This window comes from Ammospiza nelsoni, chromosome 10 (genome assembly GCF_027579445.1).
Source record: "Ammospiza nelsoni isolate bAmmNel1 chromosome 10, bAmmNel1.pri, whole genome shotgun sequence".
Taxonomy (NCBI): domain Eukaryota; kingdom Metazoa; phylum Chordata; class Aves; order Passeriformes; family Passerellidae; genus Ammospiza; species Ammospiza nelsoni.
Window position 1 is genome coordinate 22878971 of NC_080642.1, and position 121343 is coordinate 23000313.

Genomic DNA, 121343 nt, shown 5'->3' on the forward strand with positions numbered 1-121343 from the left:
TCTTTTCTTCTGTTTTGTATAAAAAACCTGAGCTAATTTTTGCTATTCTCCCTTATCATTTCCCTGTTTCATTTCTCATAATTCTAATAATCCTGTTATGAAGACAAGAAACAGAAACATGGATGTTTAACACTTAACAATGTCTTATTGTCTTACTGCTTTTGGAAAAGGGAATGGAAGAGGAAAAACCTCACATGGGGCTATAAACAAAGCAGAAGGAAGTGAGTTCACTGTCCATGGGAAAGCACAGCTCTCCTGTGAAGGGGATTTTTGTTTCAGTCGAGGGGAAATGCACCACTGGTCTGGTACTGAGCAGTTCTTTTCAGCAGGCTGCAATGCTGAAAAGAACTTGTCAGGAAACCCCACAAATGTGGACCTTGGGGGTGTTTCTGAAGAACATAAGGCCTCTGGAGTCTAAGGCAGAATCAGAACTGCATTGGAGAACTGGGAATGAAAAAGTTAAAAGCTCCTTAAAAATTCTGCAAATTTAGTGATTTTTGTAAGAACAGCAAAACTCCAGATTACTTAATGTCTGAGGTTTGTAAAAGGACAGATATAACTGAGCACCCTCATTTTATTCCCTTCCTCCAGAAGATGGCAAAAGTTAGCTGGGCTTAACACAGGCAGAGGGAGGGGAATGTTGCAGGGCTGAGTGCCCCAGCTCCAGGTCAGCAGTGACATCTCCATGGAGATCACAGCCAGAAATGCAGCTGTGAGGAGTTTAAATTTTGTACACCACGTGTGGAGACACAAATTGCAGTGTTTGTTAGTGCTCATGGTATGACAGAGCTTCTGCTGAAGAAAAATCCCTTGAGATTCACTCCTTAAGTGCCAAAGAGATTAGTTCCCACTAGTGCAGCAGATATTTTGGCTAGGACACTGTGGAGAATTGGCATTTACATAGGAACTGTGACTGAAAAAAGGGAAAGAAGTATAACAAGTGTATAGAAAGAAACATCAGATTAAATACAGATTTGGCAATTAGGTAATACAATTTGACAACTAGGATTTTTTTCTTTTCATCTCAGCAAGGTACTCTAGAAAAAGGAAAGAAATATTACTAACAAAATCAAAAGAGGCACAAAATAAGCTTTTATTTTTCCTGCAGTTAGTTTTGTTCCTATATTTAGCTTCTCTGGCAGTTTATAATTTCAATATTAGGAAAATATGAGTGTATTTGGGTAAAGTGAAGTGATTCCCTGGCCCTCTGCTCCCTGTGAAAATGCAAATAGATCAGAACAAAACCTTGATTTTTGTTTGAAGTCTCTTAATATGTCAAAATATTCCATTTCCCATCCAGAAGCAGGATAAAATCATGTTATCTCAACATTTTTGGCCAAGCTGAGTTTTCTGGGTAAATTCAAATGTGCAGAAGGAATATTGCCAACTGTCTGTTTTTAGCAGCATGAGAAACAATACCGACCACGGAGCAGAGCCTGTGTCACTCGCACTGGAATGACTCAGCGATGCTCCTGTCAGGAGCCGGCTCTGATGGGGCAGGAGAGCCCCTCAGTGCCCGGGCTGTGAGCTCCATCCCCGGGGTGTGAGCTCCATCCCTGGGGTGTGAGCTCCATCCCCGGGCTGTGAGCTCCATCCCCGGGCTGTGAGCTTCATCCCCAGAGTGTCAGCTCCATCCCCGGGGTGAGTGTGAGCTCCATCGCCGAGCTGTGAGCTCCATCCATGGGCTGTGTGTGAGCTCCATCCCCGGGTTGTGAGCCCCATCCCCGGGCTGTGAGCCCCATTCCCGGGGTGGCTGTGGGCTCCATCCCCGGGCTGGCTGTGAGCTCAATTCCCGGGGTGGGTGTGAGCTCCATCCCCGGGCTGTGAGCTCCATCCCCGGGCTGTGAGCCCCATCACCGGGCTGTGAGCCCCATCCCCGGGGTGGCTGTGAGCTCCATCCCCGGGCTATGAGTTCCATCCCCGGGCTGTGAGCTCCATCCCCGAGCCATGAGCTCCATCCCCGGGGTGGCTGTGAGCTCCATCCCCGGGCTGTGAGCTCCATCCCTGGGGTTGGTGTGAGCTCCATCCCCGAGCTATGAGCTCCATCCCCGGGGTTGGTGTGAGCTCCATCCCCGGCGTGGCTGTGAGCTCCATCCCCGAGCTATGAGCTCCATCCCCGAGCTATGAGCTCCATCCCCGGGGTTGGTGTGAGCTCCATCCCCGGGGTGGCTGTGAGCTCCATCCCCGAGCTATGAGCTCCATCCCCGGGGTTGGTGTGAGCTCCATCCCCGGGCTGTGAGCTCCATCCCCGGGGTGGCTGTGAGCTCCATCCCGGCCGCGTCAGCGCTGCCGGCCCTGCCTGTGCAGCAGAGGAAGCAGGCACACAATAGCTCCAGCGGTAGGAAGCTTTCCAGCCTCCCCCCGGCTTCCTCCCCCAGCAGGGGCATTACCTGCCTGCCCACCCCTCTCTGCACCTTCCTGCAATCCCCCCGCTCCCGCAGCTCCCCCTGGGACAGAGCGAGCCCTGCTCCAAGCCCGCAGCATCGGGGCTGGAGCTCCGATGTTCCCTTGTGCTCGGCGGCAAGCTCCGAAGAAGCTGCTGCAGCGTTAATGGCTCTGCTGCTGCCAGATGAAAGGAGGGCAGTACTCAGATCTAATAAATCAACAGATGTTCAAGCGGTTTCTGCCTTCTCTCTTCCAGTGCACATCAACAGGAACGTGCTAAAGTGCTTTTTTGTACCGTTTAGCATCTGACATTTCAGCACATCTTGTGAGTGTGCATTAGGAGAATGGAATGTTACTATATTTGTACTTGCAGATTTGGAATGAGAAGAAAATCTGGAGAGATGCAATGTGCACATGGGATGTTTTCCAGAGGGGTTGACGCTGAGGAAACCCAGCACAGTGAAGCTTGAGCTGTCTTGAGACTTCAGGCTGCAAATGCACAGAGTTTGAAATGGAACTGAAAACTGGAGAAACTTGTAGCTGCTTCTCCAAACCCAGTTTAACTGTGGGATCCCAGATGCCATTGTAAAATACTGAGAGCGTGTTTGATCTTTGCAGTTACTCTGAAATATCTTGTTCTTTCCTCGTCTCCTCAGCTGTGGGTGATGTCCCTCTGGCTGGTGCCTTCAGAAGGGCTGTTTTTAGGAAAACCAGGAGGCTTTTACTGCTGAGACCTGGCAGAGCTCTGAAACAGCCACTGCACATCAGAATGATCTCTCCCCATGCTCTTTCAGCAGTTTGCTCTTGGATCCCTCCTTGCCCATGCAGTGAGGTCCCTGGAGCCCCTGAAGCCTCCAGGCAGCACAGGTGTGTGTGTCTGTGTGTCAGGGCTTGAGGAGACCCCAATCAGCCCAAAGAGCCTCCCCTGGGCCCTGCAGCCACCTCTGTCCATGGCCCAGGAGCCCCTTGGTGCTCACCCTGGAGCCCTCAGTGCTGACCTGAGCTACAGGACAGCTCCAGCCATGCTCACAGCTGTGCCACAGACTGGCACTGAGGGCTGGTGCCAGCCCTGCCCTGTCACTGTGGGTCTGCCTGGGACACCTGCAGGGCACTGGCTGGAGCAGGGAGGAACCAGCAGCCTCGACTGCATTCTGGCATGGAAGGTGGGTCTTGGGAGATGGGCTCAAGGCTTAACTCACCACAAGAGAAACTGAAGAGACACCTCTACAAAAGGTGCAGAAGCTCCTGCCTTGTAGATTTGTGCCCTAAAAAGTGGAGACAAAATTGCAGAGGCAAAACTGGTGAAATCCTTCTTCCCCTCCTCTCCTGTATTTCTCCTCAATTAACTTGTTTGGATGCTATCTTTCCTTTCTAGGTTCATTTCTCCTGCCCAGGCTCTGCTTTGTCTTTTTTAAGAGTAACATCAGTGTTCAGGTGTCCTTTGCCCGCTCAGCCCCTGTGCTGTGCTGGCAGGGCTGTTTCCAGCCTTTGCAGTTAGCAGGGTTCCGAGGCTGAACTGCTTTTCTCCTTCCACAGGGCCCTTCCACTTTTGAATCGGTGAAGCTAAAACGAGCACCTTAAATAAGCCCACAGCTTCCAGGGCTTTTCCACTGCAATTCAGCCACTTCTCAGGCCAAGGTGCAGGAGGATGTGTCCCCTCCTGAGGTCCAGTCCCATCGCAGTGCCCCTGTCCCTGAGACGCAGAGGCAAACTGGGACAATGCTGCACAGGGGCTGTAGCCAGTCCGGCCTCCCCAGGTGAGCGCTGGCTTTAAGGCAGGGGGAGGAACGGAGCCCCGCGTCCCCAGCGGGGTGTGACCGAGCCCGGAGCAGTGTGCCCGAGCTGTCCCCACACCGGTGTGCCCGAGCTGTCCCCACCCCGGTGTGCCCGAGCTGTCCCATCCCTGTGTGCCCGAGCCCATCCCGGTGTGCCCGAGCTGTCCCACCCCGGTGTGCCCGAGCTGTCCCATCCCGGTGTGCCCGAGCCCATCCCGGTGTGCCCGAGCTGTCCCATCCCGGTGTGCCCGAGCCCATCCCGGTGTGCCCGAGCCCATCCCGGTGTGCCCGAGCTGTCCCACCCCGGTGTGCCCGAGCTGTCCCATCCCGGTGTGCCCGAGCCCATCCCGGTGTGCCGGAGCCGGCAGTCCCGGCCGCCGCCGCCAGGTGTCGCCACAGAGCGCGGGGGCTCCGCGGCGGGCGGTGCCGGGGCCGGGGCCGGGGCCGGGGCGGGCGGAGGGGCCGGAGAGGCCCGGGGGGCCCGGAGGAGCCCGGAGAAGCTCCGAGGAACCTGGGGGAGTCCCGAGGATCCCGGTCCAAGCGCACGGGCTGCACCGTGTCCCGGCCCGATGCCTCCGTGGCCGTCCTTCCCCGCCGCAGCCGGGGGGAGCGGTGGCTTTGGCGGCACGGAAATCACAAAGGGCGCGGTCGGGATTTGGGTCCCAGCAGATCTGTGTGTGTCAAGTGTCGGCTCTGCAGGGGCCTCGGCTCTGCTGGAGCGGCTGAGCGACAAAACCAGCGCGAATCCGAACGCTCGGTGAGCTCGGCAGGGGGGGGGAAACCTCAGCAATGCACAGGGGGGCGGTCAGTGGTCACTGCAGGTGTGTGGCCACTGGGCATTACCTGTGCACGCCCACTGTCACCTGTGCACGCCCATGGTCACCTGTGCACGCCCTCTCTTACATGTGCACACCCTCTGTCACCTGTGCACACCCTCTGCCACTGTCACTTGTGCACACCCACTGTCACCTGTGCACACCCACTGTCCATGTCACTGTGTACACCCACTGTCACTTGTATTACCTGTGCCCACTGTCACTGTGCACACCCACTGTCACTGTCACTGTCACCTGTGCACACCCACTGTCACTGTATTACCTGTGCACGCCCACTGTCACTGTATTACCTGTGCATGCCCACTGTCACTGTCACCTGTGCACACTCTCTGTCACTGTATTACCTGTGCACACCCGCTGTCACCTGTGCACACCCACTGTCACCTGTGCATGCCCACTGTCACTGTCACCTGTGCACACCCTCTGTCACTGTATTACCTGTGCATGCCCACTGTCACCTGGGCATGCCCACTGTGTCACTGTCACCTGTGCACACTCACTGTCACTATATTACCTGTGCATGCCCACTGTCACCTGTGCACACCCACTGTCACCTGTGCACACTCACTGTCACCTGTGCATGCCCACTGTCACTGTCACCTGTGCACACCCACTGTCACCTGTGCACACTCACTTTCACCTGTGCACACTCACTGTCACTTGTGCACACCCACTGTCACTGTATTACCTGTGCACACCCACTGTCACCTGTGCATGCCCACTGTCACTGTCACCTGTGCACACCCACTGTCACCTGTGCACACTCACTTTCACCTGTGCACACCCACTGTCACTTGTGCACACCCACTGCAGCTGTGGTCACGGTGTTATTTATTACCTGTGCACTCCCCCTGCCAAGGCTGCAGGTCACGTCCCGAGGGCGCTGTTGCCGGCTGCAGCGGAGCTGAATTTTCAGCTCCGTCTCTTGTTGAGGAGAAATCAAGTGTTAAAGGGCAGCCCTGGAGAATTGCTGCCCCTGGGTGTATCATTCCCACGGCTGACGTCCTTAGGGTTGCTGGCACATTCTCCACGGGGACTTAAAAAGGATCACTTACAAATACCCAATTGAATGTTCACTGCCCTTGCCCTGGGTGGAATCGGGCCAGCTAATAAATACATGTACAATCCTTTTTGGAGGAGTCTCAGCTCGACTGAAATCTTGTGGGAATGAGTTCCATAGGTTAATTATATGCTGTCTAGAAAAGAATTTTATAATTTAGAATGTTGCCTTTCAAATTGCATTGAAGTCATGTTGTTCTTGTATTTTTAAAAGAGAGTAACCAGTCAGCCCAGAGCTGACAGCAGGACTTATACAATAGCTGTTAGTGCCTAAATGTGTGAAGTGTAAACAGGACTTGGGTTACTGCCTGCTCTTGTTAATGTCCAGACTTTCTCAGGACTCACTTTAAATTACTTGTCTTCAGATTTGTGTTTTCTACCCTTTCCATGTCCTTCTATAGCCCTGTGTTCAAACATCAGGACAGGAAAGAGCCAAGCTGCTATCTCCTGTATTGAATGCTCCTACCAAGTCTTCTTTGACTCACTAGTTCTCTCTCCTGGGAAATCCCAGGTCTTTCAGCCATCATCTGAAATTCCCCAGGCCCCGTGTCATCAGGATGTGGAGAAGGTGAAGGAGGTGACAGCTTCAGGCCTGGTGTTTCACTCTGAAGCAGGCAGGGCTGTAATCTCCCTCCCTTCCCTTAGCATTGCTCACCATATTTTTCCACAAGCTAAGGAGTAGCTGTTACAATAACAACATAATTACAGCTGTACAGTGCTCACATACCTGAGGTTCCTACAAAGATTTTTTGTTTCTCTGTCCTGTACCTCAAGCATTCAGGCTCCCTTCAGTGGCCACACTCATTCCCGTGACGGCTCTCCAAAGCTGTTTGCAGTCATACCCAGGTAGATTTTGTATCAGCACCATTAGCTGTGAGCAGCAGTGTCTGACAACAGCCCTGCCTTAGTGCTTTACTGAAGTACAATTATCTCTTAAAATGCCCAGACTGGGCTGGCCTTTATTTTATCCCTGTAATTGAAATTTGGCTTCAAGTGTTTCTAACTACAGCCAGTAAATAGAGGCAAACCCCAATCCCTCAGCAGCAGTTCATTCACCCATTGTCCAGCAATGTCTCCAGTGATTTATTTGATGAGTTTCTTGGCTGTGGAGGAGATGGGGTGAGCAGTGGGGTGACAGGAGCACTGATGAAAGGGCAGGTTCAACTAGGAAGCAGCTAAAAAATTTGGAGAGTGCATGGGAGAGGAGTGTGTGTTGGAGATTGGAACATACATTTCTCAAAGGACTAGGAGGGGATGGCAAAACATGTATTTTTAAATAAGCTAGCATCCAGATTTTGTTACCCTTATTTAGGGTTATCCCAACAGGCCAACTCTCAGATTTTATTGAAGTTTGCCCTTTTAATGCCTAGATTTTCTTCCTCTTTGGATTTTGTCCAGACAAAGTAGGGAGCAGATATCAGTGAGTTTGCAGTAGTGCTCTGAGTAGAGGGAATGCCAGGACATATGAAAATAAGATAGCATTACTCATTTTAAGAAGTGGCAAAATCTGGCCTCTAGATATCACTGCTATTTTCCCACTTATCCAGAGTATTGGTCATGTGCCAGCAGAAAAAGCTGCCAACTAAAATGTTTTAAGAAAGGAAACACTGTTTGAAGCCTGGCAGTAAATGTTTTCCTTCCCCTGAAATATGTGCTGAACATATATAAAGAAGCAAGAATCAGGGGTGTCTAGTGAGGTTTAACATTCTGTAATCATGATGATGAATTTGTTAACATTTTCACACTTTCTTCTTTAATAGATGAACATTGTAACTAATGGGTTTTAGTTAGAAACAGTACTTAAACACTGAAAATGAGAGTCAGTTGGATAAATCCATTAAAAAGGCAGTAATATAGAATTAAAATGCCAACACCATGAATTCTTTGTCGGTTTAAAATTCTTTTGCTGTTCTGCCACTTTCTTTGTTCCTCTGTGCTGCTGTTTTTCCTTGTGGCTGAAAACATCAGATGACCACGAGGGCTGAATGTGCAGCGGTGCTGCCTCCCAGGACGTGTGGCTGCAGCTCTAAGCCCAGTGTTCCAGCAGCCAGGATCCACGTGGCCGATTGTTTTGCAGACACAGTGGTGGCGTATTTCTGCATTTCTGAACTTGTTTTTCAGGCTCTGAGGCCGCCTGCACTGTGGAGTTCTGCTGCTGAACAACAGAAATGAAGCACTTGTCAGGCAGCAGCAGTGCGTCAGGGCAGAATGGAACTCGCAAGAATAAAGTTTACACCAGGCAACAACAAAATCTACTGTGCCATTCTGTGAGGCAACAAAGGTAATTTGTTATGCAACATAATGAGGACTTGTGTGTGATAGGCAGCAGTGGCTCTTGGTTACAGGGCACTGACATCAACAAGCACATGCAGAGCTCACATACAGAATTGCTGTACATAGCACAGAATTCACAAGCTTGGCTGTTATTACAGGGGGGTTTTCCATCTTAAAACTTGCAGAATAAACAAACACATTGAGACGGGTCCTGCAGTCTTTCTGTTCTGGGTAGGGCCTTCCTCATTTCCTTTTGGGCTGGTCTGTGTCTCAGACTTGACCGTCAGCCTGGGGGCCACGAGGGCAGGGTCACAAGTGTCACCCATTTCATGTGGCTGTGACACATCTGGCAAGCCTGCCAGCCCACACAATGACAGGGGAAGGGCGAGGGCAGCGGGAGAAGTTAGACATGGTCACAATGCTGTTCGCTGCTGCCCAGAAGCCTGTGATGTGTGATTCCACATGCCCCACTGCTGCTGTCCCCACATGCACTCCACAAGGCAGTCATCCATCCCTCCTGGTGGGAGGCAGGGGTCCTGCAGCTGCTCTGCAGACTCACTGCAGTGTGCAGTGTGTGCACAGAGCTGGGAATGCAGCCCTGGCCTGGAGAGCAGCAGGGCTCATCTGCTTTGCCATGTCACCTCTCAAAGCAAACCTACCTGCTGCTGTGATGGGGCCTCTTGCTCATGATGACTTAGGCTGCTCTCTGCCTCCAGAGCTGCAGCTAGACCCAAAGATCCTGTTTGCTGACATTCCAGTACTGTCTCACAACTGCTTGTGTAACTCACTGTTGGGTATGTGTTCTCCTGGCCCACACTGAATGTTTCCCTTGTCATCCAGCTGAGAGAGTATGCAAGCAATCTCTTCCTGAGAGCTGCAAGGGAGAGAGTGGGCTCGAGCTTCACTGATGAATTAATGCAGGAGAAATAAGGAATCAAGACTGTGCCACATGGCCTGCAGAGGACTGAGGTGAAATTGTGTTTGTAACCTTTGTCCTGCAAATCTGTGGGGCTGGTTCTGTTTCTTCACTGTACCTGTAACTGTACCTTGCTCATGACACTTTGCAATAGTCATAGTTAAACAAACAGTGCAGTTCCACATGTGCTGTGTTAATCTGCAGTAAATGCTTGCTTTTTACCTCAAAACCTGCTTGGCCAGACCACATCAGGGGAAGCTGCTCCTGCAGGAAAGTCAAAGACCCCCATTGCCTGGCGTGCTGTGCCTGAAGCATCATTGCCAGTGGCAGGATGTTGGAGTCCTTCTGCCTGTGCCAGTGACTCAGCAAGGGCCTGATGTGTGTTTAGTCCTGCTCAAACAGGAGCCCAGCTTCCTAGCACAGTTACAGAAGCAGTACAAATAAGGGTGAGCCACTGAGTTAACACTACCTTGCTGAAGCTACTTCACCTCTCAGTGACTTGGGGGGGACAGGACGATCATCACTGTGAACTTGCTCTCTGGTGCTCCTGGGTTTAACCAAACACACTGAAACAGCTGAAGGAAAGTGGTAAGACAAGCACTGCTCTAGTGCTTTATGGTGTAATGTTGGACTTGACACTCAGGTCAAGGTATTCAAAGTAGGATGAGACTGAGAAAAATGTTGCTTTTGGTGCCTGGAGGGGGACCTGTAGTGTGCCAGGTGCCTGCCATTCAGCAGTAGCCTCCTCACATTAAGAGGCAGATGGGTTTGTCTGGTCCCTTTCTCTAATGCATTTTTTTTCACAGCCTCTTGAACAATAGGGATCTAGTCCTGACTGAAATATTTTAGAAGCCACTGTGACAGAAATACTTCATGATGATACTGGTTATTTTAATTTAAGACATGCTGATTTAATTACCAACCAAAGTAATTAAATTAAGTCTAACCAAATTAATATTGCATCATAAGAAGCACTAAGATTCCATACTGAGAGGATAAGAGGCAAACCAACCAACCCTTTCATGCAGAAGATGCTATCTGGCATTTGCATAGATATTGTGTATGTAATTAAAGCCATCCTTAACGCGTAATGCTCTTATTGCAGCCCTTGCTATTTTGTAGCAGTTGGTACATCTTATAATGAACGAGTATAAAAATATCCCAGGGACTCTAGAAAGCATTGCAGTGACTTAGCAGACAGCGATGCTCTTAAAGTAAACGCCACAAAAAAAAAACTCCAAGGGAAACACGTTTTTAGCATCCACCAGGATGAATGCCTCAAGGAAGCGAGGGCAGAGTGTGCAGTGAGGGCAGAGTGCGCAGAGAGCGCTCCGCAGAGCCGGGGCTGGGCCGCGGAACGTGGGGAGCTGAGCGGCGGCTCCGGACAGCCCCGGGCCCTGGGCAGGGGAGCGGCAACTCGAGACAGCCCCGGGCCTTGGCGAGTTGAGCCAGCCCCGGTGAGCGGCTGCCGGCCGTGGGGAGGGGAGCCAGCCCCGGTGCGGTCCGAGGGCAGGGGAGTCAGCCCCGGTGCGGGCCGTGGGTAGGTGAGCCAGCCCCGGGCCGAGGTGAGGGGAGCCAGCCCCGGTGAGCGGCTCCCGGCCGTGGGTTGCTGAGCCTGCCCCGGTGCGAGCAGTGGGGAGGGCAGCCAGCCCCGGGCCGGGCCGTGGGCAGGTGAGCGGCCACTCTAGCCAGCCCCGGGCCGTGAGGACCTGAGCCAGCCCCAGTCCGGGCCGAGGGGAGGGGAGCCAGCCCCGGTGAGCGCTCTCGGCCGTGGGGAGCTGAGCCAGCCCCAGTCCGGGCCGTGGGGAGCTGGCCCCGGTGAGCGGCTCCCGTGGGGTTCGCGCTCGGCTGCACGGCGGAATTGTGCAGCGGCAGCGATGCCGTGGCAGACGTGCCCCGGGCTTGTCTTTCCGCCCGAGTGCACTATTTGCAAATGTCCTCTGCTCCCTCCTCGGCAGCGCTGCTCTCGGGAGCGTTCCAAGGTCAAGGCTGCTGGCAGCGGGCGCTGTGAGCGCGGTGCTGCCGCTCACGGCAGGGCCCGTGGTACGGTACAGGGTGGTTTATTACACATACACCTGTGCACTACCTGGTAAAGTTTTCCCCACAGCTTGCTGCTCCTGCCTAGCAGCAGCACGCTTCATGTGACTTTGGCTGAGCCCTGCTGCCTGTGACCCCCAGCATCAGGCACAGCGAGGCGAGGAACAGCTCAGAACGTTCAGCTGAATGAAGTATCACACGGAACTTGCACTGTTGCCAAAATGAGAATGAGTGCAACTATTCAAAAACAGAGTTAAGAGGGATTCTCACCTGTAAACATTTGGACTGAGAGCTGGTATGGTAGCAAATAGATGTGTGGAGCTGTGTGTTTTAGGCCTGTACTCGTGTTTTCAAGGCGCTGTGTAAGGGTCAAGTTCATCTGGGTTGGGATGGTGGAATTTGCTCCTTGGAACGAAGCCTGCTGCCTCATTTCTCCCTGTGTGGATGAGGTTTTATTGCAAATGGTGTGTCTGTATTGCTTCAAAAATCATTGTTGTACCAAACTGCACCTATAGAAAAGCCTTTCAAAAGTCAGGAATTTTGAGCATCACAGGATTAAGAGAAGTGAAAACGAATAGATATTCCTTTATCCTGCTTGCAGCAGATGCTGCAACAGGTGACTGTCAGAGACAGGATGGGTGTGGCTGTCAGGGACTGACAGGTGACCAACCAACTTTTGTTGACCAAATGGGTAGTTTTTATATTGTAATCTAAAGCCAGGTTCAAAGCGGGTGTGTTTGAGGTATTTGTCAAGTGTTAGGGCTTGATAACTGCTGTGAGTAAGATGAAACTTTGAATTAACCACTTTGAAAGTCATAACAGGCCGGGTATCTAATGAAAAACGAAAGAATGGAATTAGTGGGAGCAGGAGAGCTCCCACCAGGGCAAGGAGAGTCTCCCAGAGAGCAGCGGGCAGCCCTTGCAGGGGCAGCTCGTGTGCTCTTTTCTCACAGCTGCTCGTGTCTTCTCCTCTCCTCCGAGACTGCGGCTTGGCTTGGCTTTCACTCTGTTTGTTGTCAGTACAGGCTGATTTGAATATTCCGAGCAAAAACAGTTACAGTCTCAGGATCTGCCCCCAGGAGAGTTTCAGCTGCGTTTTCAGAAGCGGTCATGCAAGCAGCTCTCTCCTGGTAGTTAGTTACCTCCTAGCCCAGCCTTGCTTATTTCTCAGCTACAGAGAACAAAATACTCAGAAATCTGCTGCGTTCACACCATGCAGAGCTCACTCACTGGGAGTTTTCTTGTAAGGCTCCAGATCTTCAAAGTTGTAAAGAAAAGAAAATGTCAACTGTCAAAAACTCAATACAGCCCTGGTTTTGGTCCATATAAAAAAAGTAAAGAATTAAAATTAATAATATAATGAAATATAATTTTTGCCCTAATGGTTGCACAAAAAATTAGAAATTAGATGCAGCTGTAATGTAATACTGTAGGCAGAAAATAACTGATAATTAATAAGAAAATCATACTTTAAAAGTTATTTTCATTATTGAAATGCTAATATCATTTTGTTGCCAGTATCATCTCTTTAATAACTAAATTCAAGATGGTGATACTGTTTTCTCCTCCAAATAATGTTATAACAATATGTAAAATATCTTTAATACTGTTAGTTCATTAGATTTGGGCAAGCACAGACAAGCAGAAAATGCAGAACAGCATGAAACCAATTCTTTGTGGACTTCACAGGACCATCAGGACATTCTCACTGCTTATCAGAAAATATGTAAATAGCTCCTGGCTCCCTTGCTTGCTCAGATAGGGAGGCAAGATCTTTTCCATAAGCCTTCTTCCAGGAAACTCACCCTTCTCAAGGTGTGTGGTGAGAAATGATAGTAAAAAGAAAAAGCAAGAAGGATAAAAGGCAACACTAGATAAGGACAAGAATACAAAGGGATCCTGGGAAGCAGAGAGGGAGGGGTGTGGGTAGGCAGGATCTGAAGAATGCTGAATACACTGATAAGGTGAGATGAAACCTTGGCCAGGAGTCTGTAAGCTAGGCTGGGCAGACAAGCTGTCTGCAGGCTGAAAAATCCAGCTGTGGCAGTGGACATACAAACAGGATCCCTTCATGGCAAGGGCAAGAAAGTGAGCAAGTGGGATTTGTCTCTGCAGTAGCTTGGTACCTATTTTTACCCTTTCAGGCCATGCTGAGGTGCCACAGCTGCGTTCAGTGCATGGGGAACACCCTGACTTGGACAGCATCATCTGTACAGGGATGGCTGGTGGAGGATGGAAAAAGGGAAGTATTGGCCATGCTCTGTGGGAGGAAATTGGAAATCTGGATTAAGGAACTATCTCAGGAACACTCAGTGAGGAATTAGAGCCAGCAGTGCCTTGCTGCTCGTTGTTCTCTAAAATTTGACAGATTGGCTCCCTTGACATAGATGGTCATGCCAGAATGTCCAAAGGAAGCAGAGTCCTTTCAAAGCAGGGTTTGACCTACACATGCCATAAAAGCTACTGATAGAGTGCTGGCAAAAGTCAGTCGTGGAGAACTGTGCCTCCAAATCTGTAAATTCTGATGCAGATATGAACCCAAAAGCACCCACAGCCCTGAGAGTTACTGGTGCAAAACACTTCCTAAGGTCCTGATGTTTTTTTCTAGTTGTTCCTTCTCAGCTGCTTGGGTTTTCATCACATCTGCCATTGATCCATATGGGTGTTAGGGGAGGTGCCTGGAGGATGCCTCAATTCAGATTATTGAACCACTACTTCTAGATGCAGAACTAAGTACTGTACCTTCTGTTAAAAAAAAAAAAAAAAAAAAAAAACAATGAACATATCCTTTCTCCTTGAGGGAGCAGCTGCTAAGAAGTCACAAGTACATTGGGAAAAGAAGCCAACACGGTGTTTTAGCATGGGTAAATTCACTCAACCCACATGTGCAGTGGGAAAGGAGCTGGCAGTGGTGGGAGGGCAGGGGCCATGCAGAGAGCACTACGAGTGGGCAAGGGAAGGGGGTATCTTCCTGTGGTGTGGGTTTGTGCCAGGTAAAATTGGGGCTGAACTCTGACTTCTCAGTTCCTGTGACTCCAGGGGGAAGCTGTGTGCACAGAGTGCCCCAAGCTCTTCTCCAGGTGAGGGTGAGGTTGCAAGGTGCTGATGTAACTGGTGGGCACAGATGCTTGTCCAAGGGGAGGGAACCGGCACCCTGCAAGAAATGAAAAGGATCTGCTGCAACCTGGGCTTTGTTCTGCGTCACTGGGAGGGACAGCTCTGCTCCTTCCAGACCTGGCCCTGAGGATCCCCAAAGCACACTCATGTGCAAAGAGAGGAGCCTGGAAAAGGAAATTCCAGGGGGAGGGCACTTCAGGTTCCTTTGTTCTGTGACATTGGTTTTTCTGCCCTGCTCAGAACCTTATTTGTGGCTAGCACAGCTGTAGGAGAGGGTCTGGAGTTGCTACTGTTGATTGCAAGTTATTGCCCATACCATGAATTAAAAGAATGTCAGGCTTCAAAAATGTAATGTTGCCATGTTTTTAGCATATATTCCAACTTTGCAGGTTTGAAAATTCTTGTTAAACCTTTCTTGCAAGTACTGAAATTTACAAGAGATCATTAACTCAAGTTTCTCGGCTGCTGAACACCACGCTTGCTGCTTATGGCAGACAATAAAACAGGAATGCAATCAGCTTATCCTGTGGGATGTTCCAGGTCTCCTACTAGGGCATTTTTTGGATTCAGGCTTTTCTTAGAGACCACACTTGCCTTTGGTTCAGCAGTGGAAGCCACTCCTCCTGTAGGGTCTGCTTGCTGTCCTCCTTTTAGCTTTTATCAGCCCCATGTGTGCTGGCAGATGCCCTGGCCGTCTCTCCAGATCCGAGCTGCAGAGCTCTGTGCTTCACCCCCTGACACGTGGCCAGGTGTGATGTCTGGGTTTGCACATCTGTCACCTCTGCACCTGAATTTACAGGTTTTGATTTGTCAGAATGTCATCTCCCAAGCAGTGGCCTGAACCTGGGGAAGGCAGGCACAAGGTGCTGCTGAAGTGAGGAGGAGAGTGAAGCCTTTTTTGGATGTCTGGAGGTCAGGCAGACACCTGTGTGGGCAGCTGGTTTCTGCTGTGCATGGAGCTGGGCAGGGCAGAGCATCCTCGGTGATGCAGGGTGTGCCTGTGGGATGCCCGTGGCAGCCTGCAGGGCTCCCACAGCAGTTTCTGTGGCAGGTGTGGTGGTGTTTGTGAGGAAGGCAGGCCCCGTGGGTGGCTGCCTGGCTGCAGGCCATGCTGGGAGCCGCCTGAGGAGGAGGAGGAGGAGAGGGGTGGAAGGAAGCTGTGCCTTCGGCTGGCTGTGGCAGAGCCGGGCCCTGCATCCCCCACATTACCTGCTGCTTTCCCTCCGAGGGAACCGAGGCTGGCCTGAAAGAAACCAGCAGATTTTATTGCAGTAATCACCTTTCCCCAGCGAAGGAGATAAAGGAACAGCTGGGTAACATTTGGCATGACTCAGTATTTCACTACCAAGTGCAAAGTCACGGCTGAAAAGATCATGCTTGTAAACTGAAGGGGCTGGCTGCTCCTCTGCCCAGGCCAAAGGCACAGCGTGGTTGGGGGCACTGCCAGGCGGTGCGTGGCGGTGCCAGTGGCAGTAGTGGTGGTGGCAGTGCTGCCAGTGGCCGGTGGACAGCGGTGCCCCGGGAAATGCCCGTGCCCGGGGTGAGGAGGAGCTGTGCGGGCAGCAGCGGCAGGGGAGCGGGCCGAGCCGAGCCGCCCTGTCCCGGGCCGGCCATGCCGAGCCGAGCCCCGCGGGGTGGCTGAGGGCGGCTCGGGGCCGTGTTGTGCCGAGCCCCGCGGTGTCGCCGAGGGCGGCTCGGGGCCGTGTTGTGCCGAGCCCCGCGGTGTCGCCGAGGGCGGCTCGGGGCCGTGTTGTGCCGAGCCCCGCGGGGTCGCTGAGGGCGGCTCGGGGCCGGGCCGAGGCACGGCGGGAGGAAAGAGGCGGCGGCCCCGGGGCGGGGCGGGCCGTGCCGGCGGTGCTGGGGACGCGCTGTCGGTGCGAGGCTGCGGGAGGTACACGGCTCGGTAGGAGCGCGGCTCGCGTTATTGCTTTGCTGCTTTTGTGCCCTCCCCCGACCCCTGGGCAGGAGCGGGGGCGCTCCCCGGGCCCGGCACCGCCCGCAGCCTCCGCCGCTCCTGCCCGCTGCCGGGGCCGGACTCGGGCGCGTCCCCTCCCTGTCGTTGCTGGCGCTTCCCGTGCTGTGACAATCTCCCCAGTCCCAGGTGAATCCCCACTCCCTCGGGTGCTTCTGGCGTCTCTTTCCCTTTCCGGGGTGAGGAGATGAGGAGTTAGGATTGAGTGAGATCACACGCTTGTGCATCAAAAAGAAACCAAGAAAAAAAAAAAAAAGTAGAAGAAAGAAGAAAAAACGAAATCGAACCCAGCAAGGACATGTAACTACAGTGGCTAATTTACCAGAAAGCAAAGGGAACAGGGCCTCCCGCTGGGAAACTTTGAAACCTCAGCGAGCTCTGGCAGCTGCGGGGAAGTGTGGCTGGCAGCGTGTCTGAGGCTCGCACCTCCTGCCCAGCAGCATGTGTCACACCTGTTCATGGCAAGAATTCACCAATTAAACAACATTTCATCTTTTTTCCCTGAAATGTTTTCCACGTGTGCTGTCCTAAAGAGTAACCTCAAAAATTTTTTAATGATGTAAAGCGTTGATGTTGTCTGTCTTCCTCAGCAAGGTGCTTTCCTTAGCTGTGATTCATCACCCTGTTTTTCTGTTCCAATTAAGCCGCTCACTTAGAGCGCTGAGACAATCAGCGGCTCATCCTGTGAGCTGGGCTCAGCATTATCGGTGACTTTGTCCTTCGGAGTGAGTTCTTTGGTAGACCGGAGGTGTTTTCAGTTTCAGGCTTTTGTATTTTACTGGCAATTGTGACACGAGGGAGGTCAGTGAGCTGGTAAAGCTCGAGCAGACTGGGAGGAGTCTGATAAGAGTGGAGCCTTGATTGCACATGCTTGTGTGCTCTTGGGTTGCTTCTCGGAGCCCTCACATACCCTCAGAGAGCTCAGGCAGCTGCCGAGGCACCAGGATTTGCTGTTAGGGCTGTCCATTGCCCTCGGAGCAGAGTCTGTGTTAAAGGCTTACGTGTAGAGTTCCTGTAAGAGTTTTTGTACATTAAACATGAGGGTCAGTGAGTTAATCTTTGACGTTTTCAGAGCATTCCCTGGGAGCTCAGTCCCTCTGGGCAGTGAGTGGCCAGATACTGTGGGTGAGATGCTTGAGAAGGGGAAGAATTCCCTTGCAATTCCGGCAGTGGTAGGTATGGCTGCTGTTGCTGGAGCCTCCAGTGTCCTGCTCGCTCCACTTTTATAAGTTGCACTTCAGGAGTGCCCAGAAATGGTGAGGAACAGACATGATCACCAAACACGTTATTTTGCAGAAAAATTTAAAGCGAAGCGCATTGCTTTTGTCAAAATTTGCAGTAGACTTTCTAAAACTGCGAATAGTTTTTGATGGACAGCTTTGACTCAGGTGCAGCCTGGCATCCCTGGCCGGGCTGCATCTCCCCAGTGGTGTCATCACCTGCCCTCTGAGTGATCTCACACCTCGTGGGAGGTGTGCTCTGGCAACTGACCCACAGCTCCGATGAGGCACCACTTCAAAAACAAGCTTTTGTTGAAAACAAAAACATAGTAGGTCTTGGTGTTTTTAGAAATTAAATACTAGAGAGTGAGGGCCTTTAATGGGAAGCTTATTTTTCCCCCCCCCCAAGGACAAACACACAATTTTCAACAGAAAAACATCATGAGGGGAGTTTTTTGATTAGCCCTGAGCAGCAGTTCCTAAGATCCAGTATTAATGGAGGGATGAGGAATGAAGGCAGTCAGTCTTGTACATTTCTTGTCTTGACAGCATCCATGCCACGTTGTCCTGATGGAGTGAGGGGACGTGTAAATCTTCCTGCTTTGCCTCAAAAGCCTGCATGGTGCAGGTGCACACTGCAGTCCTTTCATGCCTCAGTGGATTTGGTGCTGGTTGCACACCAGTTGCCCAGTTCCTAGGCTAACAGGTTTATTTCTCACACTTTTGAGGCCTGTATCACAGCATTTTGGCTGTTTGCAGGGATGCTGTGTGCTGCATCAAGTGCTGTTTCCAAGGAAAAATGCCATGAGTGGGTTCTAAACTTGATAACCGTGGGTGTCCTGTTCTACATAGTGGAATTTATTTCTTCCTTATGTAGTGGTTGTCTAACTTGGCAATGAATTTTAGCCAAGTATTTCTGGCTTGTCCTTCAGGAATCACATTAAAGTCTGTCAAACAGTGTGGCTGGGAACCTTCCTGTGCAGCATCTGGGTATGAGCAGTGCTGGAAACAGGATCCTGGCAGAAACGAACCATTGTGGTTTCTCTAATGAGATCAGTTTGCCACCTGCATCTCTCTGGGCTGTGACTATTTTAGAGATTTTGTAAGCGTATAAACAACCTTCTTCCCTTCCATCTTTTGCTTTATTCTCCATTTCCTCCTCTTCCTCCCCCTCCTCTCTCACGGTGCCGTGTCCTCGCAGCCGTTCCTTGTTGCTGCTTTGAGGTGAGCATTGTTTCACAGCTGGGAAAGAGCTTGCACGTGGGACAAAGAGCCCTGAGGATTTCACAGCAGCCCCTGAGCAGCACAGTCAGCCAGGCTTTGGCAGCACCCAGGTTCTCATCTCTGGCTCCTGAGCGTTGCTGTGGCTCAGCAGAGCTCAGCTGAGGAGCCCTGAGTGTAACATCACATCTGCTTCTCCAGGTCGTGAGCACAGTGAACTTCATTGAAGAGCTGTGAGCAGTGAGGCTGAAATTCTGTGATCCAGGAACTCACAGGTAATGCTGGACTGGTGGATTTCTTATTAACTTTTCTTATTAACTTTTCATGGAAGTTGCTCAGATATAAGGAATTTATGTTGAAGGCCTAAATATTTGGGATTACACTTTGTATTTATTGTCAACAGTCAGAACAACATTGGCACTGAAACTTCTGTGGGAAGGTTGTGAGCTATTAATTATTTTCAGTCTACCTGGCATAACATGAAGGATTATTAACATAACCAGTCCTACAGGTGATGATAAATTCAACAAGCATTACTTCTACTTTTTAAAGAGGTTGGTTTTCATTCTCATTAATCTTTCACATAGATGTCTTATTCTAGCTGACACAAATTCCTTTTAGAGCTGACCTAAACCTTGTAATTTGCCAGGAAGTTGAGATATTTATTTAAAATAATTTCCTCTCTTAATATAGCAACCGGGGTTTTCCTTTTATCTTGTAGAAAGCAAAACATCATGACATTATCTCACTTCTGCAGTTACCTAAAGTTAAATTCTGTGTTTTACCAATCCATCTTAAGGGGAAGAACACGTCTGGTAAATCTTTGTCTTCTTCTTCAATTAAGCACTATAGTTTTCAGTAGTTCCTATACATTTACCTTCAATATTGAGTGTAGCAGGCTGAAGCACAGAGGCCAGCCTGGGGATGGCTGTGGGGATGCTGGAGGGCACGGGCACATTTTGGAGCAGCTCCTGTGCAGGTCACTCACAGCTCCGAGTGGCACTGCCAGTGCACATGGGGGCACTGAATTGTGAGCAGCTGAGCTGCTCTGCCTGCTCTGGAGAATGTGTGTGACTTTCTTGCTGGAACATGAAAGGAAAGCCCAGCTGAGTGACCTTGCTCATTTTTCTGCCTCCTCTGCACGTGTTCAGGGCATTTCCAAGCATGGCCTGCTTTGCTGTGCAGTACAAAACCATATGGACTCCAGCAATGTCCTGTGGGCTCTGTCAAAATGGGGCAATGAAATACAAACTCATGAGAAAGTAACAATGCAAATACCTGTGTTATTGACTGAAATGCATGTGTGAGAAAAGTTAGCCTTCTAATAGTCTAAATAGAGAGAATTTGTGTGTGTGTGTAGGAAAGAAAAAAAGTCCTGCTTTCTTAGTGTTATATTTATTAATAGTAAGTATATTTATCTTTTCCCCCAGTGAGCAAGTGTTGAGGGGGTACTTGTAGTTCAAGTAAATTAATCTGGTTTTGCTTGTTACCCACTTGTCTGGCACATCAGAGAGTGAGGGTCACTTCCTCAGGCTGTTTTACACTGAGAGCACTGCCCTTCTGGTGAGAACACACCTTGCAGCACCCAACCCCGACAGCTCTTGCTGGACTTCCCCTAGTCTAAACAAAGCTTGGGTGCTACTGTTTGTGTTAGTTGTTTTTGTTTGAGACGCAATGTTTTTTTAGTTTCTCTGAAACCTGCCCTGTGTGTTCTGATACAGGTGGTTCTGTGGTGCTTGATGTCATCCAGTCAGAGCATCACAGCATGGCCTGGGATGGAAGGCACCTTACAGAACCTTAGGGATCACCTAGTTCTGACCCTCCAGCCATGGGCAGGAACAATTAAAAAAATTAAAAATAAATAAAATATAAAATAAAAATAAATAAAATATTAAAAAAAAAAGGACAAAAAAAAGTAAACTGTCATGAAAAATACTGTTTATGCTAAGCTGAACTTAAGCACAGCCCTAGTGCTCAGAGCAGAGTGCAGGTCATACCCTACAAGCACCTGTGTTATCTTCACGTGTCTCTGAGTCTTTTGGCTCCAATTAGACAGAAATGTGTAGCATTACTTATCTCCCCGTTTTCTACGTGCCTCCACAATTGTAATGCTGTAAGTATCAAAGAGAAATGGCTGTTTCTTGTCTTGACTTTTAACTCAAGTAACATTTCAATGGCAAAGAAATGTCTGTGCTGGCATTCATCTTTTGTGATGTGGTCCAGTGAGTAACAGTGTAAACTGCATTTAAACATAGCAATTACAGAGAACAAAGGGATGGCTGAGGGAAGCTGGACTTGTCCATGCACATTACAGGGCTCTTTCAGAAGGCAGCAGAGTGCCCTCTCGACTTTGGCTCCTGAAATACAGATTTGGATGAGTTTCCTTTGCCCTAATACTCAGCTCTCAGTGAGGGCTGCTTCCTCAGAAGGCCTCAAACCATCCTTGACCCTGTAGGGAATTTTCTTAGGAATGACCTAGAGACTTCCTAAATTCCCCTCTCAGTTTTTTCACTTGTATTCTTCTTTCCAGCTTTTCAGCTGCTTGTTTTACTTGCTCTGGTTTTGGTGGGAAATCCCATTTTTCATTCCCCAGCTGCACAGCCAATGTGTTACCAAGCCAGTTCCACCTGTGCTGGCAAGGGATTTCCTGTTTTAGAAGATTAATTAGGGTTGAGAAATTCTGAGTTCCTCTAAAAGAAACGATTTTCCTTTCCTGTGTAGAGGGGTGATTGCTGTCTTCTGAGGCTGTAAACTTGTTTAGACCCACTGATGTAGCAATTGGTACCAGTTAGAGATACTGGCTGGTTCCAATTCTGTTCTGTGACATCAGTGTAAATCAAAGCAGCTGCTGTTGTTCTCTTTACCTGTTTCAGAGGTGGTTGTTCTTGCAGGAAGAGTTTTTTGTCCAGCCAGAAGTTTGTCTCTTGCTCTCTCTTCTGTCTGAGTCAAAAGGCACTGTCTGTATTGTACTATATCTCCAGAAATTACTGCCCTTGTTGACTTCAAAACCTTAATCCTGGAAGCAGAACTGGTTTCTAGCATCCCTTCCCAGTTTGGATGGCCCTAGGGATTCATGTGCAAGCAGTTTTCACTTGTTTTCTGCCTTTTTTTCCTTTTTTTTTTCCTTTTTCTTTCCCCCCCCGTTGAGGTGGTCAAATGGCCAGCACTTCTGCCTCACCCACTTAGCTTATCCTGGTCTAGTTCCAAAGCCAGAGGGTGAGGAAATGGCCTTTTTCCTGGGGAATTTTGCTTTGCCAGGATTTTTTTTGTCTCATACCACATTAAATTGCTTGTTTCTTACCTTGCTGGGAAGTGTATTTGAGCATCCCTTGTTAAGGAAGGCTGGAGTCTGGACTCATACTCACTTTAGGGGAGGCAAGATGGGACATTGACAGCTGGCAATTCCCAGATTTCCAGAGATGTTGGGGTGTTCTCCTCTGAATGCAGCACAAATGAGCGCAGAGTCACGGAGCAGGACGTGCAGAGAGGGGTGACAAGGGACAAGGAGGGACAAGAGGAGGAAGAGGAATAAAGGGGGACAGTGTGTTGTCCAAAATGAATGGGAGAGCATGGGGAAACAGGAAGGAGTTCATGAGGGCCATTGAGGTTTCTGATCTTGTTTCTAATTTAGGCACAAGCTATAAAAACCTATGTATTCATATATTCCTCATATGACCCGCTTTGAAAGCCAGCAAGATTCTCCATGAATAAAACTCTTTGTTCCTCTCTCTGACCTGTCACACTTAATCTTTTCAAACAGTTACAATTTAGCAGCAACTGTAAGAAGATATTTGAACTGGTCTCCTGATTCCAACAGAGCAGTCAGAGGTTAATGAGAGCTGCAGAAATAAACAATTTGGGCTGCATGTGCCACGGATGCAGAACCTACTGGAGATGGCAGGGCAGCAGAACGAGGGGTTGGCCCAACACAGATGTGACACCGTTGCCTTGAGACTACTGTGGATTTGAGACTAAGAAAGAAAGAAAGAAATTCTTAATAAACACTTGGGAAATATTATTCAAGAGATTTAATTTTTCTCCCCCTTCTGTTTTACGTCAAGGTGCAGTTTTGGCCACAAACCAGATTTTTGTGGGTTTTTTCCACTGTGCACTTCATCTCATGCAGTTTTAAGGAATTAGACTAAAATATGTCAGCTTAGCTAGAGAACATTTTTTTTTTAATTTGATGTAACAAAAATAATTTGATCATGATTTCAAAATTCTTGCTGACAAAAACTGGAAAAATAATTTGACAAATGACAGGCCTCTGCTAAATACCTTTACAAAGGTCACACTCAGCCAGTTTGGAGAAAAAATGTGGAAAGAAATTGAGTAGCTATTTTCAAATTAAGATAGTTATTTAATAAAATAGAAATTAAGGTAGTTCTTTAATAAATTTACCTTTAATATCATTAACTGGACATCAGATAGGAAAATAAAAAGGCAAAAAGATTACTTGGAAACCTTGGAAAATCATACTTAACTAGATAGACCATAAACAGATGGGATGAATTGGAAAAGGGCAAAATGTAGAGAAGCTGACATATGCTGGGGGCAGACTGGCTTGGAAAGAAGGTTGGGCTCAGCAGGATTTCTGTGTGGGTAAGGTTACAGGTGGGGGTGTGTGGGAGCAGCCATGCAGACCCAGAGTGCCAAGCACAGTGTGATTTTCTGGGCATTAAAAAGGCAGGGTGCTAATTAAGACACTCAGTGTCTGTCAGGAAACCTGCATGAGGCCAGCACAGTCACTGGGAGCTGGCAATAAACCTGCCATGCACTGTGGGTTTCTCTGGCTCTGCGCTGAAGGCACTCCAGACAGCAGTTTCATGTTCAGACCCAGGTGTTTGTTATTCCTTATCAGTAAAACAGTCTCACAACCATGAGTTCAGCAGCTTTTCATTAGAAGGCACAAAATGGCCAACAATCTCTTGGTACAAGGTCTGCTAAGACTAAACTATCCAGTTAAGAGCTGACACCTGGATTATTTTCTCTTTTAACCCAATAACTGATCCCACAGAGCCCCCAGTGCAGACTGTTCTGCCCAATTACAAAATGCCACCCAAACCCATGGAGAAGGAGGAAGAAGAAGGTGAAGAACAATCTGCCTCCACCTTACAACCTCCATCTTGCTTTATATTTATTTCTATATTCTAAGACCCCAAACTTTAAGTTTTCCACCCTGTGATATTACACACTTCTAACCAGCTCCACACCCACAATCCCAGTGCTGTCAATTCATTTTGGAAACCTTCACAGCCTCAGGTCAATGCAGTGATCTCTTGTGGGTCTGTGCCTTTCAGCACAGAGAGTTTAAAAGTCTCAGCATCCAGGATTCCAACAATACATAAACCTGCCGTGCAATGATGCCAATGCAATGGTGCTGTGCAATGATGACAATGCAGTGATGCCAGCCAGTGATGCCAATGCAATGATGCCATGCAGTGATTCCATGCAATGATGCCACGCAGCGATGCCATGCAGTGGTGCCAATGCAATGATGCCACGCAGTGGTGCCAGGCAGTGATGCCGTGCGCTGATGCCATGCAATGATGCCATGCAATGATACCAATGCAGTGATGCCATGCAGTGACGCCAATGCAGTGATGCCACGCAATGATCCCAATGCAGTGATGCCAATGCAATGATGCCATGCAATGATACCAATGCAGTGATACCAATGCAGTGATGCCATGCAGTGATGCCAGGCAGTGATGCCATGCAGTGATACCAATGCAATGATGCCATGCAATGATGCCAGGCAGTGATGCCATGCGCTGATGCCATGCAATGATGCCATGCAATGATACCAATGCAGTGATGCCATGCAGTGATACCAATGCAGTGACACCAATGCAGTGATGCCACGCAATGATCCCAATGCAGTGATGCCAATGCAATGATGCCACACAGTGATGCCATGCTGTGTCCATTGTAGCCCTGGCCTGCAGCAGCCCCTGGCGTGTTTGGGTGTGCCAGCCCTGGTGAAGCAGAGCTTGTCCCTGGTGTGCAGGGCATGTTTGCCATGGAGTGACACTCCAGTGTCACCTGGAGCAGCAGCACCAGTCCCAAGTGCAGGCACAGAGCCTGTTTTGGTAAGGCCAGGCAGCAGCAGTGGTGCTCAGCTGGGCTTTCTGCAGGCAGTGCCATGGGCAGGTGTGTTTGAGAGGTAAGAGTGAGTCAGTCAGCCCAGAAGGATTTATTTTAAAAGTCCTTGCCCCAGACAAGGTGTGCAGCATGGGACAGGGTCTTGTTCTCTTCAGCTAGCTGTAGGAGCCCTGCCAGGTACATCAGAGCAGGGTGTGTGAACCCAGTGTTGAGAGTGCCACATGCTGCAAGGGACAGCCCCTGCAGAGCTGTCACCGGCCGCAGGCAGGAACACAAAGCTGCTTTTGTTGAGTTCCCTGCATTATCATTCTAATTCAGCACAGTGCAACAGCCCCACTTCTACCAGATACTCATTAGGGTCTGTTCACATTTTTTCATCTTTTGAGGGAGGTTATCACCTGATCTTTAGCAACTTGAAATAATCAGTTTTTTAATAGAGTTCATATGGCCAAGCCACTATGGAACTGCATGACTGTCCCCCCAGCTGTTGTTGTGGGGGAAGGAGAGAAAACAGCAAAACAAAACCATGCTGTTTTTCAAGGCATATTTTATGGAAAATTTAGCTGAGCATCATCAGTTCTTAGGTTTGAAAATTATTAAGCCACAAAGTGTAATGGCATGTTCTTTGATAGAAAACCTGACATGCTGTAACAGGACTTTGTTTTTCATATCTGAGTGTATTTCTTTTTAACATATATCTGTGATAATGGCAGCTTAAGATGTGACTAAGATTAAAAGAAGTGAAGTATGCATCTCTCTAATACTTTATTGAGGCTTTTTCTCTGAGGAATGTTTAGCAATTAAAGGTTAAATAAACATCTTTAAGTTAAATTATCAAAGGAAAAGACTAATGTTTAACAATAGTGGTTTAAGAGGTTATTTTGGATTTATTACATGAAGGAATTAGCAAAGGATGGTTTGGAAGTTTACAGGTGCTATTTCATGAATTGAGACTGCTTTCACTGGGATGTAGAGATTTCTTTTCCTGAATTGTGACTGCTCCAGGTATTTGCTTTGTGGTTAATGGTGCTTGAGAACAAAGGTGCTTGAGAGCTGATACTTGTTGCTTTTTTTGCTGTTTTGAAACACCTGTAGTCCTCACCACAACTGAGTCACCGTAACTGAAAATTGTACTTGACAAAAGGAATTCTAAATGCAGTTTAATGGCGCGGTAAGGATGTCCTTGAAGTTTCGGTTTCAGTGATTGAGTGTTGGTGTCCATTGTGTGGGGGCACAAGGAAGGATTTGTGTGGGATGTTCTCTGTGATGGGCTCACATCAGAGCTCAGCTTTAGCAGCTCTCTGCAGGGTGAGCTCTGGGTGGATCCCTGAGCTGGCACCGGTTCTGCTCCAAGCTCTGTGGGTGAGCACACAGCAATAAGGGTGCAGATCTGTGTGCAGTCAGCTCTGTAAACATTTCCACATGCCAAATGTGTACAGCCTGCCATCACCATCCAGTCCTGGCCCTCCTGCTGCATGGGTGTGCTCCCAGCTCCTGGTGGCATGTGAGATATCAGCAGAGAGGGCTGGCAGACTGCTTCATGGTGTGTGACACAACTTATGGAGTGTGACAGTACAACATTTCTTGCTGTACTGAGAGCAAACTGCTGTGCAGTTGCAGGAGGGTGGGTTATACACATCTGTGTGTGTGTGCAATGTGCACACCCAGGGGACCCCTCAGGAAAGCCCTCCTGGCTCTCTGTGTCCTGCTTTATCTCACCTGCTGCTGCTCTGGGGGCTGTGGCAGGTCCTGCTTGTTCCCCTGTCCCTGTGGAGAGGGATCCAGGCAGGAGCTGGGCAGCACAATTCTGCTTTGGGTGCATGGAGGGGAAAAAGGACAGTGCAAAAGCATTTCCTTTGCTGTCATCACATTCCTCTCTCTGAAGTGATATACAGAATAAATAGACTCTACAACCGGATGTAGTTATGAACCATGGCAGAGGTTTCTTAAGGAAAAGGTTAAAATTCAACACATAATTCTACAAGGTAAAATTTAAATGCTTCATTCATGTTGCTAATTCAAGTGAACTCCAAAAATCTCTATTTCATCTGCACCAGGAATTTATACCTGAGCTTCAGTGCCCTCAGTGCCCTGGATGAAAAATAAACATCTTTTCAGGTGAACTTTTCAGGTCTTGAGAAGTCTAGACTTTCTGAATATCTTTCTGAGTGTCCACTTAGCCCTAACATTTTTAGAAGTCTGGAAATCAGTTATTTTATTAGTCTTTCATAAATAAAAAGGTTATTTCACAGCATAAAGAAGAATTAGGGCTCAGTGAGTTACCTTTTTCTAGGAAAGCAGCAGTGGCTGGCCAGAGCTTTCTCCAAAAGTGTTTGTGGAGGGTTTGGTCTTTCCAAAAGTTCTTCTGTGGGGGAACTAAAAGCAGCAGAGAGTAGCATTTGGAAACCCTTCTTCAAATCACTCCTTACTGAGCACTGGCATTCCTGTGATAGCTGTAATGCAGTCATTACCCATCTCCTGAGCAATCTTCTGAGCAGGACAGGCTCCTTCTTGGCATGGGGTTTGCTCTCTGCCTGTCCTGATCAGCCCAGACAAAACCATCAGCCTGTATGAGTTCCTGAGAAGTTGTTGTGTAGCTGTGACCTGATTTTGCCATGGTGGGTGTGATTTCAGTTCCCATGCTCTCTGTGCTCTCTGTGCTGTGGTGCAGTGGTCAGACAGAGCTGGAGCTGAGATGTTGCCATTACTCCTCTCCCAGATGTGGGAGAGCAGGCACAAAAGGCTGTGCTGTAAGCAGGGACAGAGAAGGCTTGGAGGAGCTTGGCATTTCACTTTCCATGTATTGCCCAAACAGGAGCATATTTCTTATCAATTGCAGTGGCTTGGATCTAAGCAGTGTTTAGTGCTGCTGGTGTCACATCCTCAGCTGGGCTGCAAGTTCAATTGCCAGGAAAACACTTATGGAGAGGAAACAACCCAACTCAATCCACTCAGTCTCAGCCCTATGCAGTTAACAGACATCAAATGAAATAATTTATGCTTGGAAAAAGTTATAGAAAATGTATGAGGTTGCCTTCTTACTTAACAGCTCTGCTCAAACTTATTGCCCAGGCATTTTTCAGAGTGGACTTTGGTGTTGTTCCCTGGGAGTTCCTTGGATACTTGACCCTAGGTCAGTCTCTCCTACAGAAAACCCTCATGAAAGTACAAATGCCAGTGGAAAATCCCAGAAATTTCCTTGGGCAGTTCTCCCTTGGGACTAATGATTCTCAGTCTCATGGAGGTGATTCAAGAGCCAGCTTCATCCCAGTGATGTGATTAACCCTGTCCTCTTTTGGTCAGTTGGCTCAGAACTGCCTTTGCCCCTGTTGAGGAGTGTCCAGCCAGTAAAGCAGAAGGAATTATTGGCATATAATTATAATTACTGGCATATGCTGTGCAAGCAGTGGGCATGCCTACTAAATTCCAAAGAGATTTCCTCTACCAGATTGGAAAGAGCTGTGGCTCCCCTTGGGAAAAGATGTGAAAACACATATTCTCAAAATTGGGGTGGAGAATCTCACTGTTGGGCAACGATGGGAAGACAAGGCCCCTATAAAACATCCTTGGTGGGAGAGAAAACCCCCAGCTTGCTTCCATTGGAATTTGTCATCTGTTCCTACCAGAAGTGCAGCTCTCCTGGGACACCAGCCTTCCCCAGAGCTGGCTGTGGGGCCAATAGAGGCTTTCAGGGAAGGCCATCTCTGAGACAGCTGAGTTTGCAAAAGGTTTAAAATCTGCTCTGGAGATGGGGCAAGAGGAAGATTACCAGCCAATATTTGGTGGGAAGTGCCTCATGAATAATGAGCTTTAGGTGCAGAAGAACTGAGGAAGATGTTTTTCCATTATCACAGGGGGGAAGCAATACCAGTTAAGGCAAGGCTTGCAGCAGAAACATTTACTGGAAGTGTTTACATGTTACTTAATACCTTGACATGCATTATTCAACTTGTGTAATATCAGCTGGGGTGGAGCAGGGAGGAATGGCTTTGGCAGGAGAATTTGTTTGCTCCCCATGGAATATTTTCCTGGTCGTAGCTACCTTCTTTGGCAATGAGGTACATTCCAGGAACAGAAAAAGTGTTCTTGAGCCACATTTTTATGAGCTGCTGGAATGTGCTCTCCTCTTGTGAAGGTGACCTAACCTTGCCTAGATGGCTGCCAGCCTGTCAGTGTTTCTCCAGAGCAGAGCAGAACTGCAACAAAACCCCTCTGCAAGCAGGGGAGGGGGCACTGAGATGGATGCACTTCTCCTTCTGGAAACAAACCTCATGTTCCCTGGCAGGGGAGGCAGCAAGGGCACTCTGCTGAGCTGAGAGAGCTCTTAGGCTGAGCTCTCCTGGTGGGCCTAAAGCACTTTGTGAGCTGTGCCTTTCTGCTGGGGAAGAGCTCTCACATGGGCAGGGCTGCAGGCACGCAGTGAAGGAGAGGAGAAGGAGAAATGGACTGGGGAGCGTGAAGTTCAGCAGGCATCTCTGCTTCCCCTCATCCACACAGACAGCAGTTGCATGATTCACCTGCTGGATGATTTTGTTTTGCTGACAAAGCTGTGATAAACAAAGACTTGGCATCATTTGCATAGTTGTTTAATCTGAAGGCGTGGGAGTCGTATAAATGAAACTTTTGACTTGTTGTGATAGATTGCCAGGCAGAGGGGGTGAAACACACAGTTTTTGGTTAATCAGTACCTGGAAACTCCGTAAAAGGTGATTCAGCACAAAGCCTGGAGTTTCCAAAATAGTAAGGCTGGCTTAATTTCTAGTTTTGAAACAAAGAATGACACACTTGTACTCTTACATTGCAACAATTAAATTTTTTTTTTTGTGATGGCATCTTGCCAGACTTAGTCATTTTAACTTTTATAGACTAAAAATTGGGATGATGCATCTGTAGCTTGAAAAAACTGTCTAAAATATAATTCCTAGAAATAAACATGAGTCTTCCTGATTCAGGATGACTAGATGATCTAGCATGAAAGGCTAGAAAAAAGGAATTCAAAAAATGTACTGGCATTTTAGGAGTATTCCAGGAATCTCTCCTGCACTGGTTGTGCAGTGCCCATTAATAATTCTGCTCTGAAATGTGCTTTTTTCCAAGGATGGGGCTCGTGATTCTGTATTATCAGAAGTTTAGTAGAACTGTGAGATGAAATTATTTCTGTCTACTGCAGCAGGGAACTGAACATTCTTGCTTCTCAGCAATTTCAGTGTGTGCTTGTGACTGTGTTTGCACTGGTTTAGTGTAGGACAGTTTTATAGAGAAATAAACATTGAAATTAGTTGTACATGAATTAGTATTAGACTTGAAACATTGTTGTAAGACATCTTTAAATGCCTTTTGAAAGCCTATCTTCTATATATATGTATTTTTGGTAGTCCTTTTAAAACTAGAAACTCATCAGCAGTATTAAAATTACAACACAGTCACCAGAGGGAAGAAGGTAGAATCTGAGATTTTAGATAGAGATTCAAAATAATAGTCCATTTGTAGGTAGAACTGGCATTTTTGAGGAATGATAATGCATGTAGTATTTGTCATTTTTCTAGTACTTACAGAATTTTTAAATTTCACAACTTTTTTAGTTTGCCCTGCTGTGTAGGTATAGTGGTGATAAGCAATGAAATTATTGTTTTGATCACGTTTTCCATGGGCTAGTGAAATGTTAATGCAGCACCTGTGTCTTATGGTAGCAGCAATAGATCACATTTGCCTTTATCTCTTTCTTTGGTTTGCACATCATGTGTAACTCATGCAAGGTAGGTTGGAGCAAGTCTTTCCTGGTTTGCAAAGTTCCGTGGCCAAATTCTGAGGTGATGCCCACTGTGCCCTTCAGGTCAGTAGATGTGTTTGACCCATCAGTGTCCTTGGAGGGACAAGGACTCTGGTTTCTCTCTTGTGGCAGTTCTGGCAAAACAAAGTCTTGCTAACTGTGACTTACACCACTGTGGCTGGACAATGATGTCCTGGAAGAAAACTTGACAAAACATGAGTTGAAAGTCTCCTCAAGGTGAAATGCTGAAATTGGACAGTGTTTCATATCCACAGTCATTAAAACGTGTGACAGCCTCAATAGTGTTCCTGCTCATTGCTGGTTTGCACAGTTGTCACATCTGCTCTGTTATCAGAATTGCCTTAACAAGAAGGCCAGCTAGAAAATAAATATGCAAAGAGGCTGAGAGATGGATTTCCTGTAATGAATCTCTTTCTAGTCTTTGCCTCTGGCTGAGAATAGTAATATGCCATTAACCCAAGAGATGTAAAACATGCTGTGCTGTGCTTGGAAGGGTGTCAGGAACTCCTCCTGTAAGGATGAGAAGATATTTTATTGCTATTCCAATTGTTGGTTAGCCTAATCATAGGAAGCCTTTCAGAAAAAGGGAACTCCTTGTGAAGGCTGATGTTTGATTTTGGTAATTAGCAGATTGCAAAGGGGGGCTGGTAACACAGATCTGTTGAGGCAGGAGGAGCAGCTGTTACACTTTAAGTGCTGTCTCACACATTACAACCTGCTGGACATTGAAGCCTATTTTTAGTAAAAGAATAAATAAGCTGGCTGTGCCCTACTTTTTGTCAAAATGTGTCATGGGATCTTTGTATTTGATTAGAAAAGTTGGTAGAAATAACACAGGGGAACTCGTTGCCTCATCTAAAAACTGACATTTCTAACAATCCAGTTATGTTAATGAAATGTTAATATTGGTTATGAGTTCAGGCCCACAAAGTAGGCAGAGGAAATAGCTGGTGGGAGATTTGTCTGTGTGGGCTGTGAGGTTACATGTGGACAGAAGTCCTGCTCTAGTAGGCACTGCCTTTTGGATGAAAGAATTTGTTTTGTACTGATGGAACTATTTTTACAAAGTCTGTGTTAGGAAACTGGAAAAATAAAAGACTATGTAGAGTTATTTGTGTATAAAGGGAGAATGTAGCAGGAAAGTCAGCTGGCCACTTCAGGATGCTGTTGATTGTTGTAAAGGCCTTACTTTTCCTAATTCTGAGTAGTTTTTTTAATCTTCACTTGCTGGTACAGATGGAGGTCCACATACCTCATGAAAAAGCAGTCTTGTCAAGTGTGACCATACCCAGAGACCAGAACAGATGCAGAAAAAGATACAATGGCTATGGTATGGAATTAGTGACAATAAGTATTTTCAGTCAGTTTGTCTACAGATTAGTGCTATTAAAAATGTGCTGCTTTATTACAATGGAATTTGCATAAAGTGATCAAAATGCCACCATTTAAAAGTGGCTGCCTAGGAGCTCCTGGGGGTTTTTGTGGGGTTTCTGTGCTTTGGAAGCAGTAGGGCCAAGTGCCTGCTGGCTGTGGGGTTCAGCTCCCAGCCCTTCCTGGCACAGCTGCAGCCTCAGGGCAGAGGGACTCTGCAGTTCCCCAGCCAGGAGCCAGCTTTGGGGAGCTCTGAGGGATCCCCAGCACAGCCAGTGCTCCAGGAGAGCCTGGAGGGGTCAGACCTGCTGCTGCTCACCAGCTCACACAGCTTGTCTGAGCAGGGAAAAGCAGAGGGAGCTGAGCCCAGCAGTTCACAGCAGGGCTGTGTGTGCCCTGGTGGGTGCATCAGCTGGCTGCTGGTGATTCTGCTGGGGCACAGCAGCCTGGGACTCAGGGAGGGTGAGGAAGAGGCCCTGGATTTAAAGTGGCTCCGTGTTGTTTAAGCCAGGCTTAAAATTTTAAAATGAGAGGTCTCAGATACAGAATTCAGCAGGGGGAACACAACATTGAAGTGCCAGGATGGTGCCTGGGCTGCTGCAGCTGGATCTGAGGGGTTTGCCTCTCTGCTTCCTATATACTCTGGGTTCTCAGAGAACTCTTCTGCTGAATTTTACTCGTGTTCAATAACTTGGTTTAGCAAAGCACTGTTAAAAGCTGCTTGTTGTGGCTGCAGGCTGGTGTTCCATTAGCCAAAGCCAGCATCCCTTTTGTCTGACACGTGGTTAGCAGTCTGCTTCTGCTCGGGCTGGCTGCTGCTGCTGCTGCTGCTGCTGCATCTTCTCCTGCTGCTGCTTCTGCTGCTGCTGGTCCTGCTCCTGCTGCTGCTGCTGCATCTTCTCCTGCTGTTGCTGCTGCTGCTGCTGCTCCTGCTTCTCCTGCTGCTCCTTCTGCTGCTCCTGCTGCTATTCCTGTTACTCCTGCAGCTGTTTCTCCTGCTGCTCCTGGTACTGCTACTCCTGCTGCTGCTGCTCCTTCTCCTGTTGCTGCTCCTTCTCCTGCTGCTGCTGCTCCTCCTGCTGCTGCTGCCCCCCTGCACCAGGACAGCTGAGACACCAAGGGCAGCTTTCACAGACACTCAGGCTAGAGCTGCATGGGCACAGGGACCACAGCACTGCCTGAGCACCTCTGGCAGAGCGTCCTGCTCTCAGCCCTGAGGTGCTGTGTCCTGCTCACAGCCCTGTGTGTCCTGCTCTCAGCCCTGAGGTGCTGTGTCACACCATGTCCCTCACCGTGCCATTAGCACTTCTCCATGCACCCCCAGAGGTCCTGGTGGCAGTGGCCAGCTTGGGTTTCACAGGCTGGGCTCTCTAACAGCTGCAGAGACAGGGGAGGTCCAGGAGAGCAACTTTCATTTATCAGCTGAGTTGGTACAGGACCATGTTACCCATACACCTTATCCTCTTATCCAGCCTTATCCAACTTCCATTTATCAGCTGAGCTGGTACAGGACCATGTTACCCATACACCTTATCCTCTCTGTCATATTGTTCATGTGTGTTGCAGCACTTTAACCTAGAGCATGAAATCATGTGTTGGGAATCTCTTAGCATTTTCCCTAGAGGAGATGAAATATAGGCTTTGACAGTTAAACCTGATTCTTGGGATTTATTGTACTAAACACATGGTTTGAAATAGTCACAGCCAGTATATTCACTTGTTTATTAACACTTCTTAAATTTCAGTGACTAATGACTCTACCTTCCAAATGGTACCAACCTGCTACTTTAGGGAGTAGGGGACATTTTTTTTTCTAGTCTAGATGAAGAAAGGCCTTCAAAGGGGAGATTAAAGTTTTGTTAACAGACAAGCTATTTTTTGAATGTTACAAAGCAAACTGGCTTTCCTCTAGTGACTGCTGAGGAGAGTGACATGTTATTTGTCATACACAAGATGTTCTAAAGCCTTTTATTTGGACAGCAGTAGGCAGCAAGCTGGCAAAGGGATGACCATGCAGTGCAGTGGCTATTATTCTCTCTACTATTGCTCAGTTTTGAATATAGCTTTTTTTTTTAAGAAAAGAATTACTGATGAGAGAATTCTCGTGTCATTCTGTATTCACCAGAAAACATTCCTGTGCTTTAACTGCCCAGAGCTCATTTGGTTTGTAGATGTTGCCATTGTATCGCAATGTCAGACAGTAGCAAGTTGCTCTAAGTGTTTAAATTTTCTAATGAATTCTTTCTAAGCATCTCCTGCCCAGTATTTTGCTGTGTTCTGGATTGATGTCCTTTAGATTTTTTTTTTTTTTCAGAATGGCTTTTTCTGCTTCAGGCCCAACATCCTTAACATGGCATTTCCACTTGCCTTTTTTATGTCTGGGTCTGCTGCCACAGTTCTGCGCTGTTTGCAAATACAAAGACAACTTAGTTCCTTTCTTCTGATCACTGCAGTGACACAGAATTCAAAGAGTGTAAACCCAAAAAAACTGAAAATGACACATTTTCAAGCAACAAGAATGTGCCCTAGGTGTACAGCTATTTCACATGCAAAGACATGACTCAGATCCAGCCTTTTCAGACAAAGCCCTTTCATTATACTGAGAACACATGTAACAATAGCCTGGGGGGCAGAATAATAGAACATTTGTTGTTTTGTGAAGGGGGGTGGGCAGGCAATCTAAAGATAAGGAAATTGAAAATTAAAATGATATTTGAAGTCTGGTGGGGTTTTTTTTTTTTGCATGCCACACAGGATATAAAAATGTTTCTTTAAGATGTTTCAAGGCAAGTTCCTCATCCGTGTCACACACACTGTCTGTAACAACTCTGTGTGTGACAAAAGCATTAATATCATGTAAGCTGATCAACTAGAATCTAAAATATCTTAATAACTACTGGCTGAGATCTCTTTATTCCCCCTGCTAAATACTGATATTGTATTTGGAGGCATAAAACAGAAAATGGAAAGGAAATTTGAAATCGGGGATTACAACCCTGGAGAAAAACTCAGTGTGGTCAGGTATCACTGAAGTCAATTCACAGGAACTGTCTATACAAGACAGTTTTAAGGTGCCTGGGGCTTTATGTGTGATAGACACTTCAAGGCATCATTACTCAATTGAAAAAATGTCAGTAAACAGTAGAGTAAAGAGATTTTCAAGGCTCTGGGTTGTAGCCCTGTGCTCAGTCCATAAGTCATTCACATCATGGCTTGTGCTTTGCAGAGGCTGCACTGGATCCTGTAGAACAACACCTAATGTTGCAACATCCAGAGTAAATAGCTCTTTTTAAAGAAACCTTATCAAGCCTTTCCAGTCACAAACCCATTTGTCATCAGTGAGGCCAACTACTGAGCCAAGGTTTCAATGTCTAAGCCAAGACTATCTGGAATATTTAATGTCAAAACCACAAGTATCAGAATGATTTGAGAAACTGCAGATCTGGGACTTTTTACACTACTGGATTTCATTAATGCCTTATTTCTTCAGAAACATATTTCAATTGCAATGTAAACTTTAAACAGAAGAAACAAGTGGCTCAACATGCTGAACTAAACTTTGTTATGTAGAACACGATCCATTTGTATGAGTGGCACATTTGCCTGATAAACCAGTTTCATTTGAACTCTGTTTTTTTTTTTTTTTTCCAGGCAGAAGGGAAGTCAAGGGAAGTTACTACACTCTGTGGTGTGAAGTAGCAGCGCGATGTTCAGGAGCAATGCCTGTGGTACTGAGCAGATTAAGGAACTGCTTAAAAGCAGGAAGGGGAGCTGTTAATTGACACAGGACAGAAAGGCTGTGAAGGCAACTGACACACGGTAGGCAAGATTTCTCATTAACTTCTGGCCCTTCCACTGAGATTTGCCTAGAGGTAGCATTGCATGATCACCATTCATGCAAAAATCCCATTTGCTGAAGTAATAGGGGAGATCGTTGTCCTTCCCAGAGATTTACAGTTAATAGATGTTGTGGTTGGTTGGGTGGTTTGTAAAAAAACAACAAAACATTTCCTAGATGTGTTCTAATCCAAATTTAATGGATTTTTAGTGCCTTGAGAATCGGCAAGTGAAGTTGAGGAAGTAAATCCATCCATCCATCCATCCATTTTCAAAACTGGAATAACTGGAAAAATGAACAGACTAAAATAGACAAGCTTAATGATACAGCATGATTATTAGCATAGGGATGTTAAAATATGCATAATATGAGCATACTCTTTGTGGACAAGGATGTGCTACGCCTCGCCCTGTGCTCATTGAAGGCGGCAGGAATGTTGCTGCTGATTTCAGTGGGTGGGGACCGGCCCGCTGCATGCAAAAGTTGTTTCATTACCGGTTACATTCTACCTTCCCTTCCTCTGGTTACTTCTTTCAAGCCTTAGAAAACCCCCTTTTCTAAGTACTAGTTCCCACGCAGTTATTCCTGACCGCTCAGCACGAAGACTCTTGAAATGAGGACGGAGCGGGGAATTCATTGCCGAGGCAATAGGCTGCTATAATGAGCTGATTTCCAGAAGGCGCTTGGGGAAAGGTGGTCTGGGATGAGGTTTTCCAGCGTGCCCAGGGCTGCTCTCCCTGCTCGCAGTCCGGCCTGGGGGCGCGGTAGCGGCTCCCGGGGAGCGCCGGGCCGAGCGGAGTTAGGCGTCCGTCCGCGGGCCGGGGAGCGCTCCCGGAGCTCCAGGGGCGGCTCGCCAGGGGCTCCGCGGCCCGCCGGGGGAAAGGCGACCCCGGCCCGGCCGCCGCCAGCCCGCAGCGCCGGCCCTCGGGGAAGGGAGCGGCCGCAGGGGCGGGACGCGCCGCGCCATTGGCCGCCAGCCGCGCCGGCAGAGCGAAAGCCCGGCCCGGGTTGGCGGCGGCGGCCCGAGGGCGAAGCCATCGCCTTGGTAACCCCGGCGGAGCGCAGCGCAGCGCCCGGGCCGGTGGCGGCCGAGGGAGCGCTCCCCGCTGGCTCCAGCGCCGCCGCGCTGGCTGGGGCGGCGCGGACACGGCGGCGGCCGCTGCTGCCCGGGCAGGTGGGTGTGCGGGGCGAGCAGCGGGGCGTGCGGGGCTGGCCGTGCCCGGGTCGGTGGCTGTGCGGGCTGTGCGGGGCTGCGCTCCGAGCACGACGGGACGGGGCACACCGGCGGGCGGCTCGGTGTCGGTGTGGCTGCGGCGGGGCTCCCCTGCGCTGCCAGCCCGCTGCTGGCCGTGCCTCCCCGGCCCGGTGCCGGGCTGCGCGGGAAGAGGGCTCCGCTCCGCTCCGCTTGCGACACCGCGGTTGCTCAACCGCGCGGGCGGCTCGGCGCGGGGGAAGGTTCCGGCGGGACGCGGCCGTTTGGCGGCGGAAAGGGGCCCGGGGCGGCCGGCGGGGCCGGGCCGGGCTCGGTGCGGCGGGAGGGCGCCTTTGTGTCCGCCTGTGCCGGGATCGGCCCCGCAACAAGTGCCCAGCTCCAGCCGGGCCACCCCTCCCGCTCGGTCCCTGGGCGCCCGCTCCCCCCTGCTTGTCCTGTTCTCCGGACAAGCTTTGCGCTCTGCCTGGAGGGTTTTCCTAGGTTTTTTTTTTTTTTTTTTTTTTTTTTTTTTTTTTTTTTTTTTTTTTTGTCCCAAGCTGAGAACTTTCGGTGATTGCTCTGTGAATTTTAAGTGGCGTTTCTATTAGTCGATACTCCCGGTTGTTTTCAGCTGGGTTTCTGAGCGTTGTTTTCCTTGGGAACCGCAGGAATTTGTATGGCAAAGCAGTATTTGGGAAATGTGTTTGCAGTCGGCTGCAGGGCGGCGCGCAGAGCGGTGGCTTTGGCACTGCTGTCATCGTGTGCTCTCCTAACAGACAGCCGCGCTGCCACAGACCAGGAGCGGCTTCTCTGCAAGGGGGGAATAAATCTTCATTAGTCCCAAAGAGTTCCTGAAAGAGAAACGGAAACCTCTCATGCCAGACTCGCTGGTTTCTCTGGCTGCAACACATGTGTGCTTAGACTCATGCTGGACACTTTCCAAGCTCCGGAAAACTGACTTTTTCTTCTTGAGATGTACAGAGTTTTTGTTTGTTTTGGTTTGGTTTAGGTGTGTCTTTTTTCCCCTGGAACTTTATGCTTACAGTCTTTTCTTGTCACTGCTTACACTGAAGTTTTGTTCATTTGGAATTGACAACCGTAGCCATAACTAGAAATATTAGGTACTAACTGAGTCCGTGCTGCCATTGTTCTGTTGATATTGAGCTTCATTCAGGCTTAGGAAGCTCCTGGAGCTGGAAACCTCAGCAATGTATAATTTATGTTCTCAGGATCATAGTTCAGGGTTCGAAGTGAGATGAATGTATGAAGGATGTTGGGGAAATTTGACTGGCCTGTGTTTTGCAGTATTAGCCAGAGACTCCCACAGCTGTGTGCCTTCAAAGATTTAATTAAAGGTGGAATAAAACTCTACTGCATGCTTGCTTTTAGGAAAATTGCATGTAAAGGAATATTGAACATCCATATGCTTGGCAGAGGGCTGTGAAGTCTCAGGAATGCATTGAGGTAGCTGGGAATCAATCACCAGGTCACCTGGAAACTTTGGTCTGGAAGCTTCCCTTCAGACTGATGGGGCTACCAGGCTTTGGGAGTTTCATGGTAGCAAGTAGTGCTTCTCAGGAGAGCTGGGGTTCAGGAAAGGATTGCTGAACAAAAATTCTGTGGTAATTGGTTTACTGGCCTTTTAAAAAAGAATATCAGGGGTATTGGTCACATCAGGAATGTTTTGATGTGGAAACATGCTTTAGTGGGGTTTTAACATTGATTAAATATTTTGGGGGTGTTTTATTATTTGACTTTTGTGTGTTTTTTTCCTTTATATAAAAGACCTCTATACGTGGTCTTAAAATAGTTTCTTGTTTGCCTATTTAAGTATCTATTTTTCTTGAGTAAAAATCACTTCCGTTCAGCCAGGTTTCACTTCCTTGGAATATCTGATGTCATGAATTCACTGGTTCTCCAATTGTCTATGGGCTTTTGGCAGAACTTCAAATTCCAGTGTAGGAAAGCCTTCTTAAAAAAAAAATAAAAAAAAAATCATTCTTTGACCTTGTGATGTAGTGAAGAGAGAACATGTCCCGTTCCACTACTCTTTTAGCTTTAAAGTTTGTACATGTCTGTTATATGGGCTATTTTGCAAATAATTTAGACCTACAATCCAGTAAAACCCCCAGCTGTTAGGATGCTGTATACAGGAGGAGGATGCAGAGGAAGGAATGTTGTTATTTAGAAGTTGTGTGGAAATGCAGGCTGATGCTTTGGCTGTTTACTTCGAAAGCTGCTGTTGTGTTTCAGTGACCAGGGCACTCAGTTTAAGTGCTTTTTCACAGATCTAAAGATACACATGGAAGTGTTGCCCTTGGTTCTCTAAAGGGTTGCCATCAGTTAACTTAGCTGAAAACAAATGCAGAATGTGATGCTGTGTTTATCCAAAGGATGCTTTGGGTTTGCTGGGCTTCCTGACTTGGGAGCATTTCCCCACTGGCAGTTTCGCTGGAAGCAGTCCAGGACAGAACAATCTGAAATAAGCATAATTCACACAGTTGCATAAAAAGCTTGCTTGTTTGTTTTGGTGGGGTTTTTTGTTTGTTTTTTGGTGAGTTTGGGTGTTTGTTTGTTTGTTATTTTTAGTGAATATGTGTTTTCCTCAAACCAATGCTCTTGGGCTGACACACACACGGTGTTACACATTACATCTCAAATCGTTTGCCTTGAGGATTTTTAATTTCTAGAGGCCAGAAATTCATATTAATTCATTCAAATACTAATGCCTGAGTGCATGAAACACTTTGTTTTGTGGCAGTGCTGTTAGTCCTTCTAGTCATTCACGTGTGAAAGTTTCCATGTGTTTTGTTTTGATAGTTAAATCAGATTTGGGGGCAAAGATCATCTTGTGTTAGAAATTTAACTTTTTGTAAATTATTTTAGAAAGCAAGAAGTTTTGCTTTGGGTTGGTAAAATGTGTATTTACAATCCAGAATGAACAGCAGGTAACTTTTGAAATAATCATAATTCAGGGAACTTTGAAGGTGAAGGGAACCTGAATCTGGATAATGCCTGAAGTATCAGGTATTTTATTGGCAACTTCGACCAGTCTGTGTTAGTCTATCAAATTTACATGGGTAAATCTTTTTATCCCAGCCTTTGGTGGAAGGAAATTCAGGAATGTGGTTTCATTTGCATACATTAGGAGCTGCAGAGGAGGCCCTCATGTGCAAATGCCCGTGGATATGTAGGTACCAACATAATTGAATTTACATACTGCTTCAGAAGATTAAAGAAACAAAGAGTGACACCGAGGTGTCAAAACCAGCTTCCTTTGACAAGTGGGATTGGGCAGTTCTGCTTCCCCACTGATCATTCGTGTGTGGCCATTGTGACCGGGTTGATTCTGGCTTCTTTTCTGCAGCCAAGGTTCATCCCAGCCTGCTCCAGGGCTGCACACAGCTGAGGATCCGGGCTGTCCTCACCTACCTTGGTTTAATTCTCTCTTTTGGCTTTTGGCCAGGCCCTCTGCAGTTCATTGTAAGGGAGAAGGGCACATGTATCCATTTCTTACCTTCGGTGTCCTGACTTGAAATTGTGAATGAGCTGAACTCGGGAGAGCCTTCATGTCTTTGGAGCTGCATCTAGGTATACAGAAGCATGTTTAGTATTCACTTTTAAAAGAACATAGGAGTACTCTAACTTCCTTCTGACACAAAATATGTAAATTTGTACTCACAGCTTACTGTTGTTTTTTAAAGCTTGTTAAATGTGCATTTTTCATAAAGTAGTATTGCATGCAGCTGCAATATGCATTGCAATTTTTGCAATGGAATTGTAAAGGGTGCTTTTCTGTTTCTAGACTATCTTGATTTTGTTTGCAAAAGTAGTTACTCTGATTTTTTAGAACAGCTTTGTGAATTCATCAAATATCTTTAAGGAACTCCATCAGAGGTATTGATGTCTAGTTTTGTGCTTGTGTAGCTCAGTTTTATATGCTGGTGTAAAGCTGAACTGTTTTGCCTCCCATATTAGGTTGATAAATAACCTTTTAGTACTTCACTACTGGCTGAAACACAATTTTTTTGTTCCTGTTTTTTGGAAACTGATGATTTGGAGTAAAGGCTGTGTTGGAGGTTTAATTTTTGTGTTGGTATGTGGTGTTATGTTTTGTCTTTGCATGAATTTACTTGTAAGGGGAGGAACAGTGACAGCACTGTTACTCCTAATTTCTTTTTATGAGACGCAAGTAATCAGTGCCTTCTCATTGCTGTCTCTTTGGGTTCACTTTTAGGGGTTACTAAAGGCTTAGGTTGATTTTAAATGTCTTTTCACAGTGCTCTTCTGAGGCTTTTCTCCACCATATTTGTTGTATGCAAAGCAGAAAGCATAATTTGGAGCTATGGGACAGTTTTAAGTGACGTGCACTCCATTAGAGCTTGCTCTGCTTGCTCTCCCTTTAGCTCATTCCTGTCCTCTCCTTGTCCCCAGGCACCAAACATCCACTGGATTTTAAAAATAAACCTCAGTGAGAGAATTGAGATGTGAATTGGAGGATGTAAGTTTGGAGTTGGCCTCAGCTGGCAGAATGTGGGCAGGAGCTGGTGTGGCTGGCAGAGGTAGATAAAGAGTTCTGTGGAAGTCATGTGGGGCTCTGTGGAGAGAGTTATCTGTTAATAAGAATTTGTAAAAATACTGCTGTGCCTTTAGTTTTATGGTGCAGGGTTGCTATGAGGTGTTTGCTAAACTCTTGGTGTTTCTGGAAGCCCTTTGTGTGCAGGAAGGTATCAGGGCAATGAAATAATTAAAATATAAGCATAAGAATAGGCAGTTGTTTATGGAAGCTGCCATGTGGACAATCACTGGTCCGTAGACACTGCCAGAGGCTCAGAGTCCTGCTGTCAGGTGGTTTTGTGACAGATTTAGTGTGGAAGACGTGTGTGTGCAGCTACAGAGTATCAGAAGCAGTTTAAAAATCAGGGTAGGTAGGTGGTTTGGAGAGCATTGTACAAAATCTCTAGAAAATAGAATAGCTAGTGTTTTTTAATGCTTGAGGTTCTTATGGGAGCTAACTCTGGAGCAATTCCTTTTTTTTATCTTTGGTAACTACAGTTCTTGAGAGATGCACATTGATGTTGTTGCATCATTTTATTTTCTAGGAGGCAAAGGTAACTATTATTTTCACTTAACAATTGGATGTTTATGAGTATACTGTGTTCACAACAGAAGAATATGAAGCCCACATGATTTAAAAAACTGATTACATTTGTGTCACTACCAGTAACAGCCCAAAAATGCTGCTTTTGAGTCCTGCAGAAGGATGGTTTTCAGTCAGTGGTGTCATTGCTGTTTCTCCAGAAGACCGCAGGTTGGTCTGTACTTTGCATGTACAAACCATTGGTACAGACACAGCTGCAGGGGAGAACCAGGTCACCAAAGGCCTGTGTTACCAGCAGAAACTCAAAAAGCTGAGTACAAAGTTGACCTGGTAGAAAGAAGCACATAAAATGTTATTTGAAAATTGCACTGGGTACTGAATGCCCTTCCTGCTTGGCTTCATCTCTCAAATTCCTTTTCTGGTGTTGAAGAGTACTTTGGTCCTTTTGCCTGTACTTTTTTTCCACTTCATCTACCTTTCAGTATGCCCAGCTTTTTTACTTTTTTTTTTTCTTTGTACAGTATGGCACTAAGTTTACTACTCCTGGGTTAGTCCTTCTCCTCAGATCCTCAATTTATTCCCTCCCAAACCCCAAAGAATGGAAGTGTGTTAACTGTACGTGATAATGTTATTTACTCTCTGCTGGTGTTGGGAGATGTTTTGCATTTGGGTTTTTTTGTGGTTTGGTTTTGTTGCTTTTTTGGTTTTTTTTTTTTTTTTTCCAGTTCCCTTTTTGACTTAAATAGGTGTTGCTGAGGACGGCAAGGCCTTTGAGATTTTCACACCACTACACACACATGGGCAATGGCAGCCTCAGGATGGGAGCAGACACAGCAGAGTGTTGGTCCTGCTACTAATTAATGGAGATGGACAAGACTAAATCCCCAGAAACAAGTCCAAACCTAGTAGGAAATAAAATTTGTAATGTAGAATCCTAAAATGGTTTGGGTGGAAAGGTTAAACCTTGCACTATCCCAGGTTGCTCCAAGCCCATCCAGCCTGGCCTGGGACACTCCCAGGGGTGAGACAGCCACAACTTGCTGTACAATTTTACACTAATGTGGTGTCCAACAACCTGAAGGGAGGGTACAGCCAGGGGAAGGTCAGCCTTTACCCAAGCACCAAGTGACAGCACGAGAGGAAATGCCTCAGCTGCACCAGGGGAGGTTTAGGTTGGATATTAAGAAACATTTCTTCACCAAAAGCATTATCTAGCAGGTAGTGGTGCACTCACCTTCCCTGGATGAGTATAAAAGATGTGCAGATGTGGCACTCAGGGTATGGTTTAGTGCTGAGCTGGCAGCACCGGGTTAATGGTTAAACTTGCTGTTAAAGAGTCTTTTCCAGCCTGAATGATTCTATGATTTTATTCTGTCCTCTGCCAGGTTTAAGTGAAATTGAGGAACTGTGGATTGAGCCACAAGAATAGGAGGTGAGGAGCACTGGTGTGCTTCTGCTGAAGTTTATTTACTTGTGGTGATGCCTGAGGTGTGTCTGTGTCTGCAAAGAGCTCCCTCATTTCTCCTTTCGTGGGAGGAATCTGATGAATGCTGACCGGAAAGTGAGCAGCAGTTTCTGAACCCTCAGAGTGAAGAAAAACACCATTACTCTGGCAGACTGTCAGCAGCAAATGGTACATTAATTGTTGGCACAAAACTTGCTAGCAAAAAAAGAGACTTTCCTTTCTATTGTTAAAAATAAAAATGAGGAGGGACTGATTATCTGTGCTCAGTAGCAAATATTGTTCTGCTTTTTAGTATCCGTGTAAGACAGATACAATGCTTTTGACAAGTCCTTTTATATTTTATTAAAAATAAAAAAAAACTTTATAATATACTGATAATCTGCATCTGATTACATATCAAACTTTAAATAATTTTATTATTTTATAAGCTTTTACAAGCTGTGTGCAAACAACTGCAGAATTTCCTATGTGTTTAGTGGTAGAGATATCACTTTCCAGATGTGTAGAATACTGAGAGTCTTCATGCTAGGCCAGTTTTACTTCCCCAGCACTTCACAGGGTCTTTTTTACATCTCCTGCTAGTGGTAGTAATGTAGGGAGGTAATGTATTTTTAATAGAAATGTTTATTTACACTAAAATTAGGTGACCTCTAGCTATGTTGAAAATTTTAGTAAGCTCAGAGTAATGACCTAACTCTATTTTTGTCTGAGTAATAGTAACAGCAGTGACATTTTGTTTACTGAATTGTTGCTTTAGTTGTTAGGATGTGGTTATTAATTGTTGTGGTGGTGTTGTGAGGGTCTCTAGGACGAGGTGAGAGATGAGAATTGACTCTTAAGTTCTTAGCAGATTGAAATAGAATAGAATAGAATAGTATATAATAGTATATAATAGTATATGGTATAATAGTATATAATATAATAGTATATAATAATATATAATATAATAGTATAGTATATTATGGTATAGTATATTATAGTATAGTATATTTTATTTATTATATTTTTTATTTCTTATTTTATATTATATTAAAAGAAAATTATATACTAAAATTACACTAAAGAAAGAGAAAGGAGGTTAGAAAAGAATGATAATAAAAAGCTTGTGACAGACCAGAGTCCCAATACAGCTGGACTGGGATTGGTCATTAAATAAAAACAATTCACATGGAACTAATTAAAGATGCACCTGTTGGTAAGCAACTTTTAAACCACATTCCAAGCAATCAGATAATTATTGCTTACATTTCTTTTCTGAGGTTTCTCAGGAGAAAAATCCTGGCAAAGGGATTTTTCATAAAATATGACGGTGGCATTAGGATGCCATTTTTTAATACCCACTGTCATTCTGCACAAATTAGAGTCCGGCTGACAAAAATGCACAACAATTGTTTATTTGCATTCTGCAGTCTGTTTTGATAACTGGGAGCTTCTGTTTCCCCTGGGTGCTGTAAATAAATCTGGTGCATGAAGAGCTGCAGTGAGAGGGAAGAGCAGGAAAGTTCTGCATAAAGAGGAAAAGCTGTCTGTTTAGTAGAGTTCTTCAATAAAAGCAGGATTGGCAAGAGTGTGAGGATGTAACTTAAGTTGGAAAGAATGTTAAGACCATAATAAAGTTTTTTTGTCACAATTTCTTGTATGAGTAGTCAGTGGAGATCTGCAGCAGCTGAATGCAGATATTGGGTGCTGTCCTAATTTCTGTCACTGCAGATATGCTGGGTTACAACTCACTTTATAGCAAACCTGCTGAGCACCACAAAATGACAAAAGTCTTTATCTGTTTCTACATTTTGAGTAAAGAACTTCTCTCTGTGTATTATTTCTCATACTCCATTTGGTTTAACTGAAAAGCTTCAGCATTAATTTACTTGGATGGGAAATACTGTGAGTAAAGCACTGGCTGGGGATTTGTAATAATTAGATTCTATTTCCAAGTGTGTCACAGGCTCTGTGTGAGTTCAGAGACATTGGCTTATCCTGGTGTGTGTTTTCATCTGTGCATCGAGGGTGAGGCAGTTTTCTTTCTTTGCATGGTAAATTTGAATTAATGTCCTTGAACAAACACAATGGATGTGATGCTGAGGGCAGGGCTTGGGGATGGGCCTGGCAGTGCTGGGACAAGTGTGACTCCATCATCTCAGAGGCCTTTCCCAACCCTAATGAGTCTAAATGTCTCTGCTGCTTCTAGGATAAATGCAAACACGTCATTGAAAAATACTTTGTAGCAGCTCTGGTAGTTGAAATCGATGACAAATAAGTTTTATGTGCTTTATAATAGGGTGGGGGAAAGGTAAATGTATTTTAAGTGGCCCCATTAAAAAATAAAAAGATCAGTTTAAGTGATTCCATATAGTTGTTCCAGCTGATGCACAGGCTCGCTTGGTGACTGTCAGTGAAAATGGTATTGTCAAAAGAAAATCTCCTTTATTGTGTTTAAAAAAAATAAAGGAGAAATTATTCTTAAAAAGTAGGTAGAGGCAGATTGTAGTGCAGCAGCTGAAGTATTTTTAAAGCATCATATCATAAGATTAAAAAGTTAGAGCCTTTAGTGTATTCTTGTCATGGGAATAGAAATTTGAATGATTAACCCCTTTCTATTTATAGCTGTTTTCTGAGTTATTTTGGTTCCAGTTAACTTCTAGGTAAATTTCATGAGAAGGCAGAGCAATTCTTGCCTTAGTCTATCTCTGCAGCTCATCATTTTAGTGTCCTCAAGTAACTTTCTTTTTAATGTGAATTTCACAAACCACGGCTGAACTTTCAGATTCATTTGTAGTTTGGTAACTTGTCAGATTTTGTACAGGATTTATAGAGGCCTTCAGCATTTGGTGGCTCCTTTTGTCTTCCCATCACTACTTGGCAGTTTTTAAAATCCCGGTATATCACTGTTCAGGGGTGAATTCCTGGGGTTGTTGCCTCAGGAGAGTGAGAGGTGCAGGCTCTGTGTGCTGTGCTGATAAAACTTGAAAGAACCAGACAATATATACCAATTTCTGTGAAAGTTTTCCACTCTCTCGATGCCCTAAGTTGCGTCTTCATTGCTGATTTAACTGGGACTTGTTGGCCAGGAAAGTAGCACGCTGCTCTTCAGGTGGTTTTTAGCTCTGTTTGTGCAGTGATAAAGGGTTTTTACCTATATAATGACAATTTTCTTGAAAAAGAGGCAATGGCTAGACCCCTTATACAAGAAGAGTTCTTCAAAATGGCAGCATTCCTGAAACCTTAGGCTCAAGACCTATATTTTGGTGATTAACAGACCCAGTTAAGCTGAAGAAAGATTGGTTGGGGTGTGGTGGCAAATGAAATGTTTTGTTGTTAAACTTTCTGTCGTTCTGTGATGTACTTTTTTCTTGCAATGCACAGGTGAGAAGTAAAATAGGATTTTAGAGGGGCTTTGTTTTCTTTCTCACTTATCTTGGGAGAAAATTTGAAAGGCGTTTAGGAAAACATTTTTTGAGCTTTTCTGCTGTCAGGCATGGTGCCGAGAAATTTCTATCTTGATCAAGCCATCGTTGTTGGTGTGAAAACTGAAAAGCCTTTGCTTTCAGTTGCAAGAGTCACTTTTTTGGTGTCTGATTTTGTCATATTTTAATAATTGCTTTCCTAAATACAGATGCTGTCCTCCTGCTCCTGCAGTTTGGAGGTGAAGCAGGCTGGGGTGCAGAATGCAGTGAAGGTGCCACATGAAAGTCTGAGAAGAAGGAGCTCATGTTCATTTATCAGGGAGTGCCAGACAGTGGAGTAAATACTGGTGTCATGACTGAGTGCCAGCAGGATAAATAAAATAACAATATATAAAGTATACAATATAAAATAATATATTAAATATATGTAATATGAAATAATAATATATAAAATATGCCATATAAAATAATAATATATTAAATATATAATATAAAATAATATATAAAATATATAATATAAAATAAACACAATGTACCTGCTGCCTCTGCTCCTGCTCACAACCTGGAAGGGAATTTCTACTGGAGGGCTCCTGGCACCACAAAATGCTTCTGCTTCTCTCAGAAATGAGCCTGTGGAGCAGGTATCTGGTGAATGGACTGAAACCTTTCATTAATGAAGGAAGCCAGAAAATGCCAGCAGTCTGAATTCCTGAGCTGAGCACTGTGGCTGAGGAAAAAAGGGTTTGGGTTGGTTGGTTTGTTCTTACATCAAGTATTCTGTAATGTTAGGTGCTATGTCCAAAGGCAGTGGAAAAAATGTGAATACTATTCAAATCTGACTTTTGGATCCAAATTCAGATTTAAACTGTTGGTTTGAGGACAGGAGGATTGTCTTTTGTATTTGTTTTCTTTTGTGGTGTGTTTTTGGTTTTGGTGGGTTTAGAATTGTTTGTTTGTTTTTGTTTTCTTTTTGTTTTGTTTTTGAAACCAAGCACTCCCTTGCTTCTAGCCTGGGATTAGTTCAGATTTGAAGTTCTTAAATTACATAGTATTATAAATTATCATGCTGAAATTATACTTCGTATTTTAAATATTTTTTCTATGAGGCCTCGCTACCTGAAAGAAGAGGGAGTGGGGAGCAAGAGCAGATTAAAATGCACACTTTTATTATCTAAAAGAGGTAACAGATTTCCTTTTGAGTGTTGGATGTAGCTGGAGGTAAACTGCTACATCCAACACTCAAAAGGAAATCTATTAGCTCTTTTAGATATCTGTATTAGATTAGATACTTGTATCTTTTCTTCTTAGATACTTGTATTTTTCCTTCTTCAGCACAGGAACTATTCTTAGTGATTACTTCGAGTTTCAGGTAGAATTTACTGTATGCATGTTTTTAGTGATGGAATGCTGTTTTTATTTATTTATTTTGTGGCAATATTTGGAATCAAAGAGAAAGCTGGACTGCAGCAGCATGTCTGTAAAATAAATTAGGTATTTCTGTGTTGGTTCATAGTTCCTTGCAATCCACAATTTGGAGTTTGTTTTAATCATAAAGAACAAAGCCTTTCAAGTGATACCTGGAGCAGGGTGGGCAGCACCTTCACAAAATGGCTCAGAATGATTAATAACTGACAAATTGTTCAGTCTTGCTTTTGAATTCTGTGTTCTCATTTCTATAAATTCAAATATGAGCACAACAAAAAGCAGAATTTGGGAACTAAATAGAAGTAAATTTGTGTAGTTTCACCATATTAGGCATTTCACAGAATGTAATTGGGAAGTGAAACGTGGGGACGTGCAAATAGTGAAGAAAACAGACTACACAGATCACAAGAAACAGAAATCACAAGTAGTGCTGCTAATTACATTTCAAGTAACTCAGTAATTGTGGTGGGATCTTCACAGAAACAGGATGAGGACTCGCTGCTGTATTTCTCTGTTTAAAGTGCAGGTAAATATTGATTCATATAGTAACTTCTGGGTGGAACCAGGTGGTGTTTTTCAGTGTTTTTATGTGTGTGACACGCTGGTGAGTAGAAAATGCATCAGCAATAAAGGCCTTGTTCAGGTGTTCCTGAGTTCAGAGGAAATGCTGTGTTAGACCTTGGCCTTTCAGAGTTCAAGGCAATCAGAGAGAAATCATGAAAAAGGACACTATAAACTGTAGAATGGCTGAAAATATCTCATTAAACAAATATAAGGTTTCTTTATTGAAAGTAATGGTGCAGGGGTAATTTTGTTTGAGAGCAAATCCTTGTGTTCTGCCCAGTAATTAACTCTAGATTCAGGGGCAGCTTGAAAAACAAAAGTATGGGTTGTGATTGTGTTGTGATAGAAGTGCAAAGAAACAGGAATTGCTGTGCTGCTGGCTGTTAATGCCCCTGCCTTTGCCCTTGAGACTTCTGTCCTTAAATTCTGCTCTAGATGTAATGAAAATCCATGCAGAATCAAATATTTTATTATTGCTTGCAGCCCGTTGTAGGATGTGGGAAGCTGAATTTGGGTGCCAGGGCTGCTGAGGGTGTGCAGGGATGGCAGGTTGGGGGTTCACTGACTCCTGCAAATACCCCTGTAGGTGTCACAAGGGCTTGTGCAGCATGCTGGCTTTGTCTGCACCTGCCTAAACTGCTGCTCAGCGGTGAGGCTGGCTCAGCTCAAGCCTTTGGGGCTCACATTTCACCTGTAGGTGAGGATTTCTGGGAAGAGGAGCACTGCCCTGTGACCGCAGCTTCCCGTTCCTCACTGCTCTCAGCCACGTGGAGAAGCTGCAGGGCTGGCATGGAGGTGGAAGTGATCTGTGGGCCCTGGGAGGAGTTCCATCTTCACATGGATGAGTCTGTTCAGGGTGAGCCATCCAGGGCTTTGTCCCAGCTCGGGGCTGCTGAGCCAGCTGGGTCATCGCTTGTGCCCCGTGCTGCAGCGGAACTGGAAACCAGCTGGAAAGTGTTGCTCGCTTGATTCTGTGTTTGTGGAGCACTATAAAGGCTGGAAAGTGTTGCTCACTTGACTCTGTGTTTGTGGAGCAGTATAAAGCAGATCTAAGCACTTGTTTGTGAGTCATCTGAAATAACAAACACACTGCTGTTTTCACAGAACTGTCACAGCAGCCTTGAACTTTGTGCTTTCTGAACCGTGGAGTGGCAGACAGAGCACATCCTCCAGGCCAGAGCCTCTCCTGGGAGCTTTTCTTCCCCTGCACTTGTCATTAGAAGTGATCAGCACTGGCAGCCAGCCCTGAGTGCTGAGGGCATCGCAGGGTCTCCCTCAGCACAGACCTTGCCCATCTCCATCTCAGCACTCTGCCCTCAGGTCAGGGGATGTCTGCCTGTCTGGCACAGCGTGAGAGGAAAATTTGCTGTCTAGGAGCCTCTTTTTGCTAAGCTTCCCTAACAGTGATGTGTTCCCCTTCTGCTTTGCCCAGAGGCATTTCTTTTGAAGGTGACAGAGCAGGAAAAAGACAAGTGAAACGTTCTGGGAAAATAAAAAACAATTATTTTTGTTTAGGTTTCTGTTTGTTGATCCTTAATAGTGCAGGTGACTGCTTCCTGTCTGGAACTATCTGTTCTTGCTGCTTTAATGGAAAGTCCTTCATTTTTCCAGTGCCAGTAAGCACTGACAGTCTTTTGCTCTTAAGTTTGACTTCATTGTAAGGAAAAAAGATATTTTCCTCACAACTCCAATGGAATTGAGTTCTAAGATAGAATTAGCAGGAGGGTTACTGAACCTTGAGCACCATCAGGCAGGATACATCACTGGGAGGGAGGGACACACCCTCCCACCCTCCCGGATAAATTCAAATGTCTGTAACAGACACCCTGTTTAAGAATCACTGTGATCAAAAGAAAAAATATGTTCAAAATAAAGGTGGAAACTCGCAAGATCGTTTGGATGTTGTTTTGCAGATTTGAACTGGAAGGGAGCTCAGCAGCCTGTGTAACCGAGTAAAAACATGATTCATTGTGAGGTGTATCAGTCTGTGCTTGTGTGAGTATCAATGAGTTTTACCCGAGCCTGTTGGGCTCTGAAGGGGATTTCAGAGGTGAGCCAGGGCTCAGTGAGGCACAGCTCTGGGAAGGGTGAACGAGGCTCCCTCAGACTGTGAGTCACTGTGGGCTCCTGCACCAATCACCCACTGCATAAATGTAATTATGGGATCGACTTCTTGGTGAAGGCATAACTGAATCTAGCCTCAAATCATGTTTTTATCTGTTTAACCTAAAGAATAATACTGGAAAATGCTAAGTGGTCTGTGCTTTGCCCAGAGTGCATGTTGTTGACAATTGGGGCATGTGGCCACAATCGCTTTGGCCCAGCTTCAGGAATAAGAAAGGACATAAACTGACTTACAATCTGACATAGATATCTCTTTTGAACTCATTTGGTGCTCTGTAATTTCTGTCTCTGCCTTTTTTTTTCTTTTTCTGTGGCTGTTCTTGTGCAATGAGAACTTGTTGCTCTATGCCTGTTCAGTTTTGGTTAAAAGATTTTGTACAAGATACGTGGGTTTCACATTTCAGAGAAGTCTGAGGCTTTTCAAAGGATATCACTGGTTTCTGACCAAGCACCAACACCTGGGAAAGTAGAGCACAAAGAAGAATGCTGTCCTGTGTGTAACAGTGTGCTGTCCATGGGCAGTTTTGTCTCTTGATGTCACTGCAGAAATAGGTGGCACCTTTTAGAGGTCAGAGCTGGTCTGTGCTGCTGAAGGGACTCTGGGCCCTGCATTGCTGGGCCAGTGCTTGTGTCCAGCTCTGCTCTGGGTCAGCTGGCACACACCACTGTGTAACAGACATTAAATACTCCATTCAGTGCAGATTGAACCTGCATTTTCAGCCTGTACAGTGTGCAGAAGCTGGAAGTTGCTGTCATTTAGGCAGATGTGCACTGCTGTGAGCTTCTCTTCTGCTCCCTGTTTTAGTTCCTGCGCTTGAGTTGCGATGGCTTAGTTATTAGCAGTGAATGCTCTTGAAGTGTCTGTTATTGTTGGAACTTCAGACTGAGTTGCTTTATATGTTTCAGTATTTTTTAAAGTTGAAGATACTTGGTGTATTTACTGATCCTTCATACTTTTTTGTGTCTGACTTGGTGAAATGGTGAGTGTGACTGTGTTCACAGGGTGAGGGAAGAGACATGGATCTGACTCCATGTTTCAGAAGGCTTGATTTATTATTTTATGGTATATATTACATTAAAACTATACTAAAAGAAGAAAAGGTTTCATCAGAAGGCTAGCTAAGAGTAGAAAAGCAAAGAATGATAACAAAGACTTGTGGCTCAGACAGAGAGTCTGAGCCAGCTGGGCTGTGATTGGCCATTAATTAGGAACAACCACATGAGACCAATCCTAGATGCACCTGTTGCATTCCACAGCAGCAGATAACCATTGTTTACATTTTGTTCCTGAGGCCTCCCAGCTTCTCAGGAGGAAAAATTCCTAAGGAAAGGATTTTTCATAAAAGATGTTTGCGACAGGTGAGTTTCTCCGTTGTTACAGCAGCTAATTCACTTTGATACTCACCTGTCCAGTCTTCAGCACTACTGAGAGCATGAAATGCTCAAGGCAGCTTTGAGGTAACCAAAGTTGTGAACCAAAAGCTCTAAAATGCCCCAGCTGTGTATCACTGTCCTAAACTTCTGCCAGTCTCTCCTGATGTCTGCTTCAGTGCTTTCTTCCAGAGTAAGAGATTTAATTACAGAGAAGATACCCAAGAAACTGATGTGTTATGTCATTCAGCCCACTCAGAGTTCCTTATCCTGAAGTAAAACTGCAGCATCCTCTCTGACAAATGGATTTTTTGTGTACTCTGGAAGAATTGACAGAGCAGCAGCCTGTCTGATGGGCCTAGAAATTGTTATAGAGCAGAAGACAACAGGGCCACAATTAGCCCAGTGATTTCTATGTGACACCTTACATTGCTTATGAATGATTTTTTTCTCTCTTCTCTTTTTCCTTTTCTCTGTCTTTGTGAGTGGCCTATTCCTTTGACTTGTAATTGTTTATCTTGAACATTATGCCACACAGGAGTTTTAGGCAAAAGTTTCTTGTAGCTCTTCCCCCTTTCTTTCCTTGTGATATTTTTTTTTTTGTAATATATAATATACATATATATGTATATTATATATATACATATATATAAATATAAAATACATTCAGAAGTGTTTCTTTGGACATAGAGAGTGTAGGTGAAGAGCTCTGAAAAGTTTTACTGTATTGTCACAGGCATTTTTATTGCCACCACTCAGTGATATGATTGCTGAATTGCCTCACAGGATTGTTAATATTTTAGAAAAAACAAATTATGATTTACATAAAATCAGTATCTGTGTAATGAGGATGTGATTAAAGGATTCACAAAAATTATTATTTTGCCAAATGCAATTTCTCATGAAGAAGTTGCAAGCTGGAATGGAAAAGGATTTCTCTTGAGTCCCTGGTGGGTGCTGTCAGAAGAAGTTTTATGGGTGTGGGCCCATGGTGGTTTGGTGGTGTGTTCTGGCTGAGATCACACCCAGCAGACCCACAAGAGAGGCTGTCTGTAGTGTCCAGCTGCCAGTTCTGTTTTTCCCATGTTCCCCAGAGAGGTGCAGTGAGGAAAAGAGATGTCCTCAGAGAGTGCAGTTTGTGAGGCAGTGCCTCCAAGTCCTCCTGTCCTTATGCAGTTCCCCAAGATGGTGCTGGCAGGTTTGTGACGTGGTTGGAGTCCTCAGCAGCTGTTCACAGGCAGTAAAAGGCCAGCAGGGTTTGTACCCTGTCTTCTGGATGTAACCAGCAAATTCTCCACTGGTGGTGTGAAGGTGGGAGGTGTCCTGGCTGCCCACGTGTGGTCTGCAGCCCTTGGGTGCCACCTCTCTTACCCCTGCTCTGCAGAATGGGGAGGGTTGGTTGGTGAGAAAAACAAGGCTGCACCCTCTCATCCTCTAGTGAAGGGTTTGTTTCTCATGCTTGGCTGTAGCAATGGCTGCTTTGTTTGTGTACTGTAGGTCTCAAGGGCTGGCTGATCCCCCACAGCTGGTTGTAGAGGACCAGCCTGTTGTCAGTATGATGTCTGAGCTGCAGAGATCCAAAATACTGGGAGAAAAGAGGTGAAACAGGACAGGGAGCTGTGACAGGAGCTGTTCACAATGCAGTGGTTTGTTTAAGCTGTACCATTTATAGACCCTGGGTAATTTTTGGGCACCCACCATCCGATTGGTCATCATGTGTCCAGTTAGCCATTGACCTCTAGAAGTTTGGAATATCCAGCTTTTAGTCAGTGTCCTGCTCCTGCCATGGGGTATGGTTCAGTCACACACTGTGCCCCTTGTGTGAGGGGCCACAGGTCCTGCAGGATTTCTTCCCTGGGTGGAAGTTCTCTTGTCATGCCTGTGAGCTATGGCAGGATGCATTTCACAGCCCCTCCTAAGATCCTGCCTGCTGGCCAGTAGCCTTTGATTAGGATTTTTCTGATTCCACAAGCACAAATATTGACATGGCTGTAAAACATGAATTCCAGGCTGGTAGTTCAGCCTTGCTTCTGTGAGATTCACAGTGATGCTTTGTCCTTGCAATTTCCAAATTACATAATACTCATTTTTCTCTAGTCTTTTTTTTCTCTTGTGTGTGTTCCCTGCTGTAGGCTCCTAAACATTAATATTGAGAAGTTTTTGGATTAACTCATGCCTCTGTAAATAAATCAACTCAGTGTGTATGGAGTGGCTTCTTGGACACCAGGTTGTGACCGTGTTCACAGGGGTTTTCAGGATGAGGCAAGAGACGTAGATCTGACTCCATATTTCAGAAGGCTTGATTTATTATTTTATTATATATATATTACATTATAACTATACTAAAAGAGTAGAAGGGAGAGTTTCATCTCAGAAGGCTAGCTAAGTTAAGAATAGAAAGGAATGAATAATAAAGGTTTGTGTCTCGAACAGAGAATCCAAGCTAACTGAGCTGTGGTTGGCCATTAATTATAAACATCCAAGATGGGCCAATCACAGGTGCACCTGTTGCATTTCACAGCAGCAGATAATCAATGTTTACATTTTGTTGCTGAAGCTTCTCAGCTTCTTAGCAGGAAAAATCCTAATGAAAAGATTTTCATGACAAGATGTCTGCGACACCAGGTGAAAACCCATTTTGTGACAACACCTTTATGCACCAAAAGGTTGTGCATGGAGCAGTAAATGAACTTTTTTTAGACCTGGTTGTGCATGGAGCAGTAAGTTAACTTTTTTTAGACCTAAGTATGAGGCAGTAAGGATTTATCCCTCAAAGCCACTGAAGAGTTGGAGTTGCTTCAGAGGGCTCCAGGTACCAATTCCCAGAGGAATTCTGCTCTGTGTGGGCCAAGGCAGTGACAGCCCTCCCTCCCTCCCTCCTGGTCACTGTGCTGAGTTCTCACAAGCACAGGGGACGTGCCTGGTGTGGTTTAGAAAAAGAATTGCTTATGGGAAGTGCAGGGTAGTTACATGTCTTGTGCTTTGTGGCTTGGCCTACAAACCTGGAGATAGCAGTGCTTGCTGCTTGGGGGGATTGAATGGTTTTTGTTCACTTCTCTTTCCTGAGAGCTCCATTTGCAGCGTACAGCTGAGGAGGATGAGCCTTGCCTCTGTGGAGATGTTCTGCCCTGTGCATCTGCAGGGTGTTGGTTGGTCAGAGACCTTCTGAGCCTGTCACAGGTTGAGCTGTGAATAGGAATATGGGATCACTTGTGTCATCGGCTCAGCTTCTCCATAGCAGACCTACAGATGATATTACACTCTTAAAAAAACCCAAAATCCCCCCAAACAAACAAAAAACCTCCACCAAAATCTCCTTATAGCCCATGGGAAAAAGAGAAAATGTGCTTAAGATAAGAAGGCAACTCTGTCTCCCTTTTTTTTGGCTTTAAGTGCAATGGAGATCTGCTAGTCTGGTTCAAATTGAGTGTACAAAAATTTGAAAGTATTTATAGCAGGTAAAAATGCTTTTGACTAATTCATGATCATAAGACTTATTAGAATAAATTGCGTATTCAAATTATTACTTCCTTTTTTCCTTTCTGCTAGCAGGGTGTTTGTGGATTTGACATTAATTTAATTGTTAGATTAATCACATTGTGCAGTGGGAATGTGGTGCTGTAGTATTTGAAGGCAGTAAAAAATACTGTGTTTATTAGGTATTTCTGCACAGAAAGTTGGTGCAGCTTTTACACCAAATACAAATTGCTGATTTTCTCATTTGGTCAATTACATTATATTGTGTTTTACTTTTTTTAGATCACATTGAGGTCATCTCGTGGAATCTTCTGAAAAAACAAGAGTAATAGGAAGAAAATGTTTAATAAAAGTATCTTCTCTACACAGTCAGACTGAAACAGGGAAGGTTCATTGGAGTAAGTATTACAGGGCTTGGGTTTTCTGGGGTTTTCTATTGTCTTTTGCTGTAAAGTCAGCATGATTATTAGGCTTTTATTGTATTTAACTTTGTTGTAGTTATGTTAAAAATATAAATGGGTGACTCTTCTCATTTCAGTTGATCAGCTGGTAATGGACTCATGGATTCTCACTGAACCATCTTCCCTCTTGGAATTAATTGTATCTTGTGAAATTGGGATGGGTTTCAGGTTTTTCTCTTGGCTGCTGTGTATGCTGCCTGTGGTTTTGAGCAGGGGGTTGTCTGGTATACATGTGATTACATATAAGCCCCTATTTGCTGGAAAAAGTTAAGGCACTGCTTGTATTTTCCAGGGAATTTGAAAATACACTTGTTTTTTTTTGGTCTGTAACTGTCCAGTCATGGCCCTTATGACTGACTTTATTTTTGTTGTGTGTATTATCTGTCCTGTATTGCAGTTCCATCACTCATCAAACTTGCTTAGGTTTTCAGTTTATGAATATCAGAGACATCATTCCTTCACTGTTTGTAGCTCACTTCCAGCTTTTGTGAATTCTGGGCTGACACATGTGTCTCTCATTTCTGATAAAAGGAGCTTCTCTACCTAATGCAGCTGCTGTGGGTGGCACTTTTTACTACCAGATAAATAAACATTTCTATCCTGATATAGTGTAATTCCTAATTTCTGTATCCTTCATGTGCTTGAGATGGGAAATGTTATCATTTATCTGCCACTTTGCATCGGATTGTCAGATGTTTAAGCATGTTCTTCTTAGAAACTGGGAGAAAGCTGCATTTGTCTGATACATTTTAGATGCATCTGTCTGATGTAAAATGTAATATGCAAAATGCATATGTCTGATGCATTTTACTCCTGCTATGTGGCTGTGTGAATGTAACTCTGCAGGAGTAAATAACTCACTGGAAATAGTCCTGAATGCCTGGTTGGGAGTGAAAAAGATCTGGCCATTAGAGCTGAGAAGGGTGAGAAGTCATTTTACTTTACAAGAAGTATATTTCAGCATATTACTCTATTACCAAGAGGAAATGACTCCTCTTAGCTTCTTCTTTGAACACAGATGTGTAGAGGGTGTCATAATTTGGGTAGAACAATGTCTGTGGAACCTAATCAGACAAGAAAAGCTTTTCATACTTGGTGTTTTTAACAAAGTGTATTTAACTGACAGAATAACATGTTTGGATTGATCTATTTCCTGCCTTAAAGACAAAAATTCTATAAAATTTTCAATTCAGCGTGGATTTAAATAAGTTGATGTGCTTTAGTTCCCTTTCTCTAGGTACTTGAAAGAAATGCTACAATTTTTAGTCAGCACATTTAAATTTTCATCAGTTCCTGATCTAGGCCAAATGTCAAGTGACTGGTAAATACTCATGTGCCACATTCTTGTGGCACCTGATTGTGAATTCTGACCCCTGAAGTGTTCAGGGTCTGTGTTATGTGGAGTTATTTGTCTTTTACTGCCTTATTAGATTACACAATGGAAATACAGCACCTGCTCACAAGGTCCCAGCACAACCAACCAAACCAACCTATTTGCTGCCTGCACACTTAGTTTGACAAGTTAATTCTTGACTCTGGTAATCAAGTTACTAAAACAGATAAACAAAGTTGCAGCTGAGCTCCCCAAACAAATGAAATGAAGAATGTCCACTGGAGACAGCTTTAGTCATTTTAAATCATTGTTCTTAGGCTTATGCCAGACACAAAACTTGCTCAGGTGTTCAGTTGTCAGTAAACTTGTGTTTCTTCCCTCCCTCCCCCCACTTTTTTCCTTTTTAAAATTTTTTTTAAGAGACTCAGAGAATTCCATTGTTACAACTTAAAATTAATTCATATTTTCCTTTTTGGAGAAACGTTTTGCAACCTGTTTGTTTGTTTTTAGTTGGAGTTTGTGTGCTTGTGTGTGTTTGGATCATCACAAGGCATTTTGCAATTGGAATTTTTAAATTGCAATTAGCATTAAAATAAAGTCCTCTCAGCATCTCTATTCACAGTTAAAAAGCCAGATGGATTTCTTGTGAAGTCTTAGAAGCAGATGCTGACTCTCACAGCAGGGGAAAAGTAACCCCAGGAGCAGCCAGGCCCTGCTGAAGGGATGCTGGAGGCTCCAGGGGCTGCTGCATTTCTGGGACACTGAGCCTCCATCCATGGAGACTTGCAAAATTATGTGTGCAGACTCCTAAGCAAGGTGCTGGAGCTGAGCTTGGAACCAGCTGACTCCCAGGGGTACCTTTCAGGCTAAATAGTCTGTAATTCCTACTTAATCTGAAATATTTTTGGTCCTTGTGATGAATGGCCAGGGCTACTTTTGGCTTTATTACCTTTATCTTCATGACAAAAAGGGTTTCTAGGATTGTTTTTTTCTACCAAATGGCATTGTATTTTAACTTGTCTTTATAAATATGTTTGATGAAAAATTGATATAAAATATATCTAAATATTTGCATTAGAGATGAGTTGTTGGATTTCCTTTAGTATTTGCTCAGTCCTTGACCAGTCCTGTCCATGTGACAAATGGCTGTGAGCAGCCACCTCTGAATCTGTGATGGGGGTGTTGAAACTGGTGTTGGAAGAAAAATAACTGCAAAAATCCAGATTGTATAAGAAACAGACCCCATCAGGAAGGATGCCTGGCCAGATGAAGCATGTAAAATCTATATTTTTTTTCCATTTAAGGTCATCTTTCTACTTTGTAGAATGCATGGTATCTCTGTATGTGACTTAAGCACAAGCTGCTTGTGTGTTTAGGGCTGTGTGCCCTCCTTGCAGGTGAAAATTTCACTCCTCCTTGATACTTCACTGCTTTTTATTTCACTGGTTTACCTCCCTCTGTAGATACATGCTGTCTGTCTGCTGGAGAATAATCCCCTTTCCTAGAGGTTTTGATCAAAATACCAGAAATAACTAAAAGGTGAATCTTTTAGTCCCTGTGTGAAGAGATATCCATCCACTTAGAGGAAAACCTCAGTTTCTAACTTTTTTTACAGTAGAATGTTGTCTAGATGTAACATCTGAATAGCCAGCTCCTGGTGAGATTTGCTGGTCTAGGTTCATTTGTACAATTCCAAAGAAGAGGAAATATAAACTATTTACATATTTAAATGTCTTATAAGTGGAATGTTCCCTTTGTGTTTACAGTGGAATAAAAAATTATTTTGAGTGGTAGAACAGGCAAGGAAATCCCAGAGAGCAGACCTAATCCTGGCTGATTATTTCCTAGTTTTGTTGTGGGTCTGTTAAGAAGTCAGTTACAATTCTTGTTGAGCAGTGGGAGGACAGGGCCTCTACAGTTAACTTAACAATAAAGATTTATTTACAGTTTACTTAGTACAATAAAGTAATAAAACTCAGATTATTAATGCATCTTTTCAGATTCATGACAGGCACTGCATAGTAGTTTAATAATAGCTTGGGCTGTTTGGAAAGCCAGGCCCTTAGGCTGTGGTTTTGCCTACAATTTGAAATGATCTTAAGAGCTGTCAAGTAGCCAGGCAGCCCTGAGGCTGCGGGGAGCTGTCGATGTGCCGCTCCTCCTGCACCCCTGGCTTCAAACACATCTTTATTCTGCTTCAGCTCCTCCTTCTCCTCCTTTTCCATTCAGTCTGACTGTCCAGTCCTCCTCCTGCTCTTGTGCCCCCTCCATTCACCTGTTTTGTTAAGCCTGGGTTTGTTTGTTTGTTTGTTTAAAACATCCGAGTGAGTGTGCCATCATTTCAATGTTGAGTCTACTCTTGGAACTCAAAATACCCTAACATTTCATGCTGGCCTCCTGATGCTGTTTGGTTTTTGCCTTTTTTTTTAACATTATTTTTTAACATGTTCTCTCCATAACTGCCCCTGAAGGCCTTCAACTAAAGATCTACTCTTATGTTACCTCCTCACTAAAATTATTTCAAGTTTCATTTCCAGGCTGGGAAAAAGGCAACACTCCCTCTAGTTCATGAAGGATCTACAGTGCAGGGTCAAAAGGGCTGAGAACTCACCAGCTCTGATCTGTTCCCAAATCTTCAGTCTCACCTTTGTGCACAGGAACAGATCTACAGATGCATTGTCCACTCTGCCTGCTGCTGTTGAAGTTTGCCAAAATATCTAAGAGAGCTGGTTAGAAATGCCTCTAAAGGTGATTCTACCAGATGTTTTCTCATTGCCCAGTTGATATAGAATCCTGAGTAACTGGCCTGGGCTTTTTTCCTTTGAGCTCTCTCCTTTTTCTCTCCCTGACTCTGTTGGTGAAGGTGTCAAATGAACTGCTCCTCATATGACAGTGCTTTTCTGAGCTGCTGCTTTCTCCCATTCCTTTTTACTCCTTCCTTCTCAACCATGCAAAACTGCATTCCAGCCAGCTGAAAGGGAATGTTTTCCCATAGTGTCCTCAGCTTGTGTGTGATCCAGTGATTGGATGCTTCTAAAGACAATTTCAATATGGAAATATGACACAGCAATATGGAAATGTGAAAGGAGTTTTTCTTCTTCCTGTAACTCAGTTTACTTGCACAACTCAAAAGGATGGCCTGAACCTGTTTCTGTATTAATGTGAGTATGCAGTGGTTTCAGGGTAGAGCAGAGGATGGCTGTGAATTAATTGGCTGTGAGAAGCTGCTGTGTTCCTGTTTGTTGTTCCAGAATTACCTGCTGCCTGGCCATTGGCAGAAATCTAGCCAAAGCCTGGGATTCAAGTGTTATTCACTTGTTCAGTTCCTCATAGATATTCTTCAGAGGGAGCAGCAGATGTGCGTGCTGGCCTGAGTAAAGTGTATATATATAGTGTGTATATATATGTAAAATTACATAAATTTATATGTATAAAGTAACAGGAAGTAAGATTTTCCTTCTTGTGCAAGCCAAGTCCATAAGTTCCTCTGAGTCTGGAATACCATTTTAGTAGTGTTGTTCTCTCCATGTAGACTTGTTTTCCAGGAAAAAAAAATTCTGAAGACCGTTTTTTTCACAGTTAGTTTTTAAGCTATACTGTCATTGAATTATAGAATAACTTTTGTATAAAGGGATGACTAGAGGTAATCTAATCTAACCATCTGTTCAAATGAAGTTACTTAAATTAAATATTAATTTGTAACCAGTTAACATGTTTGCATATTTTTCATATCTCTGAGTCCTGTGTAAGTAATTTGCAAATTTAGGTGGTCAGCATTTCTTGAAAACTGGGCCACTTTTATTTAGAGGCATTAATATTTGAGTAGAAACTGCATTCATTGTGGGTTTAAAATCGTGACTTCAGTTTTTAAAACTTAGTGCATAATGTTATGGGTACACCAGGGGAATAAGGCTACAGGCGATGAGCAGGCAAAATAATCAGGGAGCTGGGATAAAAAAAAACTCAAATGAAATTATCTTTGTTTGTGGAAAATTAGCTGTATTTTGTGAGGAAAATGAGACAATCTAGACTTGATGGCTGAGAGACGACTCTTGGTACCAGTGTGAGCACTGTGAGGGAAGGAGGCCTTTGAAAAAGGTCTTTTATGTTTTCTGTACATAGATATTTTTAGAAAACTAAATGGTGATATTTTTATTCTGATTTCGGGAGAAACCCTGACTAAATGGACATTTAATTTTCCATTCCATAAGGCCAGCTCATGTGGCAGTTTAACTAAACTGCTGGGAAATATTTATAGTACCACATGATCTTTAAAAATAACTTTTGAGTCTACTTTGTAGATGTCTTGAATTCTTAAAATCTTTGCTATTGTAGGTAGATACCCTTGACATTTGTGGAGTGGAAATACCTCTGCTTTGCTGATTTAGGCATTTGTATTTATCATCAAGTTGATTGTATTTTATTTTTAGATTTGGAAGCAGTTTGGCTGGAAATTCACCTGTGCAGCTGTAGAAGGGCAGAACCTTGAGTGGGTTCATTCTAGGGCTAAATGGGAATTCCCACAGAGGGTCTGCAGGGTTTCCATGCTCTGCAGTGGCACACGTGACTGTTCACAGAGGTCCAAGGATGACTCCATGTTTCAGAAGGCTGATTTATTATTTTACGATATATGTTATATTAAAACTATACTAAAAGAATAGAAGAAAGGATTTCATCAGAAGACTAGCTAAGAATAGAAAAAGAAGGAATGAATAACAAAGGCTTGTGTCTCAGACAGAGTCTGAGCCAGCTGACTGTGATTGGCCATTAATTAGAAACAACCGCATGAGACCAATCCCAGATGCACCTGTTGCATTCCACAGCAGCAGATAATCAATGTTTACATTTTGTTCCTGAGGCCTCCCAGCTTCTCAGGAGGAAAATTCCTAAGGAAAGGATTTTTCAGAAAATATCATGGCTACACTCACTCATGCTGAAATAGGCAGTGCTGCACCTGTCACATTAAACCTTTAAACTCAGCTGCAGCTCCTGAAAGGAGGCGGTGCCCAGATGGGCTCAGGTTCTTTCTCCAGGTGACAAATGACACAGCCAGAGTTCACAGCCTCAATCTGTGCCAAGGGAAATACAGGTTGGATATTAGGGAAAAGTCTTTTACAGAAAGGGTGATAGAGTCCTGGAATGGCGTGCCCAGGGAGGTGGCAGAGTCACCATCCCTGGATGTGTTTAACGAAGCCTGGATATGGCACTGGGTGCCAGGGGTGTTGGGGCTGCGTTGGATTTGATGATTGAAGTTGAGGTGTTGGGGCTGGGTTGGATTTGATGATCTGAAGGTCTCTTCCAGCCTGGTTATTCTGTGATTCCCATTACCCCTGGTGTCACCCTGTGTCTGTTCCGTGGGTGAGGGCTGTGCTGTCACTGCGCCCCGCTGCACGCACAGGCCGAGGCCGCTCGGGCCGTGCCAAACGGGGGTGCCTGTGCCCGGTGTTCGCCATTGTGTGCCCGGTGTTCACCATTGTGTGCCCGGTGTTAACATTGTGTGCCCGTGGTGGGTGGGAGGAGATGGCAGGAAAGAGGAACAGTGCTGCGGGCTGCCCTCAGGGAGAGCTGCCCTCAGGGTGGGGGAATGCAATGGGAGCCGTGAGGGGAGCGAACGGGAGCCATGAGGGGATGGGACGGGAGCCATGAGGGGAGCAAACGGGACTGAAGCGATGAGGGGATGGAACAGGAGCCATGAGGGGATGGGACGGGAGCCATGAGCAGAGCGAACGGGACTGGAGCGTTGAGGGAAGGGAACAGGACTGGAGCGATGAGGGGGGGATGGAACGGGACTGAAGCGATGAGGGGATGGAATGGGGAGCCATGAGGGGATGGAACAGGAGGGAACAGGACTGGAGCGATGAGGGGATGGAATGGGGAGCCATGAGGGGATGGAACAGGAGGGAACAGGACTGGAGCGATGAGGGGATGGAATGGGGAGCCATGAGGGGAGCAAATGGGACTGGAGCGATGAGGGGATGGAACAGAACTGATGAGATGAAATGGGAGTGATGAGGGAGAGGGAACGGGAGCCATGAGAGAATGGAACTGATGAGGGGATGGGACAGGGCTGCTGTGGAGATGGAATGGGACTGATGAGAGGATGGAACAGGGGTGATGAGGAAAGGGAATGGGACTGGTGAGAGGATGGAACAGGGGTGATGAGGAGAGGGAATGGGAGTGACGAGGGCAGTGAAACAGGAGCATGGAACGAGGACATGAAACAGGAGTGATGGGGGCAGGGGATAGGAGCAATGAGATGAGGCCATGGAGCAGGAGTGATGAGGGGGTAGAAAAGGAGTGGTGAGGCCATGGAGCAGGAGTGATGAGGGGGTAGAAAAGGAGTGGTGAGGCCATGGAGCAGGAGTGATGAGGCCATGGAGCAGGAGTGATGAGGGGGTAGAAAAGGAGTGGTGAGGCCATGGAGCAGGAGTGGTGAGGCCATGGAGCAGGAGTGGTGAGCGGAGAGGGTCGAGCTGGTGCCCAAAGCGCCCCTGTCACAGCCTGTGGCGGTTGCGGGCAGCTCTCAGGCACTGCCCTGGGCTGCAGAACAGCTCCCAGGAATTTGATGCTGATTGAGGAACAGAAGAAAACGTAGTTCTACAGAGCTGTGAACTGCCCCTCATCTAATGCATATATTTGTCTTAGTGTCCTCAGAAGAAATCAGACTTTTAAAATCTTTTTTAAAACCTTTTTTCTAAAGGCCTTCTAAGTTTCATAGGACATAAGTCTTCCTGCATAGTCAGACTCCTTTTCCATTGTTCTAATAGGTTCTTTTCCCTTGTTTCTTCTCAAATATTTCATTTATAGCTTGCTCATCCTTTTATAGTACTAGATGTTTACATGGTTAGAAAAACGATTACAATGGTTGTGTTGTGTAAGTGCTTAGTGTTTCTCCTACTTAGACTACGTGATGTGGTGCTGTTTCCTAGAAAAAGACTGTGGTCAGATTGTCATCTCGTCTGTTCTGGACAGTGAGATACTGTTCAAACACTGTTCTTGTGTGTCTGCATGGGGTGGCCCTTTTCACTACTGCAAGACTTCTGGTTTTTTTTAGCCCCTTGACTGCCACATGACAGAGCAAGCAGTAGATAAAGAGCTATATTGATCACAGTGATGATTGTGTTGGATGTGGTGCTCAACAGTTGTAACAACTTATTACATAAAGCAAAAATCTGGATAAGCAGAGTGCCCTTAGTTTTTGCATATCCAAAACAAGTTTGCTTCTGATACTCGTCATTTATGTCAATATTCATAGGTTTAGTGAAAAAGAAGAATAAATCCAGGTTTATATTTAACTTAAAGAGCTGTAGGTATTTATGTGCCCTTAAAATGCACCTGAGTTTCAAAGAGGTGGTGTAAAAGAAACTTACAGAAAGTTACTTTTCAATATGTAAATGATTCTCCCCTCCAACTTTTTGCCTTCTGTTTGGGATGATAGCATACTGATTTCATCCTGAGAGAACTGACCACATTTCAGGGACTGGGTGACATAATTTCAGATGGAAGATAGGTCTTCTAAAGACTTTTCCTTGGTGCTCAGGAGAATAAATACTAGGAGAGATAACAGGGCATCAAAATTTTCCTCTGGCAATGCATTATATGTGTGTTTATAGTTACCACCTTCTTTGCAGCTACTTTTACTTGTGTTTGATTAGTATTCTTCTGGATTCTAGTTCAAGATAAAACATTTAACATTGCGTTGGATTTTATGTTGGTGTTCTTTTAACAGAAAAACAAATCTCAGAGGATGAGTGATAGGGGATTTGTGGTGAGTTTAGAAGTAAAGGATTTAATGACACAGTGTGAGTTTTCATAATTGCTGCATTCTTCAAAAAGTTGGTTTTAAAAGAACTTATCTGACTCAGATAAATGTTGAGTGTTGATGACAATTAAAGTGGATTTGGTACTTTTTAATGTCTAAGCCTTTTGCTGATATGATAAATGATTTTCAAATAAGAGTTCATTGCATTGTTATTCCATGTCTCATTTTTTGCAGTGCTCCAGAGAGGCTCTCTGTGAGCCTGTTCTTGGGCAGCTCTTAATTTCAGGGTAACCTTACAAACTCCCTCCCATGCTTGTCCTTTGTATCTCCTTGGTCAGCACTCTTTGATATTTGCACCTTCTGGATTTAATTCCTGTATGTGTGCAAGTTAACTACCCAGCACGGGTAAAATTTATTTAATTATTGTACATGTGCAAGTTAACTACCCAGCACAGGTAAAATTGATTTCTCCAGCTCTGCAGTGGTGGGAAGCCCTTGGAGCTGGGTGGTCCTGGGCTCTCAGCAATGTCCTGAAGGAGTCACAATGGATTTGAGTTTGGCACAAGATAGTCTTGCCTGCCTTCAGGAAAATGGGTGGGTGGTGTAGAAAGAGAGCACAGCCCCAGTGTGTAACCACAGCCTCTGAAATCCTACTGAGCCTTTGGTCTGAAGAATTAGTCTGAAACTCCTGAGGATATTCTGAATGCCTGGGTTTTGTTAACTGGTACTGTGCAATGTTCCAGAGGTTCTACTTTTTTTTTTTTCCAAACCTGTTTTGTACCTGCTCTGTATAACCTGGACATATGATTTTAGTTCTGGTTTGCTTAGGGACAAAACATGAGGAGACTGCAATTCACATAAAAATATCTGCAGCTTACTTTTGACTGTGTCTGTCCTTAAAGTATTTTAGAAATCAACGAAGAAGCAGCCTGCTTCTGGTAGCTCTTTCTTTTCTTTGTTTTTTTTTTTCCTTTTTTGATTTCCAAGTGGTCTTGTTGATTAAATGAGGAGATGTACTTTTGCTGGGAGGTGAGGGAAAAGCTGTAAGGTCTCCTGGCTTCTGGAATGAACAAATTCTTTTGTCTGCCTAGAGATGGAAAATCCTTTAAAAACCACAACAGCAACACCCAATTGAGAAATCCTGTTTTAGGGCTTCTTCTTTGTGTACATTAAATAAATGAGTGATAAATTTCCTTCTTCTGCAGATGTTTTACTCATCTGTGTTCCATTTCTTTCCATTAGTATAAGCAGCTCTGGCAGAGCTGCTGGTTTATGAAAATACAAATTGATTAGGAGGGAGACGCATTTGTGGGCACACACAAATATATGAATCTGAAATTTGCAGGTTAAAGCTTAGAGAAAATTTACACTTACATGGGAAGGTTTGAATGCTGTCTGTCAGTACCACCTGTACCTTAGCAAGGCATTTTGTGTTGGGCTTTGTGACATTCCAAGTCATTGATTAGACACTTGAGGAGCCAAGGTTAAGTGCTGCTTTAATTACTTCCTTCTTTTGTAAGTGAGGTTGTTGTTACTGTGACAGTGGGCAGGAATAGCTATGAGGTTAACAGCCTGAAATAGCTTTTTATTATTATTTGAATTGTTGGTTTTTTCCTTTAGCTGGAAGTTGTTTAAAATGTCTCTGGTGCTGTTACTCCCAATCCAGATGGCTTTTTGCCTTTGTTTCAGTTCCTAGATGTGATATTGAGATTTAGTCACCACACATGTCCCAGCTGGGGCCGTGACTCATCCCCAGAGCTGCTGTGGGTTGGCAATCTTGAGTTTCTCAGGATGAAACCTGCCTCTCTCACCCTGTGATGTCAGCTCTTGGGGCAGAAGGGGTGCTGCCTGCAAAGCACACTGACCCGCTTCCTTGAGGAAGGAAATGTTAAGTAAGTGCCTGCAGGCAAGAATAGCTCCTCAGCATGCTCACATTGGTCAGATGGCTTCCCTTCCCTTTTTTGCAATTCCATTTGCATTTTCAGTTAAAGATTCTGGTGTCTGTGCTGGAAATCTGTAATTAGAAACAAGTATCTTACAAGAACTTTATAACTCTGTGTTGTGGTGTTTGGGCTCCAGGACATGGAGCAGCATTTTTAAGTCTTGTTTCTTTGAAGATTTTAAATTCTTGTTGATGCACTTAAAGTGGTTTCAACAACTACAACTGTGGAAAATATCTGAAAGAGGATGAAAATAGAAAAGATACACTGAATTGAAGCAGGAATTAACTACATACAAAATAACTACATAAAACAGATTTTTTTGATGCTGTACCTGTCCAAGTAACACTTTGTAATGGAAATACCTCTTTATTTTACCCTCATGAGCACAGAAAATAACTGCAAATGTGAGTATCCAAATATGAAAAATGTACAGTATTAGTATTTTTTGCTGGCTGCTAATTTCAGTTCCAACAGAATTGCAGCCTGCATATTATGAGTACCAGTAACTGGATGGAGGAAAACAAATAGTATCCCATTAAATAGCAGCTTGTGGAAAATATACTGATTGCTAATGAGGAATTAGACATTTTATCTGGGTTTGTTTTTTGGGTAGATGCTGTGTTATTCCAATAACATAGTTTGTGCTGGGTGTAATGGTGGGGTAACATTTTATTTCTTTCCTTTAGACAGCTTAGAGCTCACACACCATGCTAAACTTTGCATGTCCAGTGATGAATGGATGGATTTGTAAACTGTGGTGATTAAAATAAAATACCTTCATTTCTGAGTTGTTATTTTTACCATACTACCACCTCTAATTACTTATGTTCAGTGTAGTGGATTTTTTGTTTATGAAAATGTGGACATAATGTTGGTAAAACTATTTTTGATAGAGATGATGGTAGAAGCTCCCTAATTATTGCTTCTATTGAGAAAAAAGATTTTTTTCCTTATGTACTTATGCTTTCTGAAATTTAAAGGTTTTCTATTTGGCATTAATGAAATCTCTGCTATATTTTATCTAGTACAAGGGGAATGTGAAGTGATCCATGCATTGATGCGGTTCCAAGATGTGTTGGCAGCTTGTGCTGGTCCTCACAGCTTTGCTAAGGCCAGGTGGAAAGGTGTTGGAATGATCTGGCTTTTGTTTTTCAGTGTATTTATGTGACAGTTCGAGGGGGATGGAGTGTGTTGGCAAATACCTGAGGCAGCTTTGATTTTTGTGGCAAGTTGATTTTTGTGCTGCTGGCATCATCTGTTATCCATTGTGGGGAAGGGAAGGACTAATTGAGATATTGGGGAGCTGCAGAGTGGAGTTGAACATTCTGACATTTTCTGTTACAAAGGGGGATTTCCCGCATTTTGTGCTGTCCAACAAGAATTCAAAAGATGCAGGAGTAACTTGTGTGTTAAAGTGCTTTATTGTAGTGTTTTCCAATGCTCCCCATCCTTCTGGCAGCTGAGGAGCATTGTCTGGATGAGGAGGAAGGTAAATGATTCAGTGAACCGTGGCTGAAGGGAAAAGTCAGCTTTAGAGAGTGGTAATCACAAAAGAAGACTTGGAATGTCAGAAAAAAACCAGTGGTAGCATTCAGAGGAAATAGGAATGTGCTGAAATTCAGAGGACAGGCAGCAGGAAGGCAGAGGAGTGAGCCAGAGGAGATCATGGGCAGGGTTTCCTCCTACCCTGCAGGGAGGCAGTTCCCACCGTGGGTGGAGTTCAGTGATCCTTCTCTAAGGGTGAGAACAAATTGAGATAAGTGTCTTCAGAGGAAAACGGCACTTTCTAGTAGTGCAGTGTGTAGCAGAGTCAAAGAAACTTTTCCTGCTGTTAATACAGACTTTCAAATTGCATGTTACTGGCCACATTAATGGACAACTAAGAGGAAACTTGCAGAAAATAAAATAATGAAACTGATCAAATATTGCCACTCTTCATCCATGAAGCTTATTTTGGTTGTGTTTTACACAGGTAAAGTTTTAGAGAGAACTTGAAATGAATTTCTTAGTTTGTTTCAGCTAACCTCTAATTAGTTTTTTCTCTTATTACTTAGTTTTAATGATATAAACACCTCAACAATAGTGCTTTGCTAGGCAAATACTTTTAGTATATTAAATAACATTAATGAGTAAAAATATGCTTATGTGTTTGCAATACTGGCATTTGAGACCTCAGAGTTGTAAGCTGAGCTGTACAAAGCAGGCTTATGTCAACCTTCCAGAGACTTTAAAATGTGTGTCTAATTATGGAAGGTTAAGTATACTGAATTTTAGGTTTTTTTCTTTTTCCCTAAGGCCATGTGGTTATGATATTATTGAGATTCCATAATGCCTCCTGCCGTGACAGACAGCCTTGACATCTGGGCAGTGGATTCACAGATTGGTGCTGATGGCTCAATATCTGTGGACTTCCTGTTGCCCACTGGAATCTACATCAACCTGGATGTCCCTCGAGATGCCACCATATCTCAGATTAAACAGGTAACACCAAATGGGCAGTTAGCTGAGGTTTGGAATGAGGGCTGGTTCTCATTTTGGCCTGCCCTCTGGCAAATCAAGTCATGAATTTTAGCAGGCATAGAAATGAGGTACTGGAGGCACGTGCCCAGCAGATTGACTGATAAAGGAATGTGTCTGGGGGGGTCAGCACTGGGTTTGGGCAGGGGGCAAGGGTTGGAAAGTGGCTTCTTGCTGATAGTTACACTTCAGCAGAGGTTATTCTAATAGCTCCAATTAATACTGTACTGCTACTCTGAACCTTTTTCTAACACATTGACAGACCATTGTTTGCTGAGCTAACATTGCCCTGATTAGATTTTTAAAGTCACAGATTGGGCTCCTGCTTCTGTTGACTGGCACCAAAGATAATTGCTTTAAAAACTGCATCTGCCTCTTCTTAAAGGTTTTGTACAAATTGGAGCAGCACTTAAAACACGATGGAATGTCCAAACAAAGGGAAGGGCAGAATGTAAGGAAGTGACCACAGACACTAAAAAGCAATCTAATGACCTTTGATCAGATAATGGCCATGTGAGGACGTTTCCTAATTCCTCAGTAACTTCTCCCAGTGAATGAATTACAGCACAGACTAACCTACTCCTAATACATCAAGTGATTTCAAGTGATAAAGATTTTGAAAACAAATGTGTAAGTGACAGCAATAAGGGATTGGAGCTAAACTGCCTGGTTGCCTTGCTGCTTGTGGCACAGGGAAACTTAACATGCCATGAATATATACTGTTGATGTTTAGCTGTTCCCCAAGAAAAGGAATGCTGATGCTAACTCCAGAGGTCTGTCCTGGAAATCACTCAGGATAGACACTAGAAGTGAGACAAAGTAAACATACAGTGATTTATAGTGGTAAAATTTAAACAAGTTAGCAAACATGTTTCTTTTCTATTTTTTGGGGATCATAAATGGAAATGAATGTACCTTCAGTACTTTAAGATACGTCCCTATTTTCTGTTTTGGGGTTTTTTTTTCATTTATTTCTTTGTTTTCATTGCAGCTGTTATGGAAGCAGGCACATTCCTACCCACTCTTTCATCTCCTCATGGAGATTGACTCTTACATGTTCTCATGTGTGAATCAGACTGCTGTACATGAAGAATTAGAGGATGAAACACGGAGACTTTGTGATGTTAGACCCTTTCTTCCTGTCCTTAAACTAGTGACAAGGAACTGTGATCCAGGAGAAAAGTTGGATTCCAAAATAGGTGTCCTAATAGGCAAAGGTAATTCCATTTATTTTTTTGAGAAATGAGGTTAAACTTTGTTGTGGATGAGGGTCTTAATTGGGCAGGGAGGAGTGGATTTAAAGAAAAAACTGTTAAAAATTCAGTATTTCCCTTTGTCAAACAAGTACTGATGTAATTGGAAAGAATTTAAATACTCAACATGAAACACATGCAAGTTATTTAAAGCTACTTTCTGTATTGCATTTCAGCAATGTATTGCTACATCAATCAGGAACAAATTTTATTTGGTAGATGAGGAGAAAATATATATTATTATTAAATGAAGAACAGCATAATCCTTGAGCAGTGTTATCATAAATAACCTCCCAGAAAACTGGATACTCAGAAGGAGCTAGAAATTATTATGATTTTATTATACGTGGTGTCTGAGTTGGTTAACAATGATTCTTGCTTTTGCTCTCAATTGTGACACTAATTTTCATCAAACAATGAAATGCTATTTTTAAAGGTTTCACAGTAACTTATTCGTGATGTTATTTCAGAGTTTTCAGTTTTTAAATCTAGTCTGCATGGTTATACAATCAAGATTGACAGGGTCATATGAGGTCATACCTCTTGTTTTAAAACAATGAGCCATTGTTAGGTCTCTTATAAAGACTGCAGGTTTTGTTTAGATTTCAGCAGTGCACTGTCTGCCTATTTGTTAGAGCTGACAATGGGAACAGTTGGTCAGTTTAACCATTCAGACAGATCCTGACAGATTCGGAGAGAGATTCACGTTCTGTGATTGAATATTTGGTTTATCAGAGCTGTGTGAGATCCTGCCTTAAGCAGCCCCTATTCTGTACCTTAGCATGGAAAAAAAGTGCTCCTGTCTGAGTTTCTAAACTTAGTGCTTTGTTCTCAGAAGGTGCTGGGTGCTTTGTGTGATTTGGACAATGTCCTTCAAAGTTCACCAGTGAAGATAAAGACATTTGCAGGCCCTACATGCCCTGAAGTACCAAAAAGTCACAGCTTTCCATTGTATCATAGGAACATGGGATGGTTTGGGTTGAAAGGGACCTTTTAAAGGTCATCTCATTCCACCACCCTGCTGTGGGCTGGGACACATTCAACTGGACCAGGTTGCTCAGAGCCTGTCCAGTCTGACCTTGACCGTGTCCAGGATGGGGCATCCACCACCTCTGTGGGCAACTGCTGCCAGTGTCTCACTACCCTCCTTATAAAACATTTCTTCTTTACATATAATCTAAATCTACCCTCTTTTAATTTAAGAACTCCCCAGAGCTTGCTTTTCTCCAGGCTCTCTCAGCCCATCTCCACTGCAGAGGTGCTCCAGCCCTCTGAGCCTCTTTGTGGCCTCCTCTGGAGTCTCTCCAGCAGGTCCCTGTCCCCCTGTGCTGGGGGCCCAGAAGAGAGGGGCAGAATCTCCTCCCCAGCCCGCCTGCCTTCAGTGCTTGTGATACAGCCCAGGACATGTTTGGCTTTCTGGGCTCTGAGTGCTCGTGGCCATGTCACGTCCAGCTCATCCACCAGCACCCCCAAATCCTTCTGGGTAGGGCTGCTCCCCATCCTCCAGCCTGTGTTGATCCTGGGGGTTGCTGTGACCCAGGGGCAGGACCTTGCATTGGTCTTGTTGAACCTCTGTGAGATTCCCATGTGCCCACTTGTTGAGCTTGTTTGGGTTGCTGTAGCTGGCATCCCCTCCTTTGGCTGTGTCACCACACCCCCCAGCTGGGTGTCGTCTGCAGCTCTTCAGGGCCTCTGTCCATGTCATTAATGAAGCTCGTTAATAACTTTGGTGACCCTGAGGGACACCGCTTGTCACTCCTGTCCATTGGGACTCTGAGCTGGTGACTGTGACCCTCTGGATGTGCCCATCTGACCAATTTCACACCCACTGAGCAGTCCCCCATCCAATACATCTCTTTCCAGTTTAGAGACAAGGACATTATGGGGCCCATGTCCAAGGCCTTTCAGAAGCCACAACCACAGCCATCCCCTTGTCCTCTGATGTCACTCAATCACAGAAGGCCACCAAGTGGTCAGGCAGGAGTTGCCCTGTGTGTTTGTTCTTTACATGTTTTGGAAAAGGAACTTAACTGGTCTTGAGTTGGTAGAAATTTTAGTCATGTCATTTTGACGTGAGTAGAGGATTTTCTTCTTTGACTTTTAAAGAAAATTTAAAAGGATGATATCATCTTTCTGGGCAATTAAAAAACCTCTATAGCTTGAAAGCACTTCTGCTCTGTGATCTTTACAATGCATTTACTGTGGTTTTTAAAATTTGCTCTTGTGAGGAGAGACTTAAAACTTTCAAACTACCTTGAATTCAGGGTAAGGTTGGATTTTTTACTTCATAGTAGCTAGGAGATACATTGGTTCTTGTTTAAAATAAACACTCATGCCAATTGTACAAGTAACTTTGAAAAACACTGATGTACAGGACAATGTAGAACCCAGCTCAGCTTTGAGCATCCATTTTGGATGGGATGTCTGAAGGAAACCACCTGTGCCACCTTAACTTCAAGACAGTAACAGTTTTGATGGTATGGGCAGTATTTTTACAGCTGTGTATCCTTTTGCTTCCTTGAATTCTTTCAGGTCTCCATGAGTTTGATGCCTTACAAGATCCTGAAGTGAATGACTTCCGAGCTAAAATGAGGAGAATCAGTGAGGAAAAGATTCAGTCCCTTGTGGGTCTCTCCTGGATGGACTGGTTGAAGCACACTTATCCACCAGAGCAGGAGCCTGTGATCCCAGAGAGCTTCCAAGATAAGCTCTACAATGGAAACCTTGTGGTGGCTGTTCATTTTGATAACTGCCAGGTAGGAATGGTTGTTCATGTTTCATGAGCTGTTCTTGGTCCAGGTCTGAATTGGCATGGATTGCTCAAGGATATAAATGAAATAGAGCACTTATATTGTGGTGTTTGCAAAGTCTTTCAGCAGGATCCTTGACTCTTGAAAGAAAGTGAGGATGTGAGCCCACAGCTGAGAATTGAACTTCTAAAGTCTGATTACAGTTCAGCTTCTAGAGGCAAAATGTACAGTTGTATCTTCTGTATTACTTCACATTTGTTTAAATGTAAAACATAGTTCAAAGTTGTCAGGACTTGTTTTGCCAGCTGTTCCTGTGTTGCTTCACTTACATTCAGTTTTGAGCTCAGTTCATCAGAGATTGCTGGTGATTGGTAGCACCATATTGAACACACTTGTCTCTGTGTGTGACTCACTGAACATCTTTGAGGTTGATCTGATAATTACATTGACAAATAACTTTAAAACATTACAAAAGAAGAATCAGTATTTCCTTTACTAGAAATGCACGTAGAAAACCAAGCACTGAGACTTAGCTTTTCATTAAGGCTAGCAAAACTATAGTTTATTTTAAAAATAAAACCCCCTTTAGTGTCTGCTAGGAAAACATGAAACGTTTTAGCATGAGTTTTTATGATGTTGCAGTTACTCTGACTGTGCTTGAATCCAGTATTCCCATTGCCCTTTTTTGCACTCTGTTCTTTTGGATAACCATGAATAATCAGCACTGGAAACCTTAAAAATCTTACAAGTGTGTAAATGCATCAGGCTAGATTTGGTGTCCATTTTGACCCAAGTGCCAGAGGCTGATTTTCTAATGATTCAGATTATTTTAGTTACAAAGCTGAATTATTTCTGGCACTAACCTTTTAAACTTTAAAGGTTTAAAGTGGTACACACATCTGCCTCTGGGGACACTGAATGTAGAGACAAAAGCTAAATTTGGTCACCAGTAGCCCCAGTTGATGTTGGATGCATAGGCGTTTTATGACAAAACATTTTCCAGTCCTCTTCATCTTAAGAGAGAATTTGTGTTGTCCAGGAGTGAGATTATCTTCATCCCTTGATTAAATACTGCATCTATATGCCTGTGCTGACAGGACAAAAGCAGTGCAAAAGTTCTTGCTGGTGCAGAATGTATTTGCCTGCCACTATAATAGCTTAGGCTGCTGACATTTCAAATGTTTCAAATGCTTCTGCTGCCAGCTCTGACCTTCAGAGCTATTAACAGTTCAAATCTGAACTGCTTGTTAGAGCAGTAAACTTCCAGACTTTGCTGCTTGCACTGAGCACTGGAATCATCCCAGGAGAGTAAGAGAGGAAGGTGTGGGCACTGTTCTGTCAATTCTTGCAGCTGCAAGATTGAGAGAAGGAAATATTGAAGCAGTTTTTGTCTGGAAGGTGTGGGTGAGCTGTAAGGGCTTCGTGGTTGTCTCTGGAGCAGGAGAGACTGCTCCCCATCTCTGTGACATGTCTGTTCAGATCATCTGGGGAGCAAGGCAGCTGTCAGACAGCACCAGCTTCCTGTGAAGAAAAAGTGTTATTCCCTGTCTGCCACTAGCAGTTATGGCAGGAGGAGAAAGCCTTCACATTGGGGCAGCTTTCTGAAAGGAGGAAGCTGTTGTGGACCAGGCAGAAACTGAGAAAACACAGAATTAATTTGCTGTATCTCTGCAGAGTTTGCTTGTTCCATTGGGCAGCTTGGCTCCTTACCAGTCTATATAAACAAAGCACAAGTCAAAAGAATCTAAGCAGACAACACTGACAACACATTTGTCAATAACTGGGTTTAGGGTGCTCACATCTTCAGAACTGGACATGTAAATAAAAAAATAAAAAAAAACTTGAAAAAAATAAAACAACAAAACGCCCAGTACCTCCTGAATCAACCTTTGCAAACAAACCTGTATAAAGCATAATGTGGTAGATGAAGGGAGATAGATTTCACAGAAGATTTTGTAATTTAGGAACTTGAAATTAATTTATACCTCCTTTTTAATTTACAAAAAGGAGTACCTTCTTACCTTTATCTTTTTAGAACACATTAAAATTAGAGATACTTTGGAAATAGGTTGATAGCTTCTAAGGGTTTTAATTAAAAACTTTCTTAAAAAAAATGCAGTCTTTCCATACTGTGTTCAGAATGCTACAGGTATTGGCCACTACTCCTCTTTTCAGCTCTCCTCCCAATGTGGTGGTGGTTTTCTACATTAATTACATTCACAGTTTCTTCTGCTTTCTTACTTGAAGCTTTTTCTTCTGAGTTCAGTGGTACTTAAAAAGAGGATAACTTGCTTGTGGCCAGAAAGATGAAAAGTTAACACCTCTAGTACTGCTAAATACTTTGAAATGCATCATGACTAATTGTCTCGCTCATTCAACATTCCAAAATAGAACCTTCTAGATCAATACATTGTTCTAGCAGTCTTTAATTCACTGCTAAATCAAATAAAGGCCTATGTTTTTAAAAGTACTTCTGATAATATGAAACTTAGAGAATTAACACCTTACAGCTTTTAGGTTGTGTGTGATTTTGATTGCCCTGAACATACAGAGTCTAACTGTTAAAATAGTCTGTATTTAACAGTTATTATTTCTACCTGTTTTTTTATGTGTGCTACAATTTTAGCCTTGTTTGTCTGCCTAAGACAAGTTTGACCTTCATTATCCCTGCTTGTGTTTTGTTAGGATGTATTTAGTTTCCAGGTGTCTCCTAACATGAATCCCATCAAGCTGAACGAGCTGGCAATCCGAAAACGTTTGACTATCCATGGAAAAGAGGATGAGGAAGTTGATCCTGCTGATTATGTGCTGCAAGTTAGTGGAAGGCTGGAATATGTCTTTGGTGATCACCCATTAATTCAGTTCCAGGTACACAGAGTTTTTTGGAACTTGATGTAACAATTCCCTGCTGCCTTGTCCAAAGTTGCTTCCTCCCATCCCTCCTATCCCATTACTGAACATCAACATCCCCCTCCTCATGTCTGCAGTGTAAAACACATGAGCACCATTCCCTTTGTAGCTCTGGAATGAATTCTTTGTTCCTGTGGTTTGGAAGTTGCTGTAGGAATATTCTGCTGCCTCTAACAGCTGCTTTCCCTGGGCTTTCAGTATATCCTCAACTGTGTGATGAGCAGGACCCTTCCCCAGCTGACCCTGGTGGAGTGCTGCACCATCAAGAAGATGTGTGAGCAGGAGATGATTGCCATAGAAGCTGCCATCAACCGAAAATCCTCCAGCCTTCCTCTTCCTCTGCCACCAAAAAAAAGAGCAACAACTGTGAGTTGGTGGGGAGAATGTCTGATAGCCAAAGGGAGCAGCGACTCGTGGCACATAAATCACAGAGCCTGGGGTTTGTGCTGTGGCTGCTGTGCTCCAGTGGAGGTCGCTTGGGTCAACTCCGAGCCTTCTCTTGCTTGGCAGATTTACCTCAGAAACAGAAATGTGGACAGGTCTTTGCTCTATTACACACTCTGCAGTTATTCAGAATGAACAATAAATTTTGAATTGTCAGGATGTAGTACATGATGTATGTTCTCACCCCTAGAAAACTCTCTTCTAGCTGAGTTTTTACTTCATCTCCTTTTGTAGCTATGATGACCAATTTATCTTTCTGGATTTCAAATTTATATTTTTAACTGCACTTTTTTCCTTTGTATTTGATATTTTTGCTTAAAATGCTTGGCTTACAAAATAGGTCTCAATGTTACAGTGGTGAAGAGTGAACTTGTATCTTTGTTTCTCTCCTCAGAGTGTATGGGATATTTCCAACCCTTTCAAGATTATCCTATTAAAGGGCAATAAACTAAACACAGAAGAAAATGCCAAAGTAAGTAACTGTGTCTGGTGTCAAAAGACATTCTGTTTGTTGTTTATTGATTTTAATGCTAAGCGAGCTCAAAATCATACAGATTTCGGCATTTTTAATTATTCCCAATTGCATTGGTAGCATTGGTCAAAATCTGGCTTTATTGCTAAAACATTCCTTTATTGTCTGAAGCTGGATATGTGCATTGGAACATTGCAATCATTGTGGCAGTATGACATAAGTGTTCATTGGTATTTGATTTTTTTTAAAAAAAGGTTTCCCTAAAGTGCTAATAGTGGTGTGAAATGAGCTCATTTTAAATAGATTGTCATAAACACCTTGCACAAGTCAACTAAATATTAAGTGTTTTAAAATGCAACATGGTATTTTAGTAGTCCTGAATATATTCTGTATGTCTAAACTTGGGCTATATGCTTCTATACAATCTGTCTTTTATTTTCTACACATGAGGAGCACAAAGAAAGAAAGCTGGAGTATCATTTCCTGTAAAAATATACATGACTGGGCTACTGACTGCTATACAGACCACAAGTTGTTAACACGTGGGGATTTATTACTCAGCTACTTTAATGCCTTACCAAACACTTGCCTGTGAGGTAGAACAACATTAAACTCCTTTATTTTGTTCAGAAATCAGTGAATTGTGTAGCCAATCCTGTAGACAAGGAAGATACCTGGTTAACCATTGATATTTTCTGTTCTCATCTTATATTCAGGGTACTTGGTGCATTTTTTTCTTTCAAAACTGTTGTTACAACCTCTTTGTAAATTAAAAATCCTACATTTTGGTCAACACCAAAAAGAAGTTCTACATTACAGATAAATGAGCCATAGTTACATTTTAGTACCTGAGATGCTGTGATTGTGGCAACCAGATGTTTTCCTCTTTTTTGTCTAAACCATTATTTAGCTAGTCCCAATATCTTCTTAACCCTCCTCTGTAGACCCTTAAGTTTTTAAAAGGAAAAATAAAAGAGCTGGAGGATTCTGGAAGGAACATAGCTGTCAGGAGTTTCTAGGGTGGGTTTTTTCATGCTTAGAAAAGTGACTTTTTGTTCATTTCACTATGCTTTTAGGGGAAAAACAAAGTATTTTCTAAGCTTGAGAAGAAACAGGAAAAATGGGCAGTTCTTTCACACTGGCACCTGTGGGCACCATCTAAATGTTATTTAGTATTTTGAATGCTTTTCAGTCTTGAAAAATTAAATTCCTGTGGATAACCTAGGACAGGAATAAATGCAGTGACCCTGCAAACCTGTGTATGCTTCCCTGCCTTGTTTGTCTGCAGTGTTACACTCTCAATAGTGACAATTTTGTATTTGTTTTCCAGTCCTGATTCTAAGGCTGTTTAATTCACTGCCATTGTTCCTTTAGCCCCACTGTGCTGTGGATAAGCCAATATTCATCCATTTCTGCTGAACCCACCACCAAGGTTCACAAATGCAGTATTTGTAGTGGGGAACAAAACATTTGTCAGCTGGGTAGCACTGCCCTAGTGTGAGCTGGGTTGGGGACATCCACCTAGGGCACAAGTGACCTCACCCAGCAGTCCAACACCCCATTTTCCAAATACATGACATTGAAAATTGCCTTTCTTTTCTCTTGGTATTTGGCCACCCCATCAGTCCACACCATTTCATTCAAAAAGGGGCATGGTGGAATGAAGAGAAAAAAATTGGGGTTCAAACCCTTACATGAACAGGATCAGAAGTCATAGAATTAAAGAGGTGAATTATTTTTCTTACCCAAAGCCACTATCAAATTTAATATCTCTCTCTTTGCCTTGCAGCACTCAGCAATAATATGATGGCTTAAAGTGTATATGAGGAAGGTTGATTCAGAAATAGAGGGAACCTGAAACATCAGATCACTTTGACATATTTAACATTGAGGATTTCTTTTTGGTGTTGAGCCAAAAGATTACATTTGTGGGGTTTTCTCTCTCTGTCTCTCTCTCTCTCACTGATATTTTGGAAGGCCACCTGAAAGAAGTTGGGACATTTCACTCTGCAGTTTTCTGTGTATATATGTTATGGAACAGAAATGTAGAAATGAAACAGAAAAATGAAGAAAGAACAGAAAAACATCTTAGTATTGACATGTAATGAGTTTAATTTCAGTGCCAGTAACTCCAGGTTCTTTGTCTAGTTGTCCTTCTCCTTTCCTGATCCTTATTTTAATTGTTCATGCTACCTGGTTTTGTTGGTTCCTGGGTACTAAAGACAAAACAAACCCTGGAAATCTTGTGCATTGTTATTATTACTGCAGGTGACTCCTGATGTTAGGGTCAGCAGTGTTCCCTCTATACATTTTTAGAAATAGTTTCAATAAAAAGTGAGCTTTTCCTTAAGCTGAAAAAAAACCCCAAACATTTCTCATTTATAAGCACAAGTTGGTTCTACCTCAAGATTTTAATTTGTATTCAGAAAATCAGTCTTAACTTCTTCACTGTGCTTAGTTGTTTGTTTGATGGAATTTATATGTATGTATGTTCTATATATTATTCTATGCAGAATTCTGTAGGTTCTGTGATAATCTTAAAACCTCTCATTTCTTTGTGGCAGGTTCATGTTAGGGCTGGTCTTTTCCATGGCACAGAGCTCCTTTGTAAAACAATTGTGAGCACAGAAATATCTGGGAGAAGTGACCACGTTTGGAATGAAGTGCTGGAGTTTGAAATCAATGTCTGTGATCTGCCAAGGATGGCAAGGCTCTGCTTTGCTGTTTATGCTGTCATGGATAAGATGAAAACTAAAAAGTCCACCAAGGCAATGAATCCTTCCAAATACCAAACCATTAGGAAAGCAGGAAAAGTGGTAATTATCTCATTTGTTTTTCTTGAGTGATCTCATTATATCAAAATGAGCATCCAGAAATCTTTCCTTGTCCTCACTTGTGCTCAAGAATGCAAAATGCAAAGATATTAAAAGCAGTGTATGTATTAAGAATTGCACATCTTGGTATGAAAACTTTTGATATTTCTCAGTGATTAATTTCTTTTTTGAAAGGTATTACCATTTGGAAAAAACTCCAAGCCATCCAGTCAATTTTATGTATTTGCAGTGTTTTCTCTATAATATTTGCTGGCATCTTCATTTCCATATAACAATTCTTTCCTTTGGCAGCATTATCCTGTAGCCTGGGTGAATACCATGGTGTTTGATTATAAAGGACACTTGAGGAATGGAGAACTGGTACTGCACAGCTGGTCATCATTTCCTGGTAAACCTCAGCTTTTCAGATTTGGACTTTGGCTGTGGGAAAGAGTGGGTGCAAGAACAGTATATTTACTGTATGCATGTTCAGATCTCTTGTAATAACCTCTTTATACTTGTAATTTTTATGTGTATATATATACAGCATTTTAATCTCTTTCCTGAAAGCATTGTTTAGCAGGAAAGAGGAAGAGCAAGAAGTAGTGTTCTAAAAGTTTCATCCATATGATCCAGAGGGTTTGTCCTGCTTTGCAGAAGCTGCAGATCTCACTGGGATTTGTTTCAGTGTGGGGATAGCTCAGCTTCCCTGGACTATTATGTTTCCTTAAGGAAATCAGTTTCTCATGGGGTGATAATCCAACATTTGGGAATGCAGGAGGTGGTTTATGTTGGAAATACAGGGCATTGCACTGAAAGTGCTGTGTAGCAGAACATGCTCTGTCCATTTTATAAGGAAGTGATTTCTTACTGCATGCTGGCCTGTTCTCTCTGTGTTTCAGATGAACTTGAAGAAATGTTGAATCCCATGGGAACCGTCCAGACCAACCCTTACACTGAAAATGCAACAGCTTTGCACATTAGATTTCAGGAATATTCAAAGCAGCCCATTAATTACCCTCCCTTTGATAAGGTAAGGGATGACCTAAAGAGCACTATGCCTATGTGGAAATAACTGTTTTTTCTTTCCTTTCAACACTGCCTTTTCCAGTGAATTCCCCTTTTCCTGCCTTTTAGTCACTGTACTGCAGTTTGTTAAACTTGCACTGCATGAGTGGCAGTGCTTGACTTCAGGGTCTATTTTGAAGATGTACACTTTTAAAAGTGGTCTCTACATGGTCTTTTGAAGGTCAAAAGCAAATCAGTTTCCTGTATGAATGGTTTTACAAAAAGCTAAATTTATCAGCTATTCTGGAAACCTTTAAACTGTTCTTGCCTGTGATCTATAAAGATCTGTTCTCTCTTGGTACAAATGTGTGTTAGGCACTCTTTGGGACACTGCCCTGTGAGCTCAAGTCCTTTAAAAGATAAATGGACTCTTAACACTGTGTGCAAAGGGATTTCTGAAGGTCTGCTCTTGGAATAAATCCACTGAAGTGGCCCTGCAGTTTTCTACAGATGAAGATAAGAATCTGTCTAGAAAGGAAGTGTATATTTGGAATACACATGGTTATTTCTGTAGTGTGAAGGATAGATGGAAAACCATTTAGAAACTAGCAAAAAAGGCTAAGTCCTGGAAACAAGTAATGAAATAAGTCTTAAAACAGACTGCTAATTTTACATTATAAAAGTCAGGCTTAACTCATGTACACATTAGTCTGAATTCTGGTTTGGGGAAAGTCAGTAACAACCTACAGAAATTGGTTCTTTTTCTTTTTGGAGGATTTTGCACCTTCAGGAGGTGTGAACAACAAGACTGAAATTACCAAGTTTTATCATTTTGCTCAAAGGCAGATTTGGCATTTAAGGTTCATAAAAATGAAATCAAATAACAAGATAGCATTTCTTTTGTTTCAGTTGGGGTTAATAGTGTTTCCCCTTCCTTGTCATCACAGTACTTTTTCTTTTATTCAAACAGCATTGGAAATGCAGTAAGAGCTAAACCAGTACTGACCAATTGCTGTTTATTTATGGCTAACCAGTTAATGCTTCATAGTGGACATATTTTATCCAGTTTTGGTATTACTTTAAGTTTTTTACTCATTACACTTATGAGTATTTAATTTTTAAAGAAAAAAATGAATGTACATATTAGACAGACTAAGTAAAAGTGTGTCTCTTTAGTAATCACATATTTCTTCTGGCTCTGGTGTTTCTTTTCTTTGTCCCTGCAATACCAAGTTCTCAGGAACTTAAAAGCCTGGGCTGAATGCAGCCAATATTTTACTGGGTGAGGCAGAGTGTAGTGACATTAAGGTGGGGTCTAATGGTCTTCATCCCTTGTGACTTTCAGCTTCATTCAACTCAATCTCCTAAAGATCCTCTTGGTGAAGGTTCTGTTGAATGAGGAGGGATGTTGCAGCTGCTGGAATTACATCAGCTGAGGATCTGTCTCTTACAATGCTCCAGCTGAGACTTGCTTGTTCTATGGCTTTTTCTCATTTTCCCAGTGTTGTTGCTGGTTTCTGCCAAGAAAACAAAGAACGAGATGCCAGATTTGTGTTTTGAGAAACATAATGTGCAAAAATAGATGGATCTTTTCAATCATCCCATCAACCTGCTTGCACAGCGGGCTGTGCAATGCTGCTTGCACAGTGAGGAGCTTTTTGGGGCTGAGGGAGAAAAAGAGCCTGGAGCAGGGATAAGAAACTTGTCTGAGACAAGAGCCATGTGTGGGGCTGGTCCATGGCCAGTGCTGCAGGCACATCATGGGGCTCGGGTTCACAGAACAAAGCTGGGCTTGCAAAGACTTTGAAAATTTATTTGCACACAGAGAAACTCTGCAAAGCAGGGGGAGGAGAGAATCAAACGTAGAATTAGGACACTGTGGTTTTGTTTATGCATGTTTTCACACACAGTATGTAAAAAAGTTTTGTGGCCAAGTAGCAGATGTAATACATGATATTAATGAGAGTTTCATACAGAGAAAAGAAATAAAACAAGTTAGGATGCCTTTCTAGGGATTTTAGCTGCTGGGTATTTATGCTCTGATTATTGCAGTCTTTTGTTGTTTCTTGTGTTGTCTGAGGAAAGACAACACAAGTCTTGATGGGCCTGTGGCTCCCAGACCAGCTGGGGTGCTGTTGTATTCCTGGGTGACAGGAGAGGCAGAGCTCTCAGGGAAATGAGATGCTGGAGTTCCTTAGACTTTTTTCTTTATTGAGATTTTATTTCATGATATCATTGTTCCTTGAAGCAGCAGCATCAGACATACCTGGCCAGCATTGTAACACCTGGCTTGGTTGCAGTAATGTGCAGAATGCACTTTGAAGAGCTGCATTTACTTCTAGACTTAATTCTCCGTTATGGGTTATTGCCTGAACTTCAAAAACCAAGACAAATGTTCAAAAGGAAAAAAAAAAAAAGGACAGGAGATCCAACATCTAGAGAAATACATGGACACACTGACTGAGATCATATGGGCAGTCTGAGAGCATGGTGAAAGGACTGGGCTTGTGGGTTCTTACTGGGATTGAGGGCTAGAAGCATGGATCCATGGGCATAGAAACTGTGCCCTTGGAAATTGCACAAGTAGAGGGGAGAAAGCAAAGGGTAAGTTAGAGTTGAGGAATTGATTTTCTGTGATGAAAAATGAGGAGGAAATGCAGAAACAGAAAGCAAGATGTCATCAGGAAGGCTGTTTAATTTAGCCCAGGAGTGATGAAAAAGGAAATAATGGAGGTCATCCTAAGCACTGCTGTTCCTGATCTCCCTGGTCCTGCAGGTGGGAAAGGGGACACTACACATAAGTCCATGTTATACCACTGGATATACAAAACTACCTAAAAGATAGCAACATTTCCTTATCTGCTTTCATTTCTGTAATGCTTATTCTAGCAATGTGGTCACATTTGGGGTTAAATCTAATGTATTTAAAACCAACTTCTTGCAGATACTTGAAAAGGCAGCTGAGATTGCAAGAAACAGTGACAATGCTGCAATGGCGGTGAGCATCATCTAAAGACTATTTTAAAATTAATTTTCTGGGTTTATTTATTTCTTATCTTCTGCATCAGTCTAGAAATAAATAAGTCAACTGCTCAAATAGTAATTCTACTGGCTCTGTTATCTTACATAATTCACTTTGATAAACTGCTTTAAAATTCAGATATATATGTGCTTTTCCCAGTATATTCTGGACTTGTCTATATTTTGTCAAAAAGCTTTACGTACTCTGAATTTGGAAGACAGCTAAGATTTACATTAGAGCTGAAAAACAGTTTAGGACTAGAAGGTCAAAATAAATGTATGTCTACTTGGCAAATGTGTTTTCTTTTGATTGTTGCAAAAGTATTTTTTCATTGCTAATGAGAAGAAATTATTATTTATGTATCTAAATTTGCTCATTTGAAAAATAGAAGAAAGTATATGCCTCCTAAATGAGAGTGCTCCGTGTTGGAGTTGAAAAACAGAAATATTGCCATCTAGCGTCCTTAACTCTAAAGTTGAGTTATTTTTTTCAGAAAGTTCTGCACACTGCATTTGGAATCTGTTACTTACAGTGTCTACAGTAAGGAATCTGAGAGAAAGGCACAGTGGTGATTTCCCTGTGTTTCATGAGTTTTTATCTGATGTTCTTTCTGCTGTAGGGTTGCTGATATTTGAGATACCATACCAGACTCTTCCTGAATTGATCACATTATACGTGTCTCATTTCCTAGGGTCGAGGTGGTAAGAAGTTTTATGTTGTGCTAAAAGATATAATGGAAAGAGATCCTTTATCTCAGCTTTGTGAAAATGAAATGGATCTCATTTGGACTTTGCGATATGACTGTCGTGAAAATTTCCCACAATCGTTGCCAAAACTGCTGCTCTCTTTAAAGTGGAACAAACTTGAAGATGTTGCTCAGGTAAGGGAAAAGACAATGTTGGTGGGGAAAAAAGCTTCAATTAAATCATCAGGAAATAGGATTTCTTTCCCAAGTGTAGCCAGTTTGAAATGGTGCTGTTGTGCAAGCTGGAGCTCCTTGTCTAACTTCTACAGCCTGGACACGTAAAGAACTTATTCTCTCAAAAAAACCTCCATAAACCAAAACCAAAATGCATTTCAGGGGTCCTCTGAATGACAAGAAAAACACATTTACACAGGCTGATGCTCAAATTTGATGCTAAAAGGAAGAATTTCCCAGATTCATCCAGTGCAGCCCTGTGCTCCAGCATGGTCAGCCTGTGAGTTGGAAGTACCTCCACCTCTGGAGATTCCATAGGCTCTGGGCAAAAAAGTCCAGTGCTTGACCACCCTCACAGCAAGAATGTTTTTTATAAGGCTATTCTAAAAAAAAAACTTTGTAAATGAAGATCTGAAATAAAACTTCTTGTGAAAATTGTTAAACTGCTTAAATACTATAAAATCCAGATCTCAGACTGGGTAATTAAAACTCACCAAGGGAGACAGATATGAGACCCACCAGTGCTACAAAACACATGATTCCCATCCAGTCTCTTTAAAATAATAGTCTCTTTAAAATAACTTTTAAGGACATGAGGCTGGTGCTGTGATACAAGGTGCATTTTCAGTAAAATTAGTTCACTTGTTTGCTGCACAGATGTGCAAGGTTATTTCACTACACTGTAAAGAAGTTGGTGTTGCTGCCTTTTGCTGTATTTACTCAAGGAGAATCCAACTCTTGGGGCACTTTTGGAGAATAGGTTGAACTTTAATACAGGAAAAATTATATGAGCTCATAGTAGGACCATCCCTGCTTGATAGAATGGTTTTAAAAACAATAAAGTAACAGGTTTCTGGATTGGAATTGAAAGGTTTTAGTCAGATTGTGTACAGTGAAGTTTGAGTCAGACTATGAAGTCTGGCCCAAGTTACCAAGCACTGATGTTGTTCTGGTCTTCCTGACAGAATTCAGATGTAAATGATGCTCACCTTCTTGTAGACCACTACACTGAGATAATGTTCATGTCTTTCCTCAAGTCTCATTTTAAAAATTTTCAACTACCTTTTTTGATTTTTATAAACTCAGAGCTAAAAAGCATTTGCTGTGAAGGGTTATGACTGATTGTAGAAAATTATTGCCCCTTAGTTTTCTGACCTTCACCTGTTACAGGCTATGTGTTCTTGGAAGAAAAGGCAGCCAATCCATGAAAATCCATCTTCTGTCTATCCATTTTATGATTTTTGTGATTATCCAGTCAGGCTCCTAGTGTGCTCCAGCAGAGAGTTCATTTTCTGCTGCATCGTTCCTCCCAGCTAGATGTGTAAGTTTAGTGAACTTCTGAAAATAAATGGAATTTCATCCCAGCTCCTTGTCTGTGCCATGAACGCTACACTAACAAAATGGAGCACCCACACATTCCTTGCTCACTTGTGTTCTTTCTTGTGCAAGAATCCCCTTCCTTAGTAGTTCCATTACTTCTGAATTTATTGTTCGTTATTCAAAGTTGTCTGGAAATCAAAACTGTAGAAATACAAGCAGGCACTTGTTTACACCTTAAAATATGTGAAGGAAAAGGCATTCTGAGTTCTGGGGCTTTAAAATATGGCCCTTGGGGCAAGTTTGAAAACTTACTTGGAGTATGGATATTAGCTGACAGCCCAAAGTCCTTTACACTTGGAAACATTAAATATTATATTTGCATAAAACTTTTTATTTAAACAGATGGCTGAAAATATGTTGTTGTCTTGTTACTGTGTACTTTCTGGAAGGAATATAGTATTTATGTTTGCTTATCTATAGACAATAGTGCAGTTTATATCATAATATTGGTTTTGGCAGTGTGGAGAGTCTCTGAAAAATGAGATCTTACCTTAAACATGCTGAATATTTCTGTAGTACATAAATGTGTCAGTGCTCCTAATGATTTACCTTTTCAGGTAAGGCAAGACAGCCTCATTCATTTTAGGAATTCCAAAATGATCAGGATTTATAATTTACTTCCCCTTAAAATGAAATCCTTGCTGTACTAGCTGTAGTTGTCTGCTACAATGTGCATGCTGTTGTACCAAAAGTTGTTTTAATGCCCATATTTAGATGTACTTCAGTAAGTCTTGACACTTCAAGAAGGAAGTTCAAGAAACCCCTAACACAATACAACAAAGCAACAAAACTCCTCAAAGAAGCAATCAAACATCAGCTGTTTATAAGAAAAAGCAATCAAACATCAGGTGTTTGTAAGCAAATGGACTTAATAACTATTAAGCTGTTTTTATTTAATGCAGCTTAAAAATAGTAAGGCTCTTTTAGAAGTGGATTCTCTCATATTTGATTGTAATTATCTCTCATCTGTTAGTTCAGTGGTCCCTGAAGTTATGTTCAGTGGACTCAAGCATCTTTCCTGAATTATTTACTATTATGTACCAAGCCCTTGTTGGATTTGCAGGATTTTAGCAGAGTGGTTGCATTGCAGGAATTGCTCTTACTGCTACCATAACCTCCCTGCTCAGCAGAGTAGCAAAACTTGTTATGAGAATTCTCAGGCAGTATTTATTCTCAAAGCAGAATTAAAACAAAAAAAATTTTTTTTTTAAAAATCCACTTGCTTTCAGTGAAGTGACACCATCATTAATGAGAAGTAGAGAAAGGACAACTGAAATACTGAAAATAATTGGAATAAAAATACTTGCCTGTGCTTAATTGTATTGTCTCATACAGTCTTCTTAGGGAAGAAATTGTGGTTATTTCTTTACAGAAGAAAATATTGATACACCAAGGCCAAATTCATGTTTTCTCTGAAACATGCATTGTTCATTCTCATTGTAACCACCTGTGCAATGATTTCAGCAAAGGGAGGAGCTCTGTATTTTCAGATCTTCTTCCCAGTAAATATACATGCTGTGGACCATGACTTTCACTGCCTGATGTATGAGGCATGTGGGGCCATGTGAGCTCATCTTTTCAGACTATTTCAGTTTCTCCATTTCAATCATTCAGTATTAACAAAATAGCTGTATATTTTTGCTGGTTCTGCACCTGATTTACAAGATTGTATAGAAATTCTGATAGTTTTGTTTTGGAGTCTCTGACTGACAAGCAGAACTGCTGTTTGCATTTTCAGTGTCTGCCTTGTGTATTAAATATGTGCTCAGGGTTAGTATTGCCTGCAGAGTTTCAGTGCCAGCTCTTGCTATGGAAATGTTGGTGGCTGCAGTCAAGACTGGCATCACTGATCCTTGCTGGGTCAGTAGATTTTTGAGTGTATTTTTGAGTGTATTTTTCTGTGGGAATGTGACATCTATGTTTAAAACAGCTTTAGTTTTACTTTACATCATTTGCCCATGGCTTAGCTGGTCCTTTCCTCCACTTGTGGAGTTTCAGCACAGCCCTGGCTTTGTGATGTGATTCATGCCCATTTCTTGCCTTCTGAATGTCACAAAAATGATGACTCAGTTCAGAATCTGCCCCCAAGGTGTATAAATGGTGTTATGAACATGCCTGTTAAATGTGGGCTGAGAATGTGAACTCCTGTTTGTCCTACTGGAACTGGAAGCAGGAGTTGATGGGTGACAGAGTAGAAATAAATGTTTTTCACTGCTCTAAGTCATTATGAAATCAGGAGAAAAACAAGATTTTCTTCATTATTCAGCTTTTATAAGTTGCTATTGAAATATAAAATAACCTGTATCATCTAATTTGTAGGGAATTGTGTTCTTATCATGACTTGTTCCTACAGAAAGAAACATCTTATGCTGTTGATACACTGAATTTATACTAATATGCATTTATATTAATGTGCATTAAAGTGTTTATTTGTATCTATAGTGATACAACTCAATACATATTGCTCTCAGCAGGTAGCTGTGAGCTTCATAACAGTGCAATAAAATCAGATTACTTTGTGAGGCATCTAAATGTTGTTCTCTTTGGTAGTCCAAAGTTATGCATCACTGTATTCTGTAATTTTTTTTCCAGCACATTATTGCATCAGTCTAGAGATTCTTTATTTGTTTTAATACCTAAATACCTAATACCTAAATACCTAATACCTAATACCTATTTAATACCTAATACCTATTTTTTTTTTCAATTTAAGCTCATTAATATTCACAGTGAATGTTCAAAAAGGCTCCATCAGTTGGGGTCGTCAAATGTTTTTGCTAAAGAAAGCTCTCTCTCAACAAAACCCTTTTTTTTAAATCCTTAGTAAAAAACTTTCACTGTTAGCAAAATGGTTATATATTTATGAGAGCACTTTCAATAAAAATAAGAGGTCTTGTGTGTCTGTTGTTAAACCACACATACCAGGTGTTGCCTAATTTTCGTTTACGGTGCATTGTGTCTACATGTGAAGAAATGGGTTTTTCAGACTACAAATAATCTGCATCATTTGAAAGAGTAAGAAAGAAACATAATCAAAAGTGAGCTCAGTTGCCCCTAATGACTTCTCTCCTTTTTACACCCCCCATCCCATGGCAGCTGGTCACCATCTTCCGTTCATGTGAGTGCCTTTATGAGCAGTGTGTCCACCTGTGTCCTTACCTGTCACCTTTTTTTTGGAACAGCTCCAGGCCCTCCTGCAGATCTGGCCCAAGCTGCTGCCCAGGGAGGCTTTGGAGCTGCTGGATTTCAACTACCCTGACCAGTATGTCAGGGAATATGCCGTGGGCTGTTTGAGGCAGATGAGGTAGGTGGGGGTTTCTGGGGTACCAAACTTCATTCTTTTTGCTCACAGGACAAAAGAAGCCAAGAGGAAAGAGCTGAACACACTGCCTGCCATGAATAGGTGGCCAAATAAAGCAGTCTGATTTCTGGCTAGGCTCACTGATGGCTGAATAAAACCACCTTATTCTGACACCTCGTAGGAAATTGTGATTATTTTCCATGTTGCAAGAGAACACCAGTGCACCTTTGTCCCAGAGAGGACTGGGTGTTCATCCCTTTCTTGGGCAAGGGGAGTGAGAAACTCTCAGAGTTTTAATAACAAAGGGAGAAATATTCCTGAGTCAAGTACTGTAACACCTGGCACCCAGCCACCTCTACTCTGCTGTGCCATTTAATAGGAATGGGAGCTGCAGCATGCAATAAATAATCATAGAATTACTGATTTGGTTTTGATTCACAGAGTTTTCATTCTCTGCACTTCTTCCCTTATTGCATTTCATTTGCTTTCCTCTGTAACCTAGGGCAGGACTTGTGTAACATTATCATTACTGCACATTTCCTGTCCTTGAATTCTGAATTCTCTGTGGTGAATAGTTTAGTGAGTAATTTCTAATGGTCAAGGATAGTCATTTGGGGTAAAAAAAAATAAATTATTTTGACTTCTTTCAAATCCAAACAAGGGATTTGGCTGCTTAGAATTGTATCCTAAGAATGCATCTGGAATTATTTCCATCTGGAAGTTGCACTAAGTTGTGTTGTCCTGCTCTGTGTGATAGAAAAACTGGGAGACTCTTGGTATTGAAACAAATCCTGTAATTATTTTGTCATATGCACCTGAATTTCTGAAATATCACTAATCTAGCTACTCTCTTACTAACTGCTTTTATGTACCTCATTCTAGTGATGAAGAGCTCTCTCAGTATCTTCTCCAACTTGTGCAAGTCCTCAAGTATGAGCCTTTTCTGGATTGTGCACTCTCCAGGTTTCTCCTGGAAAGAGCACTGGGCAATCGGAGAATAGGACAGATGTTGTTCTGGCACCTGAGGTAGGAGATTTTCCTTTCATCTCTCTGAAACTATTGAGCTGATTGGGCTTTCAAATAGGATTTCTTGAGGATTTTTCTAAATGAGCCATTATCATCATGCCCACAACTCCATTTTTTTATTTTTGATCTATGGATCACACCTCTCATTAAAAATAAATTAAGAGTGGTCTGTAATCTACCCTTGGATGAAACAAATCCAAACTGCATTCAGCTCTGACTACCTGATGAGTTAGGTTTGTAAATACCCCTAGTGTTTGTTTTGGCTGTGGGTGCAGTAAAAGCACAATATTTATACTTCACAGTTGGGAAAAATTATTACTGTTGCAAGTCTAACAGAAAGTAAAAGCTGTTCTGTGTATTCTTGCTACTTTTGATGAGCAGTTTCATGACTGGCAAAAGCCTTTTAGAATGGACTGGAATAGGCTGGATAGGTTGATTAATTAGTTTTAATATTTTTAGGTAAAAAAGAGCAAGTGTTACATGAAATTGTTTTGGAGGATAATTGGCTATGATACAAAGTTCAGTGGTTTGTTTCAAAATGTTTGCCTTCAGGCAAATTGGGCTTTTCCCTTTCAAAGGTTGGAGAATGTGTGGTTTAAAGTCAGCCCTTCAGTGACTTCTCAGAGCTGCTCTGAGTAAAAGGGGGTCCTGAAGCAGGTATTCAATCAGCCCCTCTTGGCATGAGCCCTGCTGCCCCCAGAGCAGTCCTGGGCTGGAAACAAGGATCCTGCATCCAAACTGGCCTGTCCTCCTTGTCTCCAGCACAGAGGCCTTCCAGCATCTCCTAGGAAATACAGAGGGATAGAATACAAGTAAATAAAGGTAGTATAGAAAGTAATCTTACCCCCTAAAGAGTTGCAGCTGGGTTAATTATTAAAGATTAGGAGCAGGCCAGACTATAACAGGCCACAGCTGTAGCTGATAATAAGAAGAGTGTTATAAAAGAGTTGAGGGAACTGGACTCAGTTGGCTGCTGTGAGAAGAAGAAAGAGTCAGTGCTTAGAGGAGTTGCCTACGAGAAACATCAAAGAGACATGAAATTCCAGCAATGTGGAACCTTTGCAATATAATGACAATAGAACTCTTGCAGTATAATGACAACAAGGAAACCTGGCTAGTTTCAGCTACATGACCATGAGGTGTTTCAATGTTTGATGTGCCCGTGAGGTGTTTTACTGTTTGTCCTGGGTGTTTGAGTGGCTGGGAGGGTGCAGTTGTGTGGGTGCTGAGCAGTTTTTCCCCGGCAGGTCGGAGGTTCACATCCCCGCCGTGTCAGTGCAGTTCGGGCTCATCCTGGAGGCTTACTGCAGGGGCAGCGTGGCTCACATGAAGGTGCTGGCTAAACAGGTGGGGACTGCCCTTCCTTTTCCTTTCCTGTCATCCTGACTCAGCCAAGCCTGGAACTGCCATCCCGACTCCATTGATCCTGGGGTGTATTGGCTGCCTTTACAAAGTTGGGCAGTGTGGAGGAGAAGGAGGCGCGAGTGAGACAGGGAATTAAAAGGGCTGAGTGATGGAGCAGCCTCCATGGCACAGAAGGCAGCCAGGGCTGTGGGGCCTCAGGGAGCTGGTTTTACAGTGCTCTAAGACCTGTGAGACACCTTCAGCACTATCTGTGTATTCTGGACACAAGAAACTCTGGATTAACTGAAAAAGAGCTTCTGTGCATTTCAAGTTTTTCTCCCTGTAAGGGTAGCTTGTTCTACATTTTACCTAGATACTTCAGGACTACTTCCTGCAGCTTTTGCTTTTGTTAAAAGGTGTTGCATATTACCCAAATACTCATTTTAGTGTTAATATAGGTCTTTCATTCACACACACACACACAAAGAGAGAGCAAAGGAGACCTATGTTTGCTTTTAAATACCCTAATAAGTACTAGAGGTTTGCTTTTGAAAGCACTAATAATTATATCACCAGATCATTAAGGAACACTCACAAATCATGTTTGAAGTCTCTAATGTGGTTTTAATGAGTTCATTTAGATCGTGATCTTAAAAATATTTGAAAATTCATCTCCCTTTGGAGTTCAAGTATCTACAGTATCAGGTCTCAAAGATCCACACAGTGGATGGGTAACTGATGTGATGTTTGTCTGCATTGAAACTGCTTTGGGAGCATTTGGAACAGGGATGTTCTGTTGTGCTCTTTATTACTGCAGCTCACAGGACGTGGAAAAGACCATCTCTTCCATGTGTGCTCGTTAGCATTGTCAAAATCATAAAAAGAGTAGGTGGTGAAATGCTTTAAGCAATAGATGTAAGGTCAGTAAAGTTTTTGTGCACTTTACAGGAAGCAAATGTCAGTACAATCAAAGAAGGGGCAAAAAAATTCCCAACTGTGCAAACACGGAAGAAATTCAAAGTAGAAATACTTCAAAAAGTTCCTGTTTGTACAACACAGGTTCCATTTTGTTCCCTTGTCACTGATGTTTGTACAGCTCCTAGAATAGTGGAAAAGCAGAGCCCTTTTGGTTTTGACAGATGGCTGACCTGGCAGCTCTCCACTGCCCAGTTTTATAATCAAACTCCATAGAATTTCCACAGCATCCTGCCTGGCAGGGTTCAGGCTGTGGGAGGGGTGAGTTTTGACTCAGCACCTTGTAAGGCAGCCTGAAGCTTCCTTGTATAGAAAAGAGCTTTCATAATTGTTACATTGCTGCTGTTTGCTACAGAATCTGTGCATTGCTCAGCATCTTACTGGTGCAAGCACAGCTGGTTGTTAGAAGAGCTGTTTGGTCAAAAAGTTGCTTAGATGTATTTGTTGTATATTGTATTAAGTTGTATTTGCTGTATGTGCTATCTAGGTTTGTCAGAGGGCTCTGCTCTGTCAGTGTTACACATTTACATCACCAATTTCCTCAGAGATTTTGGAACAGTAAAAAACTTTGCAAAACAGAAGGGAAAGAAGGAGTTTAGCCCAGCTATATTATTGCAAATAACTGCCTTGACTTTTTACACACTTCTAAGGTAAAAACTTAGTTGAGATGAAATGATTTTAAACACCTTAGCCAATTAAAGCTTTTGTGTTCTGCCTGACTTCAGCAGGATTTTAATGACACACATTTAAGACTTTGTTCTGTGAAAATTGTCTGCAAGTGGTCACATGGCCATTCCTTGCTGGATGCATCTTAATGTGAACAATGAAGTATCTGCATCCACAGCTCATCTCCAGCAATGTCTGAGTTTGTTAGAATATGAAATAATCAGTATTTCTGTTACTTCTGTATGTCTAGGGGGCACCTATGTTATGTGCTTTGTTGAAATAGGGAACTAAAAATTGTACTTTGAAGAAGGAATTTGTGTTAATGTGTCATACATTAAAATGCCTCATTCATTTTTTTGGAAATGTTAAGTCGTGCTTTTAAAAGTGACTCAAAGCTTAGGAGCTTTCATCTCATCGTTATGAAAATGGTATTTCTGAAACATGTGCAACTTAATTTCCATCCATTATTTCCATTTTTAAAAAGTTGTAGAATGATTTAATACTTGGTTTTGTTGTGAAATGGGATTTCACATTATCTTACATCTCAAATCAAAGCAGTAACTCTTGATAATAAAATATCTCTTTCAGGTGGAAGCCCTCAATAAAATGAAGACTTTAAATAGTCTAATTAAGCTGAATGCCATGAAGCAAAGCAAAGCAAAAGGCAAAGATGCAATGCATACGTGTTTGAAACAAAATGCTTACAGAGAAGCACTTTCTGACCTCCAGTCTCCTCTGAACCCTTCTGTTATACTCTCAGAGCTGCAGTAAGTAGAGAATGAGCACAATTTCACCATAGCTTTGCCTGGAAACAGTAAAGCAGGAACACATTTCTGTCTGAACTTCTCTGGTTGCATCGTTCAGCTGTGCTGCCACAGGGAACTTGTCCTGTAGTGACAGAAGCTCTGCTGGGCATCTTCTGAGGTTAAGGCATCAGTTAAATTAGAAGACTTTTGTGATCCATGAAAAGTAATACTGTCTTATGAAACATAATACTGTCTTAGTCAACATATTTAAATGTAAGCCTAAAAGTGAATTTGACTGCATTCTTGACTTCTGTTTTTAACAGTAAGCACAAAGGCCACTAAAACTTTCCACAGCACCTAAATATAAAGTCTAAAAATACATGGGAAAGAATATAAAGAAAACTATTTTCTCTGAAAATGAGGGTGCTTGATTTAAGAAGTAGAGATACATTCACCAGTCAGTATCAAATACATTCCACATGTAACAAATATGTTCATAGCTTGGGGAGTGCTCATGACATAGCAGCAGAATGAAAGCAGACAGAGCATTTAAGTACTTCCAGACTGGAAGTCTACCTGTTCTCTTATGTTCTGAACCATGTTTAGATCTTTTCAGGTGAATTATTCCTATTTGACTAAGACTTCTGTCATGTTTTCTTCCAGTGTTGAGAAGTGTAGATATATGGATTCTAAAATGAAGCCTCTTTGGATAGTGTACAACAACAAAATGTTTGGAGGAGATCATGTAGGGATCATCTTTAAAAATGGTGACGGTAAGCAATGCTAGAAACTTTCAGTTTTTCCTTTTCTTTTTTCACTGGCATGTTTGCACTTGAGTTTTTTGGTATTATTTTGTATTGCCATCATGTAAACATGGATTACTCTGACATCAGTAAACTAATTAAGCATCTTCTTCAAGTTTCAAAGCATGGACACTGCCAGTCAGGATGTGATTATGATTAATACCACTTTAACCCTTAGGCTGAGTATTTTTAGATGCCTTTTTCTGAAGGCCTTGGGGGCTGCAGGAAGTGTGAGGAGCTGAGGCAGTGGTGTCACCTCTCATTGCAGATCTCCGGCAGGACATGCTGACGCTGCAGATCCTGCGCCTGATGGACATTCTGTGGAAAGAGGCTGGCCTGAACCTCCGGTAAGGAGCTCCTCAGTGCTGCTTGCTTTGAGAAATAAAGCTTTCCTGCTTTTAGCACCTTCCCCACTGTCCTTTTTCTTCTACACATCTGTCAGGCTTCCCAGAGCTCCCAGCTGTCATGGCCAAGGTAAGCAGGCTGTGGGAAGTATTACCTCTGCTCCTTCCTGCTGGGAGCAGAGCTCTCATTGCTGCTCACACCAGCACTTACAGCCCCTGGGAACATCTGCAACTCTGAAGTCACTTTCTCTTGTTGCATTTTTCCAGCCAGAAATATCTTTGTATCTTCCAAAGTCTCTTGCAAAGTAGCTTTCTTGCTTTTGGATGCTTGGTAGGGTAAACGTGATTTCTTTGAATACTGGAGTATTCCTAAGAGCAGCAGTATCAGTCATTGCTCAGTGTTATCACACAACCCTCTAGTACATGGGAAGCCTTTTCACCCAAATTTATGAACCCGTTTTAGGTAACATAATTCACAAATTCTAATTGCGCTTTAGGAAAGTAGTCCTAAGGAAGGTACTGGGTATCATATTATTAGAAAACATTTTTAGCCATAAATTAAATTTTGTATGCCTGTTTCAAGAGCTGTAGTCCTCTCTAAGTTTTGTTTACAAGTCTTGAAGTACTTATATTTAAATATTGCCTGAAGTACTTCATTTAGAGTCTTGGAGCTCTTTTAAAATTTTTGTGGTTCAGGTATAGTAATGGGAACTACATAAGGCACGTAACATCAACACAGGTAAGTAAAATTATCAACTTGTTGCTTAGAATGCTTCAGGAAAGGTGGAAATGTGAATTACAAATTGTTTCTGAAAAGATGTACTTGTGATGAGATGGTTGAGTGTGTGTGAAGTTGAACACTGACTTGAAGAAACCTTAGGTCATTTATGTCATTATAAATTGACTTTGAGGAAGCTGATCCAGCATTTGGGGGCAAGGACAGCCTCTGGCAGCTGTGGAATCCCAGATCAGGCATTCCTCAGTAGCTGCCTTCCCAGAAGCTGTTTGTGGTTCCAGCCTGGGCCACACACCGTGCCTAGCAAACAGGAATAGTGATGAGAGTCATCAAATATGTTTTTCCTGACTAAGCCTCTTTTTTTTTAAAACACAACAAAGGAAAACAAAAAAGTAGCTCTGATGTCCAAGATTTTTCTTAAAACTCTGCGAAGAAAAAAAAAGCAGAAAAGGGGAAGTTCCTAGTGAGAATTGAAGTTCTATATTTGGCCTCTTCAATTTGTTTGCTTAACTGGGAGCATCTTCCTTCCATTCATCCTGTCATAGTTACCATTATGAAATAAAGTCCTGGGATTGAGGCAGGGTTACAGTTCAGTGTCTGTCAAAGAGATTATTCAGGCACTTGCCAAGAGAAGGCTCTGAAATGACCTTCCTTGAGAACAGAATTGGCCAAAACAGCACTCAGAACACCCAGAGCATGAGGGCACAGCCAGCAGGGTGAGGCTTTGGCATCTCTGTGTTTATAGCCTGCATCTCTCTCAAGAAGAGACAGCTCCAGAATCCACGAGCCAGCAGTGGTGGAGTGAGTTCTTTGCCATGTTTGTGAGTCAGGAGTCAGTGGTTACTTTTTGCTTGGGTGAGAAGCATGGTCTCAGCTGGAAAACTAGTGTCAAAGAGCTGCTTTCCTGAAAAATACAGTGCCACATGCCCATTCCAAAGAGTGCAGTCCTTACCTGTTGCCCTGTATCATCCTTAGTTTCCCTGAAGTCGTTTCCATTTGTGGATGCACAATGGATTTTGCACTTTTCAACTTTTTTCCACTGTGAAGAATCTGGTAACTCCATCCAAGTAAAAGCAGGACATCAGCCATGGCAGCAGTGTCAGAGAAGCTCTTGCTGCTACCACTCCCCATCAGTGATGTTTTGCCACAAGCAGATTGTCCAGTTTCCATGAGGCATGGATCGAATGGCAGCCAGTGCACCCCTGAGCTGGGGACAGCATCAGTTCCCTTCTAATTGCCCTGCAGTCCACACTCACTTCTCTAGCAGTGATTGAAAATGAAAGCTAAGCTCAGTCTGTGTAGCATACACATAAAATAAAAGCAGGCATGATATTCCCAGTGGGATTTCTCAGCTCTAGAGAGAAATGCCAAATACATACTGATTTTGAGAGCTGAAGGAGGAGAAATGTTTGCTTGTTTGTTTAACTGCCAACTAATTTGTCTTGTGGGTGGCAAACAGGGCAGGGGGTGTATCAGAGGAGACACTTGTGAGCAGGAGGATGGTGCCATGTGCTCCTCTAAGTCCTTCATCCTGTGGGCACAGTGAGGAGAGCCTGGGGTGTAGGGTGGATCTGCTTTCCAGAACAGGACCAGCACTGAGACAAACACTGACACTTAGAGCACTCTGCCTTTGCCAGTCTACCTCAAACATCATCCAAGTAGCAGAGAGAAATGAACAAAGCAAAAAGTGTATTTTTAGTTAATCTCCACGCCTTAATTTATAAGACAAACTTGTACCTGAGCAGTGACCTATTACAAATACATGTCACAGCAGAGGGGAGCACATCTGTCTTCCCAAGGATGCTGTGGGGTCTGTGGTGCTGCACCTCTCAGGAAAATCCTTGTGTCAGAAAGTGTTTGGACTGCTTTAGCTCTGTTATAGCACCAAAGTTGGGTTAGTGGAGAAACAAGTAAAGCAACAGCAACAGAAAACTATGAATTTGAGGAGTTTGATCTATGCCAAGTCGCCTTTGCTTGGTAAATTGTCATAAAAATATTTAATACTTGGTTACTTTTTGATCAGATGCAGGACATTCTCCAAAACACTTTTTTGTTTCAGTGCCTGTCTATAGTGGGCTCTCATTTTTTGTCTCCCTTACTTGTGTGAGATCTGAGGTTACATGGCTGTGTATGAGTGAAATCAGAGTTCACACACATACTGGAAAATGTATTTGTTACAACTCTTTAACATGTCATCATTTTTAAACTATTGGACCTGAAGTTACAGAGAACGTGTTGATAAATCACCAGTATTTTTTGTGTATTTGGAAGGGCACTGGTTTGGTGAATTAAACACTTGAAATAAAGAACAGTTTTAAATGAGTGAAGAGAATTTTCTGTCCTAGCCAGGATTTCAGTATTGATCTGTCCATGGCTTTTGCTGGCTTTAAAAAGCAGGGAGCATATCCTGCTGACAGATGCTGAAGTCAGAAAGACCAGGATGAGATGGAAAGGGCCCAGAGGATTTGTCCCTAACTTGACTCCTGTCAAACTGTCTCTCTGACAAGGATGTTTTTTCCTGCAGTTGTAAGCACACAGCCCTCCAGGGGCTGCAGCTTTCATCATTGCCTGCTTTTGAAGGGGAAGTTGTTGGCCGTGTGCCCGGCTCAGCCCGAGCGCGCTGCCTTGGGTGCCGTGGGAGGAGGCCAGGCTGCACTTTAACCTGGCCAGCTTGGGCTGCCATTTGTGCTGTGCTGATAAGGATGGGCAGAGCTTCCCCGTGCCCAGGGGCAGTCCCAGCCACCCTCCTGCTCCTGGAGAGCCCTGCTCTGGGGACAGGGCTGGGGCTGGGCAGGGCGCAGAACAGAAACGGGAAGAATGCTCCGAGCCTGCACTTCTGCTGTTGTTTTGAAGTTGAGTCCTCTTGAAATACGCTGTTGAATCTGGTTTTCAGTGCACTTTGTTGCCAGTAGGGAAGAATCCCAATCTATATCATTACTGTTTCTGATGCCTTAGGATTTTAGCTTTCATATTTTTCAGATGCTGTACTGCATCAGTGCACAACTCTGAACTCCATATAGAGTGTGAGTTACTGTCTTCACATTTTGGTCACACCAAACAATCCCACTGGGCCTGAAGCTCAAGGAAACTTTACTGTCTTAGGCCCTGAAAGTACAAACAAAAGTGAATTGGGGGCAGCAAACTGGGGGTAAATGACTTCATTACCTGAAGCTGTAATTGAGGGATTGACCTCTGATATGTAAATGGACCAAACTTATAATTGTCTGAAAATCTCTCAACATTGTCCAGCTTGGGTGTAGCCCCTGGGAGGCTGGGACTGCCCAAGGTGTGGCTGTTGAAGGCCTTTAATAAATCCCCACTTTATTCTCTAAATCTTGTCCAGCCTCTGTTCTAGGCAGCCCCTCCAAGGCATCACTACTTGCACCACTCCAGTTGTGTTATCCCTTTGGTGGAGAACTGCTCAGTCCCCTGATAGCTATGAAGCAAAAACGTTGTGTTTAATTTTGTAAGGAATTTTATTCATTTTTCTTCCATGGCTTGGGATAATGGGCTGTGTCAGTTCAGAGATGTGGTTATGCTTTGTAGCTATTAAATTTGATATCTTATATTAAACTTTATATATATATAAAAATATATATAGTTTTATATAGAAATACTAATGACAGCTTCACCAGCAGTGAAGCTTTATATATATATATATATATATTTATGTGTATGTATGTACGTACCTTTAGACATCAATTTTCATGATCAGTTTTCATTTGAAAATTGATCAAATTTTCACATCAATTTTCATGTCCTGCAGTTGTTTTATACAGCTCTCTAAGTCAGTGAGTGCTGGTCTATACCTTGTGTGCTGCAATGTAGATTTTTGTTGGTATTCATTCTGTTACCCATGGACCATGACCACAATTGAGATCGTTTCCTTGGCCTGAGCTGCCTGGCACAAGAGCAGACAGCTCAATTTGTGATGCATTGCCTTTGAAAAGCTTGCTGTAAGTTTACCTTGCAAATGCTGAGCTCCCATCTCATGGGATGTTGCCATTCTGTTCAGCTTTTTAAGCATCTGAAGGGAGGAAATGGATTGGGAAAAGATACACTTAGCTATTTATACACACCTCTCCTTGATTTTCATCCTGAACTGTGTCTCACTGTAAAGCAGTGATGTGGTAAGAGGTATTTTCACTGGTCACTGTGTGTGAATGCACAGGTGTGTTTTGAGATACCAAGCCAGTTAAGAGATGTATTCCTGTTTTCCATTGGGTTTCTATGCTTCAGTTTAGTATGAACTGGAAAACATTCTCTATGTTAAGATTCAGAAGGATTTCTAGCATTTTCCTTTGAAGTAGGAAGATGATGGAAAAGGATAAGATCCTCTTTTGCATTTCCAGCAAGAATTTATGGGTAATGAACTTGAGCAGGTCAGGGTCTGTCCCGGCTGGAATTCACAAATGCAAGCACAGGGCTCCCTCTGTGGCTCATCCTGGGAAGTTACAAGAAACTGGGTTCCAGAAAAAAGGAAAAATTAGGCTTTTTAAAGTGTCTCTCTTCTTTGCATCTGTATACAAAATAGAAAAAATGAACGTTTTAAATGTACTGCTGGTCCTTAAACTTTGCAAACAATTCCTATATATTGCCCCTTAAGAGTTTCCTATTCACATGAGCATTCAGCCATCTCCAAACACTGAATGCCCTAAAGAAGCATTTAGCTGGCTAAGGTTCTGACATGACTCTGTGTTTCCTTGCAGGATGTTGCCCTATGGCTGCTTGGCAACTGGAGATCACTCTGGCCTCATTGAGGCTGTTTCTAGCTCAGAAACCATTGCTGACATTCAGTTAAACAGCAGCAACGTGGCTGCAGCTGCTGCCTTCAACAAGGACGCGCTCTTGAACTGGCTGAAGGAATACAATTTAGGGTAATTTCTACACTTATTCTCTCAGCTATAGTATAAGCTACAAAATTCCTCAGAAATTTCTCTTTCAGTCTGGAGGAATGTGTGGTTTCTGGCTAATTGTTTTTCTAGCATGTCAAATTCTGCCTGAGATTCATGGTACCCTTGGGCCTGGCATTTGCAGCATTTTGGCTGTGTGCTGTTGAGTAGGTTATATTAAATTTGGCAGCACAAACAAACCCATGGAAACTACATGGGTCTCAAGCCTTGATGTTGCCTTTCATAATGTTTGTTCTCCACAGCTACCTTTACAGTATTTTTTTTCTCAAGTAATTCTGGTTTTGTAGCATCCTAATGGACTTCTAGTTTAAACAAGTAAAATCTTTTTTGAGGCTAAAGCATGGCATGAATTCCATCAGTGTGCACTAATACAACTTTCTCTGTGGTTGCAGAGAGGACTTGGATCGAGCTATTGAAGAATTTACTCTGTCTTGTGCTGGCTACTGTGTAGCTACATATGTGCTGGGAATTGGTGACAGACACAGTGACAATATCATGGTCAGGAAAAATGGGCAGGTAAAAAAACCTTCTGGTGACCTTGGTGTGCAAGAGTTCTCTCCAGAATTTGTAATTTCTTTGGTGCCATGATGAAAGGAAAGGCACACATGGGTAGAACTGATGTCTGTGGTTCACTGAGGGTTGGAGAGAGCTTCAAGGAAATGAAATGTAATGCTGGGGGAAGGACAGAGCACAGCCTGGTCCGTCAGCAATTCTTTATGGAGAGAGGCTGTTCTGCAGAGCTTTTACAGAACATGCAAGAGGCCTTATAATGATTTAGATTCATTGAATAATAATGGTCTTAGGGTATCTTGCAAAAGACCACCCTTAAAAATCCATGAGGTGCATTTTGGAGCAGTGTGGTTTCCCTGAAGTGAGTCTGTGCAGCTCAGCCCTGCAGGAATGCTCAGTGTGGAACCCAGCAGCAGCACAGTGCTGTGCACTCAGAACCTGGGGGAGCTCCTAGACACCTGCTTTCTTAATTGTTACCCTGCAATGTAACTTGTCTGATTTAAATGAAATTATTCTTCTAGAAAATCAGCAAGGGTTATAAAATTGACAGCTTTACAGACATTTGCAGTATTCTTTTTTAAGTTTGTACTTCCTGGAAGAAAGCTGAAATGTCCTTAACCTCAATTCTAACATGGGGAGCTGCCACAGGGTCCTTCAGATTAACTCAGCTCTGCTCCCTTTGCCTCTGTCCTTGTGTGGGAAGGCCTTGGATGTGATGATGTTGATCCTTGTGGGCTCATCCTTGGGCTCATTTTTGTCTGATGCTGCCACCAAGCTGTCTCTCTGTGGCAGCAGCAGCTTAAACCTGAGAGAATCTTTTGCTGCAGTGGTCACTCAAAGGCGTATGGATGTTATTACTGACTTTAAATCTTGAAGTGGTTTAGAGCCAAATTCTCCCAAAGGGTTGAAACCACAGGTTTTGGAGAGTCATGTTAGGAGTTAACTATTCTTGATACCTGCATCCTGTAGAGATATTAGAAAAGTGACACATTTCACTGGGAAGATTATTTTTCACTTGTTTTTTGTTTTGTTTTGGTTTGGTTTTTTTAGCTCTTTCACATAGATTTTGGGCATATTCTTGGAAACTTCAAGTCCAAGTTTGGAATTAAAAGGGAACGGGTACCTTTCATACTCACCTATGATTTCATTCATGTTATTCAACAAGGAAAAACAGGGAACACGGAAAAATTTGGTCGGTGAGTGTTACTTTGATCTATTTGTAATTGAGATAACTTCCAGCATAACAGAACGTACCTGGGGTTGGTTTGCTCATTTGCACTTGTGTGGAAGTGTTGCCAACATGCATTTACAGGGCTATCTACTGCTCTCCCTGAGCTGGAATGCCCACAGATGACTTAGAACCAGGAGCTGCAGCTCTGCAGCTGATCTCCCACAGCAGGAGTGGCAGGTTCTGCTGGGCTCAGCTCTGCCTGCAGCAGCTCTGGGCTCCAGGCAGGGCTGCCAGGCTGTTGTTCAAGCACTGCCTTAGGAAGAGGTTCCCTCCCACCCTTCCTGTCCATCAGGGCTTGTTCATTGTGCTGCCCCATGCTGGCCCTGCTTGGCCATGAGGAGCCGCGTGCTCCTGATCCACCACCCCTGGAAGCTGGCTCAGTTTTGATCATGGAAGGAATTAGAAATGGCAGAGATTAGAGGGATTGCAATAGAGCTTTGACTTTTCCACTGTAGCCCACCCTATAGGATCATCAGTGCATTTCACCTAACGAATTCTCCGGGAGGTTGGACCATGACCTCTGGCACTTTTGTTCTTTCTGAAGAGCAGCTGGTGGTGTTTTGTACTGAGGGCTCACTGGGAAGACATGGGATGTGTCTGTGTGTCCTGGTTCAGAGCAAATTTTGGAGAGACCCCCAAAGAGTCTCCTCTAGAAAAGCAGATTCAATTGGCCTCTCCCCCCTTCCTGTCCGGGAGAAAATGCCTCCTTGGAGAAAAGTGGAAAAAACCTGTTTATTAAACAATAAAACCTAAACAATATTAAACAATAGAACCCCTTGCTGCTCCAAAAGAGATGACAAACTGAGACAGTCCCTCCCTGGGTTGCAGCTCAGCTCACTCGGGCTCTGATCAGTCCCTCGGTGCTGGAAATGTCCAGGCCAGGCCCGGCCCGGTGGCCACAGGTGCAGCTGCCGGTGCTCCCCTGGGTGTTCATCCAGAGCAGGTTAAACAGGGCCAAAGAAAAGGGAAAAAACCCCACAGTCCAGGGAGCTTCTCTGCCTCAGCTAGCTAAACTAACTAAAAGCAAAGGAGAGCTCTGTCCCGCTGTCTGTCCATCCGCAGACAGCACAGTGCAGGAGCAGGAATGTGGAGGAGTGAGTGCAGTGTCTGAAAACAAACTGAGCTGCTTCTCTCCCCCCTTCACTCTCTGGTACAAGTCCTAAAGGTGCAAAACTTATTATTCATCATAAACAGAATGAGACTATTAGGGTTAAAAGCATCATATAGTCAGCCCAGGACACTGTGGGAATGCACAAACAAGTTCTGCAGGCATCTCTGTCTCTTGTGCTGTGTTCCAGAGTGTGTGTTTGTCAGATCCCAGATTGCAGATAAGAGTTAACAGATGAACAGCCAGCAGTTGCAGCCCTTTGCAGTGTGTGACTGGCCTCTTGTGCTCCCTCCCTGTGCCCAGGTTCCGGCAGTGCTGTGAGAAAGCCTACCTGATCCTGCGCAAGCACGGCAACCTACTTATTACCCTCTTTGCACTGATGCTGACTGCAGGGCTGCCAGAGCTCACCTCTGTCAAGGACATCCAGTATCTCAAGGTACAGTAAGAGCTACAGCTCAGCAGGACTCAGCATTTTTCCAGGATGTGATTTTTTTTGATTCTAAGATAAATACATTTTCATTGTTTTTCATTTCTGTGAAGATTTCCACACAGTCCTTGAAGTTTTCTTTTTCAGCTCTATAGGACAAGGCCTGTAGTCAGGCCTAGTGCTCAGAGAATGAGTTCAGGATCTGTGCATCTTAAATGCAGTCATCTCAGGGGTATTTTACATCTTGGCTCATGCACAAGCATAGAACTGGAAAGGTGAAAATAATTTGCTTCATTCTTTGTCAGTTTTATCTTTAAACCCAGGAAGATTTATTATTGAAACCCATTGATGTATTGCTCAATGAGTAGTAAGCAGAAAAAGTGTCAAAGGAGAGCAAAACACACTGTGGCTTGTGTTGAAAGGTGAAGGAGCCTTTCACTGTGCATTTTAAAATTCTTAACAGTCTTTGTTTCCCTGTTGCCTTAGGACTCCCTGGCCTTAGGGAAGAGTGAGGAAGAAGCACTAAAACAGTTCAAGCAAAAGTTTGATGAAGCTCTGCGGGAAAGTTGGACTACTAAAGTGAACTGGATGGCTCACACTGTCAGAAAGGATTACAGGTCCTAGGACATGCTAGCATTTGCACTAAGCTGAAGGTTACCTTGATAAGTGTTTGTAAAGGGTTTCTGTGGTATGGACCAACCAAACTTCAGGAAGCACTGGGACAATGCTCTCAGGCACAGGGTGGTTCTTGGGGAGCCCCACACAGGGCCAGCAGTTGGACTCTGATCCTGATGGGTCCCTTCCAGCTCAGCACATTCTGTGATTCTATGAAATGATCCAAACCAAGAAAGGAAACGACAGTGAGAACAAATGGACTGAAATAATTCCTGAGTCTTTTGCACTCTGCTTCTGAATGCTTGATTCCAAGACTGTGTCTACAGTTAGTGAACATCCTGGATAATCAGTTCCTGCTGACTTTGCACGCTGAGAGCTACTAGGCATTTTTAAAAATTCTTTGGTACTTCATGGAGGTGTAAATATTTGTTTTTATACGTTAGGGTAATGTGCTCTAACATATCCTCAGGAGGTTTGAAGACCTCTGGCAGAACTGTTCTTCATTTAAAGTTAGGACTTGAAGAGTAATTTTTTTTTTTATATCCTAATCTGGCTAAAAAATGAGTGTATTGTGTATATTTTTCATATGACCTCTGCCCTACTGGCACAGATGCATTAATTCTACTGTAAATAGCAACCATGGTATCACTGTACTGCAGGGAGCTGCTTCGTGTCTGTGCTGCTGCTGAAGGAAGGGGGGGGGAGCCCTGACAGATGTGATGCAGCATCCAGATGTTCAGGGGTTGCACAGCTCTGTTCCTCTGACTTAACACACAAAAGAAGCCCTTCAGAAGGAGGAAGGTGAGGCCTATTCCAAACGTGCCTGAGAATCCCTCGTTGGTTACAGTCTCCCACTCAGCCTCTGGGACTTTGCCTTCAGCTCCCAGAGAGGCACAGTTTGGTTTGGTTCCAGCAGGAAGCTCCTTCCAGCCTTACACTGAAATTCCCATCTCAGATCAGTCCTACATTCCCTGTGAAATGTACTGACCTATGTAAGGGATGTTCTCATGAAATAAACAACACAAAGTGATTTTTAAAGCATGCATACCAAAAACCCCAGCTGGTTGGAGAAGCAAGAGTTGATGGGGAAAGATCATTCCACAGAACACCAATGCAGTCACTGATCTTCTCTCTCTATTTATTAAAAGCTTGCAGGAATGTTGCTTTACTGAGATATATATGTTGAAGATGGTTGCTGAAGAAACTGGATTTGTTTTAATTTATTTAGTGAGGTACCAGGCTTTTAGGTGCTTACATGGAGAGCAAATTTGTTATGTGCAATAGGGAACTGCTGGTTAAAAGATGTAACAAACTGTTCCTGGACATCAGCAAGAGAGGTTTAACTACTGCCTGTTCTCCAAGGAACACTGGTAGCTCTTGATTCTTGTGGACATTTGAAAGAGATTAAACATATATATTTACTTTTTGACTAAACAGTTGTTCTGCATAGAAATGTTGGATGATGTATGAATTTAATTAAAGTAGGTTTTACTTTGTTGAGAGTGTTTTGCTTTTGTTGTTTTGGGGTTTCTGTGTTTATTTTAAAGGTTAAGAATTTACCTGGAGTCAGTTCTGTGTAGGGCATTGATTCTCTTCTCCTCACCCTATGGGTTATCTCTCAGAAAAGACTTCTACTTCTAGAATATTGTAAAAGTAACAAGTGCTACGTGGGTTGGTTTTGTTGGGTTTAGGGCTGTTTTTTTTAATATACAGCATAGTAGCATTTCAAGTGTGCCATGTTCTTTTTTAAATTATTATTTCTACAGCAGATAGCAAGAAAGTTAAAAAGAAACTGCATTGCAGGTGACAGCTCTGAAAAAAGTAATGACATCTTCAGGTAATTCACAGCAGGTGACTGTGCATAAGGAGGGGTTCCTGGACACGTGGGAAGAGCACTTGAACATCTCTGGCCTTGCTGAGGGAGACATCAGCTTTTCAGGACTGTGAGGTGAAGTTGGCAAGTGGCCCTTGGCTGCCTGGGGCTGGTGTGGACGGGCTCTGGCAGGAGGGAGCACAGTGGCATCTCCATTTCCTTTATTTCCTTGGCTCTGAGGGCAGCTGGGTCCCACCTCAGGCTCCCCTCTGTGCCTCAGGCTCCTCTCTGCTCCCCTCTGTTCCCCTCTGTGCCTCTGCAGGTGCAGGAGCCCCTTCCCTGCCTCCAGCACCACCAGGGCATTGCACTCAGTCCAGAGGGGATTTTGGATGCGACTTCTATGCAGGGTTATAAAAGTACCTGAGGTGGTGAGACAATCCCATTGCCTCTGTTCCTTGAGGAGTGTTTAGAGGTGATTAGGAAATGCTGCTTCTGCTCGGTGTTTGTGTTGGTTAATAGCCCTTCAATGGCTGTGTTGTGTTTGCTTGTCTTTACTTTCTCTGTGTCTTGGCAATTAATTAACAAGAATGGGAAAGGAAAGTAAGAGCCGAGTTAAACGGTCTATTTTTGTGTTTGGCAGCAAAGACAATGAAGTGTTTTCCTCCTGTGAATTATCTTCAAATAGCTGAGAAGAGATCCCATCCCACAGCAATGCTTCCCAGGCTGACCTCTCAGGGCTGAACCTGCAGGAAGCAGCATTTACCAGGTCACCAAGGCTGATTTTGTGATAGCTTCATGTTAAGTTGTGTGCAGAGTCCTGGTTTGCTGAATTGTATTAGTAAAAAGATCACCACTCTCCCTCGTTTTCATCATACTTGCTACAGCCTGTGGCATACAGACTTTCATTCAGAAAACAAACAAATAAATAAATGAACTGCTTTGTAAAAAGTCAAAGGAGACTTTGACACTGTTTGTCGTCCAAGACTGGATTTTGGCACATCAGTCCATTGATTGTTTCAGTACTTTCCTCACAATATCCAGCTCTAATACTAAATTGGTACATTAATTGGGGCTGATTTGGAACATATTGTTTTAAATCAGTTTCTGAATTCACAAGACATCGAATGGTTAGATTATAATAAGAGAATTTAAAGAGTTTGTGTTGAATCTTCAGTTCACGTGGTCTCGTGTTAATTACCTTTCTTTGTATATGTCCACTGAAAAAATGACTTTTCCTTCTCAAGGCCTTCATTGTATCTGGCAGAGGGGAAAGCTGCCTGGGCTGCTTTAAAAACCACAGCTGAAATTTGGTATATGCAGTGTATAAATGATCTTTATTTGTTCTGGTTTATTACTGATTGCATGATTACTTGATGGGTTTGCTTTCTATCTTGAATCTTTTATTTTGTGACAGACGGTGACAACTGCTGGTTTCACACTCCTGCTTGTCCTGTCTTGGATTTCCAGGGAAGGAGCTCCCATGGATTTGCCCCTCAGCTGTGGAGCTGCTTCCTTTCCCTCTCGTGCTTGTATTGGTTGTTTTGGCAGTGGGATGTTGGTTATCAGTCACTCACACTCCAGCAAATGCCTTGGACAGAGCCCATTCCTGTATTTCACATAAAAGAGTCCAATATTCCTCTTTAATCTCCCAGAGTTATTGAAATCAGATAATTAAATAGTAGAGGCTCCTAATAATTGGTATGTCAGGCTATATTGTAGCTTTATTCTGTAGGATGGTTTCAAGCCTACATTTTTTAAATGTGTAATCAGTATTTCTATTATTATTCTTTCACAATATAGTGTATTAGTGTAATTATGTGTCAGAGCCAGCTTTAAAATCTAAGCCTGAAATCCTCTGCTAAGATGTAATAATTTTAAAAATGACTTGTCTGGCATGACAGTCCAAGAGCTGAGGGAGCAGAGCTGTTCTGGGGCACAAGTGTCAGTAGGTGCTGCCATGTTGAGGGCTCAGTGCTCTGCTGCTGTTGGGCCTCACTGTTTGCACGGGGCTTTGGGGATTTTGGAGACAAAAAGGAGCTGCCTGTGGTGTGGCTGGTGAAATTCAGGCTAAACTCAAGGTGTGGTTCTGTTGGCTGACCTCAGTGGACACACATTAACCTGGGTGTGTGTCGCAGACATCTTTTATGAAAAATCCTTTCCTTAGGATTTTTCCTCCTGAGAAGCTGGGAGGTTGTAAGGTTTTCTGTGTTGCTGTTCTGGTGGCCTGGAAAGGCCCAGGGATGGCCTTGGAGAGCCGACGCTTCAAAGGACGAGGAGAGACTTCTGATCTTGTCTCGGTCTTGGTGTTTATTAATTGTTTATCTAAAAGATTTTCTTTCAGCCCGACAGAGGTCTGCACAGCAAGTCAGCCATGGGCACACACTCCCCAAGCCCCCGGGCAGTCACTTATCTTTATACCCGAAGTTACGTGTACAATATTTATCATTTTTCTCCAATACTTTCTACTCTTATTAACCTGTGCACTTCTAGTAACAACCAATCCCCAAGTGCCACCACCACCACAGAAGATGGAGGCCAAGAAGAAGAAGAAGAAGGACAGGACACGCCCCAATTCCTCCATCTTACTTCTTTAGACCCCCCTGTACCAAAATCCTAAACCCTGTGTTTTACACTCTAATTAACTTATCCCTTCACCATTCACCCAGTGGAATCCTCCCATCCTCATACAGGTCTCATCTCCTGTGTAGGATCAAAATCCTGCCACCAGACACTTCTGGCAACATTCCAGGATTCCCGAGCCCCCCAAGGGTGGTCTCGGCCTCTCTGCACCTCCATCCTGAGGTGCTGAGATCCCACAGGAGGTCTCAGGAACAAAATGTAAACAATGGTTATCTGCTGCTGTGGAATGCAACAGGTGCATCTGGGATTGGTCTCATGTGGTTGTTTCTAATTAATGGCCAATCACAGTCAGCTGGCTTGGACTCTCTGAGCCACAAACCTTTGTTATTCATTCCATTCTCTTCTTAGCTTAGCTAGCCTTCTGAGATGAAACCTTCTATTCTTTTAGTATAGTTTTAATGTAATATATATCATCAAATAATAAATCAAGCCTTCTGAAATATGGAGTCAGATCCTTGTCTCTTCCTTCAGCATAAGACCCCTGTGAACACTGTCACAGGTGTGCTAGGAGCAAACACAACACCAGGCAGATCTCTGCAGCAGGTTTGGGTAGCCAGTGCAGGCAAAGAGCAGTAATTCACCAGCTCTGAGAAATCAGGGACAAAACTGTTGGTGCTGCCTCAGTGTATAACAGAAATGTTGTAGTTGCTCTCCCCAAGCAGGACTGCATGCCTGATGGAGGAGAGGGAGGGGCTCCTGCCAGGAGCATTGCTCACCCTGCTGTTGGCAGTGTCCTTCAGCCAGCCCAGCACAGCAGCATCCATGGGCACAGGACAGAGCTGCTGTGCCCAGTGAGCTCAGTTTGCACACTGCTGCTGCTGCTCAGGTGCCTTTCCAGCCTCGTGACCCACATGAGGAGCTGCTGGTGTCCTTCAGCAAGCCACACAGAAAATCCTCCCAGGCAGATGCTGAGAGAGCTTCCCTCGTTCTCTCCCCTCTGGAACAGATGAAGGCTCAGTTCTGACCTATTTGAACTGATTTCACTGCATGGCACTGAAGGATTTAAAATAATGCTGTTGTGATGAGCTAGTCCTTCATCCTTTCAGTCTGTCACCTTGCTCTTCCTCAGGTGATTGTCTGGAGAAGTCTCCTCTGGATTGCTTGATTATGAGGAATGGGGTTGAATTTATATTTCTTAAAGTAATGGTATGGCTTACAAAGTAATGGTATGGCTTACAAAGTAATGGTATGGCTTACAAAGTAATGGTATGGCTCACTCTTGGGAGAGCTGTAAGGGGTCCCAGTTTAGGAATAGCAGTCCCAAAGAAATGGGAAAGGTTAATTCTGGTTTGCCAGGCCCTGGTTGGCTTTTGAAAATGACAATCAAGCACCATGGAAATGTGGGTTTGGAGGGATTAAGGCCCTTGTAGCACAAGGGTGTTGGTAAGATCTCATTTCTGGCTTTAGAAGTCTGTATTTGGGCAGGAAGTCTGGGCACTTGCTGGCAATGGGCAGAACCAGTGAAATCTGGGCAGAAAGGAACCTGGCAGTGCTTCATTCCAGTTTGTGAGTCCTGCCTAAGGCTTTCTCCTACATGGAATTCCTAATGGGAGCTTTCAGCAGCTCAGTCTGGTTTCTGAAATGATCTCTGTACTCTTGCATGAGGAGCATTGAGTGTCAGACATTCCACAAGGGAGCTGAGCACTGTTGTTCAAGATACTCTGGAGCACAGAATGTTGTAAATGTGCCTCTGAACTCCTCCTGCTGAAACCGTTTTCCTGGGGGGCTGGAAACAAAACACAAGAATAGATGTCATAGCCCAGCCCAAGTATTCCCTAGGGATAGGAAAAAAGTCTGGATTCTAGTCATTTTACCAAACAAAAAATGGAATAGCTCCAAAAGAGGAGTGGGAAGGACAGAAAGTCCTTTTCCCTATGGACTTGTTACTTTGGAATTTAGGAAAAGGAGAGATGAAATGAAGGTCCAAATGTCCCAGCCTCTGTTCTTCTGCTTGGCTAAATAAAAGAACTCTTAATGGCTGTGGGAGACTAAGTCTGTTTAGCCTGTTCCCTACCAAAGAGCAAGGAATTAATCCTGCATATAGATGGGAGGAAAAGGTGCATGCTGCTGGACTTGGGACCATCTGTTCCTGAGGCTCCTTACAACCCTCACCTCTGCTTGGGAATTCCACAGTGGTAAAGTCTTTGTACACCTGGAGTTTAATGCCACCCAGCCCTGCCCCAGAGCCTTGGCCTGGTGTCTGCAGCTGTTCTACGCTGTTTGAAGAACTGCTTAAAAATACAGGTCAGGCTTTAAGAGCTCAAAGAAGGCTTAAATACTTTGTGAGTTGTGATTGTTGTTGCTCCTTCCAAGGCAAGGTGCAGGATCACAAGTGAGATACCAAAAACCTGTGCAAGTTTGGAAATTCAAGGAGGGAGTTGGGATGTGAGCTGCAATCCTTGTGGCCAGGACAGCTTTTAGAAGCCCCTTTCCCCCATAAAGTTGCTTCTCAGAGGTAGTTAATTTAGAAATAAAACTTTTAATATTCCAGACCACAAATAACACTGAAGCAAACAAAGGCATTGCAAGTGGCTCTGCATGTATTCGTCACGTTTGCAGCCCAATGGGATAATCTTTGTTTCCTTGAGAGGAGAGTGAAGGCTCTAGAGAATATTTCTGAAACAATTCCCTATCCTTAACAGCTGAGAAATGTTTAGGTTACAACTCTGTTTACTGGGTTTGTGCTGGTTATATGAGTGATGGGTACAGACTGAACTGCGGGGCGGCTGCACGGAGCCGTCATCCCAACGGATCCAGCTCTGAGTTTGGGATGTGCTCAGGGCTCCAGAGCTTCCATGCTGGGATCTGTCAGAACTCAGAGCATCCCTCTGGGTGTCCAGAGTTGCTGGTACCCCTGCCAGGGGGCTCAGAGATCCTGGCACACAGCCCAGAACACCTGGGGATTTGATTATGACCCGTGGAGCAAATTACCAGCTTTGTATGGAGACCTGAAAGCCACAGAAGTTTACATAATGTAATAATAAAATTATCACAGGATAAAAAGGTAGATTTTGGGATTTTAGAATGGGGGTTTTGGGGACAAGATGGAGGGACTTGGGCATGTCCAGTCCTTCTTCTTCTCTATCTCCATCTTCTGCTGTGATGGTGGCACTTTGGGATTGGTTTAGAGTAGAAGCTCATTGTCTAATATAGGTGATAGGGATTGGAAAGTAATTGCAAACATGTTATTTGTAGTTTGTAGCATAAAGAGATAACACCGCCCCAGGGGCAGGCAGAGTGCCTCTGTCTGTCCTGCTGAATGGACCTCGGCTGGACAGGAGAAAAATTTTATAGATAAGATACAATAAACAACTTTAAGAACGAAAACTGAAGAACTCCAGCTCGTTCTTCGGACACGCGGGCCGAAACAGAGACTTTTCACACATCTTGGGGCTGCAATTAACAACAAAACTCCCGAGAGGGGTCTGTCATCCCGATGGGTTTGGGATGCTCTCAGGGCCCCAGAGCCTCCATCTCGGGATCAATCATCCCGATGGATCCAGCGCTGGGTTTGGGATGCCCTCAGGGCCCCGGAGCCTCCATGCCCATCATCCTGATGGATCCAGCGCTGGGTTTGGGATGCTCTCAGGGCCCCAGAGCCTCCATCCTGGGATCAATCATCCCGATGGATCCAGCGCTGGGTTTGGGATGATCTCAGGGCCCCAGAGCCTCCATCCTGGGATCAATCATCCCAATGGATCCAGCGCTGGGTTTGGGATGATCTCAGGGCCCTGGAGCCTCCATGCCCATCATCCTGATGGATCCAGCGCTGGGTTTGGGATGCCCTCAGGGCCCCGGAGCCTCCATCCTGGGATCAATCATCCCAATGGATCCAGCGCTGGGTTTGGATGCTCTCAGGGCCCTGGAGCCTCCATGCCCATCATCCCGATGGATCCAGCGCTGGGTTTGGATGCCCTCAGGGCCCCGGAGCCTCCATGCCGCTCAGCAGGGCAGGGCAGCGCTGTCGTAGTGGTCCAGCAGGCTGTGTGCGATGAAGGCGCGCTGCGAGTGCAGGGTGCCGCAGGGCCGGCAGAGCAGGATCTCGCAGCTCGGGCACATCCTCCCCGAGCGCCGCGGGGCCCCGAGCTGCGGCAGCGGGCACGGCTCCTCCTGCGGCCGCCGGCAGCCCCTCCTGTGCCCGCACCGCCGCGGCTCCTCCGCCAGCGGGCTCCGTCTCTGCGGGCTGCAAGGACACACACACAGGTGACACTCAGCCCGTTGCATGGATTCGGGCAGCAGAAGCATTAATGAGTTCAGAAATTGTTAGATTTATCAACCCTTCCAGAGGGTATACCTGTGACACCCTATGAGTGGGTGCCGTGTGTGGCCACCTGGGATGGACAGCAAAAAGGAGAGTCTGGCTCTGGTGGCAGTGACAAGTTGTTAGTTTTAGAACACAGAATTATTGAAGGACTATGAACAAGAATTATGAATGATTATGAACAGAATTATTGAATGATTGTGGACAAAACCATAAAAGAGTGGCATCCACTACAGGTAGGAGCTGATGCCTACCTGTACTCCTAACAGGGTAGGAGCTTCAACGTGCAACTCTTCTGTGCATGACTGTGGCATGAGCCTCATGTGTTTGCATGAAGACAAACTCCACAGAGCTCTGTGTCTGACCCCACACTGCCCTACAGCATCACAAAGGTTCTTGTCCCACTTGCGTGCACCAGCAATGCACATATGTCGCAAACATCCTTTCACTAAAAATCCTTTCTTTAGGATTTTCCCGTCTGGGAAGCTGATGCCCCAGAAAAAGAATGTAAGCAATTGTTATCTGCTGCCGTGGAATGCAACAGGTGCATCTGTGATTGGGCCATCTTGGATGTTTACAATTAATTAATGGCCAATCAAGGACTGAGCTCTCTCTGGGACAGAGTCAGAGAGAGCTCCTTTGATATCATTCTTTCTTTTCTATTCTTAGCTTAGCCAGCCTTCTGAGGAACTTTTCCTTCTATTTCTTTTTAGTATAGTTATAATGTAGTATATATATCATAAAACAATAAATCAAGCCTTCTGATCATAGAATTAACATTCTGGTCTCTTCCCTCACCTGCAAACCCTTGTGACCACGGTCACACACACCAATGTGGCCAGTAAAGCCAGCACTGGCCTTGGCCAGAGAGGGAAGAGCTGAAAGGAAAGCTCTCCTGATGAAATTATTTGCCCTTCTGTTCTACCTACACAGTCCCTGGCAGAGCCCATGAATCAGGGCTGCCTGCAGAGATGGTCTGGTTTGGCTGCACCGCTGTGAAAGCTCTGTAAGCCCTGATGGCTGGAATGCATTTCAAGCCCACTGCCATGCAGTGTGTCTGCAGGAGCAGCTCCAGTAAAGTCTGAAGGCTGACTCTCTCTCACTAACATGGGAGTATACCATAGGAGCTTACTAGATTACTCCTCACTTTTAATTTTTTTTTCTTTTATCTCAAATTGGGGAAAATCCATATTTATCATAAGGATGAATGTTCAGAAAACAAGCTTTTACTGTTTCAATTATATTTGTCCAGCCTCCTGAATGTGCTCTTCAGTGAAATTATGAACAGCAGACAACATTTCACAGCAGTAATTCACTTCTTGGATGTTTGGCTATGTTTCTAGCCCAGTTCCTCAGCAGAAAAATCCCAAAACCAAGCCCTTGGTATTCATTGTGCTGCAATTAGATCAGAGGGAAAAATCTGGCTCTCAGGTTCATTTCTTGCTAGTGTATTTTAATCTTCTGTGGAGCCTGCAACCAGCTGCTGTGGCTTTCAAGGCTAATGCAGTTAGCTGAGTAATTGTGGAGACTTGCGTGCACTTCCTGCTAAGACGGTAATTTCAGGATAATTACCAAAGACAGACTCCTTTTAGGAGATCTGTGGGGAAAACAGCTCTTGGATGAGAAAAGACACTTTTTGGAAACCCCTCCTTGATCTTAGCATACACTCAGTATACTTCATGTTAAGGAAGAAAAATACCAGGGAGAAAGAACCAAGAAAAGAATTTCAAATCCCTTTAGAATGATTATGATAACTCAAAACCAATACATTCACAAAGCAGTAAGCTCTAAGTAATTTTTGCTTTGCTTACTTTGGTTAAAAAAATGAATTGTTATTATTTGTTTGTCTTTCTGTTTAATTTCCCTTTTTCTCCTTTTAACTGGAAAGAGTAAGTATAAAGGCACTATTGCAGCAACACAGGCATTAATTATGAATTTTCAGATATTTAGTATCATTAACTTTGTTGAACAGTGATTTTTGCTGCTGCCCATGCATTGACATATTCCATTGCACCCCGGAGTTACCGCTCTGGTGGAACAACATAATTTTTAATTTTTTTTTTAAAGTTACTGCTGGAAACAGTGGGGTTGCCCCAGTGCTAGTGCTGGTGTGTCTACCTGGAGAAACAGAGACGCTGCCCCTGCTAATCTCCTGCTTGAGACATAGGGAAATGGATATTAGACAAACACACTGACACACAAGACTTGGAGAAGTTAATTTCATCTCCAGTGCTGCCAGAGACTTAACAGTTTCTAGCTCAAGTTGTTCAATTAGCCTCTGTTTCCTTGCTTGTGAAATGGTTAATCCAATGGAGGTGACAAGGTGTCTGTGGCTCTTCCAAAGCTGCTCTGGAAATGCTCTCAAAATTTCTTGTTTGAAAATGTATGCAAAATATAATCTTGGATGTACTTACAATTTATTTTTGGGAGACCCAGAGAAGAGGCTCAGTCGAGAAAATCTCTTCTTGAAGAGCCGCTCTCGCTTTTTCCGGCCGTGCTTCCCCTCTCCTGCGCTTTCTTCTGTCAGTTCCTTCTTTCCTTTGTGCCAGCTCGTTTTATCTGTCATACCAGCAGCACCTGGAAGCAGAAGTCTGAGTGTGCAAACCTCTGCTTTGCTGGGTTGTACCTGGTGAAGTCTGGATCTGCTGCTCTGCAGACCTGAGAGGGTCCGGGGCACGCAGGAGCTCAGTGGAGATCACTGCTGCTTTCTATCAGATGGAGCAAATACCTGCTCTGAAAAATCCTGCAGGCACCAAGTGACTCTGGATAGCCTTGCTCTGTTCCAGATAATTATGGAAAGTAGGCTTGGACATTAAATAGACATTAAATAGAATGAATATTTCCCTCTGCATGCTCTCTTTGGTGACTGAGGAGTTCCTTACACTGAGAGCAGAGGCGGGTCGAAGAGCAGGAGCTCTGCGCAGGGACCAGGAGCAGTGAAACAAATGGGAGATGGAACAAACGCTGCCAGGCAAAAAACAGACCCCTGGAAAGATGAAGAACCAACTGGGGACTTTAGTTAAGGCTTGGAAATTGTTTCCTTTTTCTTTTGATAAAGCAGTTGATTAGCCCGCATTTCCGCGTTGCGATGCTTTGTCTCCAAGAATTATCCCTTTGGCCTCTCTGATCGAATTAGTGCCTCTGCTCCACATTTCATATTTGGTAATTGCATTAACTTTTGGTTGCTTGGCTTGGAGGGTCATGCTCCCCCCCCTCCTCTGTCTGCTGTCTTGTTCCTGCCTGCTACAAGTATTTCCCACAAATCTTCTAAATCAAACTACACAAAGCTCGTAGGCTTAAAAACAAAATTGGCAACTATATTTAACTTTTCTTCTTTTACTCTTCTTCTCCTTCTTCCTCAGCCCCTCACAGATTTTTAAGCAGAGTTCCCTGTACCCACTTTTTACCATAGGAACACACACAGGCAGGAGGGACTGAGCCTCACTGTGCAAATGCTTGGCAGGATCACAGCTGCAAAGTTTTCAAAATTATCCATTAACGCACATTAACAAGGAATGTAAATCCCTTGAAGGAGCACAGAGCATCACACCTTGCTACTCAGGCTTGGTAATGAGCCACCCAGGGTTTTAACAGAGCCCAGGTAAGCTGGACCTGGATCTCTCAGAGAAATGGCAGAAAAGACAATTTATGAGAGAAATTACAAAGGCTTCACTGACCTGTAAAAGGAAATCATAACTACAGCACTAATTTGCTGTGAAGGAATGAATAGAAGTTGTGAGTGAAAGAAAATTACGCACCCCACGAATTTGTCACAAATTAAAACCTCAACACCACAGACTTGAGGTTTTAATTTGTGACAAAATGATCTGCAAATGCAAGGCCCATTGTAGGCAAGCAGTGGTGCTGAGGTGAAGCTCTGCAGAACAGAGCACCTGTAATAAAGGCACAGCTGGGCAGGCACCATCATTACTGCTGAGAGGTGAGCTGCAAGGGCTGGGTCATTCACTGCCAATTCCACTTTGCCAAAAAGTCAAGAGAAGAAAACAAGCCAATTAAAATAAACATGTAGAACTTGGTGACAAATGATTGAGGATACTTAGAACAGATATTTTCTTAATCCTTTCAGGCAATAGTTTCTGAAAAATTTTACTTTGCACATGTATAGTGTTTCATTTTTCTTTTAAAGATGAATTTGTCGGACTGTGCTGAGTTTCCAGTGTCATAGTTTTGATGATTTAGGGGGAATTCCTCCTACATTTTGTTTAAGTGCATTGCCAGATCAGAAGATGTGAAAATGCAGCATTTGAATAATTGATTTATTTGCCTTGCTTTTCTTCTCTGCTTAAATCTTGTGAAACTTAATTACCATTGCTTTCTTTAAACCAATTAACTGCTCTCACCTTTCTTATTTGGCACTAATGGTGTTTTGTTTTGTGAGCCAAAGTAACCAGGACCAGTGTTACTGTGGCTGGCCCTGAGATTTATTTTATTTTATCCACAAACCTATGGATTACATGATGACTCCTCTGAGTGGGGATCCTGCTTGCAGATCTGGGAGCAAATACGTTTCCCTCAGGTGAAGATCACATAACAGCAGCACAGAACGTTTTTGGGAGCCTCAGTGTTCCATCTCCAGGCTGTCCCTGGATAGTTAGCAGCAAGCTCTGGTACCTGCAGGGCTCCAGATGCAGAATTGATTTCCCCTGCTGATGGTTGTAGGTGAATTTCACTCTGGAACACACTCAGCAGTGTGTTGGTGGCTCTGAAACTGCCCTCATAGGCAAAATTATGCTTCAGAACAAAATACCAATTATGGATGGGGTAAAACCCCAGCAGTTTGCAAAGCAAACTGGTTTTACATACCCAGCAGGGGCAGGCTGAAGATGCTGGAAGTTATTTTCCATAAATGGAGCATTTCCACAGCCATCCCTCCAGCTGCCCCAGCCCTGATCCTGCTGTTACCAAACAGAATAAGGGGAAAATCTTTGTGGCAGTGCAAACAGACAGAGCAAAGGATGCCAGACAGGAAAGGAGCTCTGGAGAGAGGAAAGTACCTGAAGAGCAGCTGGGGGATAATTTCTGATTCAGTTCTGTGACTTCAATGGAATTCTAGCTGTTTGAACTCATTCTGGTGGTATTGGTTTGCCGCCACAGGGTGTCTCTGCATCTCTTCCAACACCAGAGGCTTTGGTGGCCTTTAGTGGCATTCTGCAAGCTCCAGGGAACTTGGGGCTAAAGGAAATGTCCCCCAGGTCAGATGGGGATTTTCCTCAGCATCATGAGCCTTCTTGGATCGGAATGGTGATGCCTTCATTAGCTGGTAGGAAATTCTATTTTTAGCAGCTGCAGTGCAATGATGTGTTTAATTTGGTTTAGAGAACTCTGTGGTGCTGCTCTGGAGGAAGCCATGGCCAGATGAAGTGGGGCACTGTGAGCCTCAGCTGATTCTGCACTGTGCTCACAAGGGCTGGGGTGTTTTCCCTCTAGTGGAACACTTCTGCTAATTTCTGATTTCTCATTTTCCTGATTGCCATTTCACCTTTATGCTTGTGTGCATATTTTCTGTTCCCCCTCAATCAGGAAAAATCTGCCATGGGGCCAGCACAAACACTGTGCCATTTGCTCTGGATAGTTTGTGTAATAAAGCATTTCAATGGGTTGGGTTTGGACTCTTCCAGGTTTTTGGTTTTGGGTTTCTTGGGGTTTTTTTTGTGTTTTTTTTTTGTTTTTTTTTGTTTTTTGTTTTTTTTTTTGTTTTTTGTTTTTTTTTTTTTTTTTGTTTTTTTTTTGGTTTTTTTGGTTTTTTTTTTGTTTGGTTGGGGATTTTTTGTGGGTTTTTTTTTGTTTGTTTTGTTTTGGTTTTTTTTGTTTGTTTGTTTGTTTGTTTTTTGTTTTTTTTAGACTTGTGAGCTTTGTTCTGGCACCAGCACTTGTTCCACCCTGCATGTAATAATGACTGGAAGTGAGAGCACAGGAAGGGCAGGAAGGTCTCTCTGTCCCAGAAGCTCCTGGCCTCACAGGCCAGCCATGACTTGTCCCTTTCTCAATATCCAGGTGTGGCTTGGGTTTGAAGATGAGGGTGAGGATGTCCCTGGTAGCAGGAGGTGTTTGGTGTCAGCCTGAGTGTGGGTGCTGCTGTGGCACCACACAAATAATATAAATATATCATATAAACAATCATATATATCATGTATGATACAAATGTATCTTTGTCTAGGATATCTGAACAGTAAACTCTGCTTGGGAGGGTACAGTTATGGAGGAATTCCAGATGAGCTAAGTAATTAATCTGTGGGTAGATGGAGCTTGAAGGTAGTTGGGAATTTCCTGATTGTCATCAGGGTGTGCCAAATGGTTGAAACTCCATCTTTACATAGAGAAAATACAGTTTGAAGTGTTTTCTGCTTCCATCAGGAAAAGTTTCTATGGCCAGGCTCTCATGAGTGTGATGTGTGAGCAAAAAACCTGAGGCTGGAAGTGCTGCCCAAAGTGACATTTATTCATTCATGCAGATAATTGGCTCCAGCACAGGAGACAGAATGCAGTGGCAGGGGGTATGAGGAGTGTCTAATTCAGTGAGTAAACTCTCAGGCAGCAGAGGAGAAGGGAGAGGGGCTCCTGTGACTGTCACTGAGAGTTCCCTATTTCCCCAAGGAGCTGGATCCCTTCAGAGCCGACAGCCCATGGCTCACATCTGAGTCAGGCTCCGGTGACACCTGAGCCTGCATTTGGCAATAGCTGAGTGTCCTGATGGGTGATGTCACATTCCCTGGCCACATTCTGCATGGAAATACCCAGCTGGTCGATAACAAGCTGAGAAATGGGGCTTGATGCCTTGCTCACCCCCAGCAGCTGTGCTGCCTTTGCCTATTGCTTTGAGGAACAAATCACCTAT

The 121343-nt window shown here is 43.6% G+C and overlaps 1 protein-coding gene across 3 annotated transcripts; it reads left to right on the plus strand.

The window, feature by feature from the left end:
* Positions 1-16274: 16274 nt before the first annotated feature.
* Positions 16275-107271, plus strand: PIK3CB (phosphatidylinositol-4,5-bisphosphate 3-kinase catalytic subunit beta). Of its 3 annotated transcripts, none has more exons than XM_059479385.1 (25): positions 16275-16302; positions 19014-19087; positions 56323-56438; positions 69835-70020; positions 71049-71274; positions 73843-74066; positions 76746-76928; positions 77169-77336; positions 77809-77886; positions 80451-80702; positions 81012-81108; positions 81602-81732; positions 84652-84705; positions 85421-85609; positions 90211-90332; positions 91212-91355; positions 92603-92702; positions 94929-95107; positions 95750-95859; positions 96158-96236; positions 101679-101846; positions 102275-102398; positions 103443-103588; positions 105035-105167; positions 105645-107271. In XM_059479385.1, the coding sequence occupies exons 4-25, from the start codon at positions 69868-69870 to the stop codon at positions 105780-105782; spliced, it is 3198 nt and encodes a 1065-aa protein (XP_059335368.1). In that variant the 5' UTR covers positions 16275-16302; positions 19014-19087; positions 56323-56438; positions 69835-69867; the 3' UTR covers positions 105783-107271. The 3 variants fall into 3 exon arrangements, with proteins under 3 accessions (XP_059335368.1, XP_059335366.1, XP_059335367.1); XM_059479383.1 differs by lacking the exon at positions 16275-16302 and adding an exon at positions 35731-35898; XM_059479384.1 differs by lacking the exons at positions 16275-16302; positions 19014-19087 and adding an exon at positions 37024-37091.
* Positions 107272-121343: the final 14072 nt, after the last annotated feature.

Excerpts from the sequence above, each read along its gene's own strand:
- PIK3CB (XM_059479385.1), top strand. The coding sequence starts at position 69,868 with ATGCCTCCTGCCGTGACAGACAGCCTTGACATCTGGGCAGTGGATTCA. Across the intron at positions 95,860-96,157 it reads CATCTTTAAAAATGGTGACG|ATCTCCGGCAGGACATGCTG; the intron begins GTAAGCAATGCT and ends CTCTCATTGCAG. Across the intron at positions 102,399-103,442 it reads TGGTCAGGAAAAATGGGCAG|CTCTTTCACATAGATTTTGG; the intron begins GTAAAAAAACCT and ends TGGTTTTTTTAG.